We start from the raw sequence: 116,346 nt of genomic DNA, 5'->3' as shown, positions 1-116,346 counted from the left end.
AGTTCGTAGCTGTTGGAAAACTCCCGTTAAGGTACATACGAAAGGTAAGTTTTTTTAGTTTTTCTAGGTTGTTTGAAGTTCTAAAATGTTGGAGAGCCATCGTTTTCAATTTCTTCTTGACTGAGAATAGAGGCAAAGAGGTGAGGGTCTTAGGGAAATCTGTACCTAAGACTCGATAACATAACCTCAAAATCGATCTTAAGAGAAGGTGAAAGCATGTTCCTCCAGATTTAAGAAATTCTTGAAACCATTCCCTTTTCTTAGAAAGAAACTGAGCCTGAATAACTCCCTTTTCAGAAAGAAGGTGAAAGCATGAGCCTAACACCTTCCTTCTCCCAATCCTTGGAACCCGAATCTCATGGTTGTGTGCCTTTTCCACGGAGGATGGAGTCACTAGCAAAGACTTAAATCGAGATTTTCAAACCTGAAAATGAGGGTCCATTTCCTCTAAAAAAATGGGTAGCGACTCCATCACTTTGAGCCGACCATGAGCTTCCCAAAGCTCACACTGGGAGGTTGAACCATTGACCTGTTCAACGATTTTTGGCCATTTTTTTATTTTTAATTATTTTTTATTTTTTATATTTTTTTGTCAAAACATGCCCTTCGTTCGAATCGGATAGTCAAACCATCAACCCGAAAACTGGTGGCTAGAACGGTTCTGTTTCCATGTCATTTTTTAAAACCATGATTTTAACTAAAATTATTTTATATATTATAATAAAATAAATAAAAATTATATATTTTTATATCGGAAAATCTTACTACGAATCAACTGATATCATAAAAGAGGTATATATATACTATTCAGTAGCCTATACTTTTGCTCAAGTGACAATTTGGTCCCTAAACTTCAAAATGCAACAATTCAATACTTGTCTTTAACTAGTCCGTTAATCAATCATTAAGTGACATTTGAAAAGTCAAAAATGCCCTAAAAATGCCATTTGAAAAGTCAACCATCTAAACATTGACAATAAAACGGTTCCAAATTCTAAATTCTTCTAAATAGTCACCAACTTTTTTGAATAGAAGAGGTTAGGATTTGGGACTATTTAGTTTTTTGTCAACGTTTGGATGGTTGATAAAGAGAATTAGATATAATTGGAAGGGCATTTTTGACTTTTCAAATGTCACTTAATGAATGATTAACGAACTGGTTAATAACAGGTACTGGATTGTCACATTTTAAAAGTTTGAGTACTAAATTGTCACATTATCAGAAATTTTCCAAAACAAAAAATTCAGTGATTTTCATCAAAATTCACGGAGTACTATGTCTTTATGGTATCATAGGTTTACTTAAAAATGTTAATTGATTCATAACAAAGAACCGGGACTAAATCACAGTACCAGAATCGATATAATCGGTCCGTTCGGTTCGTTTTGAGCTTGATCGGACAGAAGTACAGAACCAAGTCACCAACCCATTGATAGCCTAGATAGAACTAGAACGATATATGTCAACTCGCTTCGTTCCTGAATCCTGATCATTTCAATGAAGTTATTTGCCTAAAAATCATTGTTCCATTAAACCTCTGAGTTCTCGCGCAACAAACGAAAAACTCACGAGTTCGAATAAAAGCACAGAAACTGCAATAAAAGAGTTAAAATGGAGAAGCTGAAAGCTGTGGTTCCAAGCGGTCTTAAGGGGATACTTTCTGAAAGTAATCCAGAAGATATTCCATCCACTTGTTCATCTCTTCTAGAATTCTTCCAACCTCTGCCACTATTTCAGAAAGTAACTATTCACTTATTTCTCCCATTTCTATTTTTACTTGAAAGCAATAATCTAGAGTTCTCAGACCGTTTAACTACTCCTTTTGTCATTTCTTTTTCTTTTTCTCTTTCTCTGATTTGAATTCTTGTCGTAAGGTGGTTCGAGAACTAACGGACCCAGAAACTGCTCTCTGCGCTAAGAACGTAGCCACTGCTTTGGATTTTAAGCAGAAGGGCAACGAGTATTTTTCGAGCGGGGATTACGCGAAAGCCTTGGCTTTCTATTCGCAGGTCCTGCTCTTTGCTTTCCTTTCTTTTAACTTTATTCTTTAACTGAAAAACTTGATTCTCCCTTTCTTCTTACTTGATTTTTTTAATGACTTAATTCGCTTTGGCAATTGCACTGCCTGATTTGCATTGTTATTCGAATGCCGAAATCATGCGTTTGCTGATTAGCGTGATGGAGGTGCTTATTTGAATACTCATGCTTTGCCATTTTCAAAAAATAGGCATTACGTTTTGCTCCAATGGAGGTTGACAAACTGGACGAGATGTTGGCTACCACAATTTATGTGAATCGAGCTTCTTCACTGCACGTGGGTTTGAATCTGAACTTGTGTTTCTCAAGTTGATAGTTTCGGTCTTTTTGGAATTTGATGTTTGTTGATTTGTTTAATACATTTACTGGGAAACTGCAGCATCATTTTATTCTATGGTTAAACTTAATAGTGAGAACGAATGTGTTTATCTCCTTGGCATTGTCTTTGCCTCTACAGACGCATTATCAAATTGTTTTAAGTCTGTCATCCTGGAATTGTCAACTTCGTTACTGACATCTTGAACTGTCTAGAGCTCAGCTTCATCTACTTATTTGTGCTTTCTTTTAATCTATTTTCCAGAAAATGGGCCTTCTTATTGAGGCCTTACGAGATTGCAATCGGGCTGTCGTACTTTCTCCTTGCTATGCAAAGGTAGGTACGAAAGCATTCTTCATTTAATTTTGTTTCTTTCTCACTATGATGCCACACTTATCTGTTTGGCACTATAGATCTGTCTTTCTTGTATAAACCTATCCTTATTTTTGTGAATAATACTATTTGTTAGTTAAAAAAATGATACTATTGAAATTTGTTGGAGTATTCCATTTGTATGAAGAATGGGGCTATTTTAGGAAGAGGATATATAGTCAGGGACTAATGTAATGTCAACTCCATTATTTAATACTGTATGGAATGTCTCTCCCATTAAAGAGAGACAGATTGGCATGTGATATTGCTAGACAAGCAATATTAACTCTTTCTCTTCTCCTTTTTCATTTTTCTTATTATTTAAAATAAAACAGTATTAGAGCAAGGAGATTCTGTGAACGTTGATGGAGATGTCTTCAGATCTATAAATTGATATCTTCTTTTGTGTTTTGATCACCTTTCTCTTTCCATTACAATTCTTGTTCATCTTTCATTCAATTTTTATTTATTTTTTAGTGCTTGGAATTTTTGTCATCTTGTTAGTGCAATCTCCAAGAGTATTGGAGTATTAGTTTGTTTGAAGCATGTGGTTATTTTAGGAAGAAAATATATAGTCAGGGACTTGAATGTAATATGAGTTTCATTGGGGTCTTTCTAGTAACTTTGGATAATCTTAATATTATATAAAGAGTCTCTGTAAAATTCACTACTCTTCTTTCTTCTCTTCTCTTTTTTCTCCTTGTTCACAACAACAAAATTGATCTGAAAATCCTCCTAATTCATGAACATATGGTTGCCAGCTGGTGGAAGACACTGAGATCATTGGCATATCTTTCATTTACTATTCCAAAATGTGCAACGATCATCTAGTCATTGGGCCAGGGTCCTCAGGCCGGACCCATTCAAAATTTAGTAAAAGCTCAACCCGAGCCTGCCTAAGTTGCCACCTTGATGGCTTCAAATGCTCAATGATGGCTATAAACTATGGTAACAGGAGAAATAAAGTACACAAGGTGTCTTTGTAGTGGAGAATTAGATAATGGACGAAAATTTGGGTTCAATTTTAATTGCTGTCTAACTTGTTTTCTGTATTGGTTGAATTTCTGTGGAAGAGCTAAGAGAGCTTATCTCTCTCTGGTTTGTACTTGGCTTTGCTTTTTAATAAAGATTATATGTTATTGATAAAAAAGAATGAAGAGGGGGAAGAAAATCATAGATTTGTAAATTGGACTTAGTGTTACATAGTGTATGCCCTCAAGAGTCCAATATTATTTTTTTTTTGTGAATAAAGTATGAGTCTCTAGTACAATTATATGTGACATTGTGGCATATTTCTGTGATGAAATTCTGTGTTTCTAGTACAGAATTTCATCAGACTAACAGAGCAGAATTGGGAGAGAACTTCTAGGATATTCTTGAGTTACAGACTTGTAATTTTGATCAGTTTCTTGTCTCTTAAATTGTCCATATATTTTGCATTTTTTTTTGTTAAGGCTGTGGTGGGGTGTTATCTTGACACCCCTTAGATGACTTCTTTTTCCTTTAATGAAAATTTTATTTTGATTCTTCAAAAAAAAAAAAAAAAGAAGTTATTCCCTTGATCTACATTTTAGGACAATTTTTTTATGAATCATTTTAGGACTATGTTATGAGCAAGGTTCAAAATATCGATATGCCCCTGTGTATTGGCAGTGGCGTATTGGTACTAAAATCCTTGTGTTTTTATATTGTTTTAGTTTTTTTTTTCAAAAATTGGTTTTTGGGTAGAATTTTCTATATATTTTTTCATTAAAAAAGGAGGGTTCCCACAGGTGTTTCAGAACCCAAAAGATACAATACGATATACCCGATACGGGGTGTATTGTATCTAAATTTTGATCCTTGATTATGAGACTACATATTCACCATGCAGCCTAAATTTTCTTAACCAATGGATTAACCTGGTGGGGACCATCACTCATGATCAATATACGGTGGGGACCATCACTCTTCTTTATTTCTCCCCTTTTCTTCCTCCTTTTTTGTATATAAATCTTCTTCTGTATCTCTTCTTTCTATTTTCTTGATCAGTATCAGTAACAGAATCAAGATTTATTGCTTAAAGAAATAAAGCATGTATCTTTCTGTTGTAAACTTAAAATGTTTAACATTCTCCACTTATATTTTCTCCACCTTTTGGCTTGTTATTGTTTGCGTGCTTCCACTCTTGATCACTATGATTTCCTACTCTCTCCTGTATTGTGATTGGTGTTTCAATCTTGACCTCTTCCCCCGCATTTTCATCTTGGCTTACTTGTTTGTCTATGACCCTACTACACTTGTTGGGGTCTCCACTTCTGGTGATCTTGGCAAACTCCTATCAATGGAACAGTCATCACTTAGACTGCTATTCTTGGGCCTCTGGATTTTCATTAACATTATGATCATTACTCAATTTGAATAGATGCTGCTCTCCATTTTGTGCTCACCTCTTGTTAGAGATTCACAATCCTTAATTTAAACTCACCTATACCTTTGTTGCTTTGACTCCATTCTTCTAATACCCTCCTCTTGTAGATCGCCTACTAGACTATTGTTATGTATATCTTTGATTGGTTGATCACTTATGTCTTTGATTGTTTTAGTTGAGGTGCAACAATTGTCTTCTTATCTGAATGGATCTAATTTCTCTGTTTTCTTTATTTGAATAGTTCTTCTTATCTGAATGCCTCTTGTTTTACTTTCCCAACTCCCATCACCTGCCCTGTTAAGATCTCCATCTCAGCCAAATTTATTTATGACCTAAATCTTGGGTCATAAATACTCTTCACTCAATCTTGGCTTATTCCTAGTGGTCACTCCTAAGCGCTTCAGTCTGGAAAGCCTCCCAATAGCCCCTCTACTCATTGCTTATTAAACTGAAAACCTTTGTTGCCTCTTTTTTAACACTTGAAGACTTTTTATTACCTTCTTTTTTCTACATGTCTCTAACATGTTTTAAAGCTGTGGTATCGACTCGTTGCCAAGTCATTTGATTGGTTAATTTTTCCTACCATAGCACCATGTATCCCTCCCCTTTATCTTGCTAGTGTCTCTTTGAATTTCTCCCTTACTACTATCGGTATTTATAGTATTTGTAATCATTCATGGAGAGAGAAAGAAGAGAAGAGAGGAGAGAGGAGAAGAGGAAGATACGGTTGAGAGTCTCAAAACTATATCTGGCGGCAGCCAGTTTGTTTATTTACATTAACTTAATATAAAGGAATGAGAAATTACAAGTATGCCCTTGGTAGCTGTTTTGGAATGGTAGAATACTGATTTGTTACATTCTATTGCCAATGGGCATATTTATACAGTAAGCTGCTGCAATAAATAGAAAGAAAGAAAAATAGAAAGAAAAGAAAATAGAAAGAAGAAAAAATAGAAAGAAGAGAAAATAGAAAGTACAAAAATAGAAAGAAAGAAATAGAAAGAAAAAACTTTCTAAATCAATCCTTCCACAATCCTAGGAATAAATACAATTCTATTTTCAGATCTGAACCAGTAACCCCACGTTTTCCAACACTCCCCCTCAAGCTGGTGAATAGAGATCCTCCATTCCCAGCTTGGCTATAATTCTCCGAAAGTCTGTACTATTGAGCCCTTTAGTAAGTACATCGGCCAGTTGTCCTTTTGTAGACACATAGGGAGTGCAAATCAACTTGCTGTCCAGTTTCTCTTTTATAAAGTGTCGGTCAATTTCGATGTGCTTCGTCCTGTCATGTTGAATAGGATTGTGAGCAATATTGATGGCTGACTTGTTGTCACAATATAGTTTCATAGGCTCTTCTCGTGGAATCTTCAGGTCTTCTAAAATTATCTTCAACCAGAGTAATTCACACACTCCTTGTGCCATAGCCCTGAATTCTGCCTCTGCACTTGACCGAGCCACTACATTTTGCTTCTTACTTCTCCAAGTGACTAAGTTTCCTCCTAAGAAGGTACAGTAACCAGAAGTGGACCGTCTATCTACTAGAGATCCTGCATAATCAGCATCTGTATATGCTTCAAGAGTCAGTCCTTCATTTCTTCTGAATAAAATTCCTTTTCCTGGATTGACTTTCAAATAGTGCAGAATTCGATGAGCAGCCTGCAGATGAACTTCTTTAGGATTATGCATAAACTGACTTATTACACTTACAGCATATGCAATATCCGGTCGTGTATGTGCAAGATAAATGAGTTTTCCAACTAGTCTTTGGAACATCTCCTTGTCTACACTTGCATTCTCGTTGGCTTCTCCAAGTTTATGATTGGGATCTATAGGCGTGGAAGCTGGTTTACATGCCATATTTCCTGTTTCTCTCAAAAGATCAACAACATACTTTTGTTGAGAGATAAAGATGCCTTGTTTAGAATGCGCAACTTCAATTCCGAGAAAATACTTTAGTCTCCCCAAGTCTTTTATCTCAAATTCTTTGGCAAGGCAGTTTTTCAATGCTTCCTTCTCCTTTTTATCATTCCCAGTAACGATTATATCATCCACATAGACTAATAGTGCAGTAACTCCCCCTGAGGCTGTGTGTTTGATAAACAATGTGTGGTCACCTTGACTTTGCTTGTAACCTGTACTCAGCATTACCTTCGTAAACCTTCCAAACCATGCTCTCGGAGATTGTTTGAGACCGTATAGTGCTTTCTTTAATCGACAAACTTTGTTCCCTTCAATGCCTTCTCCAAAACCCGGTGGAATGTCCATGTATATCTCCTCTTCTAGATCACCATGGAGAAACGCATTTTTTACATTAAACTGTTGCAAATCCCAATTATAGTTAGCAGCCAACGACAGTAACACCCTTACTGTATTCATTTTAGCTACTGGGGCAAAAGTCTCCTGATAATTTACCCCATAAGTCTGTGTATATCCCTTGGCTACCAGGCGTGCTTTGTACCTTTCTAATGACCCATCAGATTTGTACTTAATTGTGAACACCCATTTACAACCTACCGTCTTTTTGTTTCTTGGTAGATTTACAACTTCCCATGTGTTGTTTTTTTCTAATGCCTCCATTTCCACTCTCATGGCTTTTCTCCACTCCTTATTAGAAAGTGCCTCGGCTAGAGTATTAGGAATTGGAATGGTGTTAAGGCTGGCTAGAAAACTTTTATGGGATTTAGAGAATCTTTGGAATGATACATATTTGACTAAAGGGTACAATGGGCGTTTGGTACATTCTCTGGTTCCTTTTCTCAGTGCAATAGGTAGGTCATACTCATACTCAGATTGTGAAGGTGTAGGTTCAGGATCTAAGCATCCCTTAGTTCTAGGATTAGGAGTTGAATCTTGGACTTGCACAGGTTGAGGATCTGGATTTTTCCTCCTAGAGTAAACCTGCATATATCTCACATTATCATGCACATCTTTCGTGGGGTTAACAGTGTCCGAATTTGGTTCAATGGTCGGGTTGTTTGACTCTTGTTGAGACTCGGGAATTTGGGGCTCAGAGGAATGTGACTCAGAGGAATGTGATTCTTGACGATTGAATGTCTGTGAGGAGGGTAATACATCTAGGGAGAGTAGATCCGAGGCCTTATCTTCCATTAATGAGGGCTCCCCCTGAAGATAAGGTTGAATGAAAAAAGATTTTCCTTCCTCAAATGTGACATCGATGGTGGTGTAGAATTTTCTGGTGGCTGGATGATAACATTTATAACCTTTTTGAGTTGGGGAATATCCCAAGAAGACACACCTGATTGCTCGTGGGTCTAATTTTCCCTTATTATGGACATGAACAAAGGCAGTGCAGCCAAAAATTCTTGGTGTGAGATTATTTGAGGCTCGAATATCAGGATAAAATTGAGAAAGGACTTGTATTGGGCTTCGGTTGTCAAGAACTTTAGATGGTAGTCTATTTATGGTGTAGGCAGCAGTAAGGACAGCTTCCCCCCAATATTGTTTTGGCACCTGATTTTGAAAGAGAAAGGCTCGGGTGGTTTGCAAAAGATGGCCATTTTTTCTCTCAGCTACCCCATTCTGTTGGGGAGTGTTAACATAGGAGGATTCATGCACAATGCCTTCTTTCTGAAAAAATGGGGACACATTTTGATTAAAATAATCTGTAGCATTATCAGATCGAAATCTTTTAATTCTCACACCAAACTGAGTTTGGACCATGTTATGAAAGTTGGAAAGAATCGTACCCACATCAGATTTAGACTTAAGAAGAAAAATCCATGTGACCCTAATGCAATCATCAATAAAGGTGACGAACCATCTTGAACCAGTAATGTTGGGAATTTGAGAAGGGGCCCATATATCCGAATGAATCAAATAAAAAGGAGTTGAAGATCTTTTATTGCTGATTGGGAAAGAAACCCTTTTGTGCTTAGCAAGTTCACAAACATCACAATGAAAGGTTTCAACATCAATTCCTTTAAACAAGGAAGGAAGCATTGTTTTTAAAATAGGAAATGAAGGATGACCAAAACGGAAATGATGACGCCAAATTAAATCTTTATTGGAGGTAGATAAGAATGACTCGTGTGTGACATGCATAACAGTGTGAGATGATTTGCTGGTTGCTTCAAGGTAGTAGAGTCCATCTCTTTCCTTAGCAAGTCCAATCTTCTTCCCCGAAACCTGGTCCTGAAATACACAGTAAGAAGGGAAGAACACAACATTGCAGTTCACATCTTGGGTGAGTTTATGTATAGAGATAAGGTTAGTGGATAACTTAGGAACATGAAGCACATTTTTAAGTAATAGGGATGGAGTAATTTGAATATTCCCAATCCCTGCCACTGTGGTGAAAGAACCATCAGCAACAGAAATTTTTCTATTACTAGGACAGGGTGTATAGGTGAGAAAATGTAGTGAAGAGGGTGTCATGTGGTCAGTAGCTCCAGAATCAAGAATCCATGGAAAAACACTAGCCGAGGCATGTAATCCTAGAGATAAAGACTCACCTGAGAGAGCAAGAGAGGTAGAACCACTTTCTGGTTTCAAGGATTTCAGGAAGCACCTTAGCCTTTCAATTTCTTCATCATTAAATGGTCCCTGACTTGAGTGTTCTTGCTGCGGGGTTGTGGAGACATTATGGGCCTGTTGAATTCCTTTTGAAACTCCTCGATTTCCCCATTCCTTGCTGGATGTGGGAGGTTTCCCATGAAGTTTCCAACACCGATCTTTCGTGTGTCTGGGCTTCTTGCAATAGGTGCACCAGAGGTTATCGTTAGAGTCACAGGTGGTTGTGTCACGAGCCAAGTTGTGATTGTTCTCACCCTTTGAACCATTGTAACTTCCTCCCCTTGCCACCATGGCTGAGCCTTCGGGATCTTTAGGCTCAAGCATGATTCCACGACGGCTTTCCTCAGCTCTGACAAGGGCTATGACTTCATTCAATGGAGGCACTTCTTCTTTGCCAAGAATTTGTCAGCATTCAGTCCGACCAAAAAATCATACACCCTATCTCTTTCAATAAAATTCTTCAAGATCACAACATCATCTGCGCACTTTGTCTCAAGAATCCGATAATGATCAAGCTCATGCCATAAATTTTGCAGCAGATTTGCATACTCTGTAACACTCCTGCTCCCTTGTTTGGCCGCCACAGTCTTCACTTTGACCTCATAGACACGAGCAGTGTCATGGGCTTTGGAATAGGTTTGTCGGACAGCATCCCAAATAGCCTTTGCAGAGGGAAGAAACATACAAGTATCACTGATCTCGGGTGTCATTGAACTCCACAACCATGACATAATCATGGAGTCCTCTTCGTCCCAAGCATCAAAATTTGGCTCGCCCAACCTTGGTCCTGTTCCAAGGAGGTGACTAATTTTTCCTTTTCCCTTTAAATAGGTACGCACTAGTTGTGACCACTTCAAGTAATTCTGGCCATTCAGTCTATATGTTGCCTGAATATTCTGCAAATCACCTGTGTGAGGATGAGAATTTGTTGCTCTTTCATTGGTTTGGATGGGAGCACTTGTTGCAGTCATGTCGGACATTGTTAATGGAGGAAAAATAAGGCCAGCAGGAAAGGAGAATAAAGGAACACTTCTGGTTACAGATCAACAGTGAAGGCCAGAAGAGAAAAACACAAAAAACTGGCAATGAAGGCCGAAAAAATCTCAAGGTTGACAAACCTAGAGCTCTGATACCATGTTTTGGAATGGTAGAATACTGATTTGTTACATTCTATTGCCAATGGGCATATTTATACAGTAAGCTGCTGCAATAAATAGAAAGAAAGAAAAATAGAAAGAAGAAAAAATAGAAAGAAGAGAAAATAGAAAGTACAAAAATAGAAAGAAAGAAATAGAAAGAAAAAACTTTCTAAATCAATCCTTCCACAATCCTAGGAATAAATACAATTCTATTTTCAGATCTGAACCAGTAACCCCACGTTTTCCAACAGTGGCACTCCCTAGTAACAAGCTAATAAGAAAGAAAGAAACTAACTGGCTGACAACACATTAACAACAACTGTAAAATAACAATTAAATAATCCTTACAACACTCCCCCTCGAGTTGGGCTGAATACGTCTATCATGCCCAGCTTGTCACATAACTCATTGTGCCACGAGTATGGAAGCCCTTTTGTGAGGACATCAACAAGTTATTCCTTGGAGTTGACATAAGGGATGCAAATTTCCCTTTTTTCCAATTTTTCCCTTATGAAGTGTTTGTCTACTTCAATGTGCTTGGTCTTCTCATATAGGACAGGATTGCTGGCGATGTTTATGGTTGCCTTGTTGTCACAGTAATGAGACATAGGATTATGAACAACAACTCTAAGCTCCCCTAGAAGGTTTTTTAGCCAAAGGACTTCAGCCACCCCATGTGCCATAGCTCTATATTTAGCTTCAACACTTGACCTTACTACCACACTTTGTTTCTTGCTTTTCCAGGTCACTAGGCTTCCTCCCACAAATGTGCAATACCCACTTGTAGATTTTCTATCATCCACAACACTTGCCCAATCAGCATTTGTAAAGACTTCCACCTTTAGGTGATTATGTTTACTAAATAGTAGACCTGTTCTTGAATACTTTTTTAAGTATCTAAGAACTCTCTTTGCTACCTCCATGTGTGGTTTCTTAGGAGAGTGCATGAATTGGCTCAACACCCCAACTGAATAGGCAATGTCTGGACGGGTCATGGACAAATAAATCAACTTTCCCACTAACCTTTGGAATTGTTTCACATCTTTCAGAGGTTCACTATCACAGTCACCCAATTTGTGATCAACATCCATGGGAGTATCTGCTGGCCTTTCACCTAACTTGCCTGTGTCTTGTAACATATCAAGGGTGTACTTCCTTTGAGAAATGAAGATACCCCTTTTTGAGCGGGCGACTTCAATTCCAAGAAAATACTTCAGGGGACCTAAATCTTTCACTTCAAATTTAGATGCAAGGAATTGTTTCAATTTTTGTATTTTTGAACTCCAATTTCCTGTAATGATGATATCATCCACATACACTATCAATACAACAACCTGTTCCTGACATCTCTTCACAAAGAGTGTGTGATCAGACTGACATTGCTTGAACTCTACCTGCTGAATTGCCATGTGAAACTTACTGAACCAAGCCCTGGGAGATTGTTTTAAACCATAAAGATACTTTTTTAGCTTGCACACCTTATTTTCACTTCCCTTGGCACAGAATCCAGGGGGTTGAACCATGTACACTTCCTCCTCTAGGCCACCATTTAAAAAAGCATTCTTTATGTCCAGTTGATGCAATTCCCAGTCAAGGTTAGCAACTAATGACAGTAGGACCCTAATTGAGTTTATCTTAGCTATTGGAGCAAAAGTCTCATCATAGTCAACCCTGTACACTTGAGTGTACCCCTTGGCTACTAATCTTGCTTTGTACGTTTCAACTGTCCCGTCTGCCTTGTGTTTAACTGTAAACACCCACTTACACCCCACTGGGTTTTAAACCCTTGGAAGATCCACCAATTCCCAAGTTTGATTTTAATGGAGGGCATTAATCTCCTCCTTCATAGCATCTGTCCATTCAGGGCATTTTAAGGCTTCTGCAACATTTCTGGGTATAGGGACGCAATCAACTGTAGATAGGAAGGCTCGGTATGAGGGGGAAATGTGATCATAGGAAACATACTGGGTAATGGGGTGTTTGGTAGTGTATGACTTGACTCCCTTTCTTTGAGCAATAGGAATGTCAAGGTCATCCACAGTAGGAGTAGGAGTATCAATAGGTGCAATAGGGTTTGGACTTACCTCTTGGGAGTCTAACGGTGTCAATTGCTCAATGTTTGGCTACTCCAAATCTCTATCACATTGCTGTTCTCTACGGCGTGTACGTTGGAAGACACGAAAAGAAGCAAGGTCCGGAATAGAAGGGAGACTTGGTGGACCTAAACTTGCTTCTCTTCCACACTACTCTCCCCCTGAGGAGAAGCAAGGAAGAACGGTTTAGACTCAAAGAATGACACATCCATAGACACAAAAAAATTATGACTAATGGGATCAAAGCACCAATACCCTTTTTGAGAAGAGGGATACCCTATAAAGATGCAAGGAATGGACCGAGGGTCTAACTTACCCCGAGATGGAGACAAATCATAGACAAAGGCACGACAACCAAAAACTCTCATGGGAATGGAAAATAATGGGGACTGAGGGAACAACAACTGATGAGGGGCCATGTAGTTCAGCACTTTGGAGGGCATGCGATTGATGACATAAGCAGCTGCAAGTATAGCATCCATCCAAAACCTTTTTGGAACATTCATGTGTAACATCATCCCTCGAGCTACCTCAAGGAGGTGTCTATTTTTTCTTTTTGCAACACTATTTTGTTGTGGTGTTCTTGTGCATGAGCTCCTATGAATAGATCCATGGGAGGCAAAGAACTCATTGAGCTCACCATGGAAATATTCCTTTGCATTGTCTGATTGGAAGATCTATATTTCAACATGGAATTGCATAAACACCATCATCTGGAAGTCATTCACAATCTTTGAAACTTCGTCTCTACTACGCATAGGGAATACCCATGTATAGCGAGAGAAATCATCGATCAATGTGATAAAGTACTTATACCCGCCCTCAAAGATTGTAGTAGTAGTCCCCCATACATCAGAATACACAACATGAAAAGGAAAACTTGATCTTTTATTATTTGAGTGAAAAGTTGTTCTACATTGTTTGCTCAACTGACATGTTTGACACTGGAACTCTAACACTGAACATGACTTAAATAAAACTGGAAACAAAGACTTTACTATTTCAAAAGAAACATGACCTAACCGACTATGCCACAAAAAAAAATTGACTCTTATTTGATTGACTATATGACTCTGAGGACGACATCGAGAGACCAGCTTTATTGTCAAGAATGTGGAGACCATCCACTAGGCTCCCTCTACCAATCGTCCTCCCAGAAGTTAGATCCTGAAAAACACATGAACCAGGAAAAAATGTTACACTGTAGTTTAAAGAGTTTGTGATGCTACTGATTGAAAGCAAATTTATAGGAAGTTGAGGGACATACAGTACACAATTCAGGTTAAGGCCATGGGGAAGAGATATTGATCCTTGGCCTGCAATGGAGGAGAATGATCCATCTACAAGCCTCACTTTATCCCTTCCTGACAAAAGGCTATTAGTCTGAAACAAGTTTGGCTTACTGGTCATGTGGTTAGAGGCCCTTGAGTCAATGATTCAAGGGGAGTTAGTGGTAGTGGTGACATGGAATGTAGAAGCCACATTACTTGATGTAGACGCAAATGAAGTAGGAGGAGTACCAGTGACTGGACTATCCATCTGTCGCAAAGCCCTACCATATGACTCCAAGTGATCTCTGAAGGAATTCATGATATCTTCCTTGGGGTCAAAACCAGTAAAGTGGTCTTGAGTAATACCAATAGACTGAGTATCTTGGGTTGCCACATGTGTTGCATTATGTGTTGTATTCGGCTTCTTCTAACCTTGTACTCTACCCTGTTCTTGGTTCTTCACTGCCCACTTGGGCTTCCCGTGAATCTCCCAACATGTCTCACATGTATGTCTCGAGCACCAACAGTGGGTACAAAACGACTTGTCTTTATCATCAGCCTTCTTGGAGTCACTTTTCTTTCCTGTTTGTTACTACCTATTGCAGCCAATGCTACCTGTTGCTCCCCCTCAGTTGTAACCATCACACTCCGCCTACTTTCCTCAGATTGAATGAGGGTATACACCTCTTGAACCGAAGGCAACTCTTTACTTCCTAAGATCTGAACTCTCAAGGGTTCATAAGCAGGGTTTAGACCCAACAAGAATGCAAAAACCTGCTGCTGAGAAACTAGCTTCTTATAAGCCTTAGCATCATCATCATGTTTCCATTCTATAGCCTGATAGTGATCTAATTCTTTCCACACTGAAGTAAGGGCTGAATAATAGGCAGACAAACTATGATTCCCCTGTTTACAGGTTGAGGATTCAGCTTTCAACTGGTAAATCTTGGCATAATGCCTTTGCTCAGAATAGGTGGTTTTGGCCTGTTCCCTAATCTCACTAGCGGTGTTTGCCCACATAAAGTTCTTCTTCACATCAGGTTCCATGGCTGCAAGGAGCCAAGGCATCACCATACTATTTTCTTAGTCTCACCTATCATGTTCAGCTGTCTCACTCTTGGGTTCTTTAACTCTTCCATTTATGTAACCAGCTTTTCTCCTTGCTGTTACATAAAGTTTTACACTTTTAGCCCATTCCAGGTAGTTTAGACTATTTAATGGGGTAATGGGCATGGGAAACATCATGCTTTCACCTCCCATACCAACTGTGCTACGGGTTGGTGTAAGCCCCAATGAAGCTGAATCATAGTTTTCCATTGAGGGAGAGAGTCTACACTACAAGAACAAGACCAAATCCCATACAACTACACAACAGCCACAATCAGAATACTAAACCCCCAAGAAATTTACTTCTGGAATGAGAGAAAAAAAAAGCTGCTGAAATCAACCCAGTAATGGTTCAGCCATTAAAACAGCCCAGTAATCAGTCCAGCAACCAGCCGTTAGAATAGTATACTAGCAGTTCGACTACAACACATGCAATCTAACAGTCCAGCATCTAAACGAAGATGTAAAACCAAAAACTAAGGCCTTCACACCATTGGCCACAGAAAAAAAACACAAGAACACATACCCTGTCCAGCACCTGTATGAAGGTGCAAACCCAGAAATTAATTTTCACAGCATCGAACAAAGAGAAGGGAGTCTTTACTGCATCGCCCTTCTTTTGCTAGGGTTTCCTTGGTGCTACGACCAAGGAAGAACCCAAAGGAAGTAGCCGCAAGTCGCCTGACCAGTCCGGTTAGGTTTCTGTCTTCCACGTCCAAGAAATCAAAGAAAAAAAAGGAACTGAGAATAGCCCAGAATGATGCTAGGTTCAGATGAGAGAAACAGTTCTTTTTTTTTTTTTTTAATAGTCCAGAATGATGCTCTGATACCATGTAATCATTCATGGAGAGAGAGAGAAGAGAAGAGAGGAGAAGAGGAAGATACGATTGAGAGTCTCAAAACTATATCTGGCGGCAGCCAGTTTGTTTATTTACATCAACTTAATATAAAGGAATAAGAAATTACAAGTATGCCCCTGGTGGCACTCCCTAGTAACAAGCTAATAAGAAAGAAAGAAACTAACTGGCTGACAGCACACTAACAGCAACTGTAAAATAACAATTAAATAATCCTCATAACAGTATTCGTTGAGCCTACACGTCTCCCTTATCATTTGGCCCTGAGAGCTTCCCAACTACTTATGGAATTACCTTTCTACCCTTCTCTGTTGCCAGCTGATCTTCCCCCAACAATTGACTAGTCACCTTCCCCTTCTTCCTTGCTATTCTCTTTCTCTGCAACTCCACTATCAACCTTCTTCCACTTTCCTTTTGACTCTAAAAAATAATTGCTCTTCACCTTCGACCAACAGTCTCAGATCATACTATTCAACTGTGAAAGAAAGCTGCATCCTCAATGTAACTCTATGAGTTTCCTCCATTTTAATTAGCAAGGTCACCATGTCCAATCTGTTCCATGTTCTGTTCCTATCATTGAATTTATAAAAATGGCCCAAGCAGTTGCCTTTGCTTTGGAAGTTTCTAGACATCAAGCATGTAATGGAATGCCTACCATGCATAATGACACCATTTTATTCCTATTTTGGTCTCTCAGTGTTCTTGTTAAAGGGTACTACCTACTTAATCTCAACCCTGGGAATCTTTTTTGCCGCTTGCATAATCCTGCACCCTTTTGCCTCTGCTTTTTCTTTTTCTGAAGATAATCTGGCTTATATTGCATCAGCCAAAAACAGTAACAGAAACATAAAAAGCAAAACCAAAACCCAAATACAATAAATTCTGGTCTCAATACAACTAAATTAGATTCGAAGTACTCCAAAAATCAGAACCTAAGTCTTCTGTTTTAGAATCCTCAAAACCTGGGAGTATCAACGTCCAGTCCAAAAGTTTTTATCCAATGAGTATGCAAACTTTCTTCTTGCCTTTTGCTTTTCCATAAAAAAATCTTCTATTTCTTTCTTTCCATACCTTCCTACATACTGCAAAGGGAACATAATCTTTGCTTTCCTGCTCCCCCATTGATCACCAGCCAATGTTCAAAAATATCCTTAGGCATCTGAGGAGACCACCCACCCATCTTGAACAGTTGGAAGAAGAAAATCCAACTGCACCTTACAAAGTTGTGATCTACTAACAAATGCAATATACATTCGGCATCATATTCACAAAGAACACATCTATATGCCAAATATAAACCTCTTTTCCTCAAGTGATCTTGAGTGAGAATACTGTCCATAGCTATTAGCCACGTGAATGCTTCAACTCTTAGGGGAATTGGGTTACCCCATACACCTCCAACTGAAGAGCTTTCCATTTGACTTTGAGCCAAAGCTTTGTAAAGAGATTTTATAGAAAACTTTCCATTCTTGAACTCCTTCCACCACCATGCATCTGCACTTTCCAGATGGATCACTGCCTCTTGAAGTTTAGGCAAAAGCACCACGCATTCTTCCATCTCTTGATCAAGCAAAGGTCTTCTGAAAGTAGGAAACTACTAAACCTCTCCCTGCCTCCACTCAAAACATTGTACAATTGTCACCTCCTTTCTAGTTAATCTGTATAATCTTGGATGCAAATCACATAGATTCCCCACCTTCAACCATTCATCCTCCCAAAACCTAATTCTAGACCCATCCCTCACCCTCCAAGAAACAAAAGGCCTTAGTAAAGCATGGAAATTCATAATCCTCTTCCACAGTCACCCCATAGGAAGGTGTGACCCCTCTTGAGTCCCACCTAAAATTCACCACCCCATACTTACAAAGCAATAACTCTCCTCCAAGGTCTCCCTTTCCCACTCAAACTCCTAACTTATTTTCCCAATAAATTTTGATTAAAAATTCTTACCCTTCTAATTCAAAACCACCATCTTTTTTCTCCCTGCATACCCATTCCCACTTTACCAAATGATGCTTCTTTTGTACAACTTTAATGTTTCACAAGAACTCCCTTTGAATCCTTTGAATCTCCTTTATCACTAATGCCGGGGCCTTTAGAAGAGACAAGTAGTAACAGCTTGATGGGTTTGATAAAACACTCTTAACAATAGTGATCCTACCACCAAAAGAAAGATACTTCCCCGTCCACCCTACCAATATTTGCTTGATTGTATCCAACACCGGCTGCCTAGTAGAAGGAGCTGAAGGTTTTACACCAATAGGTAATCCCAAGTAGGTAAAAGGAAATTCACCAATTAGGCACCCTAAGGTTGCAGCACAAGGTTCAAGTGTATCTTGTTGCATTGTGCCAGTCCAATCAAAATACTGTTGTTTAAGTTGATATCCAAACCTGAGAGCACTACAAAACATTTAAAAATTCCCCTCAGCTTCAGCACTTTCTCTGAAGTATCCAAAAGAATCAAAACGTCATTTTGCATACTGTTAATGTGTTATCAACCACCCTCTCCTCCAACCTTAAAACCTCTAAACAAACTTGCTGCCACTCCTTTGTTGATTAATCTGCTCAAAACCTCCACCACCAACCATAGTTTTCAAGGCACCATGGCGAGGTTAGGCGATGGATTTTTTTTCATGTTGAAAACATAGATCCTAGGGTAGTTCCCTAGGTACCATAACCATATTTCCTTAATAATTATATTCATAAGAAAAGTATAAAGTTCATATTAAAGTATAGAAAATCAACATAACCCTTAATTTTGTTATAGGAAAAGAAGAAAAGAAAAAGTAATGGCGGTAGTACTTCCTTATTGGTTCAGGTTTTGAAGTCTTTGAGGGTTCAATATAGCATTTAGCAATGTTTTTGTTGATTAAACCCTAATAAATAAGAAAACAATAAGAAGAATTTAGTATATAAACACAAAGTGATTATTCTAGTTTAATAATGTCTATTTTATAATTATAATCTCAAAAAAGAATGAACAAAAAAGTATTTTATAGTAGGAAGTAAAAAACTGCTTGGCGATTAGGCGAGGTGAACCTCAAAGGGCGCCTTAGGTGGGTGCCTAGGCGTTGCCTTGACAACTATGTCACCAACACAAACAGCATTGGAGATTAAGGATCTGTGATGAGTCCGCTTCAATTTCAAAAACAAGGAGCTGGTTCGAGGGAGCTCACCCTCCTGAAACAGAGTAAGAGGGAAGAAGAAGAAGAAGAGGAAGAGGGAGAGAAAAGAGAGGGGATAATAGGGTTTCTTACTTCATACCATGGAGATCGGATTACATAATATTTTTACTTCACCTGCACATGGCTGAGACTGTGATGGATAACTAACTTGGTGACGTGGCTTCCTTGTATAAACAAACCGCAGCAGGGGAGTCACATGGGTGATCAGGGGCTGCTCTCAAGCATGACCCGTCTGCTGAGTGACATGGGCCTGGTCTTCATGGTTTGGGCCTAAGTGATCATCCGGCTGCCTATCAGTCCCACCCCCTTCAATAAACACCTTGTCCTCAAGGTTGAGGTTGGGGTACTGATTCTGTAAGCTCTCATAATCTTCCCAAGTCGCATCCTCCCTTGGGAGATTGCTCCATTCCACTAATGCTTGTTTACGGACCTTCTTCCCAGTCTTAATCCATCAAAGATCAGTAATCTGTTGGGGTTCTATCAGAATGTCTCCTTCTGTGAACTGTGGGAGAGTTGGTTGTACCTTGGTTGGATGTGCCAAGCATGGTTTCAATAAACTGACATGGAAAACTGGGTGCAATTTTGAGGAGGGAGGAAGATCCAGTTTGTAGGCCACCTGTCCCACCCGTTCAATCACCATGAAGGGTCCAAAGTACCTGGGAGCCAGCTTTTGCCAAACCCTGTGTGCCACTGAAGTTTGCCGATAGGGCTGTAGTTTCAGGTAAACCCAGTCTCCAACTGAGAATTCAAGCTCTCTGTGCTTCTGATCACAAGTCAGCTTCATCCGTTGTTGGGCCTGTTGAAGGTGCAGTTTGAGCGACCTCAGTATTTCATCTCTTGAGAGCAACTGGTTTTATACTTCAGCCACAGTGGAAGAGCCTCTCTCGTAGGGTAACACCGCTGGGGGATCTCTCCTGTAGAGCACTTTGAAAGGTGTTGTTCCAGCTGAAGCTTGATAGGTAGTGTTGTACCAATATTCTGCCCACAGCAGCCAGTGGGCCCATTGTGTTGGCTTTTCCCCAATAAAGCAACGTAGGTAGGTCTCAAGGCACCTGTTTACCACCTCGGATTGGCCATCAGTCTGGGGGTGGTAGGGCTGTATGGAGCATGTGAACTCCTTGAGCTGAAAAATAGGCCTCCCAGAACTTACTCATGAAGAGGGGATCCCTGTCAGTCAGAATAGAATTTGGGGTGCCATGTAATTTGGCGACCTCTTGGATGTAAGCCCGTGCTACTGTAGTGGCTGTGTATGGTTGAGGCAGAGCTATGAAATGGGCATACTTAATCGATCCACTATTACCAATACTACAGATTTCCCGGCTGATTTAGGTAACCCAGTAATGAAATCCATGGTTATGTCTTCACAAACCTTCTCTGGAATGGGTAGAGGCTGAAGTAAACCCACATGGGATCGTGTGATGTACTTATGTTGCTGGCAGATGTCGCACTTGGCCACATAGTCTTGAATTGTGCGTTTCATTCCCTTCCAATAGAACTGGTCTGCAACCCTTTTGTATGTTTTGAGAAACCCGGAATGCCCTCCCATGGCAGAATTGTGGAACAGTTTGAGTATCTCCTTTTGATGGGCTGAATTGTTTGCTATCACCACCCGTCCTTTATAGAAAAGAGTAGACCTTTTGACTGAATAGCCTGGAACCAGGGAGGGGTCCTGAGCATATAAAGCTTGAATCTGTTTAAGTTCCAGGTCAGTTTGGGCCTCAAATGTGATGAGTTCCAGTAGGGGATAGCTGGGATTGGACAGGTCCATGAGTTTAAAACTCCTCCACCCTTGACAATGTATCTGCTAGAGCATTTGAAGGGCCTGGTTTGTATTCTATATGGAAATCATAACCCAGTAGTTTATAGCAAGGTTCAAAATATTGTTACGTATTGGCCGATACATATTTTATCAGGGCCTTCCCGATACGACCCTACAGGGGGTGTATCGGGTCAGGCCATGGTTCAGAGGGTAGCTGGGACTTAAACCGACCCCTCTGAACTGGTTTTGTAAAGAAAAATAAATAGAACACAAAAAAAGCACTGATACAGGCCAATACGCCCTACTGGAGCAGTTTAGAACCTTGGTTTATAGGCCCATTTCTGTTCTGGGCTTAAAATTCACTGCTCCAATAGATGTTTAACACTTCAATGATCAGTCCGTACCACGAACTTCCGCCCTAGGAGATATGGTCTCCACTTCTGAACTGCTAGTGTGATGGCCATTAGCTCTTTTTCATAAGTTGACTTCGCTTGGGCCTGAAGTGAATGAGCTCGGCTATAGTAAGCCAAGGGTTGCCCCCCTTGCATCAGAACTGCCCCAATCCCCTTTCCAGAAGCATCTGTTTTCGAAATGAATTCCTTATCAAAGTCGGGTAGGGTGAGACTGGGTGGAGTGGTGACTGCCTTCTTCAAGGATTGGAATGCATATTCAGCTTGCCCATCCCAATCAAAAGCTTGCTTCTTCAACAATTTAGTGAGAGGCGCAGCTAGGATACCGTAGCCAGGTATAAATTGGCGGTAATAGCCAGTTAATCCCAAGAACCCTCTGAGTGGTTTTTGGGAAGTGGGTCGGGGCCAGTTGATCATGCTGGATACCTTTTCCGGGTCAGTGTGAACCTTGCCTTAAGATATGATGTGTCCAAGGTAATTGACCTGGGTCTGCCCAAAGGAACATTTAGTGGGCCTGGCAAATAAGGAGTGCTGTCTCAGTAGGTCCAAAGTACAGTGCAGGTGCTCCATATGCAAGGGCCATGTCGGGCTGTAAATAAGGATGTCATCGAACAAGTATAAAACAGCGCAAAAACGGTTTGATGATTTCGTTCATGAGCCGCTGAAAGGTGGAGGGTGCATTGGTTAGACCAAACGGCATCACCACAAACTCGTAGTGTCCATCTGATGTTCGAAAGGCAGTCTTAGTGATGTCATCCGAGTGGACCCGGATCTCGTGGTACCCAGATCTGAGATCCAGCTTAGAGAAGTAGAGAGCCTGAACCAATTCGTCGAACAGTTCCTCAACCAAGGGAATGGGGTACCGATCCTTCACAGTGATATTATCAAGGGTCTGGTAATCAACACAAAACCTCCAGGTGCAGTCCTTTTTTTGACTAATAGGACGGATGAGGAAAAAGGGCTGTTGCTGGGCCTAATGAACCCCTATATGGTCTCACATTGGCTGGCGGTGCCCTGGGGTGAAGGGTAATGCGGTGGTCCATTTGTCTATTGGGTGGTAAGGTGGAGGGTTCTTGAAACACCGAATATTCAATCAACAACTGCTGGAGTTCATCTTGTTGTTCTGGTGTCTGCACCCCTGAAGCCTTAAGTGGACAGCTGCGGCCTAGAAGGCATTGAGCCCATACTCATTAGCAGTGGGGTGTCAGAGTGTTGGCAACTCTTAAAAATAGTGTGAGGAGCTTCTGCTGTGGTTTTAATGGGTTTACTCCCCTTTAATGAGTAGGGAACTCCGTTATGCTGGAAGTCCATTGTCAATTCAGCTCAGTTACACATCACCGGGCTCCAACTGTTGGAGCCACTCAATGCCCAATATTATGTCTGCCCCTGTAAATTCAAGCAGATACAGGTCTACCGGAAATGAATGGCCTTGGATTTGCTGCCCTACAGTTCTGCATTTCCCTTCACATTTGATCCCATATCCATTTGCTACATTGACAGCAAAAGGTGGGATTGGTTCAATTGCTAGCTCCAGCTTTTGGGTCAGTCCCGAGGTGATAAAGTTAAGAGAGCTGCTGCTATCAATGAGCACTGCCACTTCCCGACCCAGGATTCAGCCATTAACCCTCATAGTTTGTGGGGTTGGTTGACCCAAAAGGGCTTGTAGGGAGATGACATAGTACTCAGCCTCTGTATTAGTTACAAGTTGAGTGCGTTCTGCCTCAGATTCTTCTTCCTCGTCTACAACCTCGCCATCAGCTTGCAGGAGGTAGAGATGGGGAGCCTTGCACCGGTGTCCGCGGGCAAATTTCTCATCACAATTGTAGCAAGGTCCTTTTTCACGACGGGCTTGCATCTCAGTCCATGTTAGCTTCTTGTAGGGTACAGTCATAGTACCTGGGTTTTTAGGTGCAGGAACCTCCAGCTTATAATTAGGAGTGGGAAGGAGGGGTCCTTGATTTTGATCGATCTAGTTGGTCTGGGGTCGTAATGGGGGCCCAGTTGGAGGCCCATTGGGCCGGTTGACCTTCCTTAGTCGGTTAAGTCTCTCTTCTTGTATCTTAGCCAGCCCTATAGCAGCAATCAGGGTCGTGGGTTGTATTGACTTAACCTCAATCCTTATATCTTCTCGTAGCCCCCCCCCCCCCCCCTTGAAATAGCTGACCAGGGCTGTTTCCGTCTAGCCATGCACTTGGATAGCTAACCGTTCAAACTTGGTCTGCTAATCCTGTACACTCCCAGTTTGCTTCACTCGAGAGAGGGATCCATCGAAATTTTCATACCCAGATGTTCCACACCATTCGCTCTGTCCATCTTTGGTGTTAAGATATAAAGGTCGCATTTGTCATTTTTTCTTCCCATAGTTCCTTAAACATCTCCACCTTCACCACCTCCAGCATGCTTTAGAAAAAGACATATTGAATCCATTAGGACCTGGCACCCAATCCCCTTTTCTTGGAATATGAGCGAAAGCAGACCACCATTTAATCTTCTGATCTCCTATTAGCTTCCCGTTGCCCCATTACTCTTCTGCCCAGAGTTGAACAGTTTACGAATCTTCCTATTAAACACGCCCCCAACAGCTTCAGTTGGTCATTGAGTTTACTGACGTTCATCACTATCACCTTCTTTATCATCGACAAATCAGCTATATCCCCTTTTGATAAAATATACAGAACAAAATACATTGGATAATGACACCTAATTCAGGATTCAGGAATCAGGATACCAAGTACCGATGCTCATTTGAGTGGGATTTGATCCCTGTTTTTTATGAGCCATTGTTCATTGTTCTTTTTCCTCTTGATTTCTTCTTATCTTTGTTTTTTAGTTTCTATTCTCTATCGATAACAAAGGATTCATCATGTAACTATAGAAGAAGAATGAAGGCCATCAATCGACAAATCCTTGTGAAGAAAAGTAGAAGTTGAAAGGTTTCAGCAATAGAGAAGAAGAGAGGAGAAGAAAGAGAGTGGGATGTCAATCAGAATTGAAAATTAGTTCTGCCTGCCAACCCCTCTTTGTATATATGTTTGAATGAAAATAATGAGAGATTACAAAGGATTCATCATGTAACTATAGAAGAAGAATGAAGGCCATCAATCGACAAATCCTTGTGAAGAAAAGTAGAAGTTGAAAGGTTTCAGCAATAGAGAAGAAGAGAGGAGAAGAAAGAGAGTGGGATGTCAACCAGAATTGAAAATTAGTTCTGCCCGCCAACCCCTCTTTGTATATATGCTTGAATTAAAATAATGAGAGATTACAAGAATGGCCTTAGTAGGGCGGCCACTTAAGTAGCTGAACAGTCACAACTAAAAAACATAAACTAATGGGCCTAAAGCCCAATAACTTCCTAACTTAACAACTTAAAAATAAAAGATAAATAATTTAGGCCCGATAACTTGAAACTGGCCCAACTCAACACTCCCCCTCAAGTTGGGAGTAAATGTCACACATTCCCAAATTGCGTAGATCATGCTCCAGCTTGTTCCTTGCAACACCTTTTGTGAGAACATCAGCGATCCGAAGCAATGTATGGAAGACACACTTCCCCTGAAGTCACCCTTTCTCTTATGAAATGTCTATCCACTTCAATGTGCTTTGTCCTGTCATGCTGAACTGGGTTGTGGGCAATGTTAATTGCTACCTAATTGTCACAGTACAACATCATAGGTTCTTCTGCCTCAACACTAATCTCTCCTAACAAGGAGCGGATCCATAGAGTTCTGAAACTCCATGTGCCATGAGACTAGATTACCCCCAACAAGGGTGCAAACTCCTGAAGTAGATCTCCTATCATCAAGGCATCCTACCCAATCAGCATCTGTATAAGCCTCTAGCTTCAACTGTCCATGGTCAACAAATAATATGCCTCTGCCTGGGTGTCCCTTCAGATAAGCAAGAATTCTGTCAACAACCTCCCAATGCTGGACTCGTGGGGCATGCATGTATTGACTCACCACACTCATTGCATAGGAGATGTCCGATCTTGTCATACACAAATATAGCAATCGTCCCACAAGTCTCTGGTATCTCCCAATGTCCTTTACCAGTTCACCTTCTGATGCATTAATTATGTGATTATGATCAATAAGAGTACTAACAACCTTTGTTCCAAGCTTCCCTGTTTCTTGTAGAAGATCCAAAACATACTTCCTCTGAGAAAGAAAGATTCCATGTTTTGATCTTGCAACTTCAATGCCCAAGAAGTACCTCAGCTCCCCAAGATCCTTAATTTCAAATTCTATGTGTAGATTCTTCTTCAAACTGTCAATCTCACTTAGGTCATTTCCTGTGACAACAATATCATCCACATAAACAATCAGGGCTGACACCAAGGATCCCCTCCTCTTCACAAACAATGTATGGTCTAATTGAGTCTGAGTGTAGCCAAAAGCAATCAAGGCCTTCCTGAATCTGTCAAACCATGCTCTGGGAGACTGCTTTAAACCATAAAGTGACTTCTTTAGTCTGCATACCTTCCCCTTTTTAGCATAACTATAGAAACCAGCAAGAAGATCCATATACATTTCTTCTTGCAAATCTCCATTCAAAAAAGCATTTTTCACATCAAGTTGAAATAGGGGCCAAGAGTATGTGGCAGCAAGAGAGAGAAGGATCCGAACAGAAGTCATCTTTGCAATTGGTGCAAAGGTCTCTAAGCAATCAATGACATAGGTTTGTGTGTACCCTTTTGCAACCAGTCTGGCCTTATACCTTTCTATACTTCCATCTTCCTTGTATTTATCTGTGTAAACCCATCTGCATTCAACAGTCTCCTTGTCCTCTGGTAGATCCACAATTTCCCATGTTTGATTCTTAATTAAGGTTTCCATCTCTTCCTGCATAGCTATCTTCCACTCAGGTTTGGAGAGAACCTCACTAACACCCTTGGGTATAGACACAGAGTCAAGAGAAGAAAGGAAAGCATGATAGGAAGGAGAAAGTCCACTGTAGGATAGGTACTGTGAAATACAATGAGCAGTACACTTTCTCTTCCCTTTTTTGAGAAATAGGAAGGTCTAGGTCATCTGTAATGGGATTAGTAGAACCAATAGGAATTGAAACATTAGAGGGATCAAGAGGAATACCTAAATCCGCGTTAGCTGAATTTGGAGTTTCCAAGGAACCGATAAGAAGTGATGTGAGATCTTTTGTAGTGGAACCAACCACCTTGTGAAGTCGCTATTGTGAGTAGCACTGAGAAGCAGGACACAAGGGAAGTGGTAAGGTAGGTAACATAGGAGGGTCAGACACAGGAGTGGACACAAGAACTAGAACTGAAAGAGGAAGTGACTGCCCACTCACTTTCCCAAAACACTCCCCTTGAGAAGGATCCTTCAAGAAAAGGGATGTGGACTCAAAAAATGTGACATCCATAGTAACATATCGACTCCTAGAGATTGGATCATAGTAGCAGTACCCTTTCTGATTTTCTGCATACCTAAGGAAAACACACTTCTTTGCCTTTGGATCGAGTTTCGAGCGGTGAGGACCAAGAACATGTGCAAAGCAAGCACACCCAAACACCCTGAGAGGAATGTGGAACATCTCCCCCTAAGGAAAACACACTTCTTTGACTTTGGATCGAGTTTCGAGTGGTGAGGACCAAGAACATGTGCAAAGCAAGCACACCCAAACACCCTGAGAGGAATGTGGAACATCTCCCCCTCAGGAAAAAAGAGGCTGAATGAGGTGCTGAATCCAAGTATACGAGAGGGAACCCTATTAATCAGGAAGACTACAGTGAGAACTACATCACCCCAAAACCGAACTGGAATAGTGGATGTGATCATCGTGCTTCTTGCAATCTCAACAATGTGACTGTTCTTCCTCTCTGCAACACCATTCTGTTGTGGACTGTAGGAACAACTGCTCTGATGGATAACTCCATTCTCTAACAGATACGAGGCAAGGTTCTTTTCAAAATTTCCCTGGCATTGTCTGATCTAAACACCTTCACTCGTACCTTAAACTGTGTTACCACCATCTGATGAAATTGCCGAACCAAGGATGGTACCTCATCAAGAGATCTCTTTAAGTAAATCCAAGAATATCGAGAAAAATCATCCACAAATAGATGTAAACCAGTCCTAAAAAATAGGTGTAAACTTGAAAAATTAGAGAGAAAAAGGAGGAAGAAAAGTAAGAGTAGCAGTACAAGAGAAGAAGATGGAGAAAAGAGGAGGAAGAAGAAGAAAGGTTCGAATAATCCTTCCCTTTCTTCTCTAATCCCTTTTACTAAAAAATAATGTTAAAATAATTACAAGTATGCCCTTAAGTGGGCGGCTAGATAGGCAATAACATAAAGAGATCAAACAAAAAGAAATAACAGGCCCATTAAGAGAGGCCCATTAGCTAACAGGAAAATAGAAAAAATATTACAAGAGAAGATACTAGGACCCATTCGGCCCAGTCTCTTTACACTCCCCCTCAAGCTGAGCATAGATGTCAATCATGCCCAGCTTGCTTATATAGTGTGTCATTTTCCCTCTCGGAACTCTCTTGGTCAAGATATTAGCCAATTGTTTGTCTGATGTGATGAATGGCAAACAAACTTCTCCTGAGGAAACTCTTTCCCTTATAAAATGTCTATCAACCTCAATGTGCTTAGTTCTGTCATGTTGAACAGGATTATGTGCAATATTGATAGCTGCTTGGTTGTCACAGTAGAGAATCATTGGCTTCTCATAGTCAACCCCCAATTCTTCTAAAAGGGATCGTAGCCACAATAATTTTGACACACCATGTGCCATTGCCTTGTATTCTGCTTTAACTGAGGATCTAGCAACTATAGATTGTTTCTTACTCCTCCATGACACAATGTTCCCAACGTCCAGAGCATAATAACCTGAGGTGGATCTCCTATCATCAATACATCCTGCCCAATCAGCATCAGTGAAAGCTTCCAGCTTCATGTGTCCATGTTTGGCAAATAGAATACCTTTCTCTGGAGTACCTTTCAAGTAACACAAAACCCTTTCTACAGTAGCTAAATGAGTATCTTTTGGAGAATGCATAAATTGACTAATAACACTTACTGCATAGGAAATGTTTGACCGAGTCATGCAAAGATATAACAACTTCCCAAGCAGTCTTTGAAACACCCCCTTACCAGATAAAAGGTCACCATCTGTAGCAGAAAGCTTATGATTGGGATCAATAGGAGTGGAGATTGGTTTAACTCCAAGTTTACTACTCTCAGCAAGGAGGTCAAGGACATATTTACGCTGAGAAATGAAGATACCATCCTTAGATCTAGCAACTTCAATGCCCAAAAAATACCGAAGATCTCCCAAATCCTTGATCTCAAATTCAGAGTTAAGAAATCTTTTGAGTTTACTGATCTCTTGAGTGTCATTACCCGTGACCACAATATCATCAACATAAACTATTAAAAAGGTCACCAGAGAGCCATTTCTCTTTAAGAACAAGGTATGATCAAATTGAGTTTGTGTGTAACCAAAGGAGACAAGAGCAGCCCTGAACCTCTCAAACCAAGCCTGAGGAGACTGTTTGAGACCATAAATAGATTTATGCAATTTACACACCTTGCCTTGCATTTCCTTCCCATACACCTCTAGAGGCAAAGACATATAGACCTCTTCATGTAGGTCTCCATTCAAGAAGGCATTTTTAACATCAAATTGGTGTAGGGGCCAATCAAAAGTAGCGGCTAGAGATAACAAAACCCAGACTGAGGTCATCTTAGCCACAGGAGCAAATGACTCAAGATAGTCAATACCATACATATTAGTATAGCCTTTAGCAACCTGCCTAGCCTTAAACCTCTCAGTAGATCCATCAGAGTGATATTTAATGGTAAACACCCATTTACAACCCACTGGTTCCTTTCCTTCAGGCAAGTCAATAATATCCCAGGTATGATTCTTATGCAAAGCATCTAATTCAGCCATCATAGCATCCCTCCATTCAGGTTTAGATAAGCCTTCCGGTACGGACCTGAGTATCACATGGGAAGAAACAAAAGCAAGAAAAGAGTAGTAGGAAGGAGAGAGAAGGATGTAAGACAGGTGTTTGGAGATACAATGGGTTGTACACTTCCGCTTGCCCTTGTGGAGAGCAATAGGAAGGTCAAGGTCTGGGAAAGATGTAGATGGGTCAGAGGAAGGCTGACTTGTTACCTCAGTAATGATGGGAGGAGCAAGAGGCTCTTCTGTAGGAGTGGAAACAACTTGCCCATGTTTGAATCTGTGCCTTTGGTACCACCTTTGGAGAACAGGATGAGGAGGAATTATAGGAGAATAAGGTGGAGGAGGAGGAGGAACAGGAATATTGGAGGTAGGTCTAGTGGGAGAAGTGGACACTTCATGAGAGGACTCAAGAGGAATGGGAAGAGGAACAGTTGGAGACATATCAAAGGGCTCTTCAAATTTCTCCCCCTTGGGAGAAATACTAAAGAAAGGAGTCAACTCAGCAAATGTGACATCCCGAGATACAAAGCGGGTGCCACTAACTGGATCAAAACAGCAATATCCCTTCTGTGTGGAGGCATATCCCAGAAAAACACATTTACGAGCCTTAGGTTCAAATTTGTGCCTTTGATGGCTGTGAACATGCACATAGCAAGTGCACCCAAAAACACGGAGAGGAAGAGAAAAAAGATCATCATCCGGGAAGAGAAGGCTAGAGGGGGTTTTGAAGTTAAGAACTCAGGAGGGCATACGGTTGATCAAAAAGGTAGCAGTAAGAACAACATCTCCCCAAAATTTTATAGGAACATGGGATGCAAATAGGAGGGATCTGGCAACTTCAACCACATGCTGGTTCTTCCTTTCTGCCACTCCGTTCTGTTGTGGAGTGTAGGAACAAGAACTTTGATGAATAACCCCAAAAGTTTCAAGATAAGTGGAGAGGGTTTTCTCAAAATACTCCTTAGCATTATCAGAATGGAATATTTTGATCCGAGTGTTAAACTGGGTGAAGATGAGTTCATGAAATTTTTGCACAATAGCTGGTACTTCATCCCTGGATTTCATGAGATAAATCCAAGTGTAACGAGAGTAGTCATCAATAAAAAGGATAAAGTACCTGTAACTCCCCATAGTTGGCAAATGATATGGCCCCAACACATCAGAGTGAACAATATGAAAAGGAGAAAGAGATCTTTTATTGCTTACTGAATAAGAATGTCTACAATGCTTTGCCAGTTCACATGACTCACAATGAAGACTCGGTAAAGACACTCCCTTAAACATATCTGGAAACAAATGACTCAAAGCAGAAAAAGACAAATGACCAAACCGAAAGTGACATAACAAGACTTTGTCAAAAAACTCTGACAAGATTGACTCTAAGGCAACTCCATGAGGTGGTCCAAAAGCTCTATCTGGTGTGTCCAGCAAGTATATTCCGTTCGCCTTATGGCCACTCCCAATCATCCTCTGAGATTGCAGGTCCTGAAAAACACAATGAGTGGGAAAAAAAGGTTATGCTACAATTCATGGATTTAGTTAAGATGCTAACAGATAAAAGGTTTGTATTAAGTTTAGGGACATGAAGGACAGAGGATAAATAAAGGGTGTTAGAGGTCTTTATATCCCCTTTACCAGAAATGGGAGCAAGAGACCAATCAACAAGGGATATTTTCTCTTTACCAGAGAGAAGGTGGTATGAGCAGAAGAGATTAGACAGGCTGGTCATATGGTCTGATGCACCGGAATCAATAATCCAAGAGATTTTATGATTACCTGAAACTGAAGCATGATTTGCAGAAGTACGAATACCTGAGTGAGCAAATGCAGATGATGATGATGTATTGCTAGAAGAGTGAGATGAAGAAACAATAGCTTCCAAGTGATTTAACAACCTCCCATACTTTTCAAAATCCGCTTTCATTGTTATTAACTGCTCAATGGTTGATTTTTCTTCACTCTCCTTATTTCCTCCTTCAGGTACTGTAGCAACATTTGCTGTCTTAGGCTTTCCTACCTGACTGCCCTTCTTAGAACTGTTGTTATTCTTAAACCTATCAGGAAGAAGTTCAGGATGAAGCTTCTAGCAAGTGTCCTTTGTATGCCTTGGTTTCTTGCAATATTCACATATCTACTCCTTTTTCTCAATAGGACCCTTTGGCTTTATTCCGGCATTGCAAAGTATTCTGTTGGTGGACTCTATAACTGAACCTGTCACCTACTCTCCTCACTACTTACCATAGTGTATGCCTAGGAAAGATTAACCTCATCTTTGGCCAGGATATTTTTCCTAATGATGTCAAACTCAGGGTTGAGTCCAGTAAGAAATTCAAACACCCTATTTCTCTCCACCAACTTCCTATACATTTCAGCATCATTCTTACTCTCCCATATAACTGTCTCCATAACATCAATTTCTTGCCATAGGGATTTCAGTATAGAATGGTAGATTGCTACACTCTTCTCTCCCTGTCTTTGGTTCTTCACGTCACTTTTCAACTTGTAGACTCTGGCTACAGTATAGAATAGTAGATTAGGTCTCAGTAACACTGTCCCATATCTCCTTAGCCGAAGACATCCAGAGATAATGCTGACTTATATGAGGTTGCATAGAGTTGACCAACCATCCAATGACTGTTTAGTTCTCCTGCATCCATTTCTCAAATTCAGGGTCTATCTCTTCGGGTTTCACTTTACTACCTGTGAGATACCCGAGTTTTCCTCTACTACAGACATAAATTCTTATAGACTGTGCCCAAGCAAGATAATTTGTCCCATCTAGCTTGATTGTGGTCACACTAGTCTAAATGGAATCTACCGAGCCAAGGCTGGAAATCGGCACTTGCTTGAACTCACTTCCGTATGGCTCCATTAATCAAACGAAAATCAAAGAACCAGAAATTTGGTCTATATAAACTTACTTGAAGTCAAACCAGAACCCAAATGCTTGAACTCACTTCCCAATCTCTTCCAAACCTGAACTGCCCTCTTTTAGGAGTCAAAAGACACCTCCCAAGCACAGAACGCCACACCCAAAGCTTCACCTTTACCTGTACCTTCGAAAATCTCTAGTCGGCTAGGGTTTTGGGCAGCAACAGAACAACACCACTTCTTGGCAATATCCAGCCAGATTTAAACTCTCCAAACCCTCTACCAACTAGGCCAGAGATCCTCTGAGCTATAGAGAACCTATCTCTCCATACACTCTCTTAATCTAAGGGTGTATGGGGAAAGAGGAAGAAGAAAACAAGGAAGAAAGAAACTTGCTCTGATACCAAGATGTAAACCAGTCATCAAAAATAGGTATAAACTTGAAAAGTTAAGAGAGAAAAAGGAGGAAGAAAAGTAAGAGCAGCAGTACAAGAGAAGAAGATGGAGAAAAGAGGAGGAAGAAGAAGAGAGGTTTGAATAATCCTTCCCTTTCTTCTCTAATCCCTTTTACTAAAAATTAATGTTAAAATAATTACAAGTATGCCCTTAAGTGGGCGGCCAGCTAGGCAGTAACATAAAGAGATCAAACAAAAAGAAATAACAGGCCCATTAAGAGAGGTATATTAGCTAACAGGAAAATAGAAAAAATATTACAAGAGAAGATACTAGGACCCATTCGGCCCAGTCTCTTTACACAAATAAAAGAAAATATCGATAACCACCCATAGAAGGAACATGGTATGGTCTCCCACACATCAGAATGAATAACATCAAAAGCAGATGAACATCTTTTATTACTAGCTTTATGGGAATGTCTACAATGTTTTCCAAGCTGACAACCTTCACACTCTAGACTAGACAAATTAATAGATTCAAAAAGCTTTGGAAATAAGGAACGTAAAGAAGAAAAGGACAAATGACCCAAACGATTATGCCAAAGCATAATCTGACTCACAGACCCTGACTCACTATCCCTGCTGACATGATGACCCTGATCATGAGGAAGCACATCTAGGAGGTAGATCCCATTCACTTCACGGCCACTCCCAATTGTCCTCTTTGAATTCAAGTCCTGCAAAACACAATGACCAGAAGAAAAAATTACTAAGCTATTTAGATTCTTAGTCAAACTACTAACAAATAACAAATTAGTACTCAATTCAGGAACATGAAGGACAGAGGGTAGGGAAATGGAATCAGTAATCTTGACAAACCCCTTCCCAGCAATGGGAACATGAGATCCATCGGTTGTGGAGACTCTGTCTCTGCTAGAACAGAGTTGGTAAGAAGAAAAAATAGTGGAACTATGGGTCATGTGCTCTAAGGCTTCAGAATCTATAATCCAAGGAGGTCCCTCTTTACCTGTAGTAGAATCATAGTTTGCAGTGGCATGTCAACTACCTGTGTGAGCAAAGGAAGTAGAGTGTGTTGCACCAGAACCACCTGTACCCAGCTATCCATATGTTGCTGAATTAGGGCTGACTGTATCTCGCTGATTCAGGAACTATCAATATCTCTCAAGTTCAGCCCTCACTGCAGCAGCTGCAATAAACTCCAGAGTAGTTGTAGTAGGAGGGCTAGGTATGTCGCCAGTGACTACCATGTGTGCATTTCCCTTCTTGTTTTTGATTTTATTCGGCACAAGATGAGGATGAAGCTTCCAACATGTATCTCTTGTGTATTTAGGCTTCTTATAGTAATCACAAATAAAATCCTTCTTATCTTCCTTCCTGATTTCACTACCATTCCGGTCTCCACTCTGTTTGGGTTTCACAGTACTGACCATGGTTGATTGTTCAAAACCAGAATTCTTCATCATCACATTTCTCCTACTCTCTTCCCCTTGATACAAAGGCACATGCCTGAGAGAGAGTAACACTGTCCCTAGAAAGGATATGCTGCCTTGCAATATCATATTCGGGATTAAGTCCAGCAAGAAATTCAAAAACCCTATACTTCTCTAGGAGCTTCTGGTAGGCAGCTGCATCCTTAGTGGTTTCCCAAACAATTGCCTCCAGATGGTCAATCTCCTGCCACAGAGTTTTAAGGGATGAAAAATAAACAGCAATAGGTCTATCTCCCTGCCTGGTAGCAATAATCTGATTCCTTAACTGATAGGTCCTAGGAACATTTTCACTATGTGAGTAGGTTTCCTTAGCTGTATTTGCCCACAAAAAAAATTTACTTATATGGGGCAGCATTGAATTACACAGCCAACTCATTACCATATAGTTTTCTTGTACCCACTAGGAATTGTTAGTCTCGGGTTTCACTTCCTCACTAGTGATATACCTCAACTTCTCACGAGCACCAATGGCCATCTTTGCAGATTGTGACCATTCTAAGTAATTTGAACCATCCAACTTAACTTTAGTAATGGTCCCAGCCTCGAAAAGGTCTCCGACACCTCTTCCTATTGGTCCCATTTCACCCTCGAGTTTGTTTTCAACTCCGTTACCCTCCATAATTCTCAAAAAAGGGTTAGAAAGTTACTTCAAGATAATAGAATATGAAATAAATCCCTTCAGGTATCACAGACTCCCTTCTGGTACCCCAGATGATCCTCACACAAAAGATTCATTTTCTGTGGGACGAGAAAAAAGAGAGAAGAGGCTGCCGCTCTCTCCAGAAACCTCCAAAAAAGGTAGGACCTGAACTGCCCTCTTCAGAAAACTCCAAGGAACCCTAAAAAATTAGGGCACCACTTCCTAGGTCAAAATTGAAGAGTCCTATAAAAACAGGACTCTCCCCCTTTCTTCAGTTTTTCCTGAATTTAATGGGAAACCCTAGACCAGCTACAGGGCAAAACAGATCCACCAAAAACTCCACAAACTGGGTTTACCTGAGATCTTCGATTAGCCTCTCAAATCACCATGCAGTTGGCCGATCTAGGGCTGCATGATAGAGCAGCCCAAGGAACCTTCGGCCTGCTCTGATACCAAGTAGAAGTTGCTGATAGCAGTTTTAGATGAATCCTTGTGAAGAAAAGTAGAAGTTGAAAGGTTTCAGCAGCAGAGAAGAAGAGAGGAGAATAACGAGAGTGGGATGTCAACCAGAATTGAAAATTAGTTCTGGCCGCCAACCCCTCTTTGTATTATATACTTGAATTAAAATAATGAGAGATTACAAGAATGCCCTTAGTAGGGCGGCTACTTAAGTAGCTGAACAGTCACAACTAAAAAACATAAACTAATGGGCTTATAGCCCAATAACTTCCTAACTTAACAACTTAAAAATAAAAGATAAATAATTTAGGCCCAATAACTTGAAACCGGACCAACTCAACAATGTAAATATAGAAGAAGAATGAAGGCCATCAATCGACAAATTGAAGAGAGTATCTAACAATCTATGTTACATAGGCATGGTAAGGACAAAACACTGAGTGTGTGTGTGTTAACTGTGCATTTCTTAAAGCATGAGCCTCACATTGTGCTTTATTTCACATGCAACAACTTGCTTTATTGTCTAAGTTATATGTCTTGGTCTTTGGATCATTGTAATCACACTTCTACCTTCACCTTTCAGGCATGGTATCGGAGAGGTACAGCAAATGCTTCTTTGCAAAATTTTGAAGATGCAATAAGTGACATGACTGTGGCCATGAACATGGAAGTTTCTTTGGGTGGAAAGAACCAGATAAAAGACAAACTTAAGATAATTTTAGATCAGCGTAAAAGGACGATGAGGGAAAGCAGTTCAACTAATTTACACAATGATAAGAATTTGGGGTCTTGTAGTAACACAGTATCTACTGGTAAGTGTTTAATCTTACTAGAAGTTTGTTTTGTCCTTGTTTATTTCAACAAATTATGTTATCTTGTTTTCAGTTAGGTACTCTTGTTTATTCGTTGTCATTCATCTGTTGACAAACTTTCAAGTCAGCTATAACTGTTAAACAAGATCTTTGCAATCTCACCCAAGGTTTAAAATGCTAGTGTCAGTGGAAATGTCGGTTGGCCAAATATAGGAAACATGTCGGAAATGTTGGAAATATCATATGGAAATATTGTAAAATCATAGGTCAGTGAGAGATATCTCTTATCTCTCCTTAATAAAAAAAATCTCTTATCTCTCCCCCCAGAAATTCCCTTTGAATTTCTATATATCGTGCACTCCTTTCTTCTTTCATTAATAAAATTATGCTGTTATTTGATCAAAAAACTATTGCAAAAATCATAGACATGGTGAAAACATTGTAAAAATGTAAAAATATAGAATGATGTTTTATGAAATGATAAAAGAAGCATGTACACACCTTTTTAAATTATTATCTTGTTCCAAATCATTAAATAAAGCCAAGAAACTAAGGTTATAGACAAACTAATACATTGTGAAGTTGTCCTATAAACCCTTTTTTATCAGTAAACAGAGTAAACTTCATTAGGTATGAAGAAAGAAATTACATCATAGAATTTAGAACAAATTTAGAAACAAGAAAAACCATTTATCCATGGGAACAACTTAACCCAAATCTGCCCCAAAAAATTGATCCCTATACACCCCTTGTTTTGCCCATCTGCCATTCCATTTGCCGTTAACCCAGTCAAAGCTTGCCTCAAGGTCCTTTGCTAAAGTCTTGATTTCTCTGATTAAATGTCTGAACTTCCACCCACCTGGGCTGCTGTCATCCATCCAAGAAATTACTAATTTGGAGTCACCTTCTATTTCCAGATTCTTAAATCCCCACTGCTTTTCTACTTTCAAACCTTTGATGTAAGGCTGTTATTTCTTCGCTAAAAGAATCCCCTACTCCAATCGGCCCTAAGAACAAGGTTACCACTTTTCCTGCATCATCCCTGAAAAACCCCTCCAATTCCTGACAGTCCTGGATTTCCTATAGAGCTTCCATCAAAGTTAAACTTTAATCTGTTAGGCTGAGGAGGCTTCCAGTTCATTACTACTTTGTCTTTCACAGAAGCTGAATTTGCTACTTAAAACAAGCTCTAGTAATATAAGTCACTATCACCAAATGGAAATCTTCCCAGGTTTTTACCCAATTTGCCGTTTTGATCTTAATGCCTTATACAATGTCTTCTAAACTCTTGGACTTTTTTTTGATAAATAACTCCTGGACTTTTCTTTGAACAATCTTTCATTCTTTCTTCCCATAGTGTCCAAATAGTTGCTGCCCTGGCTGTCTTCCACAGTAATCTTCCTCTCTTTTTTGCTTGTCTAAAGAAACTTGGGCTGAACAACATAGTGAAATCTTGTGGGGTCCCACCTGTAAACAAAGAGAGAAGAAATGCATGTCGAAACACAATTTGCAAAGGGACAAAAAATAAGTAAATGAGGAATTGTGTCACCATTTGCCTTGCATAAGATACACATATGAGGAGACAGGCACTTGTTTGGCATTTTTCTTTGAAGCACATCCCAGGTATTTATCTTTTCAAGGAAAGCTTCCCAACAGAAGGCTTGAATTTTTGGAGGAATAGGCTTGCTCCAAATATCTTTCGCTGGGAAAAATTCTTCCTCCTCCCCTAAGTCTAAGAGAACTAGGGAGTCAATAAAAGAAGCACATGAAAACAAACCAGATGGTGAAGGTTTCTAGATTCTGTTATCATCCACCCTTGAATCCAAGAAGACTGACCCTAACTTTTTTAGCAATTCTATCACAACCTACATTCTCTACCCCTTAAACCCCTTCTAAAGCCGAAATCCCAATTTAAACCTGAAGTTGAAAAGCTCCAAAAGAAAGCAATGGGTTTCTTTTGAAGACTAGAAAGTGAATAGAGCAAAGGGAATTGATTTTAAGGTTGTATGACTTAACCAGACATCTTCCCAAAAAAGGACTTTAAGAAAATTTTGTGAAATTTAAGAAAATTGGCAATACCTCGTGAATGGCTTTCCAAGGTGAAGAAGCTGAAGCGTGAGGCGAGACCTTTGCATCCCATCCATTGCTCAAAGAACCATGAATGCTTACTACGACTTTCTGGCTTTGTGCCACAAACTCTTCTCTTGAGGCAATCACCACAACCATTTCCCAAGTAAAGCAGTGTTCCTAAGTTTTAAGTTTCCTAAGCCTAATCCCCTTGTCTCTTTGGTCTACCCACCATCTCCTTCATCAAATGGTCTTTCCTTTCCTCCCCGGTCTTACCCAAAGGAAATCTCTCATGATTTTCTCTAACTTCCTTGCTACTTTGGTTGGGATACAAAAGATGGTGAGGAAATAGGTTGGAAGGTTTGCCAGTGTCAATTTAATGAAAGTAATCCTCCCCCCTAATGAAATATAATTTCTCTTTCAAACTGCAAGCTTCTTTACAAACTTCCTCAAGACAGGATTCCAAAAAATTTCAAATTTTGGGTTTCCACCTAGGGGTAATCCTAAATAAACTAAAGGCCAAGAGTCTAATTGACAACCCAAGCATTCAGCTAATGCTTCTAACTCCTCCTCTTGGAAGTTTACCCCAGCCAAAAAACTCTTCCTTAAGTTTATTCTCAAGTTGGAGCAACACTCAAAACCAGAAATGACCTCTTTAAATTTCTCCACCAAATCTCAATTCCTTCCTCACAGAAAATGATAATATCATCCACATAAAGTAAGTGTATCACGATCACTTCTTGCCTTCACACTCTTCAACCCCTTAGGAGATTACTTTCATCTGCCTTTTGAGATCATTCTACTTAGCACATCAGTCACCATAGTGAACAACATAGGAGAGAGGGGATCCCCTTGCCTTAAACCTCTCTTTTCTGGAAAGAAATCTCTTGAAACTCTATTAATCAGGATAGAATAGTGACAAGAACTGATGCATCCTCTGATCCATTTCCGCCACCTAACTCCAAAGCCCATTTTCTCCAAAATCTCCGAAAGAAAATCCCAGTTTAAAAAATCATAAGCCTTTCCCAAATCTAGTTTGCAGATTATACCTTTTTCCCTTCTTTCCCTCTTTTTCCTCTACACATTCATTTGCAATCAGAATTTGGTCTATTATTCGTCTCCCCTGGACAAAATCTCCATGATTTTTTTAAATCACAAGTGGCAACACCTTGCTCAGTCTCCTAGAGAGGACCTTTGCTAGGATTTTATAAAGGCTTCCCACCAAACTTTTGGTTTATAATCCTTTGGATGTAAAGCTTCTTTCTTCTTAGGAATTATTGCAATAAATGTGGCATTAGCACCCGGATTTACTTCACCTTTAACCCAAAATTCATTGAAGACGTCCAATAAATCATCTTTGATTATCTCCTAGCATTTTTGGTAGAAAGCCATAGTGAAACCATCTAGTCCTGGTGCTTTTGAATTATGCATTAAGAACATTGCTTCTTTTATCTCCTCCAAGGTGAACCTTTGGGATAGAGACAATCTGACCCAACCCAGCTTAGGAAAAATATCTCTTTAGTTCTCATTTTTTTTATCAATAACAACAGCTTCATTAATTTTAAAAGAGAAGAGGGATTATGGATACAAGAGGGGAGATAAAATATCTTAGCTCCCCATTAACAAAATACAAAGAGAAAAAAAAATTAAAAACTAGCCCAAAAGACAGACTCCCTATTCACCCCTTGCTTGGCCAACCCATCCGCAAATGAGTTGGCACTCCTCTTCGCCCAGCTGTATTGTATCTCAATGTCCCTACACAGTCATAAGAACTGTTTCTTTTCACTGTTATAGTTCCACAAACCACTGTCTTCTTTCTTCAACTATCTAACCACCACCTTCGTATCACCTTCTAGGATCAAACGACTGATATTTAATTCCTTTGCTCTTCGAATTCCTTCAAGCGCTGCAAGGATCTCAACTCTAAGAGAGTCACCTTCTCCAATAGGGCCAAAGAACAAAGCAATAACAATCCCATCCTCATTCCTAAAAACTCCTCCAATCCCAGAGAGCCCTGGATTCCTTACACTACTGCCATCAAAGTTCAACTTTATAGAACCTAAGGGGGGAGGGGACTAAGAGGGACAAAGAGTCCTCTTGCACCTAGCAGTGGAAGCAATCTCTTTCCAATTTCTTAGCAAGTCATCCACAGGAAAGTTTGAAAACAACTCCAAAGATTTTAGCCAGTGGGCAGCCCTTAAAAGGATTAGGTCTAACAGTTCTTCCAGGGTTCTTTCCTTGTCTGAAAAAATACGTGAATTTCTTTCTTCCCACAGTGACCAGCACACAGCTGCCCTAATACTCCTCCACATAGTCTTCCCTCGCTTCTTAGGCCATCTGAAAAAAGGAGAGAACAAACTTTGGACACTCTCCGGAGGATTCCAAGAACACCCAAAGCGGGAGAAAACCCACTCCCATACAATTTTAGTAACCTTACAAGAGACCATGAGGTGGTAGTTGGATTCTCCATCAGCTTTACAAAGAGCACATCTATTAGGAAGTAGACAATAGTTGGGTCACTTTCTCTGAAGTAAGTTAAATGTGTTTATTCTTTCCAAGAAAATTTCCCAACAAAAAAAACCAACCCGAGGAGGAATAGGCTTGCTCCATATTTCCTTAGCCGGAAAGGACAACCCAAAAGGGACAAAAGGCTGAGTTAAGGTTTCAAAGAATGAAGCACAAGAGAAAGTACCAGAGGTAAAAGGGGTCCAAAATCTGGTGTCTTCCTTATCAGAATTTAGGAAGACATTCTCAAGGGTGGCTAGCAAAGGTTACAAGCTGTCCAAGTCTGTATCCCTTATTGCCCTATGTAGGCCTAGGTTTCACCAAAACCAAAAGTGGAGTCTGAAGGAACCAAGAAAGAAGAGATAGGTTCATTTTTCAAGTGTGATAGAGCATACAAGGATGGAATCTGGTCCATCAGAGGTGAATCCCTGACCTAAGGTTGTTCCTAGAATTTTATTCGGTTACCAGAGTTTAGACCATACCTGATCCAAGGGGAAAAAATTGGAAGCAGATTGTGAATGGATTTCCAAGGAGAAGCAATGATTTAAAAGGCACGCCTAGGCGCACAGGCGAGGTGCATTTCAGGGTATGCGCCTCGCCTAGGTCCTAGGCGCAGCCCTTTCAAAAGGCGCACGCCTGGTGTGCCTAGGCGTACGCCTAGCGCCTCAGCCTAAACAAGTCCACATTAGGTCTTAAATTCTTAGTTTTCACACAAAAAATAATGATTTTATAGTTTTAATTGCTTTTTAAGAAAACATTTTATTAGGATGAATGAATGAACAACATTACCAAATTGGGGGTTCTCGGAGCTTCGAGGGGAATTTAAGACCTAATGTGAACTTGTTTGGGCTTGCCTCGAGGGTGTGGCACAAAGGCGGCTTGTAGAATCAGGAATGTAGTATGTTTTACATTACGTTAGCTATGTGAAGTATTGCAATTGAGTGAAAAAAGTGATTAGAGGTTTTACATGCTTGAAAATGTTTTATACGTTTGATTTTTTTTTAAATTCTCATTTGAATATGCTTTACATCTTATGTTTATGTATTTTAATTTTAGATAATAGGTTTTTTAAAACATTATTTTAAAATTTAACTTTATATATTTTAGTAATATTATGTTCAATATTTTTTTTATTTTTTTTTTTATTTTCTGACATTTTTTTTTTTTATTTTATAGCATTTTTTTTTTGTATTTTTGTGCCTTGATTCAAAAAGGCGTGTACCTCGCCTTGTGCCTTAGGCGCAAATTGACCCCCGCACCTTGTGCTTTTTAAAACACTGAGGAGAAGCAACTGTAGCCCTTGCCAGGATGATTCCAGGATCCCAACCATTGTCTTCTAGCCCTTGTATGCAAGCCCCTACGCCTCTCACAATGTTCTCTTGCCTTGTTAGCATTTCTCCCTCAAACTCCATGCTATGAATGGAGTATTTCTTTCTTCTTCCATTTGCTAGAGAGTGAAAAAATCTAGTATTCCCATCACCTTTTAAAAGCCATTTGCACTGCGATTTTTGTCTCCAAGAAATTTCCTCCTTCCTCAAGAGATCTTCTGATAAGATTCTCAAGGACCCCTTCTCATCTAACTCCTTTATCTTCTTAAGAAGCCAACTCTTATTGGCATGGAATGGAAGCCACCTGCACGGAACAAACTAAAACTGAATTTTGATGGGAGTTCTCTTGGCAATCCTGGAAGGGCAGGCATTGGGGGTGTGTTTAGAAATCATCTGGGTGTGGTGGTTGCACTCTACTCAGGATCAATAGGTTATGGGGACTCAATACAGGCTGTATCTCTAGCCCTACTTCAAGGTCTAAAGATGGCTGAGCATATAGGAACAACAGACTTGGAAATTGAAGGAGACTCACTATTGGTCATCTCTTGGGCCAAAATCATCACATCAGTACCTTGGAAGCTCAAGTTTATTTTCAGAGAAATTGACACACTTGCAAGGAAGTTCAACTCTCAGTTTGGTTGGGTCAAAAGGGATGCAAATGGGATGGTAGATACCCTAACAAAACAAGGGGAAAATAGATCTTCATTGTATTCAAGGTTTAAAATGTCGATGTTGATGGAAATGTCGCTTACCAAAATATAGGACATATGTCGGAAATGTCGAGGGGAAATATTGTAAAAATTAGAGACATTATGGAAATATTATGAAATATGTGGAAATATGCAATGATATTTTGTAAAATGATAAAAGAAGCATTAATACATATTTCTAGACTATTATCTTATTCCCAACCATTATATAAAGCTAAGAAACTAAGATCAAGAACAAATTAGTAAATGATGATTTACTGATTTATTTTGCATTTTGATGTTTTTACAAGGTTATCTGGTATTTTCTTTTCTTATTTTTAATTCTGATTTATTATAAATTCTAATATATTTATTTCACACTAGTAAATAGAAATACATTTATTCTGATTTTTTAAATATTAAAGTTATAATACATTATGTTTTATTATAAATTTAATAAACTGATTCTCCTGTTTGTAGTATTAAGATTATGATAAATTCTGAATTCTTATAAAACTTAATGAATTTATTATGATGTTTAATACTAAGTTTATAATAAATTATTATTTTTATATTAAATGTATAATGTGATTTATTATAAAATTTAATAAACATTTTCTGATTTTAATAAATATTTTGAAAAATACTAACTAGTTAATATTTTATGTTTTATATTATAAAGTAATTAATTTATTCTTTTGCTTTTATATTTTGTTAATTCTTTTTTATAAATATTTTATTTGAAATATTAAATAGAAATTATTAATGGAATAATTTATATTAATATTCTGTATTATATTAATATAATATACTAATATATTATATTATTAATGTACATTAGTCGACATCTTGTCGACATAATAGGAAAAGCTGTCTTTTTTTTTGTTATTTGGATCGATTCGGTCAACATTTCTGAAATATAGGAAATGTCGACCGAAATAATGTAATTTTTATATTATCATCCATTTTCATGTCGGTGAGCCTCGACATCGACATATGTCGGGCGACATTAGCGACATTTGGCGACACTTGAAACCATGATTGTATTGGGCAGAATTTTAACTGATTGTTGGAGACTGCTATTTATTCCTCTGCAATCTTTATCTATTGTATCTTAATGTCTCTATTATTAATGAAAGATTTTTATTGATAAAAAAAAAAGAATCCAACTCTTCTTTTCCTCCACCCTCCCAAAATTTTCTTTATTCCACACTTTTATCCTCTCTTTTAGTCTCTTTAGCTTCTTGACAAAACTCACTCCTTTTTCTCTCATAAAGATTCCACTTAAATTTTCTTTATTCCACACTTTTATCCTTTCTTTTAGTCCCTTTTAGTCTCTTTAGCTTCTAATAACACTGAAATCACCCCTAGACACCATGGACCTTCTCAAAGACCCCTAATATCACTCAACTCTTCCCAAAAAAGATTCCTTTCCCTATAGGCATTTGGGCTGTAAACATTTGCCAATGCCCAAAGTTTATTGTCCTTTTGTCTCCACATTGTCAAAAATCCTCCTGATGCCCCTTCTAACCCAACTTACACCTCTCTCCGTGAGATACTTCTTATCCAAAGTTGTCCTATAAACCTTAAGATTCAAAAATACATAACAGAATGAGTTCAAACAAGATTTGAACTCATATAAATCATTCTAATAGATCAACCAAATAATCTATTACACAAACAAAAATTAATATTCAACTTTATGTTTGAAATGAATATTGAGATGGTTCAAAGTGGTAACAATGTACTTTAGGCGGGTGGAAGAAACTAAACTTTGATGGTAGCTGTTTGGGCAACCCTGGCCCATCGGGTATTGGTGGGGTAATAAGGGAAGAGAATAGAAATATCATTGCCATGTTCTCAGGCCCTATTCAGCATGGTGATGTGGTGAATTCAAAACTGAAGGCAACAGTATTTGGTGTTAAGAAAGCTAAAGAGTTGGGGATTAACAGTTTGATTATTGAAGGGGACTCAAAAGTTGTTGCAAACTGGCTGAAAAAAGGGGAAGGAGCAATCTGGAGGCTAAGAAATGAGCTCAGGCGCAGACGTGGAAATTCAAATAAGATGAATTAGGGGATCAACTAATAACATGGCTGATGGTCTAGCTAAGCAAGGAGTTTGTTGAATATGTTGGTCTTTTCTTTAGTTTAGTATCGTAGGGGCACATACATAATTTTATCTTCTTTTATTATTGGAGGGGGTCGCCCTAATATAAATAACAAAAAGGCTGGTGCCGCCAGTCTATGTTTTTGACTCCTAAACTTTTTCTCCACTTCTCTCTTCTCCCTTCTCTTCTCTCACTGTTCTGATATTCTGTTGGGTGTTTACCAAGAAAACATGGTATCAGAGCGACAGATCTGGGTTTGGGAGCAGTGCGATCAGTCTTTTTCTTCCTCCAGTTTTTTCTTTTGTTTACTGTGGATCGAATCCAAAGAAAAGGTACATCTGGTTGACATGAGGAGACTTGCTGTGTAGTTCTTCCTCTTCCCTCTTGGTCGTGGGCCCAGAAAACACCAAGGGAAGGGAAGCCAAAAGCTGTGAAGGGTGTTCCCGATTATTTTTTTTCTTCCACCTTTGTGGATCAATTGATCGTTCTGTACCCTGGGAGTGGGTTATGTAGGTCTAATGACCTGTGGCTGCTGTGAAAGTGTTTCTTCTTAGCCTATGTGGATCAAGTGATCCTTCTTAGTTCCAATTAAAACTACAATGATTGTGTGGCAAAAAAATTGGTGAATTATTGCTTGAAGGGATTGATCAGACCTGATACTGATGTTTTTACATCTGAACTGGTTCAGTAGTGTGGTAATCTGAGAACAAGCGATGTTGTGTGATCAGATGTGGTTATATTGTGAGAGATCAAGAACTAATTTGTGCCTAGAACTTTGACTGGACTAAATTTTAATATCTTGACTGAACTGTGATTCTGTGACTGAACTGAGAACAAGTACCATGTCTTCTAAGGATTCTGGCATGTCTGGTGTGACCTCTAGTCAGAGTGGAGGTTTTGACATGAGTTTTCCCATGGCTGTGATTCCCTTTGATGGTCTCAATTACCTAGAATAGTCATGGGGAATCAAGCTTTACATAATTGCAAGGGGGAAAGTGGGGTATATCAATGGTAGAGTTAAAGAACCGAGGTCTGGAGGTGTAGAACATGATAGATGGGACCAGGAAAACAGCATGGTGATGTCATGGCTGTTATTGTCCATGCTGCCACAAGTGAGAAAGACTTTCATGTGGGCAGAAACAACTCATGAGATATGGGAGCAGGCTAAATCTACATATTCAAAACAATGGCATTATGCCAAAATATATCAGTTGCATGCTGCCTCCTCAACTTGTAAGCAGGGGGAGAGGAGTCTCACCGTCTACTATTCAGATTTGACCTCTATTTGGAAAGAACTAGATCATTATCAGAATATAGACTGGAAATATGATGTAGATGCTAAAGCCTACAAGTCTCTGGTTTCCTAGCAACGGGTTTTTGCCTTCGTCTTAGGGCTGAATTCTTCACGAGTCTATTAGGGTTCAGATATTGGGGAGTAAAGATCTCCGATCAGTGCAAGAATGCCCTAGTACAGTCAAAAGAGAGCAGACGGAATGTGATGAATAATTCTGAGGGGGAGTAGATTGCATTAGTAGCTAAAGGGAGTGTTGTTACAAGAGGTGGTAATTCCTTTAAGAAGAGCGACTTTCCAAAGAAAGTTGATGACAAGGATAAACTATGGTGCATTCATTGTTAGAAGTCTATACACACTTGGGATACATGTTGGGAACTTCATGGAAAGCCAAAGTGGGGCTAAGAGCTGAGTAAAAAATCAGACCAGAATAAGAAGTTAGGACAGCAAGGTCAAAAGAAGTTTAATGCAGCAAACTTGACCTCTCAGGAGCCTCAATCATCTACCACTACCATGAGCCCTTCCGTGACTGATCCCTAGGAAGATGTCATTAATTCTTTCCGTGACCATTTGGAGTTGTATGGGAGGGCAATCTGCCAGATGGGTTCTGCTTCTCCCCCCTCGACTTCCTTTATGTCTACATCAAGTAATGGTAATTCTGTCACAACTTTCCTTGTGTCCTCTCATCCCTCAGACTCCCCTTGGATAATAGATTCTGGAGCCTCGAACCATACGATGGGTAAGTCAAACAGTTTCCAATCTTATCATCTATTATCTGGTAGGGGCAAGGTGAGACTTGCTGATGGTTCCTTCTCCACCATAGCTGGTCAAGGAACCATCTCCCTTCCTCTTGAACTCACCCTCTCTGATGTTTTACATGTTCCAAAGCTACCTATAAATTTGTTCTCTATTAGTAGTATAACAAATTCGTTAAACTGCTCAGTAACCCTTTTCCCTTTTGTGTGATATAAGATTTGGCCTCGAAGAAAATGATTGGTAGAGGTAGTATGGTGGATGGTCTTTACATTCTAGAGAATAAATCTAGTCTTGCGGCTATTGAGTCCAAGAGTCTGTCTAGTAAGAGTCAAGTCTATTTATGGCATAGTCGTTTGGGTCATTTATCTTTCGAATTGTTGAAAGTTTTGTTTCCAGATTTATTTAAGTCAGTGTCGGTGTTTGAACTCACATGTCAAACTTGTCAGTTGAGCAAACATTGTAGAAACCATTTTACTTCAAGGAATAATAAATCTGATTTTCCTTTCCATAGTGTTTATTTTGATGTTTGGGGCCCTGTTACTTTAACATCCGAGACTAGCTGTAAGTATTTCATTACGCTTATTGATGACTACTCTTGATATACATGGGTGTATCCTATGCAGTCCAAAGATGAAGTACCCAAAATTATTAAAAATTTCCAACACTTGATATTCACTCAATTTCAAACGGAGATCTAAATTTCCAATCATACAATGCTAAAGAGTATTTTCATAGTGATCTCACAGAGTTTTTGCTTCGTGTGTGTAGAAACCACTGATGTGGTCCCCACCTCTTTCTATTGTACTTGTATACAACTATTAGTTATTTAAGTCAGTCCACAATTAGTTATTTGTCTTTTATTAGGATTTTATTTTGCCATGTAAGCAGTCTTAGCCTTTAGAATTAATATAAATAGAAAGAGGGGGACGATAGATTAATCATCCTCTTCTTTTCTGAACCCTTCCTTCGAATTCTTCTTCTCTTTTTCTCTCTTTCTCCTCTCATCTTCTTAATTTCCTGTTGATTATACACCACAACTTGGGCTGTTAGTAGTCACATATGACTACATGGTATCAAAGCCAACCTAGGAAATCTTATGATAGTCTGACATGGCCGGCTGCATAAGAATTTCCTAAGATGGAAAGTTTCCAGCAAAAGGGATCATCGGCTGAATCTTGGAGATTGTTGGTGAAGCATTAGAGGATGACCAACAATCAGGAAGAGCCAAGGGGAAAACCTTTTAGGGGCTGGTAGAACAGTTTTTAGATTACCACTGTAAAATTTGATGGGTCAAACTACCTAGAGTGGGCCCAATCATCTATGATGGCTATTGGGGGTAGAGAAAAGATAAGTTATTTACTGGGAGATGTCAAGGAACCAGCCAAGGAGGACCATATATATACCAAATGGGTTCAGGAGAACTATTTGGTTATGACATGGCTGTGTAACTCCATGCAGCCACATATCAGCCGAAATTATTTATGAGCAAAAACAGCTAAAGAAATTTGGGATATCATGAAAGAAACCTACTCCCAACCCCTCAATGTTGCTAGGGCCTATGAGCTAAAATGTAAGGTAAATAATCTTAAGCAAGGAGAGAAGCTAGTCTCGGTTTATTTTTCCACCTTGAAATCCTTATGGCATGAGATTGATCACTTAGAAACAATTGAGTGGGAAAGCCAGAAGGATGCACAGACCTATAGAAAGCAGGTTGAAACCAATAGGGTATTTGAGTTTCTAGCTGGTCTGAATTCTGAGTATGACATTCTGAGACAACTTCTAACAAGAGACAGTGTGACCCTATCACAAGCTTAGTCTCTAGTGCACAGTGAAGAAAGTAGAAGGAAAGTTATGTTGCAGCATTCGCCACTTGAATCAGCCTTGGCAGCAACTAAACCCAAGTTTGGGGGGGATAAGGAGAGAGATATGAAGAAGGAAGACAAGAAGGACCTAATATGTGAACATTGCAATAAACCTAAGCATACCAAAGAAACCTGTTGGAAGCTACATCCTCATCTAGTTCCAGCAAAACTTAGGAACAAAAAGGGGAATGCTAATACAACTGTTACTACTGATTGTGCAACCTCATCAGGCACAGGAGCAGCACCACTAGACACTTTAGCTGCTATCCGAGCTGCCTCGACTTAGTTGGAAAAGGAGGTTGGTAATTCAACATCATCATCTTAGCCAATCACAACATCAGTTCTTCCCACCTCAGCATTTGCTCATTCAGGTACACAGGCCTCAACTTATCATGCTTTAGCTCTAGGTTACACTGAACATTGTTGGGTAATAGACTCAGGTGCATCTGACCATATGACTGGTTTACCTTCACTATTTACTACCTGTCACTTATCCTCTGGTAAAGACAAGGTGTCTATTGCTGATGGATCACTTGTTCCCATTTCTGGCAAGGGAGACATCAAGTTGTCTAGTGCCATTTCTTTGTCTTTCTGTTCTGCATGTTCCTAAACTTAGCACCAATTTACTTTTAATTAGCAGCATTACTAAAAACCAGAATTGCTCAGTAACCTTTTTTCCTGATCGATGTGTTTTTCAGGACTTGGAGACAAGGAATGTGATTGGGACTGGCCGTGAGACAAATGGAATCTATCTGCTTGGAGGAAGTTCACAGTGGGGAGGTAGTGAAGTTAGAGGGTCTTTTGTTTCTCAGTCTTTTGGTCAAATCATGCTTCGGCATAACCGATTAGGTCATTTATCCTTTAGGTCTTTGAAAAGCTTATTTCCTAGTTTATTTGAATCTGTCCAGATGTCCAATTTAAAGTGTGAAAGTTGTGAGCTTGCAAATCTTTGTAGAACAACTTGTTCATTAAATAATAAGAGTAGTAGTGTTCCTTTTGACATTGTGCATACTGATGTTTGGTATCACTACTATTTGGGGGGGGGTATAGATACTTCTTGCTGTTTGTTGATGACTACACCCGGTTTTCTTGGGTCTACTTGATGCATTCTCGAGATAGGTTCCTACCCTGATCCAGACCTTTCATCAGATGATTTTAACCCAGTTTAGGGTAAAAATCAAAATTTTCAGATCAGATAATGCGAGAGAATACTTTAAAACATCATTAGCCTCTTATTTTCTTGACCATGAGATTATCCATCAGAGTACCTGTCCTCATACCCCTCAGCAGAATGGGGTGGCTGAGAGAAAGAATAGGCACATATTGGAAGTAGCTAAAAGTATCATATTTAACTCCAATGTGCCTATACATTTATGGGGAGATGCCATTCTCACAGCTGTGTATCTCATCAACCGAATCACTTCACGGGTTCTTGACATGAAACCTCCATTCACTCTTTTATATCTTGATAAAATACCTATTTTCTGTCCCTCTTAAAACCTTTGGTTGTACTTGCTTCATGCAAACTCTTGACCCTCACCGTTCCAAATTTGACCCTAAAGCCTCAAAATGTATTTTCCTTGGTTATGCACAAACTCAAAAGGGATACTGCTGCTATGAACCTACTTTGGGAAAGAGATTTGTATCCATGGATGTTACTTTCTTTGAGGATGTACCTTATTACTCTAGGGTTTCTTCTCAGGGGGAGAGTAGTAAAGTTGGGGTTAGCACATCATAAGTCCCTTTACCTGTTCCATTGAGTGAAGAGGGGTGTAATGGGGAGGGTTGTCAAAAATGTCGGGATTTGAGAGTTTATCACAGACAATGGAGGCAGGTTGATTTCGGCCATCAGCAGTCCAGGCCAGCCCCAATTCCTTATGAGGATCCAGATCTAGGTACTACATCTCTTCCATCTCCCATTACGGATGAGCCTTCTGCTGTTGAGCCTTCTCCATCTTCTGAGCCCTCACTTCCATTGAATGAACTTGACCTTTCCATTGCAGTCCGTAAAGGAAAACGCCGTTGCACCTCATCCACAGCCCACTATATCTCACAATTCTTGTCCTATGATCATCTGTCTCCCTCTTACAAGTCCTTTCTTACATCCATTGCTGATATTCCCATTCCCAGAACAACACAAGAAGCCCTGACCATTCTTGAGTGGAAGGATGCAATGAAGGTAGAAATGGATGCCCTTCTGAGAAATAATACTTGGGAGCTAGCTGATCAACATAAAGGGAAGAAACCGGTTGGATGTAGATGGGTGTTTACTGTGAAACATAATGCTGATGGTTCCATTGAAAGGTATAAGGCCTGGTTAGTTGCAAAGGGATTTTCTCAGACTTATGGTATAGATTACTTGGAGACTTTCGCACTAGTAGCAAAAATGACCACTATTAGAGTGTTATTATCTCTTGTAGCTAGTTACTCTTGGCCCTTGTTCCAAATGGATGTTAAAAATGCCTTCCTCAATGGAGACTTGCAAGAAGAAGTGTACATGCAGTTACCTCCTGGTTTTTATAGTAAAAAGACAGGTAAGAAGGTTTGCCGGCTGAATAAAGCTTTGTATGGATTAAAACAGTCCCCCAGAGCTTGGTTTGATAGATTCAGACAAGCCCTTGAAAAGTTTGGCTATGTGTAGGCTCAATCAGATCACACTTTGTTTATTAAGAAAATGGATACTTCCTTGACTCTACTTGTTGTATATGTGGATGACATTGTAGTAATGGGGAGTGATAACAGAGAAATTGAGTCTCTTAAGAAACTTCTCCATCAAGAATTTGAAGTATAAGACTTAGGAGAGCTACGACATTTCTTGGGTATTGAGGTCACTCGGTCCAAGCATGGAATCTTTGTTTCTCAAAGGAAGTATGTCCTTGATTTGTTAGAAGAAACAAGAAAGTTGGGTGTTAAGCCAGTCAATACACCTATTGAACAGAATCACAAGATTAGTGCAGAAGGTGGAGAGCCTCTTGAAGATAAAGCTATGTTCCAAAGATTAGTTGGGAGACTACTCTGTCTTACACGACCAGACATCAGCTATGCAGTCAGTGTTATTAGTCAGTATATGCACTCTCCTAGAACTACCCACCTACTTGTTGTTGAGAGGATATTGGCATATTTAAAGAGGTGTCTAGGTAGAGGTGTACTATTTAAGGATAATAATCACATGAAGATAGAAGTTTACACAAATGCAGATTAGGCTGGTTGTGTTGATGATAGGTCTACCTCTGGATATTGTGCCTTTCTAGGAGGTAACCTTGTTTCTTGGAGGAGTAAGAAACAAAATGTTGTTTCTCGTTCCAGTGCTAAAGCTGAATATCGGTCCATGGCAAATGGTGTGGCTGAAATACTATGGTTGAAATCACTGTTTGATGAATTGGGTATTACCTATGAGAAACCTCTAATATTGTATTGTGATAATCAGGTTGCTATTAATATAGCTCATAACCCGATACAACATGACAGAACCAAGCACATTTAAGTGGATTGACATTTTATTAGGGAAAGGGTTGCATCTCAAGAAGTTTGTCTTCCATATATCAGCTCCAACATGCATCTTGCCAATCTTCTCATGAAGGCAGTTTCAAAGAAGAAGTTAGAAGCAGATCTATGCAAGTTGGGAATGACAAACATCTATTCCAAACTTGAGGGGGAGTGTAGAAACCACTGATGTGGTCCCCACCTCTTTCTATTGTACTCGTACACAACTATTAGTTATTTAAGTCAGTCCACAATTAGTTATCAATCTTTTATTAGGATTTTATTTTTTCCATGTAAGCAGTCTTATCCTTACTTCAGAACTAATATAAATAGAAAGAGGGGGGCAGAAGATTAAGCATCCTCTTCTTTTCTGAAACCCTTCCTTCAAATTCTTCTTCTCTTCTCCTCTCATCTTCTTAATTTCTTGTTGATTATTCACCACAGCTTGGGCTGTTAGTAGTCTCATACGACTACAGTGTGGATCCATCCATCATAGCTCTTGTGCTAGAACCCTCTAATGGAAAGGTGTTGCCGAAAGAAAAAAATCGTCATCTCCTTGAAATTACTCGTGGGTTACTCATACACATGAATGTTCCTAAAAATTTTTGGTTGGATGATGTGTTGTGTGCTGCTTATCTTATCAATCGTATGCCATCTTTCTTGTTAGGGTACAAGGCCCTTCATTAGCTCCTATTTCCCCAGGCTCCCGTCTTCTCCATTCCTATCCATGTGTTTGGTTGTCGCTGTTTTGGTCAAGACATATCTCGTAATCGTGGTAAACTTGATCCTTGTACCATTCCTTGTGTATTCTTGGGTTATCCTTCTTCTTAGAAGGGTTACCAGTGTTTTGACCATGTTTTCAGAAAGTACTATGTGTTTATAGATGTGTCTTTCTTTGAGAGTGACCATTTTTTCCCTATTTCTCCTCAGGGGGAGAGTAAGGTGGAGGAGAAACGAGTTCATGTTCTTTTCCCTTTTCCTGGCCCTCCTCCGTTCCGTGTTTTTATTCGTCGTTGTAACGGCCAGCTGAGTTCGAGAGTTGTAGAGCACCTTAAAGCTGTACCAACAACATCATCAAATTCACCAGGGATAGATCCTACCCTACCAGGTGCTCTTATTCCTATTGATGTTTCTGATCCTCTTGCTATTGATACTTCATCTACTAATGACCTAGACATCCCTATTCTAAAAAGGGAGTTAGGTCTTGTACCACCAAGCATTCTATTTCCTATTTTGTCTCCTATGAGAAGATCTCACCCTCTTTTTGTTCTTTCCTTTCTTCCATTGACATGGTCCCTATCCCCAAAAATGTGGTAGAAGCTCTCTTAGTACCTGAATGGGACAGATGCAATGAAAGAAGAGATAAATGCCTTACATAAAAATGATACGTGGGAGTTAGTGGATCTTCCTGAGGGTAAGGAACCGGTAGGGTGTAAGTGAGTGTTCACAGTGAAGTACAAGGCTAATGGAACAGTAGAAAGGTACAAGGCTAGGTTGGTGGCAAAGGTGTTTACCCAAGTATATGAACTAGATTATGTAGAGACTTTTGCTCCATTAGCTAAGTTGAACTCCATCTAATTTCTTTTCTTTCTTGCTGCAAATCTTGATTGGGATCTTCATCAGCTAGACATTAAAAAATGCCTTCCTAAATGGAGACCTTGAAGAAGAGTATACATGGTACAACCCCCTGGCTTTAGTGCCCAAGGCAAAGAGCAAAAAGTGTGCAAGTTGAAGTCATTGTATGGTCTAAAATAATCATCAAGAGCTTGGTTTAGCAAGTTTCGTCTGGCTATGCAGTAGATTGGCTACAAACAGTGTCAGATTAACCATACATTATTTGTGAAAAGGGGGAAAGGAAAGATTGCAGCCTTGATAGTGTAGTTGAAGAAGTCATTGTATGGTCTAAAATAATCATCAAGAGCTTGGTTTAGCAAGTTTCGTCTGGCTATGCAGTAGATTGGCTACAAACAGTGTCAGACTAACCATACATTATTTGTGAAAAGGGGGGAAGGAAAGATTGCAGCCTTGATAGTGTATGTTGATGACATAGTGATCGTAGGTGACTGGAAAGTTGAAACTCAGAGGCTAAAGGACGTCTTAGCCACTCAATTTGAGGTGAAGGATCTAGGTTCCTTACGGTACTTCCTTGGAATTGAAGTGGCCTGCTCACAAAAGGGGATCCTCATTTCTCAAAGGAAATACATCCTAGATCTGTTATAGGATTCAAGAAAACTAGGGGTTAAGCCAATTGACACTCCCATTGATCCAAATCACAGACTGGGTGACTGTTGTGGTGAGATTGTCAAGGATGTAAAACAATTCCAAAGACTTGTGGGAAGGCTCCTGTATTTGTCCATGACCCGACCAGTTCATGCATTCTCCTAAGACCACACACTTAAAAGCAGCTGAGAGAATCCTCAGATACCTAAAGAAGTTTCTAGGAGTTGGTTTGCTATTCCAGAAGAATGGACATTTGAAGATTGAAGTATATACAGATATTGACTGGACTAGATCAGTTGATGACAGAAAGTCCACTAGTGGGTATTGTTCTTTTGTGGGAGGAAACCTAGTCACATGGAGAAGCAAGAAACAAAGTGTGGGAGGAAACCTAGTCATATGGAGAAGCAAGAAACAAAGTGTGGGAGGAAACCTAGTCATATGGAGAAGCAAGAATGGTAGTTAGGTCTAGTGCTGAAGTTGAGTATAGAGCAATGTCCCATTGGGTGGCTGAAGTTATGCAGATAAAGAATTTGTTGAGCGAACTGGGTTTTCCAGTTGATAGCTCCATGTCCTTGTATTGTGATAACAAGGCTGCCATCAACATTGCAGCCAACCTAGTTCTTCATGATAGAACTAAACATATTGAGCTTGACAAACACTTTATCAGAGAGAAAGTTGTTAATGGGGAAGTGTGCACCCCATATATTAGTTCTAAGGAGCAACTTCCAGACATATTTACAAAAGGCTTACATCACTTGCGGCACTATGACTTATGTGACAAGTTGGACATGATTGATATCTATGTCCCAACTTGAGAGGGAGTGTTGAATATGTAAGTCTTTTCTTTAGTTTAGTGCCGCAGGGGCACATGTGTAATTTTATCTTCTTTTATTATTAGAGGGGGTCGCCCTAATATAAGTAACAAAAAGGTTGGCACCGCCAGTCTATGTTTTTGACTCCAAAACCTTTTCTCCTCTTCTCTCTTCTCTCTTCTCCATTCTCTTATCTCACTGTTCTGACATTCTGCTATGAATTTACCAGGAAAACAGAGTTCAAAGACAATCTATGTTTTGGGCTATGTTATAGTTGGTGGGATTTCTTTTGGGTCCCTTGGGCTTTGTTGTAATTAATGAATTCCTTTGTTGGGTTAAGCTTGGGACTGTATTGTAATTAGTGGGCTTTCTGTGGACTTTTCGTCTACCCTCAACTTCTTGTTGGACTCATCCTTTTAATTTAATAAATCATTTCTGTGTTGCTGATAAAAAAAAACATTGTTACTCCACATATCTACAATATTGTCACCAAGGCCCCAAGTACAATATGTCCTATCAGCTATACCATTTGTTGCTCTATGCATCCATGACCATGTTTTTTTCTTCAAACATCCATGGTAGAGGGGTGGCGATCATTAAATTTTATTAATTTACCTCCAAAAAACCTAGGAGGGTCATTAAATTTTATTAATTTGCTTGAAGAGAAGGTTGCCTGCAAACCAGTCACTTCTCAGTGATTGTGATTGAGTCTGTGGTGGATTTTTTTTGAAGCAATTAGACGGCTTAGACAAGGAGATCCCCTTTCCCCCTTCCTCTTCATCTTGGTGGCAGAAGTTCTAAGTAAGCTGATTACTAGAGCCAACCAATTACAGTTTATTAAAGGCTAGGAGGTGGGCGGAGATAGAGTGATAGCCTCCCACCTCCACTTTGCAGATGACATTTTGATTTTTTGTGATGGGGAAGTTAGGAATGGAGTGGGTGGCAAATCTGAAGTTGGTGGTGAGCCTCTTTGAAAGAATGTCTAACCTAAAGATCAATTGGAATAAAAGTGCAGTGGTTGGTTTAAATGTTAGGGAAGAGGAGCTTGACTCATTTGTGGAGATGCTTGGGTGTGAAAAAGGGGTGTGGCCTTTGAATTATTTAGGATTACCCCTTGGTGGCAATTCAAGGTCTATAAGCTTCTGGACTCCAGTTGTTGAGAGACTTGAGAAAAGATTAGCTGGGCAGAAGAGGAAGTACATTTCTCTAGGAGGGAGAATCACTTTGATAAAATCAACATTGGTCAACCTCCCTATCTACTTCATGTTTGTCTTTAGGTTGCCTCAAGCATCCTGGTGAAATGGGAAAAGGTGGTTAAAAGGAAAGAGGAGGGGGTTGGGTATAGGTAATATCAGTAGGAAAAACCTTGTTTTTCTTAGTAAGTGGTTGTGGCATTTCCCTTTAGAAAATGACAGATTGTGGCATAAAGTGGTCTCAATTATTCATGGGCTGGCTACGAATGGATGGGATGCTGGCATTCTGCAAAGAGCTAACCTTTCTTGGCCGTGGAATGCAGTGCATGTTATATTGCCCCAATTCCTTGAGCATGTCAGGTATGATTTGGCTTATGGTAATAGGATAAGATTTTGGGAAGATGTGTGGGTTAGGGATGTTCCCTTGAATGATTTGTTTCCTTTGCCATATGCTCTCTCTAATCTAAAGGAGAAACTTGTGTCTAATTTTTTTGGGTCTCCCTCCTCTCGGGGGGGGGGGGGGGGTTGAAATTTGGGGCTTGTGGGACACCTTCCAGAGTCAGAAATTCCATCTGTTTCAAACCTTTTAAATATTTTGGATGGCCTTGTCCTTGATGTTTTAGAGGAAGATAGTAGGGTGTGGTCTCTCAATCCCTCTCTGTCTTTTAATTGTAAATCTACTAAATCCTTTTTTTCTTCTCTTGTGTCCACCCCCATTCCCCTTTCCTTCCCTGTGAAAGAAATTTGGAGTTCCCCTATCCCCCCAAAAGTTAGTGCCCTTTTTTGGGAAGTTTATCATTGGTGCATCAACACATGCAATATGCTACAAAAGAAAAGGCCAAATTGGTGCTTGTCTCCTAATTGGTGTATCTTGTGTAAGGTGAACGGTGAGAGTGCTTACCATCTTTTAATTTCATGTCCCTTTGCTTGTTGTATTTGGGAATGGTTCTACTCTCTTTTTGGTCACAGGTGGAGACCCCCTGGTAGCTTGGAAGGTCTCTTTAGTCCATCTCTTCTAAGGTGCATGGCGAGAAGAGGCAGAATCCTTTGGAAGTGTGCAAGAGCAGCGATGGTGTGGTCAGTTTGGGAGGAAAGGAACCTAAGGATCTTTGAAGAGAGAGAAAGAAATGAGACACTAGTGGAGATTGTTACAGTAAGAGCTGCACATTGGGTGAAAACTCTAAAAGCTTTCTCAGACTTTCTCTATGGATGACTTCTTCCGGAACTGGAGGTCGATTGCCCTCTCCTCCTTTAGGAATCAATAGGTTTTGGAGTCCTGGAGACCCTGTTGAAATAATTTAGTTATTTGTGTTGGGGTCTGTTTTGGCTAGTTACAGCGTTTTTTATTTCTGTTATCGTACTCACTTACAGCAGGGGCACAAGGGTCTTTTCCCTTCTTATTTCTGCAGCCCTATATAATATAATAAAAGCTGGCACCGCCAGCACAGTTCTATTGCTCCAAACTTTTTCTTCTTCCTTTCTTCCTTCTCCTTTCTCTCTTCTTTCCTTCTCTTCTCTACTTCCTCATATTTCAATCGGATTTATTGTCAAGATGGTTTCAGAGCAAGGCTGTTGAATTTGGGCGACCAAGTTTTTTCTCTTCAAGTTGCTGAATCTGGGCAGAACAGAGGACTGAATCTGGGCTGATCAAATTAGATCTACAACTGGTACAACCCTAAAGTTTTCTTTCTTCTTTTATTTCTTTCCTTGATCGTGTACCAAGTGGAGAGCAAATGAATCCAAACCACTGAATGTCGGCAGACTTTTGTGAGGGTTATATCTTTTATTTGTTGGATCGTGTGATCCTGTAATTGTCGGCAGACTTTTGTGAGGGTTATATCTTTTATTTGTTGGATCGTGTGATCCTGTACCTATGAAAAGGTGACTGTAGGTCGGAGATGACCTGTTTTCTCTACTCGTTAGTCTGATTTCATGTGTGTTAGGATCTCTCTTATTGATTAATGCTGTGGTGGAACTTACACGTTATTGATTAATGCTGTGGTGAAAATCAATCTCGTCATAGTTCTTCTTTGGAAGTTGGTGCTATTTGTTTTTGTGCTCAGATTAAGTTCAGAACTGAATTGTTGTGTGTGGAGCTTTAGTCGATATAAGGATCCTAAGTTGAGAGTTTAGATAAAAAAAACTTGTGCTTACCATGTCGTCTAAGAATTCTGCTACTTCAGAGATTCCAGGGAGCCACAATGGAGTGAGTGGGGGAATGGATATGAGTTTCCCCATGGCTGTTATTCCCTTTGATGGCCTGAACTACCTTGAGTGGTCTAGGGGAATAAAACTCTACATTACTGCTAGGGGGAAAATAAGATACATCAATGGGAGAGTGAAGGAACCGAAGTACGGAAGTGCTGAATATGATAGGTGGAACCAAGAGAATAGTATGGTGATGTCATGGCTCTTGGTTTCCATGCTGCCACATGTAAGGAAGACTTTTATGTGGGCTGAAACTGCTTGTGAGATATGGGAACAAGCAAAGTTCACCTATTCAGAGCAGAGACACTATGCCAAGATATATCAACTGCAAGCTAAATCCTCTACTTGCAAGCAGGGGGAGAGGAGTCTCTCGATGTACTATTCTGATTTGACATCGATATGGAAAGAACTTGATCACTACCAGAATGTGAATTGGAAGTGTGATGAAGATGCAAAGGCGTACAAGTCACTTGTATCTCAGCAACGGGTCTTTGCCTTCCTCCTAGGGCTGAATCCTTCATATGAGTCCATTAGGGTGCAGATCTTGGGTAGTAAAGACTTGCCATCAGTTCAGGAGGTGTATGCCTTAGTGCAGTCAGAAGAGAGTAGAAGAAGTGTAATGAATTGTGTAGAGGGGGAGTCAGTTGCCCTAGCTGTCCGGGGAAATTCAGATACAAATGTCGGAGGTGCTTTTAAGAAAGGTGACTCTCAGAAAAGAACAAATGATAAGAGTAAACTTTGGTGCACTCACTGCCAGAAGACACGACACATGAGAGATACATGTTGGGATCTCCATGGAAAACCTAAATGGGCACAGGATTTGGGTAAGAAGTCAACACCTGATCAGGGCAAGAAACCAAACTAGCAAAATCAGAAAAAGTATAACTCAACTAATATGGCGTCGACAGAGACTAGTCCATTGGTAACTCAGGAGAGGCATCCCAATTCTGACCCTAAGGAAGAAATTATCAACTCCTTTCGTGACCATTTGGAATTGTATGTTAGGACTCTTCGCCAGATGGATTTTGGTCCTACTCCCTCTACTTTTTTCGCGTCTACAATAGGTAACGCTGCCACTGCCTTCCATGTGTCATCTCATACCACTGATTCTCCTTGGGTTATTGACTCTGGAGCCTCAAACCACATGACCGGTAAGTCAAATTTATTTCAGACATATAACCTTCTCTCTAGGAGAGATAAGGTGCGACTAGCTGATGGTTCTTTCTCTACCATAGTTGGCCAGGTACCATACCTCTCCCACTCGGCCTTACCCTTTCTAATGTACTGCATGTTCCGAAATTACATATAAATTTGTTGTCCATTAGTAGTATAACTCACTCCTTGAACTGTTCAGTCACTTATTTTTCCGTCTTCATGTGTGTTTCAGGATTTGGCCTCGAGGAAGACGATTGGTAGAGGAAGCATGGTGGATGGTCTCTACGTGTTGGAGAATAAAGCTGGTCTTGTGGCTACGGAGTCCATGAGTTTGTCAAGTGAGAGTCAAGCCTATTTATGCCATAGTCGTCTAGGTCATCTTTCTTTTGAGTCATTAAAAGTTATGTTCCCAAAGTTGTTTGAGTCCTTGTCAGTGAGTCAGTTACAGTGTCAGACATGTCAATTGAGTAAACATTGTAGAAGTTTTTTACCTTTGAGAAGTAAAAGATCTGAATTTCTATTTCATATTGTTTATTCTGATGTTTGGGGCCCTGTTACTCTAACCCACTGAGGCTGGATATAAGTACTTCATTACCTTGATTGATGATTACTCTAGATACACTTGGGTTTACCCTATGCGATCTCGAGATGAAGTGCCAAAAAATGTGAAAGACTTTCAACGCATGGTGTTCACTCAGTTCCAAACCGAGATCCATATCTTCCAGTCGGACAATGCGAAGGAATACTTCCATAGTGATCTCACAGAGTTTTTTGCTTCGAGTGGGTCACTTCAGCGAAGCTCTTGTGCTAGGACACCCCAACAAAGTGGTGTTGCTGAATGAAAGAACCGTCACCTTCTCGAAGTAGCTCGTGGCTTATTAATTCATATGAATGTGCCAAAACGTTTTTGGATGGATGCAGTTTTGTGTGCTACATTCATCATCAACCGTATGCCATCTCGGTTACTAGAGTATAAGGCCCCACATCAGCTTCTGTTTCCTACAACTCCATTGTCCACCATTCCGATGCGTGTTTTTGGGTGTAGTTGCTTTGTCCATAACTTGTCCCCTACTTGAGGTAAGCTTGATCCTCGGGTTATTCCTTGTGTTTTCCTTGGTTACCCTTTATCTCAAAAGGGGTATTGCTGCTATGATCCTACCTCTCGCAAGTACTATGTCTCCATTGATGTATCCTTCTTTGAGAATCAACCTTTCTTCTCGGTTTCTCCTCAGGGGGAGAGTAGGGTTGAGGAGAAACAGGCGGCTCAAACTCAACTACCTCCTTTACCCGATTCTCCTCCATTCTGGGTTTTTCATCGTCGCCATAAAAGCCAACGGAGTTCAAGAGTTGTGGAACCTGACACTATGCAACAAACATCATCGGATTCACCGGAGGCAGATCCGTCTCATCAGCCAGGTACACTTGCTCCTATTGATATGCCTGTTCCTCTCAATGTTGATTCACCTGTCATCAATGATCTTGATATTCATATTGCTAAGAGAAAGGGTGTTAGATCTTGTACCACTAATCATACTATCTCTAATTTTGTGTCCTATGATCATGTTTCACCTTCATTTCGTGCATTCCTCTCTTCTGTGGACAGTGTCCTCGTTCCTAAGAATGTGGCAGAAGCTTTATTTAAACCTGAATGGACAGATGCAATGCAGGAAGAAATTGATGCATTACACAAAAATGGCACTTGGGAGTTGGTGGACCTTTCTGAAGGGAAGGAACCAGTGGGTTGCAAGTGGGTGTTCACAGTGAAACACAAGGCTGATGGAACTGTTGAAGGTACAAGGCTAGACTAGTAGCAAGAGGTTTTACACAGGTATATGGAGTGGACTATGCAGAGACTTTTGCTCCAGTAGCCACGATGAACTCTATCAGGATCCTTCTTTCATTGGCAGCAAATCTTGACTGGGAACTTCACCAATTGGACATCAAAAATGCTTTCTTGAATGGTGACTTGGAAGAGGAAGTGTACATGACCCAACCTCCAGGTTTCTATGCCAAAGGCAATGAGGTGTGCAGATTAAAAAAATCTTTATATTGGTTGAAACAATCACCTCGGGCTTGGTTTAGTAAGTTCTATTTAGCAGTTCAACAGATGGGGTTCAAACAATGCCAGTCAGATCACACTCTCTTTGTGAAAAGAGGTGAAGGAAAATTGTAGCTCTTATTGTGTATCTGGATGACATAGTGATCACAGGAGATTGGGAGGCTGAAATACGGAGACTAAAAAATTCTTAGCCACTCAATTTGAGGTAAAAGATCTAGGCCCCTTACGTTATTTCCTTGGAATTGAAGTTGCCTGCTCTCACAAGGGCATCTTTATTTCCCAACGGAAGTATGTACTAGATCTACTAGAAGATACAGGCAAGTTGGAGGTAAAACCAATTGACTCACCAATTGAATCTAATCATCAGCTGGGAGACAGTCAGGGAGAGTTTTTGAAAGATGTGAAGAAGTTCTAGAGACTCGAAGGGAGACTCTTGTATTTGTTTATGACCAGGCCTGATATTGCTTATGTAGTGGGTGTCCTTAGTCAGTTCATGCACAATCCTAGGACAACTCACTTTGAAGCTGCAAAGAGGATCCTTAGATACCTTAAGAAGTTTCCCGGAGCTGGTTTGTTGTTCCAGAAACATGGTCACTTAAAGGTGGAAGTATATACTGATGCTAATTGGGCAGGAGCAGTCGATGACCGAAAGTCTACCAGTGGGTATTGTGCCTTTGTAGGAGGAAACCTGGTCACATGGAGAAGTAAAAAACAAAGTGTGGTGGCTAGATCTAGTGCTGAAGCAGAATATAGAGCGATGTCTCATGGGGTTGCTGAAATCATGTGGATAAGAAATCTGTTAGGTGAACTGGGTTTTGCAGTGAGCAATCCTATGTCACTCTACTGTGACAATAAAGCTGCCATCAATATTACTGCTAATCCAGTCTTGCATGATAGGATGAAACACATTGAAGTGAACAAGCATTTTATTAGAGAGAAACTTGTAAATGGAGAAGTATGTACTCCATATGTCAGCTCACAAGACAACTTGCAGATATCTTCACCAAAGGTCTTCATCATGTGCGGCACAATGATTTGTGTGACAAGTTGGGCATGATTGACATCTATGCTCCAACTTGAGGGGGAGTGTTGAAATAATTTTGTTATTTGTGTTAGGGTCTGTTTTGGCTAGTTAAAGCGTTTTTTATTTCTGTTATTTCTGTTATTGTACTCACTTACAGCAGGGGCACAAGGGTCTTTTCCCTTCTTATTTCTGCCGCCCTATATAATATAATAAAAGCTGGCGCCGCCACCACAGTTCTATTGCTCCAAACTTTTTCTTCTTCCTTTATTCCTTCTCCTTTCTCTCTTCTTTCCTTCTCTTCTCTACTTCCTCATATTTCAATCGGATTTATTGTCAAGAGACCCCAAGTGGTGATTGGATGAAGCTGAACTTTGATGGAAGTATCTTTAGCAATCCAGGGCCTTCCGGTATTAGTGAAGTGTTCAAAGATGAGATGGAAATATATGTGCCTTGTATTCAGGTCCTATTGATCAAGGTGAATCAGTGAGAGCTAAATTTTTGGCTGCTATTATTGGGGTGCAAAAAGCTAAGGATATGGGAATTACTAGGCTGATTCTTGAAGGGGACTCCAAAATAGTTGTTGGCCGGTTGAAAAAGGAGAAGGGGCTCTATGGCAATTCAGAAATGATCTCAGAATATTCAACATGATATCAAGAGATATGTAAATCCATGTAAGATGGGTTAGGAGGTCTGCAAATGAGTTAGCAGATTGTTTGGCTAAGCAAGGAACTCTAGACAGCATTTGTTTTGGGCTCAATGTTAAATGTGTGGGGATTCTTTGCTGTAAAGGGTCTTCGGCGTAACAACTTATTGTTGTTCCTTTTTGTTCTTTAATACAATTTTCTTGAGTTGCCGATCAAAAAAAAAAAGTTAAATTTTGATGGCAGTAATCCAGGGCCCTCTGGAGTTGGAGAAGTGATAAGGGATGAGAAGGGAACCATATGTGTAATGTTTTTAGGTCCAACCAAAGATAGTGATTCTATATGGGTAGAACTATCAGCAGCATTTGTTGGGGGTGCAAAAAGCTAAAGAAATGGGAATTGAAAGTTTGATGATTGAAGGGGATTCGAAGGTGGTACTTGGATGGATAAAGAAGGGAAAAAACATGATGTGGAATTTCAGAAATGAATTAAGGTGGTTCAAGTGGTTTTTTAAAGACATGCAAGTACAAATCAGATGTGTACGGAGGTCTGCAAATTCCTTGGCCAAACAAGGGGTTAATGAGCAACAAATATTTTGGGCTCAATTGTAAAAAGGATGGTGGGTTTTTTCTTCTTTTTTTTATATTGATTTTGTTCTTTTCGTTTCCACAACTCTTGTTGAACTATTGAAACTTTTAAAATCTTAATGAATCAATTTCTTTCTTTGTTGCTGATTAAAAAAAGGATGGATGCACAGGAAAGTGTGCCTTGTTCAGAACTTCAGATTTGTTGCTCTAATACCATCTTATCAGTCTGAATTTTCTTAGAAGAGAGAGAACAACAGATAATGATTTGGAGTAAAAAATGTGAATGGACAGAAGCCCCTCTTATAATTTATAATAGGCCACCATAAGAAAAAATGGGGAAAAGACAGAACTACCCCAAGCATAGAAAGAACATAAAAACAGTACATCAATGGTATGACGCCTACTACAACAGTTCCTATGAGATATCACAATTTTGTCTAATCTGTTAGAAATCAAGGTCAGAATCCTGAAGACCAACAATTTGTATACAGGTATCCAGGTATCATAGAAGTTGATCTTTCATTAAAAAAGGTCTCATTAGAAGTTGGCATGTATTGCTTTGTCTAACAAATTTCTATTATGTCATATCGTAAAGTGTAACCTTTTATTGGTTTTTGAATTGATATATGTCATATATGACAGATGAAACATGCCAAATAAAGTTGCAATGTGTGTCTACACCAAGTAAAGGAAGGGGTATGGCATCATTAAGTGATATTGCTCAAGCTTCATTAGTTCATTCTGAAGAACCTTATGCTGTGGTATGATGAAACCCTTCTTTCTTAGTGGTATCAACTGTCAAGTACTTATTTGTGCTCATTTTATTCATTATGCACTATGCATATCGGTACTTTTTCTGTTTACTATTCTTCCCCTAATGAGCAACTTGGGTAGAATGGGTCATCAATCAAATCCAGACACTACAGGGGACACCTGTGAAACCAGAAATACTAATGCTGCTATGGACCATTGATAAAAAGGCTGGAGGACCCACCTTTGAAATCAAATCCATGGAGGACTCTACTCTCTACTTTTAAGAGCAACTAGTACTTTCTACCAACACTACCCCTATACCCACACTCTTGTAGCTTTTCCATGCTTCACCATCCAGCGGGTATTCTGATGTACTCCAGATATATCAGTAGGTAGCAACCCATTGGCTGGGTATCAAAAGAGGAGTTCAGGAATTTGTGGCTACTTCTGTTACTTGCCAACATCCAAGTATGATACCCAGTGTCCAGCAGGTATCCTCCAACTGCTTCTCATTCCCATATAGATGTGGGAAGACATTTCAATGGATTTCCTTATGGGTTGCCAACTTCAGTAGGAAAATCAGGCCTCTCTGGCTAGGCAATCTTGCATAAATTTGGGAATCATATGAGAAGTTACAACATGAATTCCCCCATATCAACCTTGAGGACAAGGTTAAACTCAAGGAGGGGGATGTTGTTAGAAGCCCAGTTGAGCCCATAAATAATAGTGTCAAGGCCTGGGTAAACATGCAGTACTGGAGGGAATATGGACTAGCTCCACTTCAGGGGACCAACAATTCAAACTTGTATATAGAAGGAAGCAGTTGAAAATCACACCTGCAATAAATGTGAAAATAAACCAAAAAGAAAGAAAAGAAGGTGGAAGAAGAGAGTTTAGAAGAAGAGGAGAATGGAAGAAAGAGGAAGAAAGAAGAGAGCTGATCGATCCTCTCTTCAGTTCCCTAAAACTCTTTTATTAGATATAACTAGCGGGGACCCGTGCGATGCATGAGATTTATTAAGCGAAAGTTAAATAATAGAAATGGTCATTTACTAAAATACCCCTTATAGTTTCATGGATTTACTAAAATCTACCCTATAGTTAAAATTTTACTAAAACACCACTTATAATTTGCAATGGATTTAATCAATCTTCCATTAGATGACAGTGGAAAATGGCAGTGTTGACCCTAATGTTCATTTAAATAAATTTAATCAAAAGAAAATAAAAATAAAAATACCATTTTTGCCCTTTATAAGACACAGGCAACCACTCTATTGGCTAGAAGGGTTGACTCATTCTAGTCCAGAATTTGGCCTATTACCAACAACTTCTCAAGTTGTTTCATGTTTCTGCCATTGGAGGTTACTCTGGAACCTTACGTACCTACAGGCACCTTGCTTCTCATTATTATTGGCTAGATATGAAATTGAGGGTGCAAGGCTATGTTGCATCTTGCCACACCTGCCAACAGCAAAAATACCTTACAGTCTCTAGCAGGGCTATTGCAACCTCTACCCATTTCCAAAGGGATTTGGGAGGAAATCACTATGGATTTTATTTCATGATTGCCCAAATCAGCTGGTAAATCAGTAGTGTTAATGGTCGTGGATCAGTAGTTAAACTGCATGGCACACCCACCACTATTGTTACAAATTGTGACCCACTGTGGCACTGTTTATGAGCAGGTTCTGGGAAGCATACTTAACAGTCCAAGGGATGGATCTTCTTCATTCAACAAGTTACCATCCTCAAATAGATGGGCAATCACAGGTTGTCAGTAGGTGCTTAGAAACCTATTTTTGGTGCTTTGTGGAAGACAAGCCTAAGGAATTGGTGCAATGGCTTCCTTGGGCCAAGTATTGGTACAGCACATCATACCATGTCTCTATAGGAACTACTCCACTCCACATTGCTTATGGATGAGATGCCCCAGGTCTCTTGCCTTATGAGAAGGGATCTCCAGCTATGGCTGAAGTAGATGCTCAGTTATTAGCTTGAGATGGCATCCCCTCTCAAGCTGCACCTGCAAAAGGCACAACAACAAATGAAGTCAATTTATGATAAGAAGCATCAAGATGTAGAATATGCAGTTGGTGATCTGGTATATTTGAAACTCCAGCCTTACCACCAGTCTTCTCTGGTCCAGAGAGCTTGGTATAAACTCTCTCTATGTTACTTTGGACCCTTTTGGGTAATAGAAAGAGTGGGCCAAGTAGCTTTACCAGTTTGACCTTCTCCTGGCTCCAAGCTACACTAACCTTTCATGTATCATTGCTCAAGCCATGCATTCCCAGCTCTGCTGTTGCTAGTTCCACCTTACCTCAATTCACAGATGAAAGGGAATTGGTGGCGGAGCCACTTGTGATTATAGACTTGTGTTGGGTTCAGGTGGGTAATAAGATAACTGTTCTCTTACAAGAAAAGAGGAAGAAGAGAGAGAAGAGAAGAGGAAGAAAAAATGTGACAGTCAAAAGATCAGTGCTGGCGGCATGCAGCTTCTATTTTATATTAATGTGATGTAACAAATAAGATGTAAAGAAATTACAAGTAGGTCTCTAGCGGCACACCCTAAAAATAAAGAAAAGAACATGTTGACAGCAGCCTAGCTGACAACATTCTAACAGCATAAGTAAAAAACTTAAATCTAACAACACTCCCCCTCAAGTTGGGTTGAATATATCTATCATGCCCAACTTGTCACACAGTTCATTGTGCTGCAGGTGTGGAAGCCCTTTTGTGAGAATATCAGCAAATTGCTCCTTGGATTTGACATAAGGAGTACAAGTTTCTCTCTTTTCCAATTTTTCTCTTATGAAGTGCTTGTCCACCTCAATGTGCTTGGTCCTATCATGTAGGACTAGATTACTAGCAATGTTAATGACTGCCTTATTGTCACAGTGGAGGGACATAGGATTGTGGACAATAACCCCAAGTTCCCCTAAAAGGTTCTTCAACCAAAGAACTTCAGCCACCCCATGTGCCATAGCTCTATACTCCGCTTCACTTGACCTTGCCACTACACTTTGTTTCTTACTTCTCCATGTCACTAGATTTCCTCATACAAATGTACAGTACCCACTTGTGGACTTTCTTTCATCCACAGCACCTGCCCAGTCAGCATCTGTGTAGACTTCCACTTTAAGATGATTATGTTTGCTGAATAGAAACCATGTTCCTGGATACTTCTTCAAATACCTAGAATCCTCTCTGTTGCCTCCATGTGTGGTCTCTTAGGGGAATGCATGAATTGGTTTAGGACCCCAACTGAGTAAGCAATGTCAGGATATGTCATGGACAAATAAAGCAACCTTCCCACTAATCTTTAAAACTGTTTCACATCTTTTAGTGGTTCACCATCACAATTTCCTAGTTTATTGTCAACATCCATAGGGGTATCTACTGGTTTTACACCTAACCTGCCTGTATCCTGTAACAGATCTAGGATATACTCCCTCTGAGAAATGAATATGCCCCTTTTTGAGCGGGCAACCTCAATTCCAAGAAAGTACTTAGGGGACCCATATCTTTCACTTCAAATTGAGAGGCTAGGAATTCCTTCAATTTTTGTATTTCTGTGCTCCAATTTCCTGTAATGATGATATCATCTACATACACTATCAGCACAACCACTTGTTCTTGACATCTCTTCACAAAGAGAGTGTGATCAGACTGACATTGCTTGAACACTACTTGTTGAACCGCCATATGAAATTTACTGAACCATGCTCTAGGAGATTGTTTTAGACCATAGAGGGACTTTCTTAGTTTGCACACCTTACTTTCACTTCCTTTGGCACAAAAACCTAGGGGTTGAATCATGTAAACCTCCTCCACCAAATCACCATTTAAAAAAGGCATTCTTTATATCCAGTTGATGCAATTTCTAGTCAAAGTTTGCAGCCAATGATAGAAGAACCCGTATTGAATTCATCTTAGCTACTGGAGAAAATGTCTCATCATAGTCAACACCATAATCTTGGGTGTACCCTTTAGCTACCAGTCTTGCTTTGTATCTTTCAACTATCCCGTCTGCCTTGTGTTTCACTGTAAACACCCACTTACACCCCACTGGATCTTTCCCTGTTGGAAGATCCACCAACTTGCATGTTTGATTCTTATGGAGGGCATTGATCTCCTCCTTCATAGCATCTGTCCATTCAGAATATTTTAAAGCCTTTGCCACGTTTCTGGGTATGGCAATACTATCAACTACAAATAGGAAGGCACGGTGAGAGGAGGAAATGTGGTCATAGGAAACATACTGGGTAATGGGGTGTTTGGTAGTGCATGACCTGACCCCCTTTCTATGAGCAATAGGAATGTCAAGATCATCCACAACCGAAATGGGAGCTAGGGGATCAACATGTGTTGGACTTACCTCCTAGGAATTAGATAGTGTTGGTTGCTCAGTGTTTGGTGGCTCCACATCTTTGTCACATTGCTGATCTCTACGGCGTTTACGTTGGAAGACACGAAAAGGAGTGGGGTCCTGAATAGAAGGAAGGGAGACTTGACGAACTTGGAGCTACTTCTCCTCTTCCGCATTACTCTCCCCCTGAGGAGAAGTAGGGAAGAATGGTTCAGACTCGAAAAATGAGACATCCATGGAGACAAAGAACTTATGACCAACAAGATCAAAGCACCGGTAACCCTTTTGCGAGGAGGGGTACCCCAAAAAGACACATGGAATAGACTGAGGATCCAACTTACCATGGGACGGGGATAAGTCATGGACAAAAGCATGACAACCAAACACCCTCATGGGAATGGAAAATAAAGGAGACTGAGGAAACAATAACTGATGAGGGGCCTTGTATTTTAACACTCTAGAGGCATGCGGTTTATGACATAAGCAACAGCAAGTACAACATCAACCCAAAATCGTTTGGGAACATTCATATGTAACATCATCCCTTGGGCTACCTCAAGGAGGTGTCTATTCTTTCTTTCTGCAACATTGTTTTGTTGTGGTTCTCTTGCACACGAGCTCCTATGAATGGATCCATGGGAAGCAAAGAACTCATTTAGCTCACCATGAAAATATTCCTTCGCATTATCAGATTGAAAAATCTGAATTTCAACATGAAACTGTGTAAACACCATCCTTTGGAAATCTCTTACGATCTTGTGGACTTCATCTCTGCTACGCATGGGAAATACCCATGTATAGCAAGAGAAATCATCAATCAATGTGATAAGTACTTATACCCGCCCTTTGAAGTTATGGTAGTAGGCCCCCACACATCAGAATACACAATATGGAAAGGGAAATTTGATCTTTTATTACTTGAAGGAAATATTGTTCTATATTGCTTGCTCAACTATCACTGAATAGGACTTAAATAAAAAAGGAAACAAAGACTATTATTTCAGAAAACACATGACCTAACCGATTATGCCACAAAAAAAAAAGTTGACCCTTATTTGACTAACTATGCGACTCTGAGGATGACACCGAGAAGTTAGATCCTCTATCAATCGTCCTCCCAAAAGTTGGATCCTGAAAAATACTGATAGGTCCCCAATTAACCTTACGTATGCCAAGAAGGGGAAAGGTCAGCTTTCGGCTAAGGGGGGAAATAATTGAACATGGGGGCAATTATGGGTGGAGGGAATAAGGAGAGTCTTGAGGCATTTATAGCTATGTCAGTTAGGAATAAGAAGAGTGTGGGCATTTATAACTTGGCCAGCTGGGCATTTATTGAGGGAGTCAGTTATGCTGTAAGAAGAATATAAGAAGGGGCTTTGGGGGATGGGGGAGGGAGGCTTTTTTTGAGTGAAGAATACTGTGAGTGATTGGGAGAGCCGGCGGTCTCTCAAAGAACCGACCAACTGTTAATGTTCTTCTTTTCTTCTGAATGAATACCGGTTCCTTTGTTGATGTTCTAGTTGTGTGAATTCTGTTGTGTGTCTGAGATTTGTGTGTCAAGTTTCTGGGTCGTATCAGTGGTATCAGAGCGCGTCTTTCCTCGGCCATGGTGACAGCTAAGGAAGTGGCATCGCAAGTGGAGGGTTTCGAAGAACGCTTAACTTCTCTGCATTCTGAAGTGGATGGCTTACGTGATGAGATAACAGCTGGACTTTTGAAGATCTCGTCTCTGGAAGGAAGCGTTCAAGATCTGGTGAGACGTTTTGATCTGTTGCTTCAGCAACAGGCCTATTCAGCTCCTTTGTCTACGACTGACATTGCTCCTCCTTTAGTCGCATCGAGTTGTGTGGCTGACAAAGGGAAGAGTGCGGCATTTCCGACGTCTTCCTCAATGCCGGTGCCGGAACATACTCCCGATTCACTTCCTCGGAAGTTGGAGTTACCTAATTTTGATGGGGAAAATCCAGACAGTTGGTTTTTTCGTGTGGAGCGCTATTTTGAGATTAATGGATTGCTTCCGGCACTGCGTCTGCGAGCTGCAGTTGTCTATTTAGAGGGTGATGCATTGGCGTGGTATTATTGGGAGGATGGTCGGCGACCTTTTTGTAGTTGGGCAGAATTCAAGGAACTCCTCCTTGAACGTTTTCGATCAACTCAGGAGGGAAACTTGCAGGAGCAGCTTCTATCATTACGTCAATCCACTACTGTTAAGGAATATCGTCGCCAATTCGAGGTGCTCTCCACCCCCTTACGTGACCTGCCAGAATCAGTCCTTGAAGCAGCATTTGTTAATGGGTTGCACGTCCCTTTCCTGAACGGTGCCATGGAGCGGGGTGACTGGTATAGAACCAAAGACTTGGTACCTAAGGGCTCTGATTGGGTTGTCAATGAAATGAAGAAATCTGGTCTTCGAGGCCGTGGTGGAGCTGGTTTTCCATCTGGCCTGAAGTGGTCTTTCATGCCAAAAGTATCTGATGGCTGTCCTTCTTATCTTGTTGTCAATGCTGATGAGAGTGAGCTAGGAACATGTAAGGATAGAGAAATTATGCGCCATGACCCACATAAACTACTAGAGGGTTGCCTGATTGCAGGGGTTGGTATGCGGGCCACTACTGCTTATATCTACATAAGGGGAGAGTATGTAAATGAGCGGAAAAACCTTGAGAAGGCAAGGAGGGAAGTTTATCAAGCTGGACTTTTGGGAAAAAATGCACGTGGATCTGGATATGATGTTCATATCCACTATGGAGTTGATGCTTACATTTGTGGAGAAGAGACAGCGTTGTTGGAAATCCTTGAAGGAAAACAAGGAAAACCAAGGTTGAAGCCTCCTTTTCCAGCTAATGCAGGGCTATATGGATGCCCAACAACTGTTACAAATGTTGAAACTGTGGCTGTTTCCCCCACCATTTTAAGGCGTGGTCCTGAATGGTTTGCTAGTTTTGGTAGGAAGAACAATTATGGGACAAAGCTATTCTGTGTCTCAGGCCACATGAATAAGCCTTGTACAGTTGAAGGGGAGATGAGTATTCCATCGAAGGAGCTGATAGAGAGGCATTGTGGAGTTAGAGGTGGATGGGATAATTTTCTTACAGTGATACCAGGGGGTTCTTCTGTTCCACTGATTCCAAAGCACATATGTGATGATGTGTTGATGGATTATGATGCACTCAAAGCTGTCCAAACGGGTTTAGGGACAGCTGTTGTAATTGTGATGGACAAGTCAACTGATATTGTGGAGGCAATTGCTAGGCTCTCTTACTTCTATAAGCATGAAAGTCGTGGGCAGTGGACACCATGCAAGGAGGGGACAGGATGGCTGCGGATGATCATGGAGAGGCTGAAGGTTGGAAACGCGAAGCTGGAGGAAATAGACATGCTTCAAGAGGTGACAAAGCAGACACACCATCTGTGCATTGGGCGATGCTGCTGCTTGGCCTGTGCAGGGACATATCAGTGTGCGGTGTGCGTCCATCCACTATGCCTGGAGTTACTGGGTTGGAAGTGCTTATTCATTGGCAGGGCCTACCTGATTTTGAAGATTCTTGGGAGCCTTTTGGCTTGCTTCGAGACCAATTTCCTCATTTTAACCTTGAGGACAAGGTTAGACTTTGGGTGGCGGGTAATGATAGGCCCCCAATTAACCTTACGTATGCCAGGAAGGGGAAATGTCAGCTTTCGGCTAAGGGGGGAAATAATTGAACATGGGGGCAATTATGGCTGGAGGGAATAAGGAGAGTCTTGAGGCATTTATAGCTATGTCAGTTAGGAATAAGAAGAGTGTGGACATTTATAACTTGGCCAGCTAGGCATTTATTGAGGGAGTCGGTTATGCTGTAAGAAGAGTATAAGAAGGGGCTTTGGGGGATGGGGGGGGGAGGCTTTTTTTGAGTGAAGAATACTGTGAGTGATTGGGAGAGCCGGCGGTCTCACTGTTAATGTTCTTCTTTTCTTCTGAATGAATACCAGTTCTTTTGTTGATGTTCTAGTTGTGTGAATTCTGCTGTGTGTCTGAGATTTGTGTGTCAAGTTTCTGGGTCTTATCAAATACATGAATCAGGAAAAAAGGTTACATTGCAATTTAACGAGTCTGTAATACTACTAATAGAAAGAAGGTTGATGGGAAGCTGAGGGACATGGAAAATATTATTCAGGTTAAGTCTACGAGGAAGGGATATTGATCCTTGGCCTGCAATGGAGGAAAATGATCCATCTGCAAGTCTCACCTTATCCCTTCCTAACAAAAGGTTACAAGACTGGAATAGGTTTGGCTTACCAGTCATGTGATTAGAAGCCCCTGAGTCAATGATCCAAGGGGAATCAGTGGCAGTGGAGACATGGAAGGTAGAAGCTGCATTACCTGATATAGACACAAATGAAGTAGAAGGGTTACCAGTAGCTGAACTGTCCATCTGGCACAAGGCCCTACCATATGATTCCAAGTTACTACGGAAGGAGTTCATAATGTCTTCCTTGGGGTCAAAACCAATGGAGTGCTCCGTAGTAGTATCAGTTGGTACCCCAGCAGATTGAGTTTCTTGGGTTACCACATTTGTTGCATTGTGTGCTGTATTAGGCTTCTTCTGACCATGTACCTTACCCTGTTCTTGGTTCTTTACAGCCCACTTTGGTATCCCATGGAACTCCCAACATGTATCATGTGTATGTCTTGAACGACGACAGTGGGTGCAAAACAACTTATCCTTATCATCAGCTTTCCTGGAGTCATTTTTCTTTCCCATATTATTTCCACCCATTGCAGCTAATGCTACCTGTTTCTCCCCCTTAGTTGCAACCATCACACTCCGCCTACTTTCCTCAGATTGAACAAGGGCATACACCTCTTGAACTGAAGGCAACTCTTTACTTCCTAAAATCTTAACTCTAAGGGGTTCATATATGGGGTTTAGTCCCAACAAGAAGGCAAAAACCTGCTGTTGAGACACCAGCTTCTATTAGGCTCTAGCATCATCATCATATTTCCATTCTATAGCCTGTTAGTGGTCCAATTCCTTCCATACTGAGGTAAGGGCTGAATAATAGGCTGATAAGCTACGGTTTCCCTATTTACAGGTTGAGGATTCAGTTTGTAATTGGTAGATCTAGCATAGTGCCTTTGCTCAAAATAGGAGGTTTTGGCCCGTTCCAATATCTCATTTGCAGTGTCTGCCCACATAAAGTTCTTCTTCACATCAGATTCCATGGCTGCAAGAAGCTAGGACATCACCATACTATTTGCTTGGTCCCACCGATCATGTTCAGCAGTCCCACTCTTGGGTTCTTTCACCCTTACATTTATGTAACCAGCTTTTCCCCTTGCTGTTATATAAAGTTTTACACCTTTGACCCACTCCAGGTAGTTCAGACCATTTAAAGGAGTAATTGGCATAGGAAACATCATACTTTCAGTCCCCATACCTGCTGTACTATGGGTTGATGTAACCCCAGATGAAGCAGAATCATCGTTGGCCATTTTCAAAGGCAGGTCTACAAGTCAAAAACAAAACTGCAGGTGCACAAGACCAGTCCTCACACCAGTACTACTTCTAACAGTCACAATTAGGGCACAAAACCCCACACACTGCTTCTGAAGACAGGTACACAATACTGAAGAGCTACTGGCAGCAGCTAAACAGTCCAGAAATAAGGAGAATACTGTTGTAATCTTCACACTTTGCACACCAATTTAAACACAGTACATACCTGTGACAAAGGGGATCACACACCCCTCTACAGAACCTGTATGAAGATGCAAAAATCACAACTAAGCCCTCACAGCATCAGCCAATGGAAAATAAGGAAGCTTCACAGCATTGGCCTCCTCCTACTAGGGTTACCTTGGTGCTACGACCAAGGAAGAACCCAGAAGAAGCAACAAAAAATAGTTCTGATCAGTCCAATTAGGTTTTTTTTTGTCTTCACAGTCCAAGAAATCTGATGCCTGGGTTGAATGGATATGATTCAGCGGAAAAAAACAACTCCTATTGCCCAGAGTTGTGCTTTGGTACCATGTTCTCTTACAAGAAAAGAGGAAGAAAAGAGAGGAGAGAAGAGAAGAGGAAGAAAAAAATATGTGAGAGTCAAAAGATCAGTGCTGGTGGCGCCCAGCTTCTTTTTTTATGTTAATGTGATGTAACAAATAAGATATAAAGAAATTACAAGTAGGTCCCTGGCAGCACACCCTAAAAATAAAGAAAAGAACATGCTGACAGCAGCCTAGGCTGACAGTATTCTAACAGTAGAAGTAAAAAACTTAAATCTAACAACAATAACAAAGAAAGTTCTGGTGTTTGGAGCAATCTGCCCCAAGAGGCCAAGATGGTGCCACATGGGAGGACTTTGCCAAACTCCTGCAGCAGTTCCCTCATAAGCCTTGAGGGCAAGGCTTGTCTCAAGGGGGAGAGAGTTGATAAGGCTCCGCCCAACACCAAGGCTTTGGCCCAGGCCCAGGGTGCCAGAGGAGGAGAAAGACACAGTCAGCCAGCTACAGGAAAGCCATGAGCTTCATTCCTCCATTCAGATATGTCTACACTCAAAGGCCACGTCAGCACTGATCCATTATGGGTTTATGGGTCATATTGGAGTTAGTTATAATTGAGTGTATAAATATTCCATTGTGAGAAGAGAAGAGACAGATCTGAGTTTTCCCTCCAGTTTTCTTCTTCTTCCCTCCCAATTCTTTCTTCTCTTTCTCTGTGTAATCCATTTCAGGAGGCAGAGCTCCCTCGAAGAAGCTCAATCTTATCAGATTCCTTTCCTTAGATCATCCACCATTAGACCGCAGCAATTAGAAAACCAAATCTGGAATCTTTTGAGTTGTCCACTATAAAATCTATAACTAATTTCAAACCTCTTCATTCCACCTTGAAGCCTACATGAAAATCATCCTAAATTCATCTTTCACTAGAATCTAGGGTTTTCAGACAAGAATCAATCATACTGCTGCTGATTCTATCTGTATGAGTAGTGGCACTACTATCACTTTGAAAGATGTGTCAGCTCTGCTAGATCTTCAGAACTGCCCTTTTACCACCTTAAATGTGTTCGAAGAAGAAGAATCTGTCTTGGAGGACATGCCCCACTTCATCAGGTTATATATGAATGTAATACAATACAGTAAAAAAGCATATTTTCCCCTGATAATGAATAATTCCCAAACCCAAAAAATGTAATACATATAAACAAAGTGTAAAAATAAAAGCTATATTATGAAGAGTATGCATTAATAAATATGAATGTAGATACAATAATAGAACTTAGAAAGTGAATGAGTTTCATATCTTAGTTGCTCATAAAAAAAAAATAGTTACATATCTTAGAAAATAAAAGTGGGTTCTAAATTAGTTAAATTTGAAGTCATAAAAGAATATATATTCAGTAAGGCAATTTCTATGGTTCCAGAAAGGTATGGTAACTGAACATTTTTAACTAATCAGAAACCCATGTGAATTTGGATGAATACCAGTTGATTGGTTACCATATGGACGAATACTAGTTGATTGGATATAAGTTTTTCAGGTACAACACCTTTTGGTACCATAGTGGGACTTGTTCAGTAAACATTGGGTAATAAGAAGTATAAACAACGAATTTAGAAAACTAGGCAATTTCTTATTTGCATTCTATTCACTAAAAGCGGTATTACCCAACATATCCCACCACTTCTGGTATTTTCTTAGGGAAGATAATTTTTTTGGGATTGATTTGATTAGTCATCAACATTTTTTTTGAATGTTAATGTTGGTTTGTCTTATAGTCTTTAAGAATTCTGCTATTTTCACTTTTTGTGCATCTGTCATAGTGGATAGACTCTTCCCCCTCTCCACTTTTCTTTTCAAGTTATTATTTTTGTCTTGGCATATGCAATCAACAGTTTTATCATTTCCCTATTCATCTGTATAATTGCAGCTATTAGATCTTATTTACAGTAAGTCAAAGGTATTTGTTAATTAATAGACAATTGTTACTTTGTGTGGTGATATGCAGATTTTGTTAAAACATTGCCGGGACAATTATTGCCATTTCTGCTTGAGTGAACTACCAGCAGATATGGTTCCCTGCACATCATGCTCAATATCATTATACTGTTCCCAGCACTGCCAAGCAAAAGCAGGGGGGAAACCATCTGGAAGCAATTCAAACAATTATTCTATTCCTAAAAGTGTGCCACCTGATCTTGAAAGATACATTGCTAAGACTTTGGCCATTGATTCTGGATATGCTTTAGTAGATGCAAATGCTGACCACTTCTTTGAACATGGACATGAGTGTGGAGGTGCACATTGGCCTGCAGTATTACCATGTGAAATTGTCTTGGCCGGTCGAGCTCTGGTGAAGTCTATAGTTGACAAAGGTCATTCCAAGGGGGGTTCTGAAACCATTGAATCTTTGGTATTTGTCGGATCCTTGCTAATTTTCCTGCCCAATTTTGTCATTTTATGATAGGAACTAATCACCCTTTTTTTCTTGTAGGAGCTTTTAAATAACTATGCACAAATGACTTTAGAAAGAAAACTAGAAACACATATTTACTCAATTATACTGGCTTACTGCCTTCAGCAGTCTTATGGTCTTGAGTTTTCTTTGACTGGGGCTTCTATTTCACAGGTATACATGACACTCTCTTAAATCTTTCTTTCTTTTTCATTTTATGTACCTGTAGGATCAAGTCAAAGTTGAAATCAACTATTTGACCACTGGGTCCCATATGTTGACTTTCCCCAGCCTAGGGCGTTTAGAGTTTAAGTTTCATGTTGATTGAGGTAGTAGTGTGTCCGTTATGGTCAATAGAAGAAGTTTGTTAAGTTGGAGTCCACAGATTTGACATCCTTTGTTTTAGTAGTTTATTAATTTTAGAGTTAGTGTGCCAGTTTGCATTGGATTGCCAGGTTCACAGAGAGGAATGGACTCCATCATAGTTTTCAAAGCGCCAAGGCAAGGCTAGGCAACAAGGGGGCGCCTTGTCACCTAGTCACCTAACTGTTGCCTAGGCAATGGATTTTTTTAAGTAAAAAATATATATCCTAAGGTAGTTCCCTGGGTTCCATAACCATATTTCCTTAATAATTATCCATAATTTCATAAGAAAAGCATAAACTTCATGTAGAAAATCAACATGAATAGGACAAATACTAGTTGACTTACAAGTTGTTAGGGCCCAACTAGATCAAACCGAGGCCCAGTTAAGCCTAGCTCCAGCGCAGTCCATTGCTTACCCACAACTTAACCTACAGTTCTAGGAGAGTGCATATACTGACTAACAACACTAACTTCATAACTGATATCCAGTCGTGTGAGACAAAGATGGAGAAGTTTTCCAACTAACCGTTGGAACAGAGCTTTATTTTCAAGGGGTTCTCCACCTTCTGCATTGATCTTGTGATTTTTTTCAATAGGCGTGTCAGCAGGTTTAACACCCAGCTTCCCTGTTTCTTCCAACAAATCAAGAACATACTTTCTTTGGGAAACAAAAATCCCATGTTTACCTCAATACCCAAGAATATTGTAACTCTCCCAGGTCTTTTACCTCAAACTCTTGATGAAGGAGTTCCTTAAGAGACTCAATCTCACGGATATCACTCCCTATCACTACAATATCATCCACATATACAGCAAGCAGTGTTAAGGAAGAGTCCACTTTCTTAATAAACAAAGTGTGATCTTACTGGACTTGCACATAGCCAAACTTCTCAAGAGCTTGCTATCAAACCAAGCTCTAGGAGACTGTTTTAGTCCATATAGAGCTTTATTCAGCCGACAAACCTTCTTTCCTGTTTCTACACTATAAAATTCAAGAGGCAACTGCATGTAAACTTCTTCTTGCAAGTCTCCATTGAGGAAGACATTTTTAACATTTATCTGAAACAAAGGCCATGAGTAACTGGCTGCAAGAGATAATAAAACTCTGATAATGGTCATCTTTGCTACTGGTGCAAAAGTCTCTAATTTGTCTATGCCATATGTCTGAGTAAATCCCTTTGCAACTAATCTGGCCTTACACCTTTCAATGGAACCATTAGCATTATGCTTCACATTAAAGACCCATCTACATCCAACCAGTTTCTTCCCTTTAGGTTGATCAACTAGCTCTCAGGTATTGTTTTTCAGAAGGGCGTCCATTTTTACCTTCATTGCATCCTTCCACTCAAGTACTGACAAGGCTTCCTGCATTGTTCTGGGAATGGGAATATCAGCAATGGATGCAACAAAGGACTTGTAAGGAGACAGATGATCATAAAACAGGAACTGGGAAATACAGTGGGTTGTAGATGAAGTGCAACGGTGTTTGCCTTTACGAACAGCAATGGGGAGGTCAAGGTCATCCAATGGAGGTGAGGGCTCAACAGTGGAAGGTATCTCATCTGTAATGGAAGATAAAGGAACTGCGGTACCTAGATTTGGATCCATAGAAGGAATTGGGGCTGGTCTAGACTGTTGATGATAGAAATCAACCTGCCTCCACCATTTGTGATAAACTCTCAAATCCCGACACCTCTAACAACCCTCCCCATTACACCCCTCTTCACTGATTGGGATAGGTAATGGAACTTCTGGTGAGTGAATCCCAACCTCACTACTCTCCCCCTGAGAAGAAACCCTAGGATAATAAGGTACATCCTCAAAGAAAGTGACATCTATAAAGACAAACCTCCTCCCAGAAGTAGGTTCATAGCAGCAATATCCCTTTTGAGTTTGTGCATAACTAAGGAAATACATTTTGAGGCTTTAGGATCAAATTTGAAACGATGAGGGCCAAGAGTTTGAACAAAGCAAGTACAACCAAAGGTTTTAAGGGGAATAGTGAACAACTCTTTATCAGGATATAAAAGAGTGAATGGAGCTTTCATGTCAAGAACCCGTGAAGGAATTTGGTTGATGAGATATACAGCTGTATGAATGGCATCTCCCCAGAAACGTATAGGCACATTGGAGTTAAATACAATGCTTCTAGCCACCTCCAATATGTGTCTATTCTTTCTCTCAACAACCCCATTCTGCTGAGGTGTATGAGGACAGGTACTCTGGTGGATAATCCCATGGTCAAGAAAATATGAGGCTAATGGTTTTGCGAAGTACTCTTTCGCATTATCGGATCTGAAATTTTTTATTTTGACCCCAAACTAGGTTAAAATCATCTAATGAAAAATCCGGGTCAAGGTAGGAACCTCATCTCGAGAACGCATAAGGTAAACCCAAGAAAAGTGGGTATAGTCATCAACAAACAACAAGAAATATCTATACCCCCCCATAGCAGTGATGTGATAAGGTCTCCAAACATCGGTATGCACAATTTCAAGAGGAATACTACTTTCTTTTATTACTCAATTAATAGGTTGTTCTACAATGCTTTGCAAGTTCACAACTTTCACATTTCAAATTGGACACCTAGACGGACTCAAACAAACTAGACATTTCAAAGACCTAAAAGATAAATGACCCAACCGGTTAGTCCAAAGCATAACCTAACTAACAGACTGAGAAACAAAAGACCTCCTAAGTTCACTATCTTCCCAATGTGAGCTCCCTCAAAGCAGATAGATTCCATTCATCTCACGGTCAATCCCAATAACCCTCCTTGTCTCCAAATCCTAAAAAACACTTCGATCAGGGAAAAAAGTTACTGAACAATTATGGGTTTTACCGTTTTAGTAATGCTACTAACTGAAAGCAAATTAGTATTAAGTTTAGGAACATGCAAAACTGAAGACAAAGAAATGGCATTAAACAACTTGATGTCCACAGTTGTCAAGGCGTCACCTAGGCGCCCTTGGCTGGGCACCTCGCCCAAGCGCCTTGACTTTTAGCAACTAGGCGCCCTTCTAGGTGACAAAAATGATTGGGCCCATTCTAAGTAGTTTGATCCGTCAAACTTGACAGTTGTAATCTGAAAGGTGTTCTCAAACATGTTACCAGAACCACCAGCCCACAAAACATCTCCCCCTTGATTCTTAAACTCCATTCTTGTTAAGATATTAATCAAAAAACACCCTTTTTAGCACTGAGATAAGTGAAACTGCACCCAGAAATTGTTAACAGCCGACCTAGGAGGGTGAATTAGGTTCGGCAACTACCCAGAAATAATAAAACAGCTCTACTAGATCTCCAGAGAACTAAAAACACTCAGTCTGGAATGGGAACAGGTCCAACTACTGCTCCAGAATTAACAACAGTCTTGAGTTTTAGGGTTTTCTCTTAAAACCCTAAAAACCTCAAGAGAAGAGAAGAGATTTCCTAACCGCACCTCTCAGAATAAACAAAAGGAACCCTTTTTTAGATCGATCTCAAGGAAATCAACTTACTTCAGGAAAAAACTCTGGCTGCCAACTTCTAACTGATGTCTGAACCCTAATCTTGAGGATTCCAACCTTCTTCTGATTCTTCCTGATCGCTGGATCTCTCCAAGGTTCTACAGTCCCTTGAGTAGCAGCCGCACACTGCCAGCAACCTCCAAGAATCAGCCGATGACCTTCTTTCTGCTGGAACTTCCAACCCTAGGAAGTTCCCATGTGGTCAGCCTGATTAGACTAGCATAAGAACTCTTAGGTTGGCTTTGATACCAAGTAGTCGAATAGGACTGCAATCAGTCCTAGGTTCAATGTGAAATAAACAAAGGAAAGATTGAGAAGAGATAAGAAGACAAAGAGATGAGAAGAGGAGAAGGGCCAATTGTCGCCCTTACTGCTTACATGGAAAAATAATAAAAGAACTAATAACTACCAACTGAAATAACTAACTGCTAACTACAATCACACGAACACAGTGGGGACCACATCACTGTTCTCTACAGACAAAAATAAAATAATTCCCAATTTTGCTAGAATTATGACTCTAACTTAGTAACTTAACTCTTACTTTCTAATTTAACTCTTAATCAAATTAGGAAAATTAAATTTTGGTATAATTAGGAAAACCAACTCCTAATGCAATTTGGTGGTGGTAAAAAGACCCTAATGCATTTAGGAAAACAAACTATTGACTGAAATAATGGAAATAACTTCTTAAAATTATTTTTATATTCCTACTAGCCATAAATACATGAAAAATTAAAAAAAAAACTAGATTTTATTCATTAGCTCTTACATCGAATGCATTTTCCATAAAATCAACAACGAAAAAGGCTTTCTGATAATTGATCTTAATTTCTTAGTTGAAACTTGCTAAAGTGTAAAACAAAAATTTTACTCTAAGTTGTTCTCAAGTCCTTTGATATATGGATGCAGTTGGTTATTCTTATATGTCAAATCAAGGTGAATTCTATGGCAATTGTCCAAATGAAGTCAGTAGATGCCTATGGGCCACTAGAGCAGTCAAGAAGTCAACCATCTACTAAAGGTGCTTTAACTAGCAATATAGAACAGGTCTGTACTCATCATTATTTTATTGGTTTTTACCTGGCCTTGGTTACTGTTTTTCAATAAGTTATTATCTTTGCATTAGTTTTCATTCTGATAATTCTTGTTGAATAATTTCTTGTACAATAATTTTTAAAGTTTTTTTGGGGGGTTCAATACAATCTATGGCACCCAAATACTTGTATATGCCTAGTGTACCATATATGACATTAAATACTAATATTATAAAATATCACACACACAATCACATTTCCTTCTATTCTTCCTCTCTTCCCTATCTTCTTCTTCATCTTTTACAGACTAAATCAAATGAGGAATCTTCTATTTAACTAATGCCGTTTAATTATTTTTGGATTGAAGAATGTATTACTAAGAATTGTTGGCATGTGTCTTGTTATCACTCAAAGTTTGCAATTTTGTCCTGAAATATTCAGTTGGTATAAATTTCATCTCCTTTGATCATTTCTGTTCTGATTATTTTCATTCTTGTAGATCAGAGTTGGTCAAGCCATTTATCCAGCTGGTAGTTTATTTAACCATTCATGCCAGCCAAATGTTCATGCATATTTCATTTCGCGCACCCTTTTTATACGAACAACAGAATTTGTGCCAGCAGGGTATCCCCTGGAGCTATCTTATGGCCCACAGGTATGATATCCTAGACAAGCTGATTAGTATTCTTATGTCTATTTCTGAATCTTCTGTTTTATTAGGATATTATGCCTCTACTGCATAGGTTTGGATTTAAATGGATTGATCTGCTGTATTGGTTGTATGTGTGTTTGTACTGATAAAAGTTGATATTTCTCTGTTTTTGCAGGTTGGCCAGCAGGAATTCAAAGTCCGCCAGCAATTACTGGAAGATCGATACTCATTCAAGTGCCAGTGTGGTGGATGTTCTGAAATGAATTTATCTGATCTTGTTATAAATGCATTTCGGTGTGCAAAACCAAATTGTCTTGGCACAGTTTTAGATAGTTGTATGGCTAAGCATACACAACAAAAAGTTAGTTGGTTACAAGTTATTCCAAATTTTGGCAGCTTTGAGCGCCATTTACCTGTATGCTATATTCTCATTCTCCATTCCAGTTGGTTTGAATTTCTTTCCTGTCAAAGCATATACTAAGAAGAAGCACTATTTTGGGTTTGTTCTTGGATATTTGTCATATGGATTGACAAGCAGGAGAATGTAGACCACCATTAATATCTTTCCTGATATTTCTGATGCAAAATGCAACAGAAATGTATAGTCTGAACAATCCAACTACTGTTTTTTTTTTATTGATCACTCTTAACTTATTTTAGATAGAAGAAAAAATGATTTATATACAACCATTCCATACATCCCATTTTTAGGTTGGCATCTGCCACCTAACCCATACTTTTCTGGTTACATTTCAACCTCCAGCAATCCAAAAATAGTTGTGCCCTATTTACTCTGGTCAATAGGTCCAGAGTAAATAGTCAATAGGTCCAAAAATAGTTGGGTGTGATCATACCAGCACTAATGCACCGGATCCCATCAGAACTCCGATGTTAAGCGTGCTTGGGCAAGAGTAGTACTAGGATGGGTGACCTCCTGGGAAGTCCTTGTGTTGCACCCCAACTTTATTTTTGTTTTATCAAAAAAAAAAAAAAGAACTCTTTCTACACTTTATGGTCTTGGGTTGCCCAAACTGCAGTCATCAAAATATAATTTGATAAGGTGAGGACATGGCAAGCACCATCGCAAAGAGACCACTGATCTAGCTGTGGAAGATGAAGCCACACTCAATTGGAGGTTACAAAGCTTTGTAGAGTTGATAAAGATGAGACATTCATATTGTTCACATCAAATATTTTGGTGCTTCCTTGTGTAGGAACCAGCTATAAAATAGCGGATTGTATCCCATTGTTAGGTAGTGAATTGATGGTAGGGTTCAACTTATATACTTCACTCCTTGTCCTTGGACAAAATTCAAAGGAAAAAGGAAATCAAAAGAAAAAGGTGAATCATTGACAAAAAAGGTTGGTAATGATCACTAATTTATTGGGACAAATTTGGAGATCTCTTTTGTAGGATTTATTAAATAATAGTTTTTAACTCCTGCTTAGGCAGCACAATGCTTGTGTTCATTTTCTAGACCATCAATCCTTATGGCGTCCCCTGCCAAGGGATACTCTAGGTTTTCTATTAGCATGAAGCATTTCAATATTATTTTCTTTGTCACTGAAGCATCTGCATATTTTGAAGATTGACAAACTGAAAAGAGAAGACATCAGTAAAGTGGCCCAGCTCCTGCTTGAACAAACCAATAGAACCTTTCAAGTTGATCCTGGATATTGTTTGAATTGTGGTTCTTATAATGATCTAGAATCCTCACATGCCACAGCCAAGAAAGCTGAGATCTATATCTATAGGTACAATGAAACTGTATTGTTTTGCTGCTTTGTATCCTACCATGGTACTATTCCTTGAACAGATCCCATTTGCAATGGTTAATAGTTGAAACTGTGCACACGATCTTTAATCTTCTCTGAGGATGAAACATACTAAAAATTAGAAATTCAATTCTAACAGGCTGCACAATGCAATAAATTCAATGGAAGTTGCAACTAATACACTCACGGATGCTTTGGAATCACTTTATATACTGAGATCAACATTGCATGCATATAATAAGGACATGGCAGAGGTAGGTCTCCCTCATCTTATAATTAGTCAATCTTGTATTAAGTAGCAGCTGCTAACCCTCTTTTGTTTTCTGGGAGTGAGCTATTTTTAATAGTGCTTTTTATAAGAGTAGAAAATGCTTTGAGAAAAAGAATAGAATCTGGTCTCTCACTGCCTCAGCTGTACTTCATGGGATCAATGGATTTGGATGGCATAGCTATGCTATATAGACAATAACTCTGACTCACAATTACGATTTTTATGTACTACCACATGATATTATATTTTATTACAGGCAGAGGACAATCTTGCAGCGGCATATTGTTCAATAGGAGAATTGCACCCTGCCATGGACCACAGTAAAGCATCAATTAAGGTACATCTTTTGTTTTAAATAGAGTTTATGATATTTTTCCCAGTCGGTGTCTTTTCTTTCTTTTTAATCACTGGTTAGTATGCACCTGGTCATGGTCACAAGACATATTGTGACCATGACCAGGTCATTTCTGCTGTCACCATCATTTCTGCTTCCTACCTGTTTGGATTTGTTTCTACATTGATCCACATCCTTTCTGGCTTCCAGTTATCCTTTTAGACCCTTCAACTTGCAATGGATCAGTTCTTATGTAGTTATCTTTCATGAATAAGAGTACTGAACATAGAAACAAGGTCTCAGGCTTGGCAAGTTCAAAAAAATAGGATTCAAGGACTTGGAAAGATACTTCAATTTTTTTGGTTTTGTTTTTAATAATAATAGTAATAAATATATTATTTTTTCATATAACTATGGAATCATCACCATCCAAGCCTCATCCCAACTATATGGGGTTAGCTAGATCAAACAATTAAGGGAATAATTATTTGAAAAGAAAAAAAATAGTAGAGCCATAAACCAATGCAAACAACATTAAACGATTAAAATAATTTATCATTGATTATAATAAAAGAACTATATTTTACCTTTCTTGGAAAAATGAGTATGCTACATTATCAAATATTACAATTCAAGATTGAAGACTAAGTTTTAGGTTATTTGTTCACATATTAAAGAGTCCCCTCAATTGTCATGCCAGTGTGAGTGTCAATTGGTGTCCAACATGGGTATGTCACACATTTTGAAGTGTTCATGTAATAGAGGCCCTCACTGGTTTAATAGTTGATCTTGGTTTCTTCTAGTTACCCTTTGGGTCCACCCCATCTATTCATTAGCCTAAACCTTCCAATTGTTCATCTCAACATCCTTGTTTTGGTTGTGTTGACCTTCTTGGTCTGCCCATTCACCCTTGCCTTTAAATGAATCAACTACCAAATATATGTTCAAAGCCATATATGAAATTATGGATCAGGTGACGACATGAATTTACAGGACTAGTATTTCATAGAAACTCTATATTGCTGGCAACCTAAGGCATCACAAGATTGCATGATATGCTTATCTAAATCCACTCATCGTTGACTTTAAGTGAATCAATTGTTAAATATAAACACAAATCCGTACAATATAGGATAGCATAAAATTATGAATCAGGAGACAGCATGAATTTATGGATTCAGTATTTCATAGAAATTCCATATTGATGGCAATATAGGTATCACAATTATGCATGATATGCTCATCTAAATCTATATTATACCTCAGGTATATTTGCCATGTCTTATGTGATTATGCATGCATGAAAGCCTTTTTTACAATGTTTTCCATGTTAATGTATTTGATTGATGCATCGGCACATGTTAGAGAATAGAGAATTCCATATTGTTCATGTTTAGGGGTGTTAATTGGACTGAATTTGGTCCAATCCGATCCAATCCAACATGAATCCATTTACAAATGGACCGGACCCAATCCGGTCCGAATCCATACAAACAAAGTCCAAATCGATCCACTTAAAATTCAAATGGACCAGATTTGGTCCAATCCAATCCAAGCCGAATGAAACATCAAATATTAAAAGGCCATGTGTAAATGGTGATATTCTGTAGTCTGTACCTAGAAAGCAATGACAACAAAAATAAAAGACAAAAAAAGAGTGTAAAGCAGAAAATGAGGAAACCTGGAAGACAAAGTGGTTGTAGGAGTGAAGCTGACTGTTACTTTTGAATTTGAAGCATCAGAGTCCTCGTCTTGAGCAGTGCCTATGCTTCTGTAACTGCTAGAAAGTCCAGAACAGACAGAATAGAAAGTCCATTAACTTCACCTAAATTAATGGACTGGCATCGCTTCTGTAAAGAATAGACAGAATAATTGTTCTGTAGCAACTGACGTTCCTTAAAATATGCATGTCAAGAACTTGAAATTACAAAAGAAATTGAATGTCTGATGTCTAAACCCTAGGTCTTCATCCAAGAGTTAGAATTCATTCAACTATAAAAGTAAACTCCAAAATGCAGCTACTAAATACCCCCAAAAAGAAGTTAGTAAGGCTGATTCGAACATAAAACATGAACAAGCTAGTACTGGACAGCTAACCAAGTATATACCTAAATTGATCAGACGGTTTGTGGACCAACTGGGATTGTCCATTTCAGTCCATTAATTATAGTTGACCATAAAATATGTGTCCAATCCAATACAATCTTTGGATGGTCCAACCCATCCAATATTAGATTTGATTCGGATGGAGTCCAAGTTAGTAAGGCTGATTCGAACATAAAACATGAACAAGCTAGTACTGGACAGCTAACCAAGTATATACCTAAATTGATCAGACGGTTTGTGGACCAACTGGGATTGTCCATTTCAGTCTGTTAATTATAGTTGACCATAAAATATGGACCTGTCCAATCCAATACAATCTTTGGATGGTCCAACCCATCCAATATTAGATTTGATTCGGATGGAGTCCAACCCAAATCCGGTCCATTGACACCCCTTTTCATGTTGTTATGGTCTACCTTCATTTCTACGTATCATCATAATCCCAACTATATGGCGTTGACTACATGAATCCTGTTTTGCCATTCCATCCTGTTCAATGCCATATACAAGGCCATCACCCAATGTTGGTCCCAGCTATGTCTACTGTCTTGGGAGGGGTGGACTGGAAATGGTCGAAACCAAACCTTTGGCATTTTTTTGCATGAAGTGATGTACAATGCCATATTCATCAGTAAATTATGGGCACATAAACCATTTCTTACCACTTCCACCTGAGTCCTTTCTGGTCTGCCCCTAGCTCTTCAATTCAACCCCCTTCAACTTGTAACAGATAACTTCTTCTAACAGGTATGTCATTACTTAAATGTAATGGATCATTTCTACAGATCTATTAACTAAATATAACATGAGTGCCACAGATACACCATTGTTGGTCCTGGCTATACAGGGTTTTCTTGGGAGGGGCACATTGGTGAAGGCCAACAAGTGTGAAAATGTGGGTAGAAGTCAGAGAGTACTACATTGTGCTAAAATGATGGGAGTTGAGTCCATATTGTTGATCAAAAAATTGAAGAGTATACACTTCTCTCTTGTAATACGACACATGCATAATGTACTGTAACTGTCCCTGCTGAATTATATAAATTTATAACACTTCTCTCTTGTAATATGACATATAATGATTATCCCAAAGATCAGTATGTTGAAAAACTTCACATGATCGAATTGTCAAAATTTCACTTAATCAACTAAAGATATGCAAGGAGTTATTCTGACTCTGTATCTTGTTGGCTGTATTGATATGTTCATTCTTAAACAGTGATTGTTTGCTCTTCCTTTGGGAAACTTGAGTTCTGTGGTAATCCTTTGGATCAAGTTTTCATTACCTTTAAAAAACTTTCATGTATATAGATCTAAATGAATATTTATGGTTTCATCAATTTTCCAGATCCTTGAGAAGCTTTACAGTACCAACCATATTGTCATTGGAAATGAATTGGTTAAACTTGCATCCATCCAGCTTTCTTTGGGCGACAGTACTGTAATGGACAGTATAAATCAACTTGATGAAATATTTTCACTGTATTATGGATCCCATTCGGCCAGAATATTTCCGTATCTGGAAAGCCTCAAGAGAGAAGCTTCCAAACTTTACTAGCATGAGCACTATGTTGCAGCTCTGTAAGGAAGGGAATTGATTGAGGTATGTGGTTTCTTTTCATCAAGACCAGCAAACTTTTTTTTTCATTGCTTTTTTTGTGTGATGCTACTTTGATCTCTATTCACTTAACTTCTGTACTTGTCTTCATTGTTTGACTATAAAAAATTATGTTCCTATCATGTCAAGGATAGCTATTATGGAAAGACTTCTTCAAACATCATTATCAATAGCAACTAAGCAACTACGGCTTGGACAAAGGCAGGAGATTCAACTTCAACTAATGACCGTCTTGCTAGCTAGCACCCAGGAAAACTCACTGATGTATCAACAAATTCCATTATAGTTTTTGACAGTCATCAGTTGTACCGTCTGTATATCTAGTAATCAAAACTCTTGAAGGAAAACTTGGAGTAGGATTAAGAAATGTATATTAAAGTAATGTAGTTTGTTATTTTATTATTATTTTTTTTTTTTTAAGATATGTATCGTGGTAAACTTTTGAAAGGACTGAAACAATAAGACTTGCAACTATTACTAGGGAATTTTCAACAACTAAGAACAACGTTACTATGGAATTCATAAACTTAGTGACATCTTTCATCATCACCCATGCCTTTGCCGAACTATATGGGGTCAACTACATGAATCTTGTTTTGCCAATCTGCTCTATTTAAAGCCATATCCACTTAAATAATTAGTGCTTAAATCATTTCTTACTATTATCCGTGTCCAATTTGCTATTTACAATGCAGAATTTATGGTTTATTAGGCTGTCATATGTGATGGAATTTATAATTTTTCCTACTTTTGTTTGAAATTTGTAAGCATGGAATGCGAAAATATACACAATGGAGAGCATAGTTATTTATTCCAAAATAGTAGTTATTTACTATCACTCCCTATTCAGTTTACTTTTCCAATATATATATATATATATATAGAGAGAGAGAGAGAGAGAGAGAGAGATTGCCCCTTGTTTTGCTAAAGTGTTAGTCATGCAGTTAGCTGATCTTCACACCCATTGGATTTTTCGCAAGAATCTTTCTGTTAAGCCACATTTCTTGATTTCATTTCTATATGATCGTTTAGTCCCTTCATTTGCCCACTGATTACAGCCATAAGTTTTGCCCTTGTAGGATCTTCTACTTCTATGATCTATCTCACCTGAACTACACTGTAACAATATGACCTTCATTCCTAAAAACTCTTTCCGCCCTTGAAGGTCCTTGATTAATAAGGCTGTTATCGTCAAAGTTAGGCTTCATAAAACATTGAAACCGCTCTCCAAAGGCAAGGTTCAGAGTTCAAAGTTAAAACTATTGATATTAGAAATTGTATTGACATGTTTGTAAGGCTATGTATGGATATGGTGAAAAGACATGAATACATGTTCAAAATGTTAAGAAAACATTCACAAATTCCATAAATATATTAATAGTATTAAATATGAATTTAAAATAATTATGAATAAGGTATAAATACATAAAAAACACATAATTTAATATTGTTGCCGCGTGGGTTGGCCAAGGGCAACAAGGTAAATTCACCCTTCAAGTTTCGAGCGTTAGCCAAGGACCTCGAGGCCTCGGAAGAGGTTGATCGAAGCCGAGGGTGACAAGCCAAAGCGAAGTATTCCTTCCGAGGACTATGGTAGCCAAGGATTGCTAGTCGAGGCGGGGTCCCCGGTGACCTGAGATGCTACAAGATAGGAAGTGTCAGAGACCTCAGGGTGGATACCCGAGGCGGAGGCTCCGACGCTCAAGTTAGGAAGAGGTGTGAAGTAGGGGAGAGTGCAAAAGTGCTCCTAGAGAGAGTCCTCAGATGCACCAAATCTCCCTGAATTAATGCTAGGTAGACAATGTAGGTGTAGGAAGTAAATGAGTGAGTGATGTTGGAGTTACTCTGTTCCAGCCCCTTTTAAGGGGTAGTTACCTCTTATTTATACTTGAGCGTTCTGGTGGTAGGTGAAGATGACTGCCTTGGATGAGAGTCGTACGAGGTCAGACTGCAAGCCCTCGTAGTATGCTAGATAGTTATGTGATTGGCTTCGTACGAAGGCAACAAGTCTCTCGCCTACTGTGGTTGACGTTAGTAGGTGTTAGTGGGCTGGGCCTTCTAGCCCTATGTGGGCTGGGCCAAGCTAACCCACATCACTTGCCCCCCACTCCCAAAACCGAGGTGAGGCCTCGGCTTTTGCCCGTAATGAGGGTGGTAATCGAAGTGAGGCTTCAACTTTGGTCATTGGGAGTAGTGGTCGTCAGCCAAGGGATGCCCTGCAGTGGCGTAGTCTTTGCTATTTGTGCCATCACTCTTTAGTTCAAAAGCGCGAGCGATGTGGATGCCTCAACCTGGCGGGGGTGTCCCGTATCCCGCACGGTGATGAGTTAAGAAGGTCTGCTAGGGTGCCCAGGAAGAATCTGAGGTACATGGAGTGATGCTGGACGTGCTTCTATTTCTGTCTTTTTTGCTTTAGAATGAGTCAATAACTGGTAGGAGAATATCTCGGCCAAATTAGTTAGTTGTTATTGTGTTAGTTTGTTATTTTTCTATGGCATAGGGATCGGCCAAATAGTTTGTTATTGTTAGTTTGTTATTATTGTTAGTTTGTTATTTTGCTATGGCTTAGGGATCAGCCAGCTAGTTAGAATGCTAATCCCTTAATTAGGGGCTATTTTATTGGTAGGTAGTTAAGAATTTCTTGTATTTAAACACCACCCAACCAGCTTGGATGGGCAGTTGAAGTTCAATGAAATTTTGTGGTTTGTTCTCACCTTAAGAAGAGCATTTATACACGTAGCTGCTGACTGGGACCTATCACAGGGTAGGTCACGTTAGCAGAGCTATCGTGCAGGGGATGGCCGTCCCAGGAGTCCTGTGTTTGCTGGGTTGCACGATATATTCAGCGGCCCGTGACAAGCGGGCCTTCCGGTTCGCTCGACGAGTTGCTGCGAGTGGTCTTTGCAGTTCACCCAACGTCGTTTCACCTTCCGAGGGCATGCGCTAGGAGGTGCGGTGAGACTAGTTCGCAGGAACGAGGGGCTCCCACATTCGTTGGATCTGCATCAATCTGAACCGTTGCTTTGAGCGTCGTTTCGTCTTTCGAGGGCCTGCACTAGGGGGCTCCCGCGTCCGTTGGATCTGTGCCGATCTGAACCGTTGCTTTGGGTGTCGTTTTGTCTTCCGAGGGCCTGCACTAGGTGGTGCATCACAGTTGGATGGTGGGAGTGGATTGGTTTCAGCCGTCAGATTTAGAGAAATCCCGGCCATTCATTTTCCTTTAAATAGGGACCCTGCAGTGCTTTTCTTCTCCATTTGAACTTAGACGCCCTTGCTCTCGAGTGAACGTAGCTCCCCAACTCCCAAGTCTCCAGAACTTTTTTACTTCATTCCTTCTTCAGGACATTCTACCCTCTTTTAGTTAATCTTAATCATGTCATTTTTAGACTTTGGTCCCAAGTGCCATGAACTCCCGAACATCTCGGGAGGGAGCTCTCCTGCAACCCCCTCTCCCTTTTCTTCTCTAGGCTCTTTAGCTGTAGTCCCCCATCAACGGGATGTAGCCGTTTTGAGGGAGAGGTTAACCTTGGAGGGTGTCGAGGGCAATCACCGGGGGAATGACTCTCCCCATGAAAGCGCCACCTCGTCGTCGAGAGAAGTCCCCCACCACTCCGAAACGAAGAGGCTGCAATAGTGGCTCATTTACTTGTGATGGGAACATTCCAGGCAAAGACGTTGGTGGAGGAGGAGGTCCCCCTAGTCTTCGCTGGGATTAGCCCAGCCTTCCTCGGTAGGGGAGGTTCTGTAGTTAGTGCGTCCTCTACGTTCTTTTCTTTTTCTCTTTGTTGACGTGCTAATTGCTTTCCTTTGTTGTTTCGCAAAAGTGTTGATGGACGTCAAGGAACGCTTATTGGCAAAGGCCCGGGCGAAGCAAGCCGGGAAGAAGGCTAGTGGACAGATGTTGAAGAGGCCTGGCAACGAAGCTACCCCCCCCCCCCCCCCCGGCCCCAAGGAAGGGGGGAGATTCGCAAAAACCTACCAAGGGGAAGCAAACGGTGGTGGCACCGAAGAGGACGGTGGAGGTGCCAAGGAAGCCCACCACCGAGGGAGAAGTGATGAAGAAGCCCACCACCCGGGAAGAGGCGCTGAAGAGGCCCACGAAGGGGCCCAAGGTGGGAAATAAGAGGCCTGCCACTAACACATCGAGGGAGGCGCCCCGCGGAAGCTTGCCAACACAGATAGGCAGGCCGAGGAGGCAGTGCGGAGGTTTCTGCATAGGGAGCACCCATTCGGGCCTTCGTCAGCTCCTCCATCAATACAAGGCGGCTCCAAGAGGACCGAAGGGGATGGTAAGACTTTCCACCCCTAATGGAAGCTCCAAGAGAGGGACTCCATCCACGACGAGGGGGTCAACCAGGAGCTGGTCAGCGGATCCATCCTGCCGAGGTAAGATGTTCTTCAATATTTCACCGTGTATATGTTTCTTTTTATTTTTTGTTTTCACTGATCAGTTTTGTGGCAGGCCTGTCTTCACTTCACCGGTTTGGGGGACCGAACAAGGTTGGTCATGCGTCATGCCAACAAGGCCGAGAAAGAGAAGAGGGCCACAGAGGAGAAGCTCCAAAAGGTAACCGCCGCCGCCGTCGAGGAGAAGCACTAGAAATTCCACAAGGTGCTTCTGGACGAACAATCGCTTTGGGACCACCTCGAAGTTCTGTTGCAGGAGGTGCAGCAAGGGCTCTCCAAAGAGCAAGTGGACGGGTGTGGCTGGAGAGCATCGCCACAGAGGCGGAGAGACGAGCTGCCGAGGCCGAAAAGAGAGCTACCGAGGTGGAGGCAAAGGCTGCCGAAGCCCTAGTTTCGGCAAAGGAGTCGAAGAAGGTAGTGGCCGAGGTAGCGGAGGTGTTCAAGAAGTCTTCCAACTACCTGGATGCGTTGAAGGAGTTTGCTTCTGTTAAACAATTTTTGTATGCCCTTAGCTTCAATCAGAATGATATACATTATGAGTTTATTGTAAATGAATAAAGTACATATTTGATTCATGTTCATGTGGTGTGTTTTTGTGTAATACCCTTAAACTGGACACTTAATGAGACTCGTGTTAGTTTAAAATGTTCACAGCCAGTGGGTCGGTCTAGGGAGACCTATCCTGATAAGGCTGACACTGATGTGCCACCAAGTCGGTTGGGGTGGCCTGTCTCAGCCGCTAGGGTGAGACCCAAGGCACATGCAGTGTAGGATTAATTGAATCTTTGAACTGGACCAGATTTCCAGTATTGCCCTGGACCTTAGAGATTAATGGGAAAAACTGGAAAGTTACACCCGACCCCTAGACTCGATTATGATACTACACTAGGTGTCGGATTGGGCTGTCTTTGATGTACCAATCAGTGAGATCCTTAGCGGGGGTCAAAACCTGGGTTTGTTGGGACAGTCACAGAATTCATCTGAGTGGGTGATCATAGTGACAGGATCAGCCCCTTTGTCAGAAAAAGGTAATAATCGGGGATGCACTCTCTCTGATGGAAACCAAGACTACCGGCAGCCGATTTCAATCGTTGAGATTTGTTTTGCAAAATATATTTTATGAGATATAAAAGTATATATATATATATATATATATATTATGGTTTCCAAAATGTTTGCAAAAGGTTTTAATTCCCGGGATCCATATAAGAAGAGAGTGCAACACTGTTCCTTGCAGCCGAGGAAGAGGTCCTCTCTTGTTGGGCAGTGTTTGATCATTATGGGCTGAGAGGTTAAGTGTAAGACCATTGAGGGTAATATCTAATGGGCTAATCTTGCATCTGCCCACAGTCCCTGGGTGTTACAAGGTGGCTTGGCCCAAGGACCACTTAGGGTAAGTGTTGGGCCCATAGAGCCCATGTGATGGGTTTCAGGGGTGCACTGCCCATAACAGTGTATTCGGCCAGGCCTTGTAACAAAGGCTGGGTTGAACCCATGTAACTGATGTGTAGATCAATGTTTGGGTCCCACGCCATACAAGGAAGCCCAACTGGGCAGTAGTTAGGAAGGCTAAGTGAGCACATAACCTTAATGGGCCTAAAGCCCATTTCGAACTGGGTTAATTTGATCAATTAAATAACGGGCGAATTTTGGGATTGGATTGGCATATAGGATAGAGTCTTAACCCTATCCACTCAAAGAGTCCAGATCTAAATGTGATTCAGATCTGCAAACCTCCTAATGAGATTAGGAGAAGGTTGATCTAATCTGCAGATAAGATAAGGGTTTACCCTTATCACTTAAAAGGAATTTTGATCCAAATATGATTTGGATCAGTAACTCCTAATGGGATTAGGAGTTGATCCCTTTAACGTTATAAAAGGAGGAGGGGGTGGCTGCCTTTAGAAAAAACACATTCACATCATCTTCAGAGCTGAAATCACAAGAAGAGAGAATTCAGCACACCTGCAAAAATTCTCTCTTGCCGCCTTCTTCCTGTCGCCGCCTCACCTGCCAGTTCGACCTCCAGTTCAGTGGGAGACATCAAGATTCGATCTTGACATCAGTTCCTTGTGAAGGGACTGATAGGGAGCTGTGCTCACGTGCCATCCTGCTATTTTTTGCAAAGGATTAGGTTCTTGGAGAGAACATTGTTGATTCTGCTCCATCCTACACTGTGCCATCTTCAGTGGGAGCAATCTTTGGATCCTTCCTTGGGCGTGAACACCTTCGTTGGGAGATATTATTTCTTCGTATCAGGTGTAATCCTCTCCTATTGCTTTTGTTCAGATTTGGTTCGATTCTTGGTTCAAGATTGATCCTTGAAAAATATGATTTTTCTAAAATAGGGAATGTGATTCCTAGTTGAGGAGAGATAAATTTTTGAAATTCGCCCACCTTATTCTGCAAGATTTGGGCATCCATACGATGGATCTCTCACTCCCTTCAGCTTCATCATCTTACCTCGACGGTATTGAAGATACTAAGAAGGCACTCCTACTGGTGTTGCCAGATTTTGATGTCAAGGGACTACAAGTGATCCCCGACGCTCCTGCCGAGAAAGGGCTATCCATTTGTTGTTGGGCTTGTCTGAGTGTTTCATAAGATGATAGGGGCGTCATAGACCGATGTGGGAGGGGCTTCACCAGAAAATGGGAACTCTCTCACGGTACCTTGGCGTTCATGAATATGATGGGTAAGCACTCACTGGATAGAAAGGTTTACCTGAAAATGGCTCTGAACCTTGTCTAACAGAGGCCAAAGGGAAAGCTCATATGATGAGTGGATATGATCTTTCACAGAAAGGTGATGGGGTTATGCAGCTGAAACAGTTGGTTCCATGCACCCTATGTGATTTCCCACATTTCCAGAGAGAACCCGTAGTCTCCGTCACTGAGATGGGAGGGAAATCTCAGAGATGAATAAATGGGAATGGAACGTAGATTAAAATCCATATCTATGTAATGAACATGAATCAAATTAGGTTGTGGATTGATATTTGCTCTTTTATCCGAAAATGGCAAATGGACAATTTGCAAAGCTTCTTGTCAAGGACATATTGGGAGAGACTATCAGGATTGGGAGGAGAAAAACTCCCTTGCCCGGTGTTACATCATTGCCTCCTTGGACAATCCAATACAGAGGCAGTTCGATCAGATCGAACTTGCCAAGGACATATTGGACAGTCTCAAGACGATGTATGAAGAGCAGAATCGTTCTACTCGACAAAAGGTCTTGAAACAGTTCATGACCGCTCAAATGTCCAAAGGGCAACAAGTTCATGACCATGGTCTTCGGATGATGGGCTACATCAATGAGCTTGAAGCTCTTGGATTCGGATTGGACCTTGCGACCCAGATAGACGCCATCCTTAATTCTTTGCCTCCTTCCTTTAATCCGTTCATCATGAATTATAACATGAACAAGCTGAATGTCAGCTTACAAGAGCTCAGCAATATGTTGCAACGAGCAGAAGAACTGATTAAAATGTTTTCTAATCCGTTGATCCTTGAAAATATGTTTTCTAAAATAGGGAATTCGATTCCCTGCAAAGATGGGAGAAATTTTTTTTGAAATTCGCCCAGTCCATTCCGCACAACTTGGGCGTCCATGTGATGGATATCCCATCCCTTCAATGGTATCAGAGCCATGGTTCAAATCTTGAATCAATTTTCAGATCTGAACCTACACAAATGGGCAAAAGGTGTTCTACCCGATTTGCGCAGATATGGGTTTTGGAAATTTGTTCCCAAAATTAATGGGCGAATAATCTGAAATTAATTTTATATAAATCTGATTATTGTTTAGAATAGTTCTTTATGATTTTCTTGATTTATGGGTTGTTCGTACAAGAAGATATCGAATTCTTGGTTTACGCAGGGAACCTGCAAGATTTGCAGTTTCTTGATTTCTTCATTACATTTGGTCTGTAAATAATTTTTTTTTTATTTTTAGACTCAATGTATTAGGTATTCGATCTGATGTAAGTATAATAGAAATTAGGTTTTCTATTTATTTTATTTTTTTTGGATCGAAGATGGCGGCGCAAGGAAGGAGATTTCGTAGATGGGACATTCGCTACCTGTGATTTGCAGTTTGTGAAACTGCATTCTGTGATCTAACCTCTGTTTTGCATGATGGATTGTACGAACAACCTTGGATTGACTGATTCTTGTTTTCTTTTATCAGTTCTTTAATTTCAAATTATTTTCTTGAATTAAAAATTTAATTAAAAATCAAACCCTAGACCCATTCGAACCAAGATTGGTTCAAATTGTTTGGACCGAATCTGGGATTCGATTAAGGCTGTATATCAGCCCTAATTTTTGTTTAATGGGTCTAAGGATTGATAATTAATTGGATATTTAATTCGGCCCAACCTATAAGGCCCAGTTTTAAATTGTTAAAATTGCCAAAAGCCCACTTCAAAAGAACAAGCTGTATGGGCCGAACTGGGTAACCCTAATTCAGCCCATATACCTAGATGATATTAATTGTTAATATTATGGATTAAAATGGGCTTCAAATGGGCTTTTAGAGATAATTAATTGATTGGATCAATTCCTCCCTGCATGTGATGTAGATGTGTGATGTGCTACGTTCATGGGCCATAAGTGCTTGGCCCATGCAGATTCGATAGTGGCTCTTGCGCACACCATGGCTGAATGCACATCATTGCCATGGTGTCCCTCCTGGTCATTGGATGACCTCCCTCAATGGTGGACCCCACACCTCCTGAAGAGGTTACGTGCGGAACCCTAACCTATTTAGGCCCACCGAAATCTAGCTTTATGAAAGTCTGTGGGAGCCACTTTGGTTTGACCTAAAATAAACTAGGGCGTAATTCTTGTTCCCTCCAGTAAATATGAGTGCACGTGATAGGGAGATTCATGTGATGAACTCTCTAAAGGCCTTCCATCATTAGCATGAGGATGGGTCCTTCAGTAATGAGGAAACGCACCAGAAAATGGGCTATCCACTTGTTGTTGGGCTTGTCCAAGTGTTTCATAAGATGGTAGCGGCGTCATAGACCGATGTGGGAGGGGCTTCACCAGAAAATGAGAACTCTCTCACGATACCTTGGCGTTCACGAATGTGATGGGTGAGCACACACTGGACAGAAAGATTTACCTGAAAACGGCTCTGAACCTTGTCTGATAGAGGCCAAAGGGAAAACTCATATGATGAGTGGATATGATCCTTCACAGAAAGGTGGTGGGGTTTTGCGGCTGAAACAGTTGGCTCCATGCACCCTACGTGGTTTCCCACATTTCCAGAGACAAGTCGTTGTCTCCATCCCTGAGCAGGAGGGAAAACTCAGAGATGAACAAATGGGAATGGAACATAGATTAAAATCCATGTCTATGATTTGAACATGAATCAAGTAAGGTTGTGGACTGATATTTGTTGTTTTATCAGAAAATGGCAAACGGACAATTTTCAAAGCTTCTTGACGACAACAAGCTTAAGGGTCCAAACTATGTCAAATGGTACTGTAACCTAATGCTGGTTTTAACATCTGAAAAATTGGACAAGGTAGTCAAGTATCCTGCCTCGGAACGTTCGGGTGATAGGGCTTCTGAAGCCCGTAGGAGAGAATTCCAAGATTGGGAGGATAAAAACTCTCTAACCCGCTGCTATGTCGTTGCTTCTTTGGACAACTCAATACAGAGGCAGTTCGATCAGATCGAACTCGCTAAGGATATATTGGACAGTCTGAAAACAATGTACGAAGAGCAGAACCATTCTACTCGGCAGAAGGTCTTGAAAATGTTCATGACCGCTCAGATGTCCAAGGGGCAGAAAGTTCACGACCATTGTCTTCGGATGATGGGATACATTAACGAGTTGGAAGCCCTTGGATCCGGGCTAGATCTTGGCACTCAAGTAGATGTCATTCTGAACTCCTTGCCCTCTTCCTTCAATGGGTTCATATTAAACTATAATATGAACAAGCTGAATGTCGGCGTCCAAGAGCTGAGCAATATGTTGCAAAGGGCCGACGACTTACTTAAGAAGGATGGGCCTGTGGTGATGCTTGTTGAAACTAACAAAACGGGCAAGAAAAAGAGGAAGGCAAAGAAGCCTCAGAAGAAGACTACCAAGCCCAAGAAGCAGAAGAAGGACAGGACAGCAGATGCATGTCACTTCTACAAACAAATTGGCCACTGGAAGAGGAACTATCCTCAATACCTGGAATCCAAGAAAGGTAATTTCGAATCTTGTGTCATAGAAACTAACTTATTAGTGGCTTCTACATCCTGGTGTATTGACTCCAGGGCTTCAACTCATGCGTGTAACTCACTGCAGGGGTTCAAGGTAAGCAGAAGGCTGAATGATGGAGAAGTGATGCTCTACTTGGGGACTTCTGCAAGCGTTGCAGCTATGGCAATAGGCAACGTAGAATTAAAATTTAGAGAAGGAAATATTGTACTTAAAGATTGTCTTTTTGTGCAAAATCTAAGAAGAAATTTGATTTCTGTCTCAAAACTGTGTGCGCATGGATATTCTATCTTTTTCAGTAATACGATTACTATTAAAAAAACAATAAATTCATCGCATATGGGGAACTGGAGAACGGTCTCTATGTTCTACATCCTTCTCTAGAAACTAACATAGACGAAACTACGTCGGCCGAAATCCCCAAGAAAAGAGCACGTGATACAGTTAATCCCACGTGCCTGTGGCATTACCGACTTGGCCATATCAGTATTGACCGAATCACAAGACTGATAAAGGATGGTCCTTTGGATTTTCTAACTGTAGAAGATCTTCCCACTTTTGAGCCTTGCCTTCAAGGTAAGATGACAAAGAGACCATTTAACGGTAAGCCTGAAAGATGTACAGGCACGCTTGACATTATACAAGGTGGCTTGGCCCAGGGACCACTTAGAGTAAGTGTTGGGCCCATAGAGCCCATAAGATGGGTTTCAGGGGGTGCACTGTCCATAACAGTGTATTTGGCCAAGCTTGTAACAAAGGCTGGGTTGAACCCATGTGGCTGATGTGTAGATCAATGTTTGGGTCCCACGCCATACAAGCCCAACTGGGCAGTAGTTTGGAAGGCTAAGTGAGTACATAACCTTAAATGGGCCTTAAGCCCATTTCGAACTGGGCTAATTTGATCAGTCAATTAAAATGGGCGAATTCTGATATGGATCAGCTGATAGGATTGGGCCTAGACCCTATCCACTTAGAGAGTCCAAGATCTAAATGAGATTTAGATCTGGAAGCCTCATAATTAGATTAGGAGATAGCTGATCTGATATGCAGATATGATAAGGGTTATCCCTTATCACTTAAAGGGACTTCTAATCCAAATATGATTTGGATTAGCAAATCCTAATGGGATTAGGAGCTTATCCTTTTAAGATTATGAAAGGAGAAAGAGGCGGCAACTGTTAGGGATTGATGTTCAATTCTCTTAAGAGTTGAAATCACAAGAAGAGAGAATTTTGCACCCTACGAATACTCTCTTGCCGCCTCCTTCCTGCCACCGCCATTACCTTCAGTTCGATCTCCAGTTCTTGGGAGAAATCAAGATCTGATCTTGATTCCAATCTTTTGGGAAAAGATTTGTTGGAGCTGTACTCACAAGCCATCCAGTTGATTCTTGCGAAGGGTCAAGTTCTTTTGGAAGAACATTGTTGATTCTACTCCATCCTGCGCTGCGCCATTTTCAGTGGGAGCAGATTTTGGATCCTTCTTTGGGCGTGAACACCTTCATTGGGAGATACTGTTTCTCCGTATCAAGTACATCCTCCCTCCTACTCTTTTTGGTTCAGATCTGGTTTGGTTCATGGTTCAAGATTGATCCTTGAAAATATGTTTTCTAAAATAGGGAATTCGATTCCTTGCAAAGATGGGAGAAATTTTTTTTGAAATTCGCCCAGTCCATTCCGCAAGACTTGGGCGTCCATGTGATGGATATCCCATCCCTTCAGTTGTCATCTATTTTGTTTTTTGTTTTAACACAATACAAAATTTTGTAAAGGCTATACAAGATCAAAATTGAATAGTGAATGAAGCCATTTTTTGTGTACACTGTGTTTTGTGTATGTTGTCTCTTTTCCTCTTTTTTTTCTCTTTTTCTCTTCTCTTTTTCTTTTTTTTTGTGTGAGAGGTCCTTGTCCCTCTGAAAGGTCGAAACCACGACACACAAGGCACACATGATTCAGTTGTAGCATTCGTTTATTTGCACGCTCATCTCGGCTTGTCGGGATATTGGGAGCTGAGGCAGAGTCATACGCTCGAGGTGGGGCTCGCTTGGCTTCCAAGCCCTGTGCTATCCCAGGTGAGGCCGAAGAGACTTGGCACCCTGGCCGAGGTCTAGGGCTGAAGCCGAGGTACTTGGGTGGATGAAGAGCCACGGCGGAGCAGCACCATCGGGGTGCAGCTCCCCTGACTCGTTCTTACCAAGTGTTTTCTCTGAGGAGGCCGAGGGCTCTGTCTCATTATTTTCTTTGCGCTAAGTGCAGATAGCCGAGAGGATCACCACACTCCGAGGTGACAAGGTGACAAGGTGAAGTGAAGAGGAACTTTGCTTCATTCATTCATTACTTTCATCAAAAAATTACATTCATCTGTAGTACAGCTGGAGGTTCTCCGAATTCCACGTCCAAGGGATGGGTCTTTCATCTAAATTTTCTAGCTGAAATGTGTCAGGGCTAAGAGCTTGCTTGATCCGCTAAGGGCCTTCCTAGTTGGGGCCCAACTTCCCTACTCTAGGTTCAGGAACCATGACCTTCCTTAGGACAAAATCTCCCTCTCTATAGTGCTTGTCTTTCACTCTGGAGTCGTAGTAACGGGCCACTCGCTGCTAATAGGCAGTCATCCTAATTTGTGCTTGTTCTCGGGTTTCTTCCAGTAGGTCTAAGTTCGCTCTAAGCTCCTCGTCATTCTCATCCTCGGTATACCCTTGGATCTAAAGCGTTGGTTGGCCAATCTCAACTGGGATCACTACTTCCGTGTCGTAAGTCAGGCCGAAGGGGGTTTCTCCCGCCGTAGTCTGAAGTGGGGTTCGGTATGCCCAGAGGACGTTGTGTAGTTCATCAGCCCACAGGCCTTTAGCTCTATCCAACCTGGCCTTCAGTCCATCCAAGATGGTTCTGTTCGTGACCTCGGCTAGGTCGTTCGTCTGGGGGTACCACACCGAGGTGTATTGTTGCCTAATGTCGAGGGAGGTGCACCATTCTCGAAATTTAGCGTCATAGAGCTGCTTTTTGTTGTCCATGACCAGCATGTGGGGGAGGCCAAAGCGGCCAATGATGTTCTTCTAAAAGAAGTTTTGAATTGCCCATGCAGTGATAGTGGCTAGGGGTTCAGTTTCCACCCATTTAGTGAAGTAATCCACAGCAATGACGAGGTACTTCCTGCCTCCCGTTGCTTGAAGGAAGGGGCCAAGGAGGTCCATCTTCCACTTGGCAAAGGGCCAGGGGGTGCTAAGGGCCGAGAGGGTGGTGGCTGGTTGATGGCAAATGTTGGCATGTCTCTAACACTGATCACATTTCCGCACCAGCTTGGCCGCATCCTTGTGAAGTGTCGACCAGAAGTACCCCTGCCTTAATGTTTTCTGGGCTAGGGTTCGCCGTCGAGGTGATTGTCGCAGATGCCTTCATGAATTTCCTGGAGCACATACTCGCCCTCCCCCCTGCGGAGGCATCGGAGGTAAGGCAAGGTGAAGGACCTCCTATACAACTTCCCTTCTAGCAAAGTGTAGTGCGTTGCCTATCGTCAGAGTTTCCAAGCTTCGTTCCTATCATCGGGTAGCTGCTCCGTTAGTAGGAAGTCGATGATAGGATCCATCCAAGATGGTTCGGCCTCCACGGGTAGGATTTGGATGTCCTCTATGGAGGGTCGGGCTAGTCTTTCCATGCACACAATGCGGCCGAGGGCCGCATCCAAGGTGCTCACCAATTTGGAGAGGGCATCGACTCGGGAGTTATCGGCTCACGGGACTTGCTGCAAAGAGAAGCGTTGGAAGTGGCAGGCTAACTCTTGAAGTTTAGCGAGGTACTTAGCCATGCTTTGTTCTCTGGCCTCGTACTCACCGTTGACTTGATTCACCACCAGCTGCGAGTCACTGAGGACTTTGACGTGCTTGGAGCCGAGGTCTCAGGTGAGCTGCAACCCCGCCAAGAGGGCTTCATACTCATCTTCGTTGTTGGGTGCAGGGAACTCAAGTCTCAGCGCATACTCAATGACAGCATTGTCAGGGGTGAGGAGAATGAGGCCCGCTCCACTCCCTTTGGCGTTGGATGAACCACCAACAAAAAATCTCCAAGCGGGGGGGGGGGGGGGGGGGGGGACCTCCTCGGTTGGTCATGCTTCTTTTGGATAATCTTCGCGAGGTCGGCCAAGGGGCCTGTTGAAAGTGCTTTCTGCAATGAAGTCAGCCAAGGCTTGCACTTTGATCGTGGGCCTCGGCTTGAAATGTATGTCCAACTCTGACAGTTTTATTGCCACTTAATCAGGCATCCCAAAGTCTCTGGCTTGGTGAGGACGGCCCTAAGGGGCAGATTTCTCAGGACTACTATGGAGTGGGCTTGGAAATACAACCTAAGCTTTCTGGCCGAGGTGACAAGGGCATAAGCTGGCTTTTCTACTTCTGGGTAACGGGTCTCAGCATCGCTGAGGACCTTGCTGACGTAGTATAAAGGTCTCTGAACTTTGTCATCTTTCACCAGGACCGAGCTGATAGCCTCGTCTTCGAATGATATGTACAAATATAGGGTTTCCCCTGACACCGGCCGAGCAAGAAGCGGGAGTGAGAAGAGGTACAGCTTAAGCTCGTCGAAGGCACGCTGGCACTCCTTCATCCACTAGAAATCTTTCAACTTCTTGATGGCGCGAAAGAAGGGAAGGCAGCAGTCTGCTAACTTCGACATGAAGCGGTTGAGGGCGCCTATTCTGCCAGTGAGCCTCTGAGTCTCCTTCATTGACCGAGGGGGTGCCATGTCTAGTATGGCCTATACCTTGCTTGGGTTGGCTTCAATGCCCCTTTGAGTGACGACAAAGCCTAAGAATTTCCTAGAGGTAAACCCGACGGTGCACTTGGTCGGATTGAGCTTCATGTTGAATTTACATAGAGTATCAAAGGTTTCGGCCAAGTCCGAGGTGTGCGCTTCGGCCTTCAGCCTCTTTACCACCATGTCGTCCATGTAGGTTTTGACGTTTCTCCCCATCTAATTCTTGAAAATCTTGTTGACAAGGCGCTGGTAAGTGGCCCCTGCATTCTTAATGCTGAACGGCATTACCTTGTAGCAATACGTGTCATGCTCGGTGATGAAAGATGTCTTCTCCTCGTCATCGGGGTGCATCTGGATCTGGTTGTACCCGGAGAAGGCATCCATGAAGCAAAGTAGTTCATACCCTACAATGGTGTCGACAATGTGGTCTATCCTCGGTAAAGGAAAACTATCCTTCGGGCAGGCTCGGTTAAGGTCTATGAAGTCATACAGATCCACCATTTCCCATTAGCTTTCCTTACCAAAATCACATTAGATAGCCAGTTGGGGTAATGTACCTCACGGATGAAGCCGGCGTCGAGTAGCTTATCAACTTCCTCTCCTATAGCCTTCCATCGTTTCGGTGCAAACTTCCTCTTCTTTTGCTGAATTGGCTTAGAGCTCGGGTCCACACTCAGCCTGTGAGTAATGACCGAAGGGTCAATTCCGAGCATGTCAACAGCGGACCAAGCAAAGACGTCGGCGTTAGTTCTAAGGAAACTTACCAATTCAGATAGGCGTTCAGGGGGGAGGTTGGACCCAACCCGAACTGTCCTTTCTAGGGCTGACTCATCTAGGAGAACCGAGATGAGGTCCTTGGCTGGTTGGCCTCGGCTCATTGGTTCTTCTCGGGGGTCGAGGCCTTCTAGTGGTAAGGCCTCCTTATTCTTTCCTTTTAGCGTTGTCGCGTAGCATTGGCAGGTGATCTGTTGGTTCCCATGAACGACTTCGACACCGTGCTCGGTAGGAAACTTAAGGGCTAGGTGATAAGAGGACATGGCTGCCCCTAGTGCATGAAGGGTTGGTCTTCCCATTATCTCATTGTAGGGAGAGGCAACCCTCACCACTAGGAACTCATGCATCCAAGTAACCCGGTGTGGTGCTGTCCCTACCGTGATGGGCAGGGTAATCTTTCCTTCCGGCCTGGTGACATTGTTGGAGAAGCCGACAAGGTGAGTGTCAACTAGCTGGAGTCTCTCTGGCGCGAGCTTCATTCTCTCATAGGTGTCGTAGAAAATGATATCGGTCGACGAGCCGCTATCCACCAAAATCTTTTTCACCATAAAATTGGAGATGATGGCTGCGGCCACGAGGGCATCATCGTGGGGGACAGTAACCCCCCTAAGTCCTTGTCAGTGAAGATGAGTGCATGTGGACATCTCGGCCTCTGCAGAGTGTCCGGGTATTTTTACTTCTTCGAGGCAAGCTCCTAGACTTTGAGCTGCCTGGCATAGGCTTTTCGAGCCGAGGCCAAGACTCCACTCGAGGCCATGCCCCCGGTGATGACATCGATGATGCCTGCCACTTGCTGGTGTTGCTGCTGCTGGGATGATGAGGCGTCGGCCTCTCCTTCGATGAACTACTTGAGGTGTCCTCGGCAAATGAGGGACTCTATTTCATTCTTTAGGTCGTAACAATCCTCGGTGTCGTGCCCGGTGCCACAGTGATACTTGTAATACTTTGAAAGGTTTCCCCTCTTGGGGTTCCGCTTCATTTTCGTTGGCCACTTCACGAACTTCTCTTCCCCTACCTGCATCAGTATCTGGGTGCAGGTGGAGTTGAGTGGCGTGTAGTCCCTGTAGGCCAGGGTGGCGGGCTTCTTGTTGTCTTTGTTGCCATTGTTGCCAGGGTGGCGCTGGTCTCCACCTTTCCTCTTCTTCTCCGGGGGCCCATCGTGGCGCTCAACTGCCCTTTCTTGGTCGTCCCCGGCCAAAGCCTTTTCAGCCGCAATGTATTTTTGGGCCTGTTTGAGGATTTCGAGTTTAGTCTTCAGCAGGGTCTTGGCAACTGAGCACTTGAGAGTCGAGTCGGGGTGGTGTCCGTTGATGGCCGCGTGCATGGAGACCATAGGGTCAAGGTCTCGCACTTCGAGCTCTTCTTTCTTGAAGCAGTCGATGTAAGACTGCAGGCTTTCACCCGACTCCTGTTTGATCAACATCAGAGAGACTACGCTCTTCTGGCATCGTCTACTGCTGATGAAGCGGGCAAGGAACAGAGTTGTAAATTGCTCCCACGAGTTGATTGATCAAGGAGGAAGGTTGGAGAACCAACGGCAAGCCCCCCCCTGAAGGTAACCTAGAAGGTCCGGCACGTCAAGGTGTCGGAATAGCCGTATAGTATCATGAGTGCCCTGAAACCCTCTAGGTGGCCATCGGGGTCAGTGCTTCCGTCGTATGTCTCCGGTGTGGGAGCCTTGAAGTGTGAGGGGAGAGACTCCGAGATAATTTCTGGGGTGAACGCGTCCATGCGACCGGCGGAGTCGCTGTGACCAATTGAGGCGTCGGCTCGGCTCTCCTTGACTTGGCGAAGCTCGTCCTAGACGGCCCCAATCTCGGCTCGCAACTCGGCAATCCTTGGGTCAGCACGAGCATGGGCTCTGCTCCTCTCTTCGCGGACCCGATGGGTGTCGACTCGGACTCCCAAATACTCCGAGACAGGGTCGTGCGCTCTTCTACGGGTGCGACGGTCATTTAGAATGTCCTTGAGGTCTGAGACGGGAGGTGGAGTGGGATGGCGTCGGCTCTCACCTTGGGAGCAAACTCCAGGGCGGCCGAACTGCCCGTCATCGTCCTAGGGGGCCTCCCTACGGCGGCGGTGGTGCTGATCCGAAGATTGATGACTGTCTTCGAATTAAGCAGGCACACTCTCCCTTCGGCTAGGAGGACTGACATTCTTTCAAGGTGAGTCAGGGAGGTGATTATTGCCCGATTCTGATGGTTCGGCCAGCGGATTACCGTGGCCAAGGGTCGGTACTTCGATGTTCTCGTGTCGGCCCTGATCCTCTGACACCCCAGCGGGGCAGTCACCTTGAGAGGGACCTCCTGCTCGGGGGCAGACTTCTTCCATTCGTTGGGTGAGGCAGTCCAAGTGGTCGAGGATGGCCTAAAACTGTTCGTAGGTAACCAGGTTCGGATTGTTCCTGGCTCTCCTCACCATGATTCCCGAGCTTAAAGAGGGTTTGGATGTAGAGTGTTATTATTGTTTATCCTGAAGTGGGGGTCATCTTAGCAACCAAGCTTCCCACTGACGGCGTCAATTGTTGTCACACGGGTTGACCGAGGGCAACAAGGTAAATTCACCCTTCAAGTTCCGAGCATTAGTCGAGGACCTCAAGGCCTCAGAAAACGTTGACCGAAGCCAAGGGCGGCAAGCCGAAGCGAAGTACTCCTTCCGAGGATTATGGTAGCCGAGGACTGCTAGTCGAGGCGGGGTCCCCGGTGACTTGAGATGCTGCAAGACAAAAAGTGTCAGAGACCTCGGGGTGGATACTCGAGGCGGAGGCTCCGACACTCAAGTTAGTAAGAGGTGTGAAGTAGGGGAGAGTGCAAAATGCTCCTAGAGAGAGTCCTCGGATGCACCAGATCTCCCTGAATTAATGATAGGTAGACAATGTAACTGTAGGAAGTAAATGAGTGAGTGATGTTGGAGTTACTCCATTACAGCCCCTTTTAAGGGGAGTTACCTCTTATTTATAATTGAGTGTGTTGGTGGTAGGTGAAGATGAATGCCTTGGATGAGAGTAGTACGAGGTCAGGCTGCAAGCCCTGGTGGTATGCCAGATAATTATGTGATTGGCTCCGTACGAAGACAGTAGGGCTCTCGCCTACTATGGCTGACGTTAGCAAGCGTTAGTGGGTTGGGCCTTCTAGCCCTATGTGGACCGGCCAAGCTAACCCACATCAAATATTTTATATGAAAATTTAGTGTAGTTAAAATAGTGAGACATTTAGATATTATACAATAAATTTAATAATAGTGCATCAAACAAGAATTCAATATGTGCTAATATTGTTTTATAAATTGTTATTGTTAAATTATTAATTAATAATTTTGAAAGTATATAATTAATTTAAAAAACTATTCTATATTTTATTACTTTTATTTTCTTATATTACCAAAATGAAGGTCAACATAATGTTAAGTTCTTAATATATATAGCTTCTCAAAATTTACTAATATAAATTAAGTTAAGTTTATAAATAATATTTTATTTGTCTGGATGATAAATATGCTATTATCTGTAACAAAGTATACCATTAATAAATAATTTATATAATTTTATAATCTTAATTTAAAAAAGTATATCAAGTCCATTAGAATTTTAAAGATACATCCTGTATACAATTAATAAATTTTAATTACTAAAATAATTGTTTTTCTTTTATTACTTTTATTTATGTACATTACTATAAATTTTAATAACATTCTTCAACATAAATATAGCTCAATGGATTTGATATCATTTATTATATTAATATTTATAACTTTGTATACATGTGCACTGCATCTTCACCAATTGTATCTATATATTATATATTTAAAATGGGTTTAACTATAATATCAGAAAAACTTGCATCCAATCAATCGACATAAAAAAGAGGTGACGAATAGATGCTGTTCATCACAATTCACAAGATGGTTTGATTGGTCAAAGTTCTTGAGCAATGTAAAACTTCGAACAACACTAAATAGTGATTGCTACTATTGATGCTTTGTTCGTTTTTCAAGAACATACTTTCCAAGGGAAATGCACTCATCCATGTTCTTTTTTATTTAATTACCTATGTAAATGTATTTTGTAGGTGCATTTTTTACCATTTTAATTTTTTTCCATTTACTCTGTTTGGGAAATTCGATTACTCAAATAAAAAATAAAAGGACAAATTTCTTAAACTATCTTTACTGTTTAATTAATTGACAAACTCCACCTTTATTGTTTATAAATTGTCTTAGAGATACTGTTTCAACAATTATCACCATCACGGTTATGTTGAAATGTCCTTTCTGCCCTTCCGTTAAGAAAGAGAACCCATCGTTGTCGCAGCACTCTATTACTCGGTGCTAATGATCACCGCTGCAACGTTCAACCGATGGTTAAAAAGAACACTTTTTGTATTGGATCTGAGAGGAGTGGCGGTGATGGTTCAAGAAGGGATTTTGGGTCCACTAGATCCAAATGTGTTGTTGCAACGACGGTGATGAAAACATTAGGGTGAAGAGAGCGGTGATGAAAACAGTTACCGAGAACAAGGTTTGCTGTTGAAACAATCAAAATTTTCACTGTTTCCAACTCCAAATCTATAAAAACCTATATTCAAATACCTGATCCCAGCTTCCGACGAAGCCAGGATGATTTTAAGTATGCAACAATGATATTCATCTTAGCTTCCGGCGAAGCCAGGATGTGGGCGACAAGGGAAACGAAAAACAAGGGTGGCGGTGATGGGGAAGAAATAGAGAGATCAAATAAGAAAAGTAGAAAAAAAATGAGAAAAGAAAGATATCACCACCGTTGGTTGTAATTGTAGTGGCAACGCTGAGGTCTCGTGATGAGCTTTTTTTTCTTCTCTATTGTTTAACTTGATAGCTCTTGTAAAGAAAAGCTTGGAATAAGAGGTCAGATCAGGCATCCAAGTAATGGGGAATAAACTACTACTCAATCCGATGTTTGACGGGCTTTTCTTCCTTTAGGGGTGGACAGAGACCACCCAGCATGTAATCCATTCGGTCCTAACAGCAAGAGCCTCAAAGGGGTGGAGTTCCCGAAGAGTGTGGTGGAGGTGGCAGGTCTGGACCCTGTCTAGGATTGGCAATGGGTCTACGTTGAAGGGCTGAAAAAGGCTGGCCAAGATGTGAAGCTCATCTATCTGGAGCATGCCACCATTGGCTTCTACTTGTTGACCAACAACAACCATTTCTACACAGTCATGGAGGAGATTAAACGCTTTGTGAATTCTAATTGTTAGTACACTTAAATAGACAGGTAGCCAAAGCCATAGATGACGGAAAAGAAGCTTTACATTTCACTCGGGGTTTTTTTCTTCTTCTTCTTCCTTCTCTCGTGTTTGGGGTGTTTGGGTGCACTTTATAAGTTTGTGTAGTAAGTAAAGTAATTCCACTTACAATATGCAATGCAATGACGTCTGTAAAGTTCAATGGTTCAGTCGGATCAGAACTCTTGCCACTCAACTTGGGGTGGCTTTGTTATGTGAAGCTATTAGTAGACTACTAGTTTACCACTAACGGTAAGAGCCTTGGTTTGGAAGATTCACCGAGTTAAAAGCTTACCCCTTCTATCTTTTGGATCACGAAGAAAGGGGTGACTGGAGTGTGGGGGTAATGTTTGGTGGGAGCTTAATTGTTGTCGATGTCTGGCTAATTTTAGGGGATATGAGAAAAAAAAAAAGAGACTGAAATGGATGGAGAAACATCCACTCATCCACTGTACTGTGAAAACATGTATGTTATAGTTGTGTTGTAGAATTAAGAGGGTCAGATCTTCTAAAGACCAAAGAAGCAGATGCAAAGCAATAATTTCTGCAGCTACATCGATCTGAACCAGGAAAGAAATAGAGAACAGATGCAAGAGCAGCTACACCGATCCGAATGTGGAAAGGAATGGAGAACAGAGGACGAGAATAAACACAATCTGAAACAAAAACCTGAAGATAAATGGTGTCGGCGTGGCTGGTAGCTTTGAGAAGCTAATCAGTAGCCCAACGAATGTCTGTGCAAAGGATTGTCGTTGCCACTAGCTCTCTCTCCCTTTATTATTCTGAATGTCTTTATAAAGGATTGATTTTGATGCTACTCAATCCGAGGTAGTGCACGAACCAAGAAAGGCGATCAGATAATCCTTGTTGGTAAGGCGAGGCCGAGCTACAAGGACAAGGCCGTGTTTCAAGATCTGTGATGAAGGAAACAAATGTCAGAGACCCGAGGAATTATCCCCGAGTAAGAACTCCAACGCTCAAGTCAGTAGGAGGTGGTGGGATGGTCGAGCCAAGCTATAAGGATGCTGATCCGAGCTAAGTGGCTATATGGGTCTCAGGAGTTGGATCCCTTACCTCGAGCATGGAGTACTTTTTTATAGACAAAAATCTGTGTCTTGGTTGGATTGGGCTTCCAAGGTTGCCAGGATGAGGTTAGCCGCCGAGGTATTCGGGATAGAGTCTCATTCCCTGGCGGAGTCGTCTTCCCTATTCCTCTTTATCTATGGTTGTGTTCATCCACGTGAGGTGTAGTTGATGTGGCTGAAAGGAAAAGATGGGAGCCACCACACTAGCGTAGCTCGACCGGGCTACACCGACGTGGCCGAGATGTGCCGACATGACTGACTTAGGAAGATGTGGCAGGGCGATAGTTGGGCGGCCACGTGTCTTGCAGGACCAGCTCAGCCATGACACGATCACCACTCCCTCAGTTCTGAAGCCAAGGAATCAAGTCTCCTAGGTTCATTGATCAGTTAAGGAACTTCCGAGCATGCGTATCATTCGTGTCGTGTTGGTTGTTGCCAGGGAGTCCTCCGATCGTCGGCTACAAAACTTAAATAAGAACCAAAATTTCGGTTCCCAAACCACTCCCCCAGTTCTGGTGCCGAGGAGGGGGAATGCTCAGCCAGGCCATTGCGTAGCCTAGCTGAGGATTTGCGTTAAAGGCTGGACCAGTATGGCGGGTCTCTACGTCAAAAGTTGGACCGATGCGGTAGCTGAACCGGCGCAATTAATGGGCGCAACCGTTGCCTGCCGAGGGTGTCGCTTCGGTTTCCGAGGCTTCCTTATGCACGCATTTGGTTGTGTCGGTTGGATTATGGGGAGCTAGCGAGCTTTGGAAGGGCGTCGGTTCGAGCATTCTCGGCCTGAGGGATCTGCTGGATGTCGAAGTGCTCGAGCCGCTGAATGAGCTCATGCACCTTCTGTAGGTAGTTCACCATAGAGGGGGTCCAAGCCTCGAACTGGCCGTGGATTTGGTTGACCATGAGCTAAGAGTCACTGAAGGCCTTGACCCATCGTGCCCCGAGGTCTAAGGCAAGGCAAAGCCCAGCAATCAGGGCCTCATAATCGGACTCATTGTTAGACACCTTGAATTCGAATCTGAGGGCGTGTTCCAATACTACGTCATCTGGGCCGAGGAGGATAAGGCCGGCGTCGCTGCCTTGCTTGTTCGACGAGCCATCAACGTGGAGGGTCCATGTTGGGGGCAGTGGGGCCGGTTCCTCCACGGCAAACATACATTCCACGATGAAATCTACTAAGGCTTGGGCTATGATCGTCAGTCGGGGGCGTACGTGATGTCAAACTCACTCAGTTCCACGCTTCATTTGACCAGGCGGTCCGACACTTCCAATCTCTGTATTACTTGCTTGAGAGGTTGGCTAGGGAGTACTAGGACACTATGGGCCTAGAAGTAGGGTCTGAGTTTCCTGGTCGCGGTGACAAGAGCCAGAGCCAACTTCTCGAGATTGGAGTATCAGGTTTCTACGCAATTAAGGACCTTGCTGGTGTAATAGATCGGCTTCTATACTCGGTCTTCTTCTTTAACTAACACCGAGATGACAATCTCGTCCCCGGCCGAGAGGTAGAGCAATAGCTCGTCCCTTGGGCTTGGCTTAGTCAGAAGGGGCGGCGAGCTCAGGTACTGCTTTAGTTCTTGGAAAGACTACTCACATTTTCTTCGTCCACTGGAAGTCCTTTGGCCGTTTGAGCGCTTTGAAAAAGGGAGGCACCGGTCCACGGATTTGGACATAAACCTGCCGAGGGCGGCTATTTACCCGGTGAGTCATTGCACTTCTTTGTGGGTCTGGGGGGATGGCATGTCAAGGATGCCTTTTATCTTCTCCGGGTTTGTTTCATTTCCTCTCTGTGTTACCATGAATCCCAGAAGCTTTCCGGAGCCAACCCCGAAGGCACACTTGGTCGGGTTCAACTTCATCTTGTACTTTCTAAGTGTGTCGAAGACTTCGTAGAGGTCGGCTAGGTGGTGCTCGGCCTTTTTGCTTTTTACGAGCATATCGTCGACATACGCCTCGACATTCCTACCGAGATGCTCCTTGAATACCTTGTTCACCAACCGCTGATAGGTAGCGCCGGCGTTTTTGAGGCCTAAGAGCATTACCTTATAGCAGTACAGGCCTCAATCAGTGATAAAGGTCGTTCGCTCTTGGTCGCTTGTGTCCGTCTGGATCTAGTTATAGCCTGAGAAGTAGACATGTTCATCGGTCGGGTGGCCCAACGAGCCGGCCCGGCCCCCGGACGGGCTTGAATGGGCTTTTTGGCCCGCGGGCTTAACCTCGGGCCAAAAAGCCCAGCCCGCATAAAATTCGAGTCGGGCTCGGGCTTTGTCAAAATAGCTTGGCTCGAGCCCAACCCGGCCCGCCTATAGTTAAACCTAAGTAAAAACCCTATGTGATGTCCATTTGAATAAATTTTTTGATTTAAGAAGGTTGTTGATTAACTTTTAGGTCCATTGTTCATTTAAATAGGGAAAAAAACATCTGAATTGAAATAGATAATGTTCATTTGAATAGGGAAAAATTCGAATTTCTTTTATTAGGTTGGGCTTCGAGCTTTTTATCAAGGCCGGGCTCGGGCCCAAGTTGTAGGTCCGTTGGTCGGGTCGGGCTCAGGCTTGGGCCTAACATTTTTCTATTAATAAAGAGTAAAAGCCCGGCTCGAGCCCGGCCCATGAACAGGTCTACTGAGAAGGCATCCATGAAGCTTAGGAGCTCATGCCCTGTTGTTGCGTCGACGAGCTAGTCAATCCGAGGAAGGGGAAAGCTGTCTTTGGGATAGGCCTTATTTAGGTCGGTGAAGTTGATGCAAATCCTCTACTTTCTGGTGGCCTTCTTCACCATCACTATGTTGGCCAACCAATCAAGGTATTTGACTTCCCCAATGAAGCTGACGTCGAGCAATTTTTGTACTTTCACGGTGATCACTTGCCACCTCTCTAGGGCAAAGTTTCTCTTCTTCTTTTTCATAGGTCAGTAACGAGGGTCAACATTCAGCTGATGTGTGATAACTTCGGGATCGATTCCAGGCATGTCCTCTGCCGACCAAGCAAACACGTGGCATTTCTCCTCAATAATCGAACAAGGTTTTGGGGTCTTCCTCAACCAAGGGGACCTGGACGAGGTCTTCCACAAGTTGGTCGCACTGTGCCTTTACCTCATCGCGCAGGTCATATGCTTCCACCATCAATGTCTTGGTCACTAGGCGTGGTCCTCGGCGGGATAACTGATAGCAATGTCGCGTTGTTTCCTAATCCCCACACGCCACCCCTATGCCATACTTGGTTGAAAATTTCATGGCGAGGTTGTACGTTGAGACTACTATCTGCAGGGTGTTGAGGGTCGGCCTGCCGAGGATCACGTTGTAAGAGGAGGGGCAGCATACCACGGTGAAATCTACCATGGCCATTGCAGTTACATTGCCATCTCTGATCAATAGGAGAAGAGCTATCCTCCCCGTGGGCTGAAGGGACTCTCTAGAAAATCCCATCATAGGAGTGCTAACTGGTGCAAGTTGATCTCTAGCGATGCTGAGCTTTTCGAACGCATCTTCAAACAACACATCAGTGGAACTCCCTATGTCAATTACTTTCTGTCGTAGCTTGAAATTGGTCACTTCGGCGGTGATGACCAAGGCGTCGTCGTGCAGTGTCTAGAATCCTCAGAGGTCATCGTCAGTGAAGGTAATAGATGTGTTGCGCCTCCTCCCATGACCTCGGTCATCGATCTCGCGTAGCCTAGCATATCTCTTCCATCCCGAGCTACTTCCCCTCTGGAGGCGCTTCCGCCCGATATCACATGGATAACGCCAGCTGGGGGGCTACGGGGCGGAGGCTGCCAAGCTTCATCTGCTCTTCTTTCCTCTTGGGTTGACTTCTCCGTTCTATCTACGAAGCCATTGAGATAACCGTGCCTAATTAGATCTTCGATATGGTTGCGCAGGTCGAAACAGTTCTCTGTATCATGGCCGTGGTCCTTGTGGAACTTGCAATATTTGTCTCGGTTCCCCTTATTGCTTTGTGTCTTCATCTTCTCGGGCCACCTGACATAGTTGCGGTCGCGAATTTGCATAAGGACTTAAGACCGCAGAACATTAAGCAGCGTGAAATTCCAATAGGTCGGTGGAGGGGTGCGAGGCCTGTGGTCGGCCTGGCGAACTTGCCTCTTGGGATCTCTGTCTACTCTCTCTGACTTCCGTTCGTCATTCTCTCTCCTTTTTCTGGCGGGCTTCTCATCCTCGTCTCTAAGCTGTGCTTGGGCCTCTTCAGCATTGATATACTTCTGCACGTGGCTCATTAGCGCAGCCAATGTTTGAGGATTCTTGGAGATGGAGAAGTTGAACGGGGAAGGACGGAGTCTGTGTTGTATGGCCGTCACCGCAACTGATTGATTTAAGTCCCTGACTTGAAGCACTTCTTTGTTAAATCTCGCCAGGTAGTCCCTAAGGGACTCCGCCTTCCTCTATCGGATTTGCATGAGGTTGGCCGAGGTTTTCCAATGCTTCTGACTTGTTGTGAATTGCGCCAGGAACTGGGTCTCCAGTTGTGCTCAAGATGCTATAGACCTCAGCGGCAGGGAGGAGTACCATGCCAAGG

At 41.2% G+C, this 116,346-nt stretch overlaps 1 protein-coding gene, 1 non-coding gene and 1 pseudogene across 7 annotated transcripts; all 3 read left to right on the top strand.

Moving 5' to 3' along the window:
* The first annotated feature begins 1,403 nt into the window (after nt 1–1,403).
* Nucleotides 1,404–89,875, top strand: TPR9 (Tetratricopeptide repeat (TPR)-like superfamily protein). Of its 6 annotated transcripts, none has more exons than XM_019200399.2 (16): nt 1,404–1,741; nt 1,876–2,010; nt 2,229–2,315; nt 2,619–2,690; nt 35,887–36,115; nt 64,745–64,863; nt 77,214–77,618; nt 77,700–77,834; nt 82,448–82,585; nt 83,072–83,227; nt 83,400–83,639; nt 84,813–84,979; nt 85,140–85,254; nt 85,528–85,608; nt 89,132–89,314; nt 89,464–89,875. In XM_019200399.2, the coding sequence occupies exons 1-15, from the start codon at nt 1,613–1,615 to the stop codon at nt 89,267–89,269; spliced, it is 2,346 nt and encodes a 781-aa protein (XP_019055944.1). In that variant the 5' UTR covers nt 1,404–1,612; the 3' UTR covers nt 89,270–89,314; nt 89,464–89,875. The 6 variants fall into 6 exon arrangements, with proteins under 6 accessions (XP_019055944.1, XP_088744757.1, XP_010278900.1 ...); XM_088888631.1 differs by having other exon boundaries at nt 1,405–1,741; nt 83,400–83,585; nt 89,060–89,314; nt 89,459–89,875; XM_010280598.2 differs by having other exon boundaries at nt 1,405–1,741; nt 89,060–89,314.
* LOC104612977 (NADH dehydrogenase [ubiquinone] flavoprotein 1, mitochondrial pseudogene) lies at nt 70,669–73,007 on the top strand (annotated as a pseudogene).
* LOC148791955 (5S ribosomal RNA) lies at nt 84,065–84,183 on the top strand. The gene has a single exon (XR_016076822.1). It is a non-coding gene; the product is annotated as a 5S ribosomal RNA (ribosomal RNA).
* Nucleotides 89,876–116,346: the final 26,471 nt, after the last annotated feature.

This window comes from Nelumbo nucifera, chromosome 5, assembly GCF_055504915.1.
Source record: "Nelumbo nucifera cultivar China Antique chromosome 5, China Antique-T2T, whole genome shotgun sequence".
Classification (NCBI taxonomy): domain Eukaryota; kingdom Viridiplantae; phylum Streptophyta; class Magnoliopsida; order Proteales; family Nelumbonaceae; genus Nelumbo; species Nelumbo nucifera.
This window is presented reverse-complemented; position numbering and strand designations above follow the sequence as displayed.

What these genes read in the sequence shown, in the direction of transcription:
- TPR9 (XM_010280598.2), top strand. Translation starts at nt 1,613, where the DNA reads ATGGAGAAGCTGAAAGCTGTGGTTCCAAGCGGTCTTAAGGGGATACTT. An exon ending in CCTTGGCTTTCTATTCGCAG is followed by an intron (nt 2,011 to 2,228) that starts GTCCTGCTCTTT and finishes TTCAAAAAATAG; the next exon opens with GCATTACGTTTTGCTCCAAT. An exon ending in CTGAAGAACCTTATGCTGTG is followed by an intron (nt 64,864 to 77,213) that starts GTATGATGAAAC and finishes GGTGATATGCAG; the next exon opens with ATTTTGTTAAAACATTGCCG.